We start from the raw sequence: 144,179 nt of genomic DNA on the forward strand, positions 1-144,179 counted from the left end.
AAATGATTTTGCACACCATTTCTGGTGAGTATAGGAGGCTGCCTCCGGTGATGTTGAGGCACCTGAATCTTGACTTCAGGATGCCAAAGGTCCTCTCGACTATGGTGCGTATCCTCCGATGTGCCTCATTATAGGCACGCTCTGCTGCAGTGATTGGGTTTGCAAATGGGGTCATGATCCATGGCTGGATCCCATACCCCTGATCAGCTGAAAGAGAAAATGAGTGAGAACATGTTGCTGTAGCTTGCACCATGATTATCACTTTGCATGGCAGTTGTTCTCTGTGTTGTCTGTGACTCATCAGTGTTTGTGTTATTGTGTGGAATCCTAGGCTTCTAGGATGTAGCATCAGCATTGGGTTGTTTCCTTATCTGAACGGTCGTTTGGCTGATTTACCGGATGTCAGCAGTTTTTTTGTCGAATTGCAGTACTTTGTGTACTCCCTTGCATTATGTCATGTGAAAGAGGTGTCCATGTGTCCTAACTGGGGGGTGACATGATACTTCCAAACACAGAATCAGTTCCACAGTGGTGATGACACAGTTGCATCTATGTACCCTGGACATCCAATCCAATTTCACATATGCAATAGAATTATTTAAACATCAGTGAGACCCTTAGATTTGGCAAGGTGACAATGTACAACACATCTCCGTACGTTGTCAGCACTGACGTGTTGACATTTGACTATGCACAAATATCCCATGTGTAATAAGTTCTCTGCAGACCTATTTCTCTGCCCTTGCCAAGTCGACTCAGGTTGTAACGTGTACCTATACATCTGAACACGTTCTAGTTCAGCTGGCTAACTTGGTTGTGAGGTTGTCATTTTGAGTGTCAGAAGGTCCGTATGCTTGTACATCTGTTACGTGTGTGTGAAATTGTCTCAATCTGTATGTTTAGGAATGTGCACTTTCAATATTGTCACATCAATATGTGTTCTTCGCACAGTCCACTTGCTTATTGGTAGTGGGCAATGTGAGAGCAGGAGTGATGTGAGATATTGGTACAGCCTCAATGATTCCATGTCACCTTCATTGTAGTCATCATCATGCTATGTGTGTCATGGTGTTTGACCTGCAGCATAACACATTACACACCCCTTACACAGTACGTATTGGTTTGAAGGGTGTTTTAGTGAGTGTAATTGATGTGATATTGAAAGATTAATCTTCTAAGTTGCACTGCCAGTTAAGGCCATGTCATTGTCATTGTGTTGTTTTAAATTGTTCCCTTGTGTCTGTGGAGTGGAATCTGTTGTTATTTGGTACTGTCATTTGTCCATAGGTGTATATTTAAATGGGTCAGGATATCACACATGCCTAGCAGTGTCACAACCTCATTCTCTTCCTGGCCACGTGTCGATGTCGTGGTGTATGTGTTGTGTGTCCTTCAGGGTTGCTGTGCTGTGTGTATATAAGTAGTTTTCTGTACTTACCAACAAGTAGTCCATTTCCATATAGTCCATTCTGGAAGTGTTGATTGATGGTGCAATGACGGAAGATGCATGAATCATGTACTCTCCCAGGATACTTTCCCACGATGTTGGTGATCAAACCCCGGTGATCGACAATGGTCTGCACATTGATGGAGTGTGTGTGCTTCCTGTTGCAGTATAGGTGCTCGGTTGCAGCAGGTGGCACAAGGCGTACATGTGTGCAGTCAATGGCACCAAGGACATGTGGGAAGCCATTGATTTGGTAGAAGCCCTGTTTGGTCTACGGCTGCTTCTGCTGTGTGTTGGGGAAACTGATGCGGCGGGGTGTGAGGGAGATGATGGCATCCAATACCTTGGGTAGGATGGTGGAGAATTAGGGCTGGGAGATCCCAACAACCAGGGCACCAGTGGTTTGGAAGGAGCCACTTGCCAACATGTGGAGTACAGCTAGCAGCTTGGTTTCTGGTGGAATGGTGTGGGGTGTATGCAAGCTGGGTGCCAACTGTGGCTCAATGTTGCGCAGCAGCTGCTGAATGGCGTGCCAGTTGATTCTTACCTCTGGATGATGTCTTGTTGGCGGAGTGGTGCGGAATATCCTCTCCTGCCTTCTGTGTTGCCTTTGGGGTCGCTGCTGGTGTTGTAGAAGCTGCTGTTGTTGGTCCTGTGCTCTGCGTCTGTGTGCATGCTGGATGAAAAGCACCCCCAGGTCTTCCTTTTGGAGCTCTGCTGTTGCTTCTGTGTGTTTTCATTAAGTACTGGTGTGTTTGCCCCATTTTAACGCCTGCCCTGACCAAGGTGTTATTTTTTTATGCAAATCGGGCTGTGCGTCATTTTCCGCCTCCGCCTCCCAGCCGTGCAGGATTTTTGGCGCGATTGGATAAATAGGGCACATGGGTGTTTAAGTCATTTTTAGGACGGGAGCACCTACGTTGCATGTCATTAACGCAAGGCAGTTTCCCGCATCTGGAAAATGATGTACACTGTGGAATTCTGGCATTCGTGGGCTCAGGCGTCACAGTTTAAATATGGTGCACGGTTTGCAACGAATGTGCGTCAACATTTTTGACGCACATTCAGCGCAAACAGAGTATAAATTTGCCCCTGAGTATGAGGTTTCTTACTGGCAGTGGTGTGTGTCTTGCCATTGGCACCTCCTGGATTTTTACATTGATGTTCCCACTTGTGAGGGTGGGGTGGTTCAGCAGCTGTAGAGGCAGGGGTGTCTGAGAGTAGCTGGAGCTCTGGGAGTGCCTCCCTCCCTCCCTGTGTCTTCCACAGATGTGGGCTTGATATAGTTTGCCCAAAGGAAGGGGTAGATTGTAGTATAAAAACGCCCTGCTCAGGATCTTCCTCAGGATAGTCCTCAGCACCCTTGTTAGGGTGCTCATGTTGGAGTTATGGGTCTCTGTATGTTGGTTCATGTCCCTCTGCAGCTGCTTGATTTACCAGAGTTTGGTTAACACCTGGTCCATCAAACTCATCATAGATCCCCAAGACGTGGATGATGGTATCCTGGTCTCGAGTAGCCCCAGTGGCCTCAATCTGCTGTCCCACAGCATCCCTTCCATGGACCCTACACCCACAAGCCTAAGCCCTTAGCACAGGAGGGTGCCCTCTCCATCTGGGTCCTGGACCCTCAGTGGCAGTATTGTTGATTTGCATCTCAGGATCCAGCACTAGGGGCACAAGGTGGGAGCAACTGTAAAAGGCACACAGGTTGGGATTCACTGTGCCATCTAACCAGGCTGCCCAGATGGACTATGATCATCATCCACGTCCATGTGTCCAGAAGTGTTGCCATCACTGAGAGCTTCATCGTGAAGAGGAATGGAAGTCTGGTCGATGGACAATCTCTGACAAGGTAATGTGTTAGCACGACCCATAGAGCAATAGAGTACATTGTTATTGGTTGAAATGTGGAATCTACAGCCAAAGTTTTTGTGTCACTGTAAGTAAAGACTTTCGACAATCATAAGTGGTAGGTTTGATGAATATGCTGTATTACCATGGTATTGACGTTGTTGCTATGACATGCATGAAGCATGCAGAAACTATTAGACTCAAGCGCTCATTAGATGTGCTGATCAGTTGCACTTTAGATGAGGGAATGAACATGACATCTTAGAAACAGTTAAGCCACACAGTGGAGAGGAGAAATGTGTATTTGACCATTCCAAGGCCTAATTATGTGAGAGAGGGTGAACATACAACTTTGTTGTATAAGTAGCTGTAGCCATAATATGAGGCTGTGCTGAGTCAATGTGTTAACTCCCACTATCAATCTGTTGAAGCAGCTTAATTCCTTAGGAGTACTTGATGTACAGACTTGGTAAGGTGTTATTTCTGTCTTCAATAGTTCAATTTTGGGATACCATGACAAGAGTAAGTTAGATAGACAGACAAATCACTGAATTAAGCATGATATGTAGATTGATCACTCCCATGTGAGTGAACATAATTTGACAGACGACACACATGAGTATTTGAACAAGTGCAAAAAGGCCTGTTGGTTTGAGGTAACGAAACAGGGCCACCTGATAGTTGTAGTCATGTCACTTGCTGACTCCCTACGTTACACAAATGCTTAACTCCCAGGGGAGGTTACATCATTTGAGAAATGGCACACAGGTGTACTTGGAGAGGTGCAGAACATCCTGTTGGTTTGAGGAGTTGTAGTTGTGTCACTTGCTGGCTCCTCACACTACATAAATGCTAAACTCCCGGGGGGGTACATCATTTGAGAGATGACATACAGGTGTATGTGCTCAATTACAGAAAGGCCTATTAGTTTGAGGTACTAAAATGGGGTCCTTGGTTGTTGTAGTCATGCCACTCTCTGTACTTTCCAACACTTGACAAATGTTTGGTGTTAGATATTTGTTGCCATACTGCAGTTTGGTTGGACAATACATTTACATGTTGACACATACCATGGGTCCTGGGATAATCTTTTGATATTGAAACACTTACAGACCCCATTCCAACATATGACATGTAATGGGGATTGAAACATGTGATGTTATGTACTCAATGCATATTGACAATCTTACATCTCTGCTACTCTGGGTATTGCATGTTGGGAAAGTAGATGAACAACACAGCGGCAAGAGGTGAAATGTGAGTATCATGGACATTGAAGATTTGAAGACAGTTTTTGTGTTGTAACTTACCAAACTCCACCCCCCCCAGCTATTTCTGTCAAGCCCTCAGGGTTCAGGATGGCCAAGACCTTCTCCTCCAAGTGAAAGAGCAGTAATGGGCCATGTGGTGCCTGGAGGGCAGGGAATGCACCTTCTCTCTTAGTTCATTCCACCTCTTCATATTATCCTCTTTTTTGAGCAAGGTGGTACCTACAGCATTTACTCTTTCAACTATCCTTGGTTACATTTCCATTTTCCATTTTCCTACTGAAAGTAAGCTCTAAAGAATTGTGTCTCTGCTCTTATGATTTCATCCACCATGACTCTCAATTCATCTTCAGTAAAATAGAGATTTTTGTTACATAACATAGATTTAAATTAAAGTGGTTAACAGGGACTTACTTAAAAAAAGAAGTAATATAGGGAGTAAATAGATAAAAGTATATGAAAGATGTTAAATGGGATGGTGAAAAAAGTGGTGCCTTATCTATCAATGATGAACGAAACAGTAGGCTCTGGTCTCTGTCTTGCAGCAGAGAGGCAAAGGATGATGATCTGTGAAGGGGTGTGTTTTGTAGAGTGATTTGCAGGTGTGTCCACTTGGCCAATGGATGTCAGTTATGTTATTTTTTAACCCATCCAATGGGTACTTGTCTGTTGCTTTGCTGAAATCGTACCATAACCTCCGACTGCCGTCAGCTAACCACTGCAAGGAGACTGCCAAGTTGACTGTGTTTTTGTAATGGACTCAGTAGTTCCCCGCAGCCATGCCTGAGATGGAGTTCACACCACCAAGATTACACACCGCTGCACAGCTGGCAGATAGCCATTTGTTTTGGCGGTTGGCATTTCAGCCTGCATACATCGTAATACAGAGGTCTGGAGATCACGGGCACAGCGGTCTTCTTGGGACTGCCGTCACAGCGGTCTGGCTGTCTAACCGCCAAACTAGTAATCAGGCCTTAAATGAGGAAAAAAACATATGTTTAAGTATGTATAATAGATTTACTTTTTTTGCTTTCCTTCCTATGGTATGTAAAGGCAAAAAATAGTTAATTTGCCTCCCAATCACTGTCCGGACTTCCCTGAGCCAACACTTAGCAGTGTTAGAATAGTAAATATGTCCCCAATCACTGTCCGGCACCTTCCCTGAAGTAACACTTGACAGGGTTATTAAAGTAAACCTTCCCATCAGTCACTAGTCAAAACCTTCCCTAAGGAAATACTTGGCAGAGTTATAATAGTAAATATGTCCCCCCACTTACTGTCCAGCACCTTCCCTGACAAGGCACTTGGCGGAGTTTGAATAGTAATTTTGATTCCCCTTCCAGACCACTGTTCAACATCTTCCCTGACTAGGCAGTTGGCGGAGATAAAATATAAATGCTGCCTTCTTCCTCAGTCATTGTTCAGCGCCTTCCCAGACTAGATGCTGATTTTATAAAATGTATAAAACTAGACCTTATTCACTAGAACAGAAAGTTATTAAACTTAATTCTCTTATATATATTATTCAAGTTTAACACATACTAATTTTTTTATTTATACCTACCTTTACATATATACGGCGGTGTTTCAAGTATTGTCTCTGTAATATTCCTGTCGTCACTGGTGAGTGTGGCAGTGTACCACTGATCACAAAATGGGGGGAATCGTTTTGTAAGGTGTAGCCATAATTTCTGGTACAATAACTGCTGTACTCTTTGTTTTTATGTGTTCAAAACATGAGTAAAAGTATATTTATTTTACAAGTATTTTTGTCATGTTTTTTACCTTCCTATGAGATTATGTCCACAGTCTTGGTTAAGGACAGAGTGACACATTGTGTAGAAATGGAAATGGTATTATTTTCATACCTGAGTTGTGTTTTGATTATGTTGAAAACATTTGCAATGAGTTGCAATGTGCTGCATTGTATTGCTTTGTGATATGTTGATGTTGAAATAAAAATACGTAGTGTGACAATGTTGCGTTGTGTTGCAATATATTGATGTTGAAAACATTTGCATACTGTTGCGATATGTTGATTTGTGCTGTGTTCTGCTTTATACACATGCTGGATGCAAAAGACTTTTTATATAAAAATTTTAGCAATAATCTATATGGTGTATTTTAGTATTTGTGCCTATGTCAACATCATTTTATTTATTTTACTATATTGATTTGGAAATATTTTCTTAAAGCAATGTGTGATAAAGGTTTGCAGGGTAACTGCATGTGTGGTAAAGGTACGCGTATAATGGTAACTTTAATGTAATGCTATTGAGGTACTGGGTTTTTCAGAACCGGTACTGATCCGGTAACCCAGCGGTGCCAGGGTATACCCAAAGACCTCGGGTACTTTCCTGATTCAGACCACAGAAACTCAGAGTCTTCTAGGTGAAGTCAAAGATCGAATTTATTGGCTGCAACCAAGTGACAAGCGTCCTAGAAGTACAACAGCACGGTTTGTATGTTCTCAGGAGACTGTGTTTCAATGCAAAGTCAGGTTTCCTTATATACAGTTTTTTAAGCTTCAGGCAAACATTCTTGACATTTTGGTTGGTCATTCACATGTTTTCACTACAAAGGAAAAAACAGTGTCATGATGAAACCTCATATTTCATGTCATCCAACCCATAATAAATTACCCGGCAAGGCCTAGTATTTTACATCAGATAAGTGTGGACCCCTAATAAAAACGGCCACCTCCCCCTCGTAAAGTAAGAAGAAGAAAAGAGCAGGTGCAGGTGTGAGCAAGTTAGGCAGGGTGTGTGAGCGATAATAAGGGTTTTATGGCCTGGTGTGCCTTGATGCTATCTGATTCGGCTACTGGGAGAGGGACTGACCAAACAGGTTTGGACTGAGGCAATGGTTCCAGCTTGCCCAGATCAGAGAAAAGTCAATCAAGGTGTACGTGTCCTTGGAATCAAATCGGACTGTATTATAAGCCTATGTGAGGGCAACTTTTAAAAATGGCTGCCATGTATAAAATGGGAGCCACGAGTGCAGGACGAAAATGGCGATTTCGAGGTGAAAACGCTGCTGGAATTGAGCGAAAATGCTCATGCTTAGTGTACTAGTCATTATCGGTCTTTTGATACTAAAATCGTACTGCTGTGGCAAAGTAAATTACATGGGTCCAGAATTTTTAGAACCACAAACCCTCCTTTTGCCCTTACATAGGCAATAAACCTATTCTCATGCTAATCTGAGTCCAGGTCCATGTTTATAAGGCCATGGAGATGTTGCTGGAGCAAAATTCTAGTACTTGGTAACTCTCTCTGGACAGGTCTCCTCGAACATGAAGTAGCACAAAAGGCCACTTATGGCAGGACAAAATAAGGAATACCTCTATCTGCAGTAGGTGGCATAAGATCACACACCCAACAATTAGTGATGTTCACTACTAACTAGTGTTGATGCAGAAGCTGTACAAAAGAATTGCTTACGAATTCTGATCTTCTAACCTGCTCATGTTCAGGAAAAGGGTGAAAAGAGTGCAAAGAAACAATAGTAGGAAAAGACATAGGTTGGGAAGTGGGTGCAGAAGTCAATTGAGTAGAGAAAAACAATCCCACCCATAAATGACAACGTCATGTTTAAAAGACACTAGAAAACACGTTATTGAGAACATATAGACAACGGGAGAAAGTAGTGACCACTATTACAAATGAAATAATAATTTTTCACAACCCTAACCAAAAAGCAAATCCTAAAATTATCTAGTAACATTTTTAGGGCTCCTCTGCATTTCAGTAATTTTTGTATGTTCAGGTGGAACAGTGGTGACTCTCATCAATGCTCTAAGGTGAAAAGGGGGTACTCTTTCCACAGAAAATGGACTTTATTCTGCTTTTACTAAACCGAATAGTACTTTAAAACAATGCCAGCAAAACAATCAGTCTCCTAACACCTAGTCTATACAATCACACGGAAACCTCTTGTGAAACCAACTATGCCCAGAGTCCGTTCAAAAAGCCTCTCTGGAAGGCTTCTATTGTCCATCAAATTTTCTTTTGTTGTTTTCTTTCGCATGGGCCTCTCAATTCAGGCCTCTTCGTGAGAAAAGTACTGCTTAGTTGGAGTGCCCTCCTGGCAAACACCCACAGCTCACTCGAAAGTCTCAATGTCTTAAAGCAATGCACCAGTGTCTCTCCTCTGTGGCAGACACTACAAACAATGTGCTCTTCATTGATCAAGGGCACAAATCATCTTGTGCAGACCCAAGCACCATTAATTGGGAAATAGCTCAAGCTCAGCAGCACTTTCAGACTCCAACACTCATTATTTAGTGTCAGAGGACGCTCAAGCTGCTCTTTCATGGGCACCACAATATAGTGCCTTTTTCCAAACTTGAAATCTCCGGTGCACTGCCCTTCTTCCGTTGGAGCAAAGAAAAGGGGGTGTGTGGCCAAAACTCAGGCCAAGGGGCTCAGGGGATTGCACACTGTCAGAGGTTACCAGCACATGACAGGTAGAGAAATGAAACCTCAAAACAGCTCTGCCATCAACAACAGGAATCCTTCTCTTTAGCTCCTTTACACTGAAACTTTGGTTTTGTGATGTCCAACGCCGTCTGATGGAGCAAGTACGATACCATGCGCTGGCGATCGCTGTCCAGCTTTGCTACTTTCTGGGTGCTGAGACTGTAGGGCCAAGACGTCCGTCTTTCATCTGTAGCTGTCACTGATGGGAATTAGGCTTAAATCAATGTCCTGCAGGTTATTATGACTTGATACCCGCAGAATCTAGTGACTTAGGAAATGTGCCACAGTTGTTAGTTCCCTTAAATTTAGTAAAAAAAAAACAGTTCATGGTTTTTAACAAGGGGACTGCAAGCAGGTGGTCTGCAATCTTCAAAGGAGTAGCCATACACCATGGGCATAAAATACAAAGACAAAGGCAGAAGGGCAAAACAGGGTCTCTAGCATCTTTAATTGGGTTCTCTCCATTATTCTCTGCCATCTATAGCTACATGAGAATTCTATCTGAATGGATTTCCTCACACAGTGGCATTGTCTAATGGGGTAAACACATATTTTCCTCAATGATTAAGTCTAGGTGTTCCTCCTTACCTTAGAACATCTCAATAGAGAAATCACATGATACCGATTATCAGGGACATGTAGAAACCTTCCTTTAAAAACTGTGCATCAGGTGCACTATGCAATACACAGGCTAATAGTCTAATGTGCAAACAAAAAGACAAGAACTAGAGGGTCCTGATATTTGCATGATTAGGACACATCTGATCCCACCAAAAATTAAAGTAGCAGGAACAGAAGGGAACCGAAAACCAAATTAAAATAGACATTAAAAATTCGTCATGTTCAAAAAGGTAAACATAAGATATCTCCTATTGAGATGGAAAACTTGTCTTACTATAATATTGAGTCAGTTAACCAGTCTATCGCTACCCTGACAGTCAGGCTGGAAAACATTGAAGCAGGCCTAAGGCAAATTCTTGAAAACCAGTCTGGTCATACCAAAGGGAATTATACATAACATGGGGGTCCCTGGTACATCACTGCAGTCTGGAAATGTGAACCTGAACAATACATCAATAATAATAAAAAGGTCTGACTGGTAAAAGGAATTTGAAAAAGAGAAATGGGACTAGGACATAGCTAAAATCTCAATAACTAAGCATGATGCGACATTGGTCAGGGGAAGTAACAAAAGAAAAAATCTATAGGAAGAACAAAAAAATTATTTGGGTGATAGTCAGGCATGTGACACAACACCGAGAGTACGGGTGATACACAAAGGCCAAAGTTACACAAATTTTAACTCTACCGTTGGCGACTACACCATATACGTTACTCCTAGATAATGTTTCAGTTCCTTCTTCAGGAAAAAATGAAAACCTGGTTTTCTTTTAAGGAACGAAAGCCATATGCTACTTAGGAAACAGAACATCATTAACTAATGTAATATAGAAATTAGGCCACCTTGAGTCACAGATCTATAATTTCATCCTTAGGTCCAATCAAGGCTACATAAATGTAGGGCTGCCTGTTCCTTTAAGGGAAGGGGCAGTAACGTGACTAACTGCAGGTGACACACTTTGATCCTGTATATCTCTTTTTATTTTCCTTCAATACCATTATAGCCAAATAGACATGCACTGGTGAAGTGTTGTCTTTTATGTTCACAGCATGAAATATCATTATCTTGTGGAATTTAGTAACCAGAACAAGTTCAACCAACTGTTGCGTAGCGATGGGCATCGTCATGACCATCCCCTCACAACACAGGGGAGCTTGTAATAGTATCAAAAGCAGCAACAAACATGCAAAAAAAACAAATAAAAAATAATAAAAACGCACAAAACGTCAAGCCATCAGATATACTTGCTGTGTATCAAGCACAAAAAGCATAGACAAAACAATAGCATGTGTGAATAAGCGGTGACACACAACACCATGTCATGTACTTTATGCACTGTAAACCTGCAGCCCAAAACCCAATATTTGGGCCTGTTTAATTTGTCAGGTTTAAAATCCTTACCCTCCTTTTGACAGTAGATCACCAGGCAATGGAAATCTGCTGTCAAATATAACTTTACTGTTTCTCTTCTAACATACAGGACCAGCAAGAACAATTCATGATAGGACCAAATACACGAAAATAAATTTCCATTACTTAACTGTTACCCTCTTGTCAGTTACTTCGCAACATCAAGCCACCTTAGTTTTACCTTTCTAAAAGTAAAAATTGTTACACTGACACTCCATATTAATTTGGCACCTACAATTTCCACTGTGAAAAATAAGTCTTAATTGGTAAATCGTTCTCATTAAGGCATGTAGCCTTCAAAATTTTAGAAAAGGGCTGCATCTTATTTTCTGTCTAAGACTTAATGCAACACTTCGTTTTCTGTCAAATAAAAGCAACTAGCAGGCATCATTTTATTTTTTTAGAGCGGAGACACAAATGTATCAGTTCTGCAGAGCATTTAACATGATGTTGGGACTTTCGAAGAAACCCCTTTTTTTATATTTTCCCTTTGGAATTAAGTTCTTTAATTGTATTGATGTTCTTCTGGAGAAACCAGAAATCCCACTTTTAGAGGCCCGTAGGGTCATTCTGCATTTCACAGAGACAAGGCCCTAAGTTAAAAGGTCACAAGTGTCAACATGACAGCCTCCTCCATTGTTTATGGGAAAACTAAACATAGCATCTCAGGAGCGTGACTTGAGCCAGCCTCTGTAGCTCTCCTAGCTTCTGCCACTCTGAATCTGTTAAAGACAGTAGGCCTTCCTGTTTTCCTTCTAACCTGCAATAATTCACTCTATTTAAAAAAAAAAAAAAAATCCTTTTTAGGCGCTAAAAAAAATTATCTCTATTTCCAGATTATTAAACTACATTTACTGTCAATAATTCACAAACCTTAATAACACACATACCAGTTGTTAGAATAAATCCTTGTTGCAATCCCATGCAATGGTACATATTTCATCAACCTCGAATGAATGAACGTCTCAGTAGGCCCAGCTGAAGTTAGAACCTTCAACCTCGATATTAAAACAAGCCTTTGTACTGGCACATTGACTCATTGAATCATAAGAAGGCACAACCTGCAAATATATATCAAACCTAAATGTATGCATTTACTGAAGCCTGAGACACTTTAAAAAGTACTCTGAATGAAAGAAAATGCAGTTTAAACAGTGCTTTTGCCCAAAATCGACTTTGATATTTTAGGCATTAAAAAATCAATATCCTACAATTTTCTTGCATAATATGCATTACCAGAATGTCTATTACACAATCCATGAGTCAGCCATTGAAAATATTAACTTTATACTTTATAGAAATGAGCTTGTTTGCTCCTGCGCCAAGGGAAAATTGCACATACAAATGTCATTTTAGCGGTGCAACACAACTTAAATTAAATTTTAATGCTAGGAGGTCATAGTATAGGTATTAAGCTTTATAAATATTAAAAAACGATTTTGAAAGGCACTTATAGTTTAAATAATGTTTCCATAATTAATAATTTTCTTTTTTTTAAAAAAAAACAATTATTCTTTTTTTTGGTGATAATTCCACATATAAAAGCAAGCTGCATCCCTTGCCTATTATTTGGGATACATTAACTCACAAGACTAAGCGCATAAGCCTAACTTGAAATGCGTCACATTTTTGCGCCACTTTCATTTAAAAGGAAGGTTATGCAAAATTCCACCCGTGTTTAACTGGGAAAGTGCTGGCTGAATTGAACATTCCTATCAAATATACTGCAGCTGAAAAGTTTGCCTGTGAACATCTAATACAATGCATCTAAGAAAAATGCTGTAATTTTTTTTTTTTTTTTTGCAAAAATAGATAATTTCGTTTTTTTTTTGGGGGCCCTATTTATATCTATTGAATGTGTTTTCTAATTTATTAAGCATTTAACAGCAGTTTTGTATATGTGCACAATTGCTCATTCTATAAATTAAAGAGCAACATATAGCTATGTTAGCACATCACATGGTTCATTTCTGGATTTTTTCTAAGTTTCTACTTAATATTAATTAACCAACATTTTACTTAACAAACTGTAAACATCAAGAAGACCCACAAACACACATTGAGCTCATTTCAGATATAAACAGAAAACACTCAGGCCCGCATTTATACTTTTTTTAGCGCCGCATTTGCGCCGCTTTTTGACGCAAAACGGCGCAAACCTACAAAATACAATGACATTTTGCAAGTTTGCGCCGTTTTTGCGTAAAAAAACGACGCAAATGCGGCGCAAAAAAAGTATAAATACGGGCCTCAGTACACACAATACAGCACGCTTTAGCCATTTTTCATAAATAGCGCTGTCGCAATTTACTTACAGAACCGTTTGTAGATCCTAGTTGTAAGTCATATTTACAAGAAAAAAAAGAAAACTTTTCTCAATTATTTCCAAGAATAGCGGAGCCATACTTTATTAAACGTGATGGGGCCTACTCCGTGCTTCACATATAGTTCATAGGTTGGAGTTCCAATCGGAGGAACCGGACATGAGTCCTCCAACCGGGAGTCCCTTTTACAACCAAGACAAAACAAATTTCCAAGTCTGCTAAGACCAGGCATCTTCGCTCACTAGTCTAGCTTCAAACTTCAAAGGATTATCGTTTACGACAGTCTCGTGAATACACGAGTCCTTCGGCTTTGGTACTTGCAAGTTCCAAATCAAAGTGATCCCAAAGGGATACCAAACCAAATGTCCAACTTAAGGACCAAACCAAGGGCCAGATGTAGCAAAGGTTTTTACCCATTCTGTGTCTATGGGAAAAAGTGTTCGTACATATGGCCCCAAGTCTCCAACTAAGGACTGGGAGACGCTCCACTTATACTTAACTGAAAATATCGATGACGTCACCAGAAGACTCGTCTTATCGTTTCGCTCTACCAAACATCAAGGGTCCAAATCAGGGCGATAGCCAGGGCAGCAGTCCTTCGTAGCCGTCGGGAAGCGGGGAACCTCGCAGCAAAGACTTTCGGACCACGTCGACATGCAGGGGTCGATGAAGTGGCGGCCTTCCTCCAGAATTTTCACGAAGCTCCCCACGGACCTCAGGCTTGGACCAGTACCGCTGGTATCGCCCCACGTTTGGGCGCCAACTGAGGTACTGGGTTTTTCAGAAATGGCACTGATCCGGTAACCCAGCGGTGCCAGGGTACACCCAAAGACCTCGGGTACTTTCCTGATTCAGACCACAGAAACTCAGAGTCTTCTAGGTGAAGTCAAAGATCGAATTTATTGGCTGCAACCAAGTGACAAGCGTCCTAGAAGTACAACAGCACGGTTTGTATGTTCTCAGGAGACTGTGTTTCAATGCAAAGTCAGGTTTCCTTATATACAGTTTTTTAAGCTTCAGGCAAACATTCTTGACATTTTGGTTGGTCATTCACATGTTTTCACTACAAAGGAAAAAACAGTGTCATGATGAAACCTCATATTTCATGTCATCCAACCCATAATAAATTACCCGGCAAGGCCTAGTATTTTACATCAGATAAGTGTGGACCCCTAATAAAAACGGCCACCTCCCCCTCGTAAAGTAAGAAGAAGAAAAGAGCAGGTGCAGGTGTGAGCAAGTTATTCACTTTATCCACTTATCACACACTCCATGATCAAATAAACAACAATGCATCCCAAGTACAAACTTATGCTGACCAGGTACTGATATGTTATTTTCAAACTATAACATATGTCAAGGACTGGACACACACACTCACATCCTTAACCTAGGAATCAGGATAATAACATATGGAATGGACTGTATGTGAACCACAATATCATAAAATAGTACAACATTGGCAAGTAAAGTATATTGGTATTAAGTGTAGCCACACACACAAACACTAGCAGTATGAATGACACTGATAGTAGGCACGCTCAACCACAAGACCAAGTCTTTAACATACATGTGAAATGTATTGAAATACATCTGTCACAATACAATATACAGTGAATGTCAAAATCTGTAAATTGAATTGTGTGTAACTGATGCAATAAACTGTAATATTTAGTCACAGAAGGAAAATGAGTGTACATTTCTAAAGCAGCATATAGCTTCATGTAAACAGCAAAAACAAAAAGTTGAAATATAATTAATTATAAAAAATACAAATGGAAAATAGAAATGATTGTTCTCTATGTCTCAATTGGAAGAGACAAAAGAAATCAAATTATTTAAAAAAATAAAAGTCTATAGGTGAGTCGAAAATAAATAATGTTCTATCACAGTCAAAACGATCTCCAGACATTGATTTTCCCTTCCCATTATTATCAGCAATGTACTACTCAGGTAGCTCTTCTTCCACCAGTAGCTCATAGTCATCTGGGAATTCAGGACTTAGTCTGGAGCTGGGTTTTAAATATTGTTTTAGGATGGCAGGTTTGGAGAGGGCGAATGACAGGAATGGTGGGGTATTGTGGTCTGGGAAACTTTATCATGATGGGTAGGTTGAGGATATGTTGGGGTGGTAGGACAAGGTGGTTCTGGGGTCAGAGACTGAGAGGAATGGTGGGGATTTGGGGATATTAGAAGGTTTCTGGGAATGGGTATGTTTTAGATGTTTTAGTGTTTCGGTGCAGTTGGGAGTGAGAGCGTAATAGGAATGGAGCTGTTTAGTGTTATACCTAGGTTTGTTGGAATTGATAGGTTTAGGGGTGCCACAGAGTTCCTCAGTGTAAGATTCTCTACCTTCCAATACCCAGTGGCTCTTCTGCATTTTCCCTGAAGTTTGCTCAACATCTTGAAAAATTACATATGCACACATTAGTTACATTCTAAAAAATTCAAAATCAAAAGATACACACTTCAAAGAGGGGTAAACTTAAATCCTTTTAAATTGCACATTTTAATTGTGATCTTTAGGTAATGACAATCTCTTGTGTGATATCACCCACAATTTTTGACCTATCTGTTTTGCTAGACTTAGAACACAGTGCATTGTACCCTTGCAAAATAGGTGTAAAGGGCCTGTGCTCCCCCTTTAAACTTGATTATATTGAGTTACCCATGATTGACTTATTTGACTTGCCTCCAAGTCCCAGTTTTATGATGTAGTAAACGAATGCAGTACCTGCCAGATAAATATCACATGTGGAGTGTAGCCCCTACTGTGCTAGCAGGACTGTAAAACATGTCTTAAAGTCTACCATGTGCCGCCTGACTGTAGGCATGTTTAGCCTTTTAGCAGCCTGAAAATCCTACTGTTAAAATAACCCTTCTTTACAGATGGGAAACCCTGCTATTTTTGTAGCAACCCTTTATCGCCTAGGTTGGGCATCCTTATTTAACATCTGGGTCGTAGCCTGCATCCTTTACCTCCATGTGCATTTTATTAATTTCATGTTTTTTAGCACAGCCAGCATTTAGCTTGTTGTTTTTATATTTTAATCAGCTTATTCTTTCTAAGAAGACGGAGGGTCTGATTACAAGGCAGGCGGTCCTAGGACTGCCAGCCTTGCAGTCCCAGTCATACTGCTGCAACTCTGGAGGAATGACCACTACATTACAACTCAGGTTGGCGGACCTGCTGGGACACTGCTGTCTTTGCCAGGAACGTAGTTCCCGATGGGTCAATGGTTGCCAGAATTGTAACCAGCCACAGTGGTGCTATACTCAGCACTACCTGGTTGATTACAACCCCACTTTCTGCCAGACTTTCCATGGTGGGGACCCTGCCATTAAAAGGCTGGTGGGAAGTCAGTACAGCGGGCCCCCTGCCCAGCACCATCAAGATGCGTACTGTGTGCTTTGCAGACGGTCAGCCTGGCGGGAACACTGTAATGTGCTCGGGGGGACATCAGCCCCATGGTGGTGACTTCCTCGCCCATGAGTTTGGAGGTCCCTCCAAACTCATTATGAGGCCGAGAGTTGTTGGTGTTGTACATTTTATCTGTCATTTGTACAACATGCCTTCTGTGCCCTATTCAAGGCTGCCATGTATGATACGTGATATACTAATTTGTACTGCCATTTCAGGAGTCAGTCCCCAATTCCTAGACTTATCAGTATGTCAGGCCTATTCTTCGACCTCCGTATGGGTCATTATATAAGCAACACATAATCCTAAGGGGAGCAGAGGGTATTCCAGTCATGGCTGTCCTGGAATGCACACCAAACCACAGACAGCTGCCCGAGTGCATTGCCATCAAGACAAGAGGTAGACCCTTGTTAACCTATTCAGGGATGGGGTCAGTGTTACCCCCTTAGATTGGGATAGGCAGAAGGGTTATCACCACTATTCTCTCATACCAAGACATAGGGAATAGGAAGGAATCTCAGGGCTCTCTAGAATCTTATGAAATTGTGGCATTGTTCATTTTCTTTACACTGTCTGTATTGATGATTATCATCTGCCTTATTATCATGGCTCATGCTTTTTATACAACAATGCAATTGCTTCATTGAATCAATGAATTGAAATCCAGTTTCCTTCTTGTGTCCTGCCTTGGCACCTGGTAGTCACTGAGTAACTGAGCAAAAGGTGTATGATCTGTTTCCATGACTTCCCTGAGCGGTCACATTGTGAAGTTTAGGTTGCCACAAATCACCTTTCCTTTCTAGGGTAGGGTGAGGCACTGTGGGTTAGGAATCAGGCTGACAGCTTCCATACGGTGTGGTGTTGACTCAGTCTCCCAAAATCTGTGGTGCTGCAGCACTAAACACAAAGTCTTATTATCATAATAGGAACTGTATGATATGGCACTACCAATGTTGGTCAGGTAACAATTTAACAGATCTTCTTAGTAACTCTCTCCTGTATGCCAAAGGTACCCTAATCAGCTTTTACACTGAGACGCCCATGGTGTTAGGGAAAATCCACCTCTGTTAAATAGGTAGGCCTGATTTAGATCTCAGCAGATGGAATACTCCATCACAAATGTGAAGGATATTCCATCTGCCGTATTATGACCTCCATAGGATATAAAGTGATCGTAACATGGCGATATCTGTCCTCTACGCAGGAACCACTGCCAAACTCCAGAAGAGGCTGCAACGCATCCAGAACACCTCTGCACGCCTCCTCCTGGACATCCCCCACCACTGCCACATCACAGACCACCTGAAAATCCTACACTGGCTCCCAGTCAACAAGAGAATCGCCTTCAAACTCCTCACCCACGCACACAAAGCACTGCACAACACCGGACCAGAATGCCTCAACAGATGACTCTCCTTCTACATCCCGACCCGGCATCTCCGCTCAGCTGACCATGCCCTGGCAACAGTCCCACGCATCCGCAGAATTACAACTGGCGGTAGATCATTCTCGCACCTCGCTGCCAAAACGTGGAACACTCTTCCTACCCGCCTGCACCACAACAGACGGATGACCATTGTTGGAAGGTAACTTGGCTCACCGGAGGCCTCAGTCAACTCCTGGAAGTCTCCTCAATGGGGAAAAGCTTCACAGCTTCAGCAGGGCAAACCTGAAATTCAGGCTGGGTCGCAGTTCGACAATGATGGCTTGACTCTTGTTGACGAGTGAGTCACTTTATGGAACATTTTTCCAAAGTTGCTCCAAACTTCTTCAAACTTCTGGATCTTCTTCCTGACATGCTGCTTGGGAGTTGTGACTACAATTCCCAGGATGCACCTGGTCAGAATCCTAAAAAGACCACTGGATGCTGGTCAGCTGGGTTCTTCTTGCAGGACTTGAATCAGGACACTCTTGGTAATTTCTTTGTACCTGTTGCTCACAGGGAGTCTACTCCTGGAGCCTTACAAGTAAGGCAAAATCTTCTTTATGGTGAAGCCCTGAGTGTGCAGCTTGTGTGGTCCTTGACGGTGCAGTCCTTCAGGTGCAAACCAGGGGTTGAGCTAGGCAGTCCTTCTTCTGATCTTTTTCCAGCAGGAATCTGAGTTGCTGGGCAGCCCTTCCATATATATCCTTTCTCCCAGGTAGGAAAGCAGGGGGGCACTTCTGACCAATGGGGTGCAGGGTATCACCCTCTGGGGTGATCACTTACAGTGAAGTGTGGTTGAAAACAATCCCAGAAAGCAACATTCCTCAAAAATCAAGAATAGAGAAAATCTCTCCTTGGAGGTTACATCTGGCTGAGTCCACCCACTGGTGTGGCTATGTTTCCCTAACACACCCCTTCAGCCCTTCTTCTAATGTAAATACTGGGGCGCACATCAGGCTGGGGAAGCAGGAAATGGGAGAGGTCTGGGTTCTTCCGCCAAAAGGCGTTCCCTTCTTTGAAAACTAATTTGGCTACCCTTACTGCTCTGCCATCTGCCACAGCAGTTATCCTCCCACCAGACGATTCGTTTGTTTCTGCCCAGACAACTTCACACCTCATTAAGGTAACTTGGCTCAGGCTGTCAGAGACTGACCAGTCAGGAAAGGGCACTAAAGGGCTGGTTTTGGTAAGTTTCAAACAAAGTTCTAAAACCCTTTTCCTATAACATGTATGATAAATCTAAACATTGGAAAGTTGTTGGATTTATTCTAACTATTACATTGATAGCAAACATGACATATTTAGCTCTTTCCTAGTAGAACTGAGACTTTATTATTTTAAAAACAAAGCCTCCCTATGTTAGCCTATGGAACTGATGTACTATATTGAGGAAAATAGATTTGGTAGTTTTTCTTTCACCAGGACTTTGAGACATCTTTCATAATGTCACTGTTTATATTTGCACTGCATCCAACTCTTGGGGAACCTCGAGCATCCCTTAGGGGTGACTTACGTGTCAAAATAAGGTAGATTAAGTACTTTTGATTCCAAAGACAAATATGGGGTTAATATTAATTTATAAGCAGCCAGCAAGGAAGGCCTGCCTTTAAAATGACACCAGGCACCACAGCAGTGCATCTATCGGTGCCTTAACTCCACTGGGGACCATAAATCTACATGCCCTAGCATATGCTAGGGACTTATAGATAGGTTGTCAAAGCCAACTATAATTATGCCTAATTTGCTGATACTATTTAATCAGAGAACTGGCCCTGGTACTGGTTGGCAGTGCACAAGGCACAGTTAGAGTCAGTAACCACCAATAAAAATCAAAAATGTGGATGATCAGGGTCAAAAGGATGATTTTCTCACATGGAGTGGCTCCAATGGGATGTTGCAGCCAACTGTCTTACCTAAATTTTCAGTGGTATGCTCAGACATATGAATGACTTCTTCCATCTTCATGAAGATAATTCTACACACAACAAAGTTAAAGGCAAATTATATGGCTTAGGAGGAATTCAACATGTTCTGGGCCCTATAGATGGGGCCCACATTTCATTGAAGCCACCTTATGTCCTGAAGCAAGTTTACCACAATGAACGTTTCCTGTAGATTCCCATGGCTCACTAATGCTATGCAATAGAACCATACCACAACAGACGGATGACCATTGTTGGAAGGTAGTTTATTATTAAAGGCAGGTAGTTACCTACACTTAGTATTAAGGCCAAAATCATAAATAAAGTCAAGTCAAGCTCTCACTAAATTAATCTCTGCTTATCTATTGGTAGCTTTGTCCACAAGCAGTTAGGTTTAACTTAGGAAACATGTGTAAGGCATTTTACGAGTCCATTATATCCTATGGAACTCGTAATACGGCGGCAATCCCCTCCGCCAAAGTCGTAATTAGGCCATAAATATAAAAAAAGTCAATAAGTAAAACATAACACACAATAAAAATCCAACACAAATTAATAAAAATAGAAAATATTTGTATCTTTAAAATGGCACCAAATCGACAAAAATCCTATTTAGAGAACCAGAGACATGAATTTTTTAAAGAATAAATAAAACAAATTGCTTTCTCGTACCTAAAATCAAAAAGCGCCAAACGTGGCTTACTGGTCACACTGCACCAAGTCAAAGTCAAAGTATGATGCTGACTGCTATGGATCCCAAGTCGGATACACTGAGTGTTAATCCTTAGTTAAAATTGTACCCTCGCACTTAGGGCCTGATTTAAAGTTTGGCGGACAGGTTACTCCATCACAAACGTAACAGATATTCTATCTGCTGAATTATGATTCCCGTAGAATATAAAGGGATTGTAATACAGAGGAAAGGACATGCATCACGTTTGTGATGTAGTAACACCATCCGTCAAACTCTGAGTCAGGCCCTAAGTCTAATTTCTGTTTCTCTTTACCTCAACATTGAGCAAGGCTCCCCAGCAGGCTGGCTTGCAGCTTGATGATGGCAGATTGCCTCAGCACAAGGCCTCAGTGAAATCCTGGAGGTCTTGATTCTCGTCATTGACGGCAAAGAGCTCAGAAGATTCAGTGGGATACACCTGAAATTCAGGCCGGGTCGCGGTTCAATGTCGCCGGCTTAGTTCTTGATGATGAGTCAGCCACCTTATGGACTTTTTACAGAAATGCTTGAAATGTCTCCAAACATCTGGATCTTCTTCTAGAAGGTCCTTGTGTGGGCTTGAAAGATCCAGAACACCAGCCGAGGTTCCAGAAGTTCTGAGTTTCTCCTTGGAGAGTTGGAACTACACTTCCCACAATACACCTAGTCAAATCCTTAAACGTCCACTGGAACCTGGTCAGCTGGGCTATTCTTACAGGAGTTGATGCAGAGGACTCTTCGTAGTGCCTTTGTACCTGTTGGTTACAGGGAGTCCACTCCTGGATCTTTTGAAGCAAGTCAAAGTCCTCTTTGTGTAAAGTCCAAAATGTGTAGTAGGTGCAGTCCTTTAGAGTGCAGTCCTTCTTGGTGCAGACTAGGGGTTCAGTTGGGCAGTCCTTTTTCTGCATTTCTGGGTGGGAAAACTATGGGTCACCCCTGACCAATGGAAGAGTGGCACATTTCTATCCCAGAAAGCACTGTTTCCCTAAAAGGCAAGAAAGAGAAAACCTCTCCTGGCGGTTCAGGTCTGGTTAAGCTCACCCATATGTATAGTTATCTTTTCCCTATACTCCCCTTCCAGCACCTTTCCTTACCCAATTACAAGGGCTCCTATCTGGCTGGGGGTGGAGGAAATGGGGAAGGTCTAGTTTCTGTTCCAATTGTCTTTCCCCCATTGAAGACCAGTTTGACCACCCAGCCCCCTTCATGCTCTGGCATCTGCTGCTGCAGTTCTCTTCCCACCAGATAGTCCCTTTGTCTCAGCCCATGCCGTTTCACACCTCATCAAGGCAGCCTGGCCAGCCTGTCAAAGACTGACCAATCAAGAGAGACTGTTGACAACTTGAGGAAAGAGTTCTAAAACACTTTCCTGTAATAGCTATGATAAACCAGACATTGCCAGGTTGTTCGATTTCTCTTGACTAATAACTTGACACTTTGAAGCATGTTTTTAGCTCACTCCAATCGAAAGTTTAACTTTATTAGTTTTAAATAAAGCCTTCCCATGTTAGCCTACGGAACTAATGTACTCCAATCGTGAAAAATTAGATTAGCAGATTCTCCCTTACCAGGGCTCATAAAACATCATTCATCAAGTCCATACTTATAGTTTAAAGGCACCCTACCATTTAGGCACTTGCTCAGACCTTAGGGTTGACTTGCTTGACAGAGCCAAGGTCACAGTCAGAGTCAGTAACCACCAGTATCAGTGAAAAAATGGGGGTGATCAGGGCAAAAAGGATGACTTTCTCACACATCCCCCTCAGAGGAAAGATGATAGGTTGCTAACCTACACCATAGTAGTCCTCATCAGCTAAACAGAAGAATTCTGAACGTCTATCTGCATTGGTGTGGGCACATCCAGGTCTGTGATCCACTGTAAAGTCTATCCCCTGTAGGGAACTGGACCACCTCAATAGACTGGGATTTTCCACACTCATCTGCATGAGTCATACGAGAGGGCAGTGGTCAGTTTGAACAAGGAAGCGAGTACAAAAAAGGTATGGTCTCATCTTCATCAGGGGCCAGACCACAGCCAAATGAAATCTTTTCACCAGACCATTGGTTTGAGGATGATATAGGGTGATGAACTTATAAGTAACACCACATTCATCCCACATCGCCTTCAGATAGGCAGACATAACAATTGTGCCCCTATCTGAGACCACCTCCTTTGGGAAACAGACTCTGGTGAACATATCAAGTAGGGCCCTAGCCACTATGGAAGCAGTGACTGTTCTGAGGGGTATTGCCTCTAGATATCGGGTGGCATGGTCAACTACCACCAAGATATATCTATTGCCTGAGGCACTTGGCGGGTCTAGAGGAACAACAATATCAATCCCCACCTTGTCAAGGAGTCCCAACCACTGGCAGTGGTATTAAGAGAACCTTTAGCTTGCCCCCTGGTTTGTCACTGGCCTGACAGGTAACACAGGAGCTATTAAACGCCTTCACTTTGGCAGATATGTTGGGACAATACAAATGGTTGACCAGCCTAGTCCAGGTCTTCATCTGACCCAAATGTTGTATAAATGGGATGTCATGGCTCAAAGTGAGGAGTAATTCTATATGATTCTGGGGGGACCACCATTCTCCTGGTCCCCCCAGTTTGGAGTCCCTTGCCCCAGGATAAAAGACTCCATCCTTGCAGTAGACCCTGTGAAATCCACTGACACCACCCTGCCCTTGTCTGGAGGCAGTCTGCCTCAGGCCCTCAAGAGTGGGACACTCTCTGTCCCTCACACAACTCTTCTCCGGTGGGTCCACCAGCTCCTTGCGATTCTGCCAAGTCTGACAGATGATGCAGGGGTGGAGTTCCTACCTCAGAGGTCAGATCCTCACCCTCAGGGTTAGATTCCTACTGCACCTGTTGAGTTTTTGTGGGCTGTCTCACCAGACCCTGTGCCCTCTCTCTTGCTTTTAGAGGCTTGTCTCTTTGTTCCATGGTCCAAGTGTTCAGCATTTTCTGATGTGCAGTCTGTGACCTGGCCACAGCACATACCCCCATAGGAAGGTCCAGCATCTGCACAAGAACCTTCCTTTCCACCCTTGACTAGTCTGAGCTTAAATATCTTTTCCCAGTCGACACTCTTCTGGTGGGCAGGAGACACAATGACCTTCTTAGGGCCAGTCACACCTCCCCATTCCAAGCTCACCATTGTCATGGGGTGGAGCATGGCTCTGCTGTCTGCATACGTCACCTGGTAAAATACACCAGATGTGATCTGTTCTGGTAAAACCAGTTTGACCATGGTCATAGGCATACTGCCTCTGGTATCTCTTAGAGTCTTAACCTCAGTCCTGTTGATTTTAGGCCTCTGCCTGTACTTCCCCATGCTTGGAGGCAAGGTGGAGGGCTGCAATTTCTACTCCACCCATGGACACAAGGATTACTTCTGTGTATATCTTCCCTATCTCTGGGCCAACCTACACTAGCAATCCATTGGAACTGCCCACCAGTGGGGGCTTGTTTGAGCAGACAGCATCTCCTTGTTTTCTGTCCTGGCTGCAAGCAGTCAAAACATTTACCTGCCTTTGAAGGGTCAAAAAACGTCCCTGATATCCCATCAACTTGGAAGTCGAATGGCTCAGGGTTACTCCTCCTTGTGCAGGTGTTTGTAGATATTTAGAGGACTCTTTTGCTTGTTCATCTTAGTTACCAAGGGCTTTCCCCTGGGAGAGGACCTGGCCTCCTCTCTTCTGGTGTATCATGGAAACCCTGGTTCTCAGCCACTCATCCGCAGTATTGCTCAGTTCCCTATGGATAGACAGCTTAGAGTCAACCATATTCTGGTGTAACTTCTCTGAGGTAAAATTACTCAAGGTGTGCTTCTTTGTGTATATATATATATATACATATATATATATATATATATATATATATATATATATATATATATATACTCTGCTTCACACTGACTCAGCGCTCCGTAAACTCCTCAAAAAAACACATGGAGCAATAATAAGGATTATGGTATTTTGTTTAATTTTATATTATATATATATATATATATATATATATATATATATATATATATATATATTCCCCATTATAATTCCCATAGGGATTTTAGACATGACTACAGCCTGAATCGTGGAACGGAATTACTCCAAATGTGGCAGAACGGTAGCTCTTGGTCCAGAAAGAGTACTTTTTGGTATTTGGTGTAAATCCATTCACTAGTTTGTGAGATATTGAAGTAAAAAGAAATATAGATATCTATAAGCAGGAAAGATTTTGGAATAATAACAACCTTGTGCAGGGAAATGCAGAGCTCAGATAGGCAGCCAACACTTCAACCAGCCATCTTGGAACTCATCTTCAGCTGATTCTCACAAAAAAAGATTAAAATAAAGAAGAGGGACCATGGTAGGGACAACCTGACCATGTAGCTCTGGTGCTAGGGTCCCAGAAAGACCATCCCAGGGCAAAAAAGCTATTTTTTTTAGGTTTTGCTACAAATCATGGCAGATCCATTGATCTGGAATAAACTTTGAGAAAACCAAGTGCCGGCTGCTGTGCTTCTTTAAATGAAAGCTCCGTGTGGGCCAGGTCCCAGGGACATTGAAATTTTGAATATGTGGGGGGAGGGAGCGGTCCCCTGAGCTCCAAGCGTTTGGGAGCAATGCTGGCTCCCGCAGGATGCGAGGAGCCATCTTGGAACACGGGTCCCTTGGTGGTCTTGTCTCTCTCTCTCTCTCTCTCTCTGATCCACCTCATTACAGGACGGAAGAGAGAGGGAGAGGTTGTTGGTGCAAATATTATAGTTAGGTGTTGATGGACAGGAGACTAGGGCAACTTCTAGCTTAATGGTAAAGATCTATGACTGTCAGTAGGTTCAAATCCTAATATCTCATGACAGTGTGTCTTTTTATTTTCTATTGTTTTGACCGTTAAACTTTCCTAGTGATGGAACATTGAAGTCATTTTCTCCTCAAAATCTGTGTGTTGTATGTCATACCTGTTTGGACACTACACAGGAAGGAGTCACATCTAGCCTAGTGATTAAGGTTTCAGACATGCACAATGAATTTTATGGGTTCCAGTCTAGGTGAGTCTGTGGTCATTTCCTGCTTCAGTTTCTGTTCAACTATAAATATTTAAGATACACATTGAAAGGTGATCTCATTCTTTTTAATTGACAAAAACATTTTTCTTTTCAATTTGTCAGCAAATATCTCATTCTAAGTATCTTATTCATCAAAGCCTAAACACACTCTCTGTCTCTCTCATTTTCTCAATGTCAAATCTTTCTCTAAATCACTCTCTCTCTCTCTCAATTTCAGGGTTGGGTAGTTATAGGGTATTGGCCACAGGCCCTGCCGTCAACTACTGGCAGTGGTTAGATTAACGTATCGTAATGAAAATTACTTTACATTAAAAAAAGCATACAAACTCACTGAAATAACCAAAGGTTACAGCGATGCTATAGTTAGGTTCTGAATGTACTTGTACGAAGCCTTAGAAATCCATAGATTATAATTATAGATATTTCACCTGACCATAACTCATGCACAAAGGTAACTATAACTCAAATCCTCTCCATGCACTGCTAATTACCCTAGATATTACGGCAACCATGACATCTTTTATGACATCATTGATCATATCACTGTTACATTTGTTATAAAATTATTCTTTAAAAAAAGCTATGCATTGTGGGGGCGCGAGTTATAGTTTGTTTTAGTGAACCCCTGGGTGGGCTAGGTCCTGGGAGCAATGTCATATTGAATGCAGGGAGGCTGCCCCAGGGACTGTCACCTCCATGGAGATTTATTATAACACAATACGGCGGGTGCCAGACCCCTCAGCTGATTTAAAAACAGATGATGAGAGTCCATTGAGGATCCCATGCCCCAAGGACTGCCATCTCCAGAGGCAAACATTTAAGAATGAATGTGGGGGGGTCACCTGGCCCCACCACAGCACCAGGAAATGCCACCTCCCAAGGGCACATATATTAAAGTGAGTGCAGGGGGGCCACGTGCCCCCCACAGCCCTGGGGACCACCACCTCCCTGGGGCATTTCTTAAATGTAATATAGGCGGCCACCTGGGCCTCAGCAGTCCCGGGGACCGCAACTTCCCTGGGGGCAATATAAAAATAAATAGGTGTTCTGTTGCAGATCCATGGTGCACTGGGAACCACCACCTCCCCGGGGCTATTTAGATATTATAGGGGGGGCTTCACGGACACCCTCAAAGACCCTCCCATGCAAGCTCCTGCTGTGTCCCACAGTACCCACCTGAGGTTACCAAGTCACAGAAAACACTACTCTCATATGAAGTGAGAGCTGTCAAGCAGCTTTCACCTCACATGAGTGGAGGTTTTCTTTGTTTTCCTGCCCACAGAGATACAGGCAGGGAAACAGAGGAAACTACTCTCAGAGAGAGGGAGCTGCTCTAGCAGTTCCTTCTCTGTGACACCAATGCTGGCTCCCACAGGAGGTGGGGAGCCAACTGGAACCATGGGGGCCTTCAGGCTTCCCTGCAGTCCCCAACATTGGCAATGGGTGTCCTGGGGCACACCCAGGTCACATGGCTAGGCCCCAGGGATGGGGATTCCAAGGCCAGTTTCAGCCCTAGAGAAGGGAAGCCACAACGCTCCCTCCCCAAAATGTTTGAAAAAAATTAGGACAGGCCCCAAGGGATGGGGTCCCAGGTTCAAAGATTAGCCTAGAGAGGGGGACTGTGCAGCCACTTTCCCAAGAAAAGTAAAAAATATTTAGGCTGTGCCTCAGGGGGTGGGGTTCCTCGGGCTGAGATCAGCCTGATAAGGGGGGACACATGTCCACACAGTGTGGGGTTGGGTTGGTATAGGGGTTGGCCAAAGGGCCAATGGTTGCCGGCACGGCCGAAAACAGTGGGCAGCACGGGGTTGGGTTGTTGTGGGGTTGCGGCCAGACCCTGCAGCAAACCCATGCTGTGCACAGCTGACGTCCATGTGCAGCATGTGGTTGGGTTGTTACAGGGGTTGGCGCAGGGCCTGGCCACAGGCCAGGCCCCACAGCCAATTGCTGCCGCACACCGAAGGCCATGCACGGTAGTGATTGGATTAACATATAGAAATGAAAATGACTTTACATTAAAAAAAATAAAGAAATTCACTGAAAAATCCAAAGGTTACACAGTTCCTATAGTTAGGAAATAGAATTTAAAAAAACATAGAAATTCACATAAAAAACAAAGGTTAAAGGGACGTTATAGTTCGACCCACATTTTAAATGCACAAAGCCATAGAAATTCACCTGCTATAGTTAGAGTTATCTTAAGCAACTATAACTTGTACCCTAAGATAACTATACATACAAACTTGCTTGCACTGGTAATTACCCTACAGATTACGGCACTATTGACACCTTTGCTAACATCATTGATAATATCAATGTGATATTTGCAGTAAAAAATGTTGACTATAAACTGTGGATAGTGGTGATGCCAGTTGGTTACTTTAAATAACTATAACTGTAACGGCTGAATTTCTATGGTTTTGTGCAAGTAAATTCAGAACCTAATATAACGTCCATGCAACCTTTGATTTTTTATATATATATACATAGATATATCCAAACAAAGATTACTCCAGGAAAGTTTAAACCGTTTTATTTCAGAGATAGTTCATCACCTATACCACCACCGATGCGTTTCGACTACCAAGTCTTGCTCACAGTTCATGAGTGTGTTCTCTATGTCTACTATTTATGGTCTCCCATTTATGTCCATAATGAGGCATTATGGGATATGTAGTGCTGATTTTTAAACATGTTGCTTTACAGGTTTACTTTGCAAGTTTCATGCATTATAGGTAAACATATAATTTCAATGTTATCTTTAAGCATATCTGTTCTGCATGATGTACATAGTATACTTACAGCATTTATAATCAGTTTTTCAATTTTTATACTTATTCATAAAGGTCTAAGTGACCATAACATCATCACAGGTCACGTATGTGCACTTGTATCAATTAAATACAGCTGTCTCTAAGATGTTTTTGATTTACAAACCTCGCACTCTCTAGAGATAAGATAAGTATTATCTCACTATGTACCACTACACTTATTCTTGGGCTCAGTGCCCTGTTATCCAACAAAAGTTAGACATGGTTATCCTCCAGTCTACTTTATCTGTTGTTTACCTACTTCCTCAGTCCTTAACTTATCCTTTATTTCACTTGGGAGAAAAAAAAACATACTGAATTGTTATATTGCAGAATTGCTGTTGAATTCACCATTTAAAGATGACCATACAGTTCTTCGTCTCCGTACTTTTTTACTACATTTCATACTTGCTGTTCTTCACTCATAGATGGCTATACTGTTCTTTGTCCCCTTTCAAACCATCAGGTATTGTGGTCCTTAATTGTATAGTAAATCGTGACTCCAGATGTCTGAGTTTCAACTTTAGATCTCCCCCATCACATTTTGTCAATACTTGCAATGCCGAAATATCTCATAGTTGTCCAGTCTTTCCATTGCGAATCAATAAATGTTTTTTCATAGCGTAGTTCACATCTTTATTTTGTACTGCTTTTATATGTTCCAGGATTTGTTTCTTTAAAGTCATATAGTGCTTCCCACATATCTGAGCCCACAGTCACACTCAATTACATATACCACATATCTGGTATTGCATGCTATCCTTTTGTTGATGATTATTTTGTTGCCTTTAAAGTCCTGAAAATGACGCATCGCCAAACTGACCAGAGAAGAAAACAACACACGGCCTTACTTTCCTCACTTGCGAGTAAGGAATCGGCGCATCGCTGACTTTTCCGACGAACGCTCGCCCATGTGGCTTCATTTTTTAGGCAAAGCAGGTATTTTGTGTAAAATCACTGTTTCCTTTATTTTCTATGGAGTAAGACACTTATCCTTTTGAAAATTCATATTTTGACTTGTGTGTATTGGATTTTTGTCATTTTGGTCTTGTTTGATTGAGGTAAATGTTACCTATTTTTCTAAACTGGTGTAGTGTCTATTTTGTAGTGTTTTCACTGTATTACTGTGTGTGTTAGGACAAATATTTAATTCATTGCTTCTGTGTGTTTCTCCTTTGCCCTGACTGGATTGAGTGTCCTTACTTGGAAAGGGGGTAACCTGACTGCCAACCAAAGACCCCATTTCTAACATTGGTGTTCAGCAGTGAGGATTAGACTTGTATTTGTACTTGTGATATAGTGATTAAGTGTACACTACTATTTTCAGTGCAGACCACTACGTAATCACATACCACTTGTTTTGGTGATTTTGCTTTTTATCTTTTTTGACTTCATCTCTTTCCATTTTTGATTTTTAAACTTCTTATTGGGAACTCTTTGTTCTGCCTTTGAACTTTGCACTTTTTTGATTTGCCATCATGTCTCAATCTAGGGATGCACCAGCTGGAGCTGCTTTTGAGTTGGAGAAGCTGGAGAGTTTTATAGTTGCTCAACTGAAAAAGTTCGGTAAGGATCTTGCCTGTCCCATTAGTAGCTCCACCAGGAAGCAGGAGCTGCAAAAGGCACTAAGGGCCTGGGTGACAGTTAAGGAGGTTGGGGGGCACAAAGAAAAGGAGAGTGAGGATGATGAGGTGCAAAACAGTCATGAGGGTGTACCTGTACTGCCTGGGGGAGGGCCTAGAGAGCAGGTAGCAGTGTGTCATGCAAGGGTCTTAATCCTGACGAGTTGCAGGACAGATAGGCAAGAAGGGGTCACAAGTTGGAGTTAGAGAAGCTCAAAATGGAAATGGAGGAGAGAGGGCTGGCCATTGAAGAGAAGAAGATGCTCCTGGCTCATGAGCTTACTTTGAGGGAACTAGATCAGAGGAGCCAGTCTAGTAGAGATGGTGGCAGAAGGACCACAGTGCAGCCTGAGAAGAGGGTGTACATTTGCAAAGATCTAGTTATGGATTACAAGCGGGAGGATGACCCATACTTGTGGTTTAATGGGTATGAGTCTGCTCTGAAACATGAACATGGTCCCTGAAGCAAATTGGGGGGGCAGGTCTGTGGAAGCATTTTGAGATATAGGGGAGGGATACTCTGACATCATTAGGGTATCCTCAGGGGCTCACTTACTATATCATGAAGGACACCCTACTAACAAGATATGGTCTCACCCCTGAGCAGTACAAGGACAAGTTAAGGTCCTACAAAAAGAAAGAATCCCAAACTTGGCTTGAATGTGTTGGCTCTTTCTGCAGGTTACTGGATAGTTGGGTGAAGGGCAGTAAGGTAACAACTTGAGGGGCTTTACAACGTAATTGCTTGGGAGCACTTGTACATTCTTTGTTTTCGAGAGCTGCGTCAGCACCTGATTGACAGCGAGCTGACTGACCCCAGGAAGCTTGTGCAGGAAGCGGAACATTGGGAGAGCCCCAGGGTCCAAAGAGGTATTGGAGAGAGCACGCCAAGGGTGAGCAGTGTTCCTTTCAGTAGAAATGGGGAGGGTAAGGGTAAACAGGGGGAGTTCTCTAAATGGCTCCAACCTAGTTCCCAGGGTAAGGATTCCCCTTCACCAGTTGAGCAGAAGCCCTGATTTTCTAAAGGGAAACCTACAGAGGGGGGGTCCCCCAAGTGTTATGCATGTAACAAGGTGGGTCATGTGAGGAGGGATCCTAAATGTCCCAAGTGGACACCGACACCCACTGGTGCTCAGTCATAGGGTTTAGCCAGTGTAGCGCTTGGGCAGGAGATGGTTCCAAGTGGGTGAGAGCCAGCTGAGATGACCCTTGTCTCACTAGGGGACAGTGAGATAGTCCAGAGAACCCTTGGGCCTGAGAACACTAAGAAGTACAGACATTGGTGACCATCAAAGGACAGAGGGTGGAGTCTCTGAGAGACACAGGAGCCAGTGTGACTACAGTGAGGAGTCACCTGGTGTCTGATGAGCAGATAGATCCCCATGTACTTTACAAAGTAGTTGTGGTAGACAACTCAGAGCCCCCGTGCAGAATGGCACAGGTTCCGTTTGAATGGGGGGGAGGTCATAGATGCATTGGGAGTGGCTGTGAATCCAACCATGCCTGTAGATTGTCTGTTTGGCAGTGACCTGGAGGATTCCCCTTGGAAGGAGGTGGAACACAGGTCACACTTGGAGATGTTGGGTCTGCCTGAGTGGATGTGTATGTCCACCAGGTCGAGGGCAGAGTGATCAGGAGACCCTGGAGCCTAAAAGAGTGGCCCAGGTGCCTGGCAGAAGGAGGAACGGCAATGGGGATTGGAAACTGTCCCCAGAAGTTCCCAAGGTCCTGAAGCAGGCTGAACTCGAGGGGGAAGCCCTGGAGCCTACAGGGGAACAGGTGACTGAACAGGTGACTCAGTGGCAGCAGGAAGTAGGACCGACCAGAGAAGCATTCTGTGGGGCACAAAAGACATGCCCTACTCTGGAGGGTTCGCAGCAGCAAGCTGCAGACCAGGCGTCTGGCAATGAGTCTGGATCACACTCAATCTACTGGGAGGACGGCCTCCTATATAGTGAGCCTAAGGTTGCTGAGCCTGGGTCAGACTGTGTGCTGGTTTTACCCCTGTGCTTCAGAGCCATCCTACTGGGTCTGGCTCATGATGTGCTCTTAGCAGGTCATTTGGGGCAGGACAAGAACTTTGAATGGCTTGTCACCCACTTTTACTGGCCCCAAATACGCAGGCACTCAGATGCACACTGTAGGTCTTGCCAAACTTGTCGGGCAAGTGGAAAGAGTGGGGAGAAATTTAAGGCTCCCCTCCAACCTTTTCCTGTGGTCAGCACCCCCTTTGAAAGGGTTGGTATTGACATGGTGGGGCCTCTGGATCCCAAGACAGCCATGGGCAACAGGTTTATCCTAGTCTTGGTGAACCACGCCACCTGGAACTAAGAAGCCATTCCTTTGAGGTCAATGACCTCGCCTGTGGTGGGACGTGCATTGATGGGGTTGTTATCCGCATGGGGTTCCCCAAGGAGGTGGTATTTGATAGGGGTACCAACTTTATATCAACATCCATGAAGTCTCTGTTGAAGGAGTGTGGGGTGACGTATAAGTTCACCACTCCTTACCACCCCCAAGGTAACGGTCTGGTTGAGAGATACAACCGCACCTCGAAGGGCATGATTATGGGCCTGTTGGAGCCCTTGAAGAATAAGTGGGACATTCTCTTGCATGCCTCCTGTTCACCTACAAGGAGGTGCCTCAAAAGGGTCTTGGATTTAGCCCTTTTGAGTTACTGTATGTCCATCCTGTCAGGGGACCTTTGAGTCTGGTTAGGGAGGGCTTGGAGAAAGCCCCCGTAAGCACCCCCCAGGATGTATTTAGTTACATACTGGCTTTCAGAAACCGACAACCCACTTCTGGAAGCTCATCTAAGAGAACCTGGAAGCAAGCCAGGAAGATATGAAACACTGGTATGACCAGAATGTCACTCTGGTTGAGTTTAGGCCTGGCCAGAAAGTGTGGGTTTCCCCAGTGGAGCCTAGGGCTCTCCAGGATAAGTGGACTGGTCCATTCGAGGTAGTGGAGTGCAAGAGTGATGTCACCTTTTGGTGAACTTTCAGACTCCTAGGAACCCTTTGAGGGTCCTACATGTGAACTGCCTCAAGCCTCATTTTGAGAGGACAGAGGTGACAATGTTCTTAGCAACAGATGATGGGGTGGAGGAAAAGAGTAAGCCTCTTCCTGACCTCCTGTCTGCTAAGGAGAAAGATGGATCTGTTGAGGGAGTGAACCTCTCCCCCTTACTGACCCCAGAGCTGCAGAGGGACTGTCGCCAAGTGTTGGGACAGTTTTCCTCATTATTTTCCTTGATCCCAGGGGTCACACATCTGTGTACACATGATGTGGACACTGGGGACAGTCCTCCTGTGAAACATAAGTTTACAGAGTGACTGACATGGTCAGGGCTAACATAAAGTATGAGGTATCCAAGATGTTAGCATTAGGGGTTATTGAGTTCTTCAGTAGCAAGTGGGCCAGTCCTGTGGTCTTGGTCCCAAAAGCTGTTGCTCCTGGTGCTACTGCAGGACTCAGTTTCTGTGTGGATTATCAAGGACTCAATGTGGTCACTAAGACTGGTGTGCAACCCACCCCCCATTCTAATGAGCTCATGGATTGTTAGGAGCTGCCAAGAATCTATGTACGTTTGACTTAAGATCTGGATATTGGCAGACTACCCTGACTAAGGGGGCTAACGAGGTCTGCATTTTCCACCCCAGATGGGCACTACCAGTTTAGGGTGATGTCCTTAGGGATGTAGAACACCCCTGACACATTTCAGAGGCTGGTTAACCAGTGTTGGATGAACTGGATGATTTCAGTGTGGCCTACCTTCTGTGTTCAGCTCCACTTAGGAGGAACACTTGCTGCACCTCTGCAAAGTGTTGGAGGCCCAGCAGAAGATAGGCCTCACTGTTAAGGCAAGCAAGTGCCAAATAGGGCAGGGTTCTGTGGAGTACTTGGGATACCAGGTGGGGAGTGGCCAGTGCCCCCGACAATCAAAGACTCTGGCTTGGGAGCCCACCAACACCCAGATTGAGGTGAGAGCCTTTTTAGGTCTCACAGGCTAATCTAGGAGGTTTGTCAAGGGGTATGGCACAATTTTTGCTTCCTTGACTGAGTTAACTTCTAAGAAGCAGCCAAAGAAAGTGAACTGGACTGAGTCATACCAGACATCTTTTGATGCCCTGAAGGCAGCCATGTGCACAGCACCTGAATTTGTTGTGCAGACTGATGCTTCAGAGCATGGTGTAGGAGCAGTGTTGTCACAGCAAATGAAGAGGGCCTAGTTCAACCTGTAGCCTTCATCAGTAGGAAATTACTTTCCCAAGAAAGCAGGTGGAGTGCAATTGAGCGTGAAGCTTTTGCTGTGGTCTGGGCACTGAAGAAGCTACGACCATACTTGTGTGGGAATCACTTCTGGGTTCAGACCGACTACAGGCCCCTCAGATGGTTAATGCAGATGATGGGTGAGAATCCAAAACTGTTGAGATGGCCTACGGCCTGTAAATCAAATGCTAATAGTGGGCCTGCTACACTGATTGTGCAATCCACCTCAGTAGTCTTATAAATATATCTCAGACCTGCCAGTGTAGTGTATGTGTGTGCAGTTCGACCTGGCAAGTGTACTCAGTTGCCAGACCCAAACCTTTCCCTTTTATACATGTAGGGCACCCCTAAGGTAGGTTCTAGGTAGCCCCATGTGTAGGGTGCAGTGTATGTTAAAGGTGGTACATGTACTGATATGTTTTACATGTCCTAACAGTGAAATACTGGCACATTTTGTGTTTACTGTTCCAAGGCCTAACTCTCTCATAGTTTATCATGGGGGTTGCTTTAAATATCCTCAAAGTGCAGTTTCCCTTTGAGCGCAGATAAAGAAATGTGGAGTTTGGTGTCTCTGAACTCACAGTTTGAAAATACATCTGTTAGTGATGTTGGTTTTTAGATTTTTAGTTTGAAAATCTCACTTTAGAAAGTAGGCATTTCTTGCTTAAACCATTCTGCGACTCTCCCTTTTTGTGGATTCCCTGTCTGGGTCAGACTGACAGTTGGGCTGTTTGTGAATCTCCTCTAGACAGTGACACAAAGGGAGCTGGGGTGTGGGCTGCATATCCTGATGAGCCATCTGGGCTGCAGTAGAGGGAGGAGTGGTCACTTACACCTGAATGGGCTGTGCCTGTCCTCACACAATGCAGTCTCTAACCCACTGGTATGTGTTTGGGGCCTGGCATGGGCAAGGCAGGATCCGGTACACAACAGAGACTTTCCTGTGAAGTTTGCCTACTTCAAAGGCTGAAAGGGGAATAGTGGCCCCAAAACCCCATACTTTCGATTTCTCCAAAATCACTACTGGATTCAAGAGGAACCTCTGCCAAGGAGAAGATCTGAAGAGAGGAGGAGAAGTGCTGTCCCTGCCTGTGATTGGGCTTTTTTGGGCTATCCTTTAGTTGCTGCTTATGCCTCTGCCTATGAAAGAGGACAAAGACTGGACTTTGTTGTGCATTCCTGCTTGAGAAGAATCTCCAAGGGCTTGATCTGAGCTTGCCACCTGTTGTTGAAGTCTCAGGGCCATCAACGACTTCCCCTGCCAGCACCTGGACTCTCTGCTGAGCCTCCTGCCCTGCCAAGTGGGGCCCTTTCTAGTCCCTGGGCCCTTGAAAGATGAAGATGGCAGACAAGAACTGAAAACCTAGGCTCAGAACGCCATGCAGGGAATCTTATGACACACCTTCCGCAATGCGGCTGATAAACAACGCACTGTCGGCTTTGGGGCTGAAATTTACATTTCACCTGCATTACAGCTGGGAGATTGACGCAACACACCTGGAGAAACGACACACAACACCCGCTTACAAAGGCTGATAATGACGCAAACCCCACGCAGTGAGGTTTTATAACACCGTGCTACTGGACTTTCCACGTATCATCCCTGGGCGTCAAAGTCAAACCGACTCTGTGCAGATTTGAGGTGCCCTATCTAGAAATTGACGCATCGCTCTCTTGTGATGGAGAAAAATAACGCATTGCCGTCCCGACTGGAGAAGGAAATGATGCACGGCCTCACTTGTGAGTAAGATCTCAACGCATCGCTGATGTGTCTACATGTTTGTAAGAACTGCAGGGAAATTTTGCATTGAAATTTAAATGTTAAAGAAGGAATAGTTAATGGAGCCATGGGTAAAATTATTGATTTTATTTTGTATCCTAATAGAAATCAGTTTGAATTCTTAGCTGTTAAATTTGATGACCTTGAAAATGTAAAACAGATAGCTAGGTCTATTTTGTGTTCCTTGCTTATAAAAGAGGTGCATGTTCACAGGAAGCAGTTTCCAATATATTTAGCATATGCTGTAACATTTAATAAGTCTCAAGGGCTAAGTATAGATGCTGCATGTATTAACATTGGTAGTGCTGTATTCAGGGAAGGTATGTCATTTGTAGCAGTGTTACGGGTTAGAACTTTGTCTGGTTTGTATCTCATAGAGTTTGATGACAGTAAAGTAAAAGCTGAGATGAGCTGTGTGATAGTAACCCTTTGAGAAGTCTGTATGCTCCTCATTTAGAACAGTACCAAGTTTATGAAAAGCCTAGAACATTTTCAAAAATGAAAGATTTTGAAGGATCATGCTGATGTTCCTTATAAAAAAGTGCAAAAAGAAAATAAAGAAGTATAGGGAAACAACAATAGTAACAAATTTGGTGAAATTGTAGGTTACCAGTTCTCAATTGATGCTAATGTTGTTCTCAATGCACTACCCTCTTTACCTGCTCTGGTTCAATTAGAAGAAAGGAAAGATAAATGATTGTGCTCTGCACTCTTTACCTTGTTAGAATGCTTGTCTAGTGATAGAACTAAAACATATTCTGCATCTCATATTGATATATTGTAGATGTGTGCACTGGATCTGTACACTTCACACAAAACACTCAAGAAGATGCACAAGAACTCTTGATGGTCATAATTGGTATCTTAGAAGAAGTTATGATACCTATTGATGACCTAGTTGACTAATTTACTCATGGAAGCATGACTGTGAAAATTGTTCCTTTACTTCAAAAACAGAAATAGATGCAAAAAGATTTATCTATTTACTCCTATCAGCCTGTAAAACTGCCAGTTTTGACAAGTTGTTTAAAGGTGCTTCACAGAATAATACCTGCACAAAGTGCAAGTCAGATCAGCTATCAAATTTGTACATAAGAAGAACTGACAAGTTTATCATCATAATGCTACAGGGACATAATGCAGATGTAACTACATTGGAAACTCTAATTGCAAATTTTAAAGGAGGCCAAATTTCAATGTCTATTAAAACATATACCTGAACAGCCATTATTTTCCATGAAGGAGTAAATGTTACATGTGGAAATTACACCATCTACATCAACCTATAACTGTATGGACAGAGCACAATGATACTGAACTTACATTTAAGCAGAAATGACCTTATAAACCAACAAATTCCTACCTTTTGTTTCTTGAACCAAAGTTATAAGGAGGATTACTACTGGAGAAATAAAATAGTACATGTTTGGGACTTATAATACAACAAAATAGTGCATCATACATCCTAACAAGGGTGATGTCTTTCTAAAAAATTGTAAGTCTTTCAAAAATTGAAACAGCAGTTATAGTACTAAACTGGAAATAGAGATCAGAAACTTTGAACTAAGACAAACTTCTTCAGAAGATGAAAAGAAAGACTGGTAAACTTTTGTTTCAAGAACATCCTGAATATTATTAATAACACCAGTAATATACTATACTATTTTTCAATTGATTACTGGACTTTATGACACCATGCAGCCTCCCAAGGGTGATGTCTCTAGACACCTTATTTTAACTACTAGTATGATCCATACACATTAATTATATTATAAAGCTAACATTACCTTTATATAATTTGACGAGTATAGCTAAAAGAGTTTGGTAAATATTTGTAGTGAGTGTCAAACATAGTAAGGTTAATTTCAAATAACATGCTACGTAGTGATGTTTTTTAAAAGTTTGTTTCCTCACACTGTTCAAGGATGAGTAGATATATATATATATATATATATGTACACTTAATTTATAGTGCACAAGTATAAAAGCTGAGAACAGTGGAGAAGGAAATGTTACGTGCTTAAATAATTGTGAATTTTTATATAGTAGTATATAATTATTCTGTCTTCTAATTAACATTATTATCTTTATTACAGATTGAGATGTTTTAATGGATAACTTAACAATATAAAAGTTTAACTTTTCTTTATCTCTAGTTTATTTTTACACAGATAAAAGGGCCTACTTACTGCATTAATTTAGGTAATTAATTACATCTTTCTTCATTGACAGACCATCCTTAAATATACCCAAGTACACATTGTAGGAAAGTACCATCTTGCCTGGCATGTTACCCCCATTTTTACTGTATGTATGTTTGTTTTTGCCTGTGTCACTGGGATCCTGCTAGCCAGGACCCCAGTGCTCATAAAGTATACCCTGTATGTGTTCCCTGTGTGGTGCCTAGCTGTATCACGGAGGCTCTGCTAACCAGAACCTCAGTCTTTATGCTCTCTCTGCTTTCACAAATTTTGGTATTTGGTGTAAATCCATTCACTAGTTTGTGAGATATTGAAGTAAAAAGAAATATAGATATCTATAAGCAGGAAAGATTTTGGAATAATAACAACCTTGTGCAGGGAAATGCAGAGCTCAGATAGGCAGCCAACACTTCAACCAGCCATCTTGGAACTCATCTTCAGCTGATTCTCACAAAAAAAGATTAAAATAAAGAAGAGGGACCATGGTAGGGACAACCTGACCATGTAGCTCTGGTGCTAGGGTCCCAGAAAGACCATCCCAGGGCAAAAAAGCTATTTTTTTTAGGTTTTGCTACAAATCATGGCAGATCCATTGATCTGGAATAAACTTTGAGAAAACCAAGTGCCGGCTGCTGTGCTTCTTTAAATGAAAGCTCCGTGTGGGCCAGGTCCCAGGGACATTGAAATTTTGAATATGTGGGGGGAGGGAGCGGTCCCCTGAGCTCCAAGCGTTTGGGAGCAATGCTGGCTCCCGCAGGATGCGTGGAGCCATCTTGGAACACGGGTCCCTTGTTGGTCTTGTCTCTCTCTCTCTCTCTCTCTCTCTGATCCACCTCATTACGGGACGGAAGAGAGAGGGAGAGGTTGTTGGTGCAAATATTATAGTTAGGTGTTGATGGACAGGAGACTAGGGCAACTTCTAGCTTAATGGTAAAGATCTATGACTGTCAGTAGGTTCAAATCCTAATATCTCATGACAGTGTGTCTTTTTATTTTCTATTGTTTTGACCGTTAAACTTTCCTAGTGATGGAACATTGAAGTCATTTTCTCCTCAAAATCTGTGTGTTGTATGTCATACCTGTTTGGACACTACACAGGAAGGAGTCACATCTAGCCTAGTGATTAAGGTTTCAGACATGCACAATGAATTTTATGGGTTCCAGTCTAGGTGAGTCTGTGGTCATTTCCTGCTTCAGTTTCTGTTCAACTATAAATATTTAAGATACACATTGAAAGGTGATCTCATTCTTTTTAATTGACAAAAACATTTTTCTTTTCAATTTGTCAGCAAATATCTCATTCTAAGTATCTTATTCATCAAAGCCTAAACACACACTCTGTCTCTCTCATTTTCTCAATGTCAAATCTTTCTCTAAATCACTCTCTCTCTCTCTCAATTTCAGGGTTGGGTAGTTATAGGGTATTGGCCACAGGCCCTGCCGTCAACTACTGGCAGTGGTTAGATTAACGTATCGTAATGAAAATTACTTTACATTAAAAAAAGCATACAAACTCACTGAAATAACCAAAGGTTACAGCGATGCTATAGTTAGGTTCTGAATTTACTTGTACGAAGCCTTAGAAATCCATAGATTATAATTATAGATATTTCACCTGACCATAACTCATACACAAAGGTAACTATAACTCACATCCTCTCCATGCACTGCTAATTACCCTAGATATTACGGCAACCATGACATCTTTTATGACATCATTGATCATATCACTGTTACATTTGTTATAAAATTATTCTTTAAAAAAAGCTATGCATTGTGGGGGCGCGAGTTATAGTTTGTTTTAGTGAACCCCTGGGTGGGCTAGGTCCTGGGAGCAATGTCATATTGAATGCAGGGAGGCTGCCCCAGGGACTGCCACCTCCCTGGAGATTTATTATAACACAATACGGCGGGTGACAGACCCCTCAGCTGATTTAAAAACAGATGATGAGGGTCCATTGAGGATCCCATGCCCCAAGGACTGCCATCTCCAGAGGCAAACATTTAAGAATGAATGTGGGGGGGTCACCTGGCCCCACCACAGCACCAGGAAATGCCACCTCCCAAGGGCACATATATTAAAGTGAGTGCAGGGGGGCCACGTGCCCCCCCACAGCCCTGGGGACCACCACCTCCCTGGGGCATTTCTTAAATGTAATATAGGCGGCCACCTGGGCCTCAGCAGTCCCGGGGACCGCAACTTCCCTGGGGGCAATATAAAAAGAAATAGGTGTTCTGTTGCAGATCCATGGTGCACTGGGAACCACCACCTCCCCGGGGCTATTTAGATATTATAGGGGGGGCTTCACGGACACCCTCAAAGACCCTCCCATGCAAGCTCCTGCTGTGTCCCACAGTACCCACCTGAGGTTACCAAGTCACAGAAAACACTACTCTCATATGAAGTGAGAGCTGTCAAGCAGCTTTCACCTCACATGAGTGGAGGTTTTCTTTGTTTTCCTGCCCACAGAGATACAGGCAGGGAAACAGAGGAAACTACTCTCAGAGAGAGGGAGCTGCTCTAGCAGTTCCTTCTCTGTGACACCAATGCTGGCTCCCACAGGAGGTGGGGAGCCAACTGGAACCATGGGGGCCTTCAGGCTTCCCTGCAGTCCCCAACATTGGCAATGGGTGTCCTGGGGCACACCCAGGTCACATGGCTAGGCCCCAGGGATGGGGATCCCAAGGCCAGTTTCAGCCCTAGAGAAGGGAAGCCACAACGCTCCCTCCCCAAAATGTTTGAAAAAAATTAGGACAGGCCCCAAGGGATGGGGTCCCAGGTTCAAAGATTAGCCTAGAGAGGGGGACTGTGCAGCCACTTTCCCAAGAAAAGTAAAAAATATTTAGGCTGTGCCTCAGGGGGTGGGGTTCCTCGGGCTGAGATCAGCCTGATAAGGGGGGACACATGTCCACACAGTGTGGGGTTGGGTTGGTATAGGGGTTGGCCAAAGGGCCAATGGTTGCCGGCACGGCCGAAAACAGTGGGCAGCACGGGGTTGGGTTGTTGTGGGGTTGCGGCCAGACCCTGCAGCAAACCCATGCTGTGCACAGCTGACGTCCATGTGCAGCATGTGGTTGGGTTGTTACAGGGGTTGGCGCAGGGCCTGGCCACAGGCCAGGCCCCACAGCCAATTGCTGCCGCACACCGAAGGCCATGCACGGTAGTGATTGGATTAACATATAGAAATGAAAATGACTTTACATTAAAAAAAATAAAGAAATTCACTGAAAAATCCAAAGGTTACACAGTTCCTATAGTTAGGAAATAGAATTTTAAAAAACATAGAAATTCACATAAAAAACAAAGGTTACAGGGACGTTATAGTTCGACCCACATTTTAAATGCACAAAGCCATAGAAATTCACCTGCTATAGTTAGAGTTATCTTAAGCAACTATAACTTGTACCCTAAGATAACTATACATACAAACTTGCTTGCACTGGTAATTACCCTACAGATTACGGCACTATTGACACCTTTGCTAACATCATTGATAATATCAATGTGATATTTGCAGTAAAAAATGTTGACTATAAACTGTGGATAGTGGTGATGCCAGTTGGTTACTTTAAATAACTATAACTATAACGGCTGAATTTCTATGGTTTTGTGCAAGTAAATTCAGAACCTAATATAACGTCCATGCAACCTTTGATTTTTTATATATATATACATAGATATATCCAAACAAAGATTACTCCAGGAAAGTTTAAACCGTTTTATTTCAGAGATAGTTCATCACCTATACCACCACCGATGCGTTTCGACTACCAAGTCTTGCTCACAGTTCATGAGTGTGTTCTCTATGTCTACTATTTATGGTCTCCCATTTATGTCCATAATGAGGCATTATGGGATATGTAGTGCTGATTTTTAAACATGTTGCTTTACAGGTTTACTTTGCAAGTTTCATGCATTATAGGTAAACATATCATTTCAATGTTATCTTTAAGCATATCTGTTCTGCATGATGTACATAGTATACTTACAGCATTTATAATCAGTTTTTCAATTTTTATACTTATTCATAAAGGTCTAAGTGACCATAACATCATCACAGGTCACGTATGTGCACTTGTATCAATTAAATACAGCTGTCTCTAAGATGTTTTTGATTTACAAACCTCGCACTCTCTAGAGATAAGATAAGTATTATCTCACTATGTACCACTACACTTATTCTTGGGCTCAGTGCCCTGTTATCCAACAAAAGTTAGACATGGTTATCCTCCAGTCTACTTTATCTGTTGTTTACCTACTTCCTCAGTCCTTAACTTATCCTTTATTTCACTTGGGAGAAAAAAAAACATACTGAATTGTTATATTGCAGAATTGCTGTTGAATTCACCATTTAAAGATGACCATACAGTTCTTCGTCTCCGTACTTTTTTACTACATTTCATACTTGCTGTTCTTCACTCATAGATGGCTATACTGTTCTTTGTCCCCTTTCAAACCATCAGGTATTGTGGTCCTTAATTGTATAGTAAATCGTGACTCCAGATGTCTGAGTTTCAACTTTAGATCTCCCCCATCACATTTTGTCAATACTTGCAATGCCGAAATATCTCATAGTTGTCCAGTGTTTCCATTGCGAATCAATAAATGTTTTTTCATAGCGTAGTTCACATCTTTATTTTGTACTGCTTTTATATGTTCCAGGATTTGTTTCTTTAAAGTCATATAGTGCTTCCCACATATCTGAGCCCACAGTCACACTCAATTACATATACCACATATCTGGTATTGCATGCTATCCTTTTGTTGATGATTATTTTGTTGCCTTTAAAGTCATGAAAATGACGCATCGCCAAACTGACCAGAGAAGAAAACAACACACGGCCTTACTTTCCTCACTTGCGAGTAAGGAATCGGCGCATCGCTGACTTTTCCAACGAACGCTCGCCCATGTGGCTTCATTTTTTAGGCAAAGCAGGTATTTTGTGTAAAATCACTGTTTCCTTTATTTTCTATGGAGTAAGACACTTATCCTTTTGAAAATTCATATTTTGACTTGTGTGTATTGGATTTTTGTCAGTTTGGTCTTGTTTGATTGAGGTAAATATTACCTATTTTTCTAAACTGGTGTAGTGTCTATTTTGTAGTGTTTTCACTGTATTACTGTGTGTGTTAGGACAAATATTTAATTCATTGCTTCTGTGTGTTTCTCCTTTGCCCTGACTGGATTGAGTGTCCTTACTTGGAAAGGGGGTAACCTGACTGCCAACCAAAGACCCCATTTCTAACATTGGTGTTCAGCAGTGAGGATTAGACTTGTATTTGTACTTGTGATATAGTGATTAAGTGTACACTACTATTTTCAGTGCAGACCATTACGTAATCACATACCACTTGTTTTGGTGATTTTGCTTTTTATCTTTTTGACTTCATCTCTTTCCATTTTTGATTTTTAAACTTCTTATTGGGAACTCTTTGTTCTGCCTTTGAACTTTGCACTTTTTTGATTTGCCATCATGTCTCAATCTAGGGATGCACCAGCTGGAGCTGCTTTTGAGTTGGAGAAGCTGGAGAGTTTTATAGTTGCTCAACTGAAAAAGTTCGGTAAGGATCTTGCCTGTCCCATTAGTAGCTCCACCAGGAAGCAGGAGCTGCAAAAGGCACTAAGGGCCTGGGTGACAGTTAAGGAGGTTGGGGGGCACAAAGAAAAGGAGAGTGAGGGTGATGAGGTGCAAAACAGTCATGAGGGTGTACCTGTACTGCCTGGGGGAGGGCCTAGAGAGCAGGTAGCAGTGTGTCATGCAAGGGTCTTAATCCTGACGAGTTGCAGGACAGATAGGCAAGAAGGGGTCACAAGTTGGAGTTAGAGAAGCTCAAAATGGAAATGGAGGAGAGAGGGCTGGCCATTGAAGAGAAGAAGATGCTCCTGGCTCATGAGCTTACTTTGAGGGAACTAGATCAGAGGAGCCAGTCTAGTAGAGATGGTGGCAGAAGGACCACAGTGCAGCCTGAGAAGAGGGTGTACATTTGCAAAGATCTAGTTATGGATTACAAGCGGGAGGATGACCCATACTTGTGGTTTAATGGGTATGAGTCTGCTCTGAAACATGAACATGGTCCCTGAAGCAAATTGGGGGGGGCAGGTCTGTGGAAGCATTTTGAGATATAGGGGAGGGATACTCTGACATCATTAGGGTATCCTCAGGGGCTCACTTACTATATCATGAAGGACACCCTACTAACAAGATATGGTCTCACCCCTGAGCAGTACAAGGACAAGTTAAGGTCCTACAAAAAGAAAGAATCCCAAACTTGGCTTGAATGTGTTGGCTCTTTCTGCAGGTTACTGGATAGTTGGGTGAAGGGCAGTAAGGTAACAACTTGAGGGGCTTTACAACGTAATTGCTTGGGAGCACTTGTACAGTCTTTGTTTTCGAGAGCTGCGCCAGCACCTGATTGACAGCGAGCTGACTGACCCCAGGAAGCTTGTGCAGGAAGCGGAACATTGGGAGAGCCCCAGGGTCCAAAGAGGTATTGGAGAGAGCACGCCAAGGGTGAGCAGTGTTCCTTTCAGTAGAAATGGGGAGGGTAAGGGTAAACAGGGGGAGTTCTCTAAATGGCTCCAACCTAGTTCCCAGGGTAAGGATTCCCCTTCACCAGTTGAGCAGAAGCCCTGATTTTCTAAAGGGAAACCTACAGAGGGGGGGTCCCCCAAGTGTTATGCATGTAACAAGGTGGGTCATGTGAGGAGGGATCCTAAATGTCCCAAGTGGACACCGACACCCACTGGTGCTCAGTCATAGGGTTTAGCCAGTGTAGCGCTTGGGCAGGAGATGGTTCCAAGTGGGTGAGAGCCAGCTGAGATGACCCTTGTCTCACTAGGGGACAGTGAGATAGTCCAGAGAACCCTTGGGCCTGAGAACACTAAGAAGTACAGACATTGGTGACCATCAAAGGACAGAGGGTGGAGTCTCTGAGAGACACAGGAGCCAGTGTGACTACAGTGAGGAGTCACCTGGTGTCTGATGAGCAGATAGATCCCCATGTACTTTACAAAGTAGTTGTGGTAGACAACTCAGAGCCCCCGTGCAGAATGGCACAGGTTCCGTTTGAATGGGGGGGGAGGTCATAGATGCATTGGGAGTGGCTGTGAATCCAACCATGCCTGTAGATTGTCTGTTTGGCAGTGACCTGGAGGATTCCCCTTGGAAGGAGGTGGAACACAGGTCACACTTGGAGATGTTGGGTCTGCCTGAGTGGATGTGTATGTCCACCAGGTCGAGGGAAGAGTGATCAGGAGACCCTGGAGCCTAAAAGAGTGGCCCAGGTGCCTGGCAGAAGGAGGAACGGCAATGGGGATTGGAAACTGTCCCCAGAAGTTCCCAAGGTCCTGAAGCAGGCTGAACTCGAGGGGGAAGCCCTGGAGCCTACAGGGGAACAGGTGACTGAACAGGTGACTCAGTGGCAGCAGGAAGTAGGACCGACCAGAGAAGCATTCTGTGGGGCACAAAAGACATGCCCTACTCTGGAGGGTTCGCAGCAGCAAGCTGCAGACCAGGCGTCTGGCAATGAGTCTGGATCACACTCAATCTACTGGGAGGACGGCCTCCTATATAGTGAGCCTAAGGTTGCTGAGCCTGGGTCAGACTGTGTGCTGGTTTTACCCCTGTGCTTCAGAGCCATCCTACTGGGTCTGGCTCATGATGTGCTCTTAGCAGGTCATTTGGGGCAGGACAAGAACTTTGAATGGCTTGTCACCCACTTTTACTGGCCCCAAATACGCAGGCACTCAGATGCACACTGTAGGTCTTGCCAAACTTGTCGGGCAAGTGGAAAGAGTGGGGAGAAATTTAAGGCTCCCCTCCAACCTTTTCCTGTGGTCAGCACCCCCTTTGAAAGGGTTGGTATTGACATGGTGGGGCCTCTGGATCCCAAGACAGCCATGGGCAACAGGTTTATCCTAGTCTTGGTGAACCACGCCACCTGGAACTAAGAAGCCATTCCTTTGAGGTCAATGACCTCGCCTGTGGTGGGACGTGCATTGATGGGGTTGTTATCCGCATGGGGTTCCCCAAGGAGGTGGTATTTGATAGGGGTACCAACTTTATATCAACATCCATGAAGTCTCTGTTGAAGGAGTGTGGGGTGACGTATAAGTTCACCACTCCTTACCACCCCCAAGGTAACGGTCTGGTTGAGAGATACAACCGCACCTCGAAGGGCATGATTATGGGCCTGTTGGATCCCTTGAAGAATAAGTGGGACATTCTCTTGCATGCCTCCTGTTCACCTACAAGGAGGTGCCTCAAAAGGGTCTTGGATTTAGCCCTTTTGAGATACTGTATGTCCATCCTGTCAGGGGACCTTTGAGTCTGGTTAGGGAGGGCTTGGAGAAAGCCCCCGTAAGCACCCCCCAGGATGTATTTAGTTACATACTGGCTTTCAGAAACCGACAACCCACTTCTGGAAGCTCATCTAAGAGAACCTGGAAGCAAGCCAGGAAGATATGAAACACTGGTATGACCAGAATGTCACTCTGGTTGAGTTTCGGCCTGGCCAGAAAGTGTGGGTTTCCCCAGTGGAGCCTAGGGCTCTCCAGGATAAGTGGGCTGGTCCATTCGAGGTAGTGGAGTGCAAGAGTGATGTCACCTTTTGGTGAACTTTCAGACTCCTAGGAACCCTTTGAGGGTCCTACATGTGAACTGCCTCAAGCCTCATTTTGAGAGGACAGAGGTGACAATGTTCTTAGCAACAGATGATGGGGTGGAGGAAAAGAGTAAGCCTCTTCCTGACCTCCTGTCTGCTAAGGAGAAAGATGGGTCTGTTGAGGGAGTGAACCTCTCCCCCTTACTGACCCCAGAGCTGCAGAGGGACTGTCGCCAAGTGTTGGGACAGTTTTCCTCATTATTTTCCTTGATCCCAGGGGTCACCATCTGTGTACACATGATGTGGACACTGGGGACAGTCCTCCTGTGAAACATAAGTTTACAGAGTGACTGACATGGTCAGGGCTAACATAAAGTATGAGGTATCCAAGATGTTAGCATTAGGGGTTATTGAGTTCTTCAGTAGCAAGTGGGCCAGTCCTGTGGTCTTGGTCCCAAAAGCTGCTGCTCCTGGTGCTACTGCAGGACTCAGTTTCTGTGTGGATTATCAAGGACTCAATGTGGTCACTAAGACTGGTGTGCAACCCACCCCCCATTCTAATGAGCTCATGGATTGTTAGGAGCTGCCAAGAATCTATGTACGTTTGACTTAAGATCTGGATATTGGCAGACTACCCTGACTAAGGGGGCTAAGGAGAGGTCTGCATTTTCCACCCCAGATGGGCACTACCAGTTTAGGGTGATGTCCTTAGGGATGTAGAACACCCCTGACACATTTCAGAGGCTGGTTAACCAGTGTTGGATGAACTGGATGATTTCAGTGTGGCCTACCTTCTGTGTTCAGCTCCACTTAGGAGGAACACTTGCTGCACCTCTGCAAAGTGTTGGAGGCCCAGCAGAAGATAGGCCTCACTGTTAAGGCAAGCAAGTGCCAAATAGGGCAGGGTTCTGTGGAGTACTTGGGATACCAGGTGGGGAGTGGCCAGTGCCCCCGACAATCAAAGACTCTGGCTTGGGAGCCCACCAACACCCAGATTGAGGTGAGAGCCTTTTTAGGTCTCACAGGCTAATCTAGGAGGTTTGTCAAGGGGTATGGCACAATTTTTGCTTCCTTGACTGAGTTAACTTCTAAGAAGCAGCCAAAGAAAGTGAACTGGACTGAGTCATACCAGACATCTTTTGATGCCCTGAAGGCAGCCATGTGCACAGCACCTGAATTTGTTGTGCAGACTGATGCTTCAGAGCATGGTGTAGGAGCAGTGTTGTCACAGCAAATGAAGAGGGCCTAGTTCAACCTGTAGCCTTCATCAGTAGGAAATTACTTTCCCAAGAAAGCAGGTGGAGTGCAATTGAGCGTGAAGCTTTTGCTGTGGTCTGGGCACTGAAGAAGCTACGACCATACTTGTGTGGGAATCACTTCTGGGTTCAGACCGACTACAGGCCCCTCAGATGGTTAATGCAGATGATGGGTGAGAATCCAAAACTGTTGAGATGGCCTACGGCCTGTAAATCAAATGCTAATAGTGGGCCTGCTACACTGATTGTGCAATCCACCTCAGTAGTCTTATAAACATATCTCAGACCTGCCAGTGTAGTGTATGTGTGTGCAGTTCGACCTGGCAAGTGTACTCAGTTGCCAGACCCAAACCTTTCCCTTTTATACATGTAAGGCACCCCTAAGGTAGGTTCTAGGTAGCCCCATGTGTAGGGTGCAGTGTATGTTAAAGGTGGTACATGTACTGATATGTTTTACATGTCCTAACAGTGAAATACTGGCACATTTTGTGTTTACTGTTCCAAGGCCTAACTCTCTCATAGTTTATCATGGGGGTTGCTTTAAATATCCTCAAAGTGCAGTTTCCCTTTGAGCGCCGATAAAGAAATGTGGAGTTTGGTGTCTCTGAACTCACAGTTTGAAAATACATCTGTTAGTGATGTTGGTTTTTAGATTTTTAGTTTGAAAATCTCACTTTAGAAAGTAGGCATTTCTTGCTTAAACCATTCTGCGACTCTCCCTTTTTGTGGATTCCCTGTCTGGGTCAGACTGACAGTTGGGCTGTTTGTGAATCTCCTCTAGACAGTGACACAAAGGGAGCTGGGGTGTGGGCTGCATATCCTGATGAGCCATCTGGGCTGCAGTAGAGGGAGGAGTGGTCACTTACACCTGAATGGGCTGTGCCTGTCCTCACACAATGCAGTCTCTAACCCACTGGTATGTGTTTGGGGCCTGGCATGGGCAAGGCAGGATCCGGTACACAACAGAGACTTTCCTGTGAAGTTTGCCTACTTCAAAGGCTGAAAGGGGAATAGTGGCCCCAAAACCCCATACTTTCGATTTCTCCAAAATCACTACTGGATTCAAGAGGAACCTCTGCCAAGGAGAAGATCTGAAGAGAGGAGGAGAAGTGCTGTCCCTGCCTGTGACTGGGCTTTTTTGGGCTATCCTTTAGTTGCTGCTTATGCCTCTGCCTATGAAAGAGGACAAAGACTGGACTTTGTTGTGCATTCCTGCTTGAGAAGAATCTCCAAGGGCTTGATCTGAGCTTGCCACCTGTTGTTGAAGTCTCAGGGCCATCAACGACTTCCCCTGCCAGCACCTGGACTCTCTGCTGAGCCTCCTGCCCTGCCAAGTGGGGCCCTTTCTAGTCCCTGGGCCCTTGAAAGATGAAGATGGCAGACAAGAACTGAAAACCTAGGCTCAGAACGCCATGCAGGGAATCTTATGACACACCTGCCGCAATGCGGCTGATAAACAACGCACTGCCGGCTTTGGGGCTGAAATTTACATTTCACCTGCATTACAGCTGGGAGATTGACGCAACACACCTGGAGAAACGACACACAACACCCGCTTACAAAGGCTGATAATGACGCAAACCCCACGCAGTGAGGTTTTATAACACTGTGCTACTGGACTTTCCACGTATCATCCCTGGGCGTCAAAGTCAAACCGACTCTGTGCAGATTTGAGGTGCCCTATCTAGAAATTGACGCATCGCTCTCTTGTGAGGGAGAAAAATAACGCATTGCCATCCCGACTGGAGAAGGAAATAATGCACGGCCTCACTTGTGAGTAAGATCTCAACGCATCGCTGATGTGTCTACATGTTTGTAAGAACTGCAGGGAAATTTTGCATTGAAATTTAAATGTTAAAGAAGGAATAGTTAATGGAGCCATGGGTAAAATTATTGATTTTATTTTGTATCCTAATAGAAATCAGTTTGAATTCTTAGCTGTTAAATTTGATGACCTTGAAAATGTAAAACAGATAGCTAGGTCTATTTTGTGTTCCTTGCTTATAAAAGCGGTGCATGTTCACAGGAAGAAGTTTCCAATATATTTAGCATATGCTGTAACATTTAATAAGTCTCAAGGGCTAAGTATAGATGCTGCATGTATTAACATTGGTAGTGCTGTATTCAGGGAAGGTATGTCATTTGTAGCAGTGTTACGGGTTAGAACTTTGTCTGGTTTGTATCTCATAGAGTTTGATGACAGTAAAGTAAAAGCTGAGATGAGCTGTGTGATAGTAACCCTTTGAGAAGTCTGTATGCTCCTCATTTAGAACAGTACCAAGTTTATGAAAAGCCTAGAACATTTTCAAAAATGAAAGATTTTGAAGGATCATGCTGATGTTCCTTATAAAAAAGTGCAAAAAGAAAATAAAGAAGTATAGGGAAACAACAATAGTAACAAATTTGGTGAAATTGTAGGTTACCAGTTCTCAATTGATGCTAATGTTGTTCTCAATGCACTACCCTCTTTACCTGCTCTGGTTCAATTAGAAGAAAGGAAAGATAAATGATTGTGCTCTGCACTCTTTACCTTGTTAGAATGCTTGTCTAGTGATAGAACTAAAACATATTCTGCATCTCATATTGATATATTGTAGATGTGTGCACTGGATCTGTACACTTCACACAAAACACTCAAGAAGATGCACAAGAACTCTTGATGGTCATAATTGGTATCTTAGAAGAAGTTATGATACCTATTGATGACCTAGTTGACTAATTTACTCATGGAAGCATGACTGTGAAAATTGTTCCTTTACTTCAAAAACAGAAATAGATGCAAAAAGATGTATCTATTTACTCCTATCAGCCTGTAAAACTGTCAGTTTTGACAAGTTGTTTAAAGGTGCTTCACAGAATAATACCTGCACAAAGTGCAAGTCAGATCAGCTATCAAATTTGTACATAAGAAGAACTGACAAGTTTATCATCATAATGCTACAGGGACATAATGCAGATGTAACTACATTGGAAACTCTAATTGCAAATTTTAAAGGAGGCCAAATTTCAATGTCTATTAAAACATATACCTGAACAGCCATTATTTTCCATGAAGGAGTAAATGTTACATGTGGAAATTACACCATCTACATCAACCTATAACTGTATGGACAGAGCACAATGATACTGAACTTACATTTAAGCAGAAATGACCTTATAAACCAACAAATTCCTACCTTTTGTTTCTTGAACTAAAGTTATAAGGAGGATTACTACTGGAGAAATAAAATAGTACATGTTTGGGACTTATAATACAACAAAATAGTGCATCATACATCCTAACAAGGGTGATGTCTTTCTAAAAAATTGTAAGTCTTTCAAAAATTGAAACGGCAGTTATAGTACTAAACTGGAAATAGAGATCAGAAACTTTGAACTAAGACAAACTTCTTCAGAAGATGAAAAGAAAGACTGGTAAACTTTTGTTTCAAGAACATCCTGAATATTATTAATAACACCAGTAATATACTATACTATTTTTCAATTGATTACTGGACTTTATGACACCATGCAGCCTCCCAAGGGTGATGTCTCTAGACACCTTATTTTAACTACTAGTATGATCCATACACATTAATTATATTATAAAGCTAACATTTCCTTTATATAATTTGACGAGTATAGCTAAAAGAGTTTGGTAAATATTTGTAGTGAGTGTCATACATAGTAAGGTTAATTTCAAATAACATGCTACGTAGTGATGTTTTTTAAAAGTTTGTTTCCTCACACTGTTCAAGGATGAGTAGATATATATATATATATATATATATGTACACTTAATTTATAGTGCACAAGTATAAAAGCTGAGAACAGTGGAGAAGGAAATGTTACGTGCTTAAATAATAATTGTGAATTTTTATATAGTAGTATATAATTATTCTGTCTTCTAATTAACATTATTATCTTTATTACAGATTGAGATGTTTTAATGGATAACTTAACAATATAAAAGTTTAACTTTTCTTTATCTCTAGTTTATTTTTACACAGATAAAAGGGCCTACTTACTGCATTAATTTAGGTAATTAATTACATCTTTCTTCACTGACAGACCATCCTTAAATATACCCAAGTACACATTGTAGGAAAGTACCATCTTGCCTGGCATGTTACCCCCATTTTTACTGTATGTATGTTTGTTTTTGCCTGTGTCACTGGGATCCTGCTAGCCAGGACCCCAGTGCTCATAAAGTATACCCTGTATGTGTTCCCTGTGTGGTGCCTAGCTGTATCACTGAGGCTCTGCTAACCAGAACCTCAGTCTTTATGCTCTCTCTGCTTTCACAAATTGTCATTGCAGGCTAGTAAATCATTTTACCAATTCTGATTGGTACACTGGAACACCCTTATAATTCCTTAGTATATGGTACCTAGGTACCCAGGGTTTTGGGGTTCCAGGAGATCCCTATGGGCTGCAGCATTTCTTTTGCCACCCATAGGGAGCTCAGACAATTCTTACACAGGACTGCCACTGCAGCCTGAGTGAAATAACGTCCACGTTATTTTACAGCCATTTTACACTGCACTTAAGTAACTTATAAGTCACCTATATGTCTATCCCTCACTTGATGAAGGTTACGTGCAAAGTTACTTAGTGTGTGGGCACCCTGGCACTAGCCAAGGTGCCCCCACATTGTTCAGGGCAAATTCCCTGGACTTTGTGAGTCTGAGGACGCCATTACACGTGTGCACTACATATAGGTCAATACCTATATGTAGCGTCACAATGGTAACTCTGAACATGGCCATGTAACATGACTAGGGTCATGGAATTGTCACCCCAAACTGGTATTGGGGAGACAATTCCATGCATCCCCGGGTCTCCATCATAGAGCCCGGGTACTGCCAAACTAACTTTCCGGGGTTCCCTCTGCAGCAACCACTGCTGCAAACCCTCAGCCAGGTTTTTGCCCCCCTGGGGCCTGGGCATCCTGGTCCCAGGAAGGCAGAACAAAGGATTTCCTCTGAGAGAGGGTGTTACACCCTCTCCTTTTGGAAATAGGTGTGAAGGGCCTGAGAGGAGTAGCCTCTCCTGGCCTCTGGAAATGCTTTGAAGGGCACAGATGGTGCCCTCCTTGCATAAGCCAGTCTACACCAGTTCAGGGATCCCCCCAGCCCTGCTCTGGTGCGAAACTGGACTAAGGAAAGGGGAGTGACCACTCCCCTGACCAGCACCTCCTAGGAGAGGTGCCCAGAGCTCCTCCAGTATGTCCCAGGCTCTGCCATCTTGGATGCAGAGGTGTGAGGGCACAATGGACAACTCTGAGTGGCCAGTGCCAGCAGGTGACATCAGAGATCCCTCCTGATAGGTGCTTACCTTTCTCTGTAGCCAATCCTCCTCTAAGGGCTATTTAGGGTCTCTCCTGTGGGTATCTCATCAGATAGCGAATGCAAGAGCTCACCAGAGTTCCTCTGCAATTCCCTCTTCAACTTCTGCCAAGGATCGACCGCTGACTGCTCCAGGACACCTGCAAAACTGCAACAAAGTAGCAAGAAGACTACCAGCAACATTGTAGCACCTCATCCTGCCGGCTTTCTCGACGTCTTCCTGGTGGTGCATGCTCTGAGGGCTGTCTGCCTTCACCCTGCACTGGAAGTCAAGAAGAAATCTCCAGTGGGTCGACGGAATCTTCCCCCCTGCCAACGCAGGCACCAAACTTCTGCATCACCGGTCCTCTGGGTCCCCTCTCATCCTGACGAGCGTGGTCCCTGGAACACAGGAGCTGGGTCCAAGTGTCCCCGGCAGACCAGTGGCCCTTCTGTCCAAATTTGGTGGAGGTAAGTCCTTGCCTCCCCACGCCAGACAGTTATCCTGTCTACTGTGTGAACTGCAGCTGCCAGGGTTTCTGTGCACTTTTGCAAGACTTCCTTCGTGCACACACCAGCACACCGTCCTGCATTACCCAACTCGCTGAGTTGGACTCCAACTTCGTGGGACTCCCTTTTGTTGTGCTGAGTCGACTGTCGTGCTCAGATATTCTGAACGCCTGTTCAGGTGCTTCTGCGGATGCTGCCTGCTTCTGTGTGGGCTCTCCGTGTTGCTGAGCACCTCCTCTGTCTCCTTCTCCAAGGTGCGACCTCCTGGTCCTTCCTGGGCCCTGGCAGCACCCAAAACCTTCAACCTTGTCTCTTGCAGCTAGTAAGGCTTGTTTGCGGTCTTTCAACGTGGAAACACCTCTGCATCCTACAACACGCCGTGGGACATCTTCTGAGCAAAGGAGAAGCTCCTGGCCCCTTTCACTGTTGCAGAATCATCTGCTTCTTCCACCCGGATATATCAGAGCAAACACTGGTATATACCCTGACACACCTAATCACTCACTCGTCTATAGACGTATACATGCAGACATTTTCTAATCCTGATACTGATACTCCCAGGGACATAATGATGCATACACCCAGGTACACACCGATACATATACTGACATACCCAGGCACACAATGATGTATACAGTTGCACACCAAGGCACACACTGAAAAACACATTGATGCATACACTGAGACATCCAATGACACACTGATTCATACACTAAGACACCAAGGCGTACACTGATCTATACACTAACACACACATCCACACAGTGATTCTTACAGTAATACACCAAGGCACACACTGACATACAGACTAACACACCCAGGCACACATTACTGCATACAATAACACGTACAGACACACAGAGATGCACACACTCACACAACCAGACAGACACTAACATAAACACTAACACACCCAGGGACACACTGATGCATACACTGACATATGCCTGTATATACTAATGTCGACACTCACACACTCAGACAGACACTGATGCATTCACTGACATACCCAAGCAAACAGTGACACATACACAAACGAACCCAGGTACACACGTATTCATAAACTAACACACTTAGATACCTGGTGACATAAATGCTGACTTACCCAGACAAACACTGATGTATACATTAACACAGCCAGATACACACTCATTCAGACACAGATACAGTGCAAGCACACTGACGTATGGACTAACACACCCACGCACACACTAATGCATACACTAACACACCCGCTCAGACCCTGATATATTCAGTGACAAACCCACTCAAACACTAAAGCATACACTAATAAAGGAAGGTACACACTAATCCATACCCTGATACTAATGTAACACACACTGACGTGTAGACTAAGATACTCAGGCACCCACTAATGCATACACCAACACACAGAGACACACAGTGATGCACACACTAACACACCCAGACAGACACTGATATATATACTGACACACCCAGGTACACACTGGTGCATATACTATTACATGCAGGCATATACTAATGCCTACACTCACACACCCAGGCAGACACTGATGCATACACTGATGTACTAAGGAAAACGGTGACACATACACAAACACTCCCAGGTACACATGTATCCATCTACTGACACACCTAGGTACACAGTGACATATATGTTGACATACCCAGGCAAACACTGATGCATACACTAACACAGCCAGGTACCCACTCATCCATACACCAATATATATCTAGAACACACACCCAGTGAAACAATGATGCATACACTAACACAGCCAGGTACCCACTCATCCATGCTCTGCTACATAGCAAGCACACACTGATGTATAGAGTAACACAACCAGGCACACACTAATGCATATACTAACACACACAGACACACAGTGATACACACACTCACACAACCAGACACTGAGATATACACTGTCCTAGTCAGAAAAACACTGATGCATACACCAACACATCCATACACACATGTGACCGTATACTCACACACCCAGGCACACCCTGACACATATGCTGATATGCTTATACAAACACTGATGTATAGACTGACATACCCACTCAAACACTGATGTGTACACTAACATAGCCAGGGACACACTTATCATTGCAGGCAGTAATGCATACAGTAACACACCCAGGCAAACACTGACACATACAGTAAGACAGCCAGTCAGACACTGATGGTCACAGTCATACAACCAGACATACACTCCTTGGCAGAGGTTCCTCTTGATTCCTCAAGTGATCTAATCTTCAGGGGGTTTGGGTCCACTACTTATACCACTTTCTGCCTTTGAAGTAGGCAAACGTCAAAAGAAAGTCTCCCTTGTTTGTAAGATCTTGCCTTGCCCAGGCCAGGCCCCAGACACATTGTGAGAGGGCAGGCACAGCCCTTCAAGGTGTGAGTGACCACTCCTCCCCTCCCTCCCAGCTACACCCCAGCTCACTTTGTGTCACTGTTTAGAGGAGAGGTGCAAACAGCCCCAACTGCCAAACTGACCGAGACAGGGAATACACAGAGTCACAGAATGGTTTAAAAAAGAAAATGACTACTTTCTAAATGTTGCATTTTCAAACACACAATCTGAAAACAAACTTTAATCAAAGATGTATGTTTACGTTGTGAGTTCAGAGACCCTATTCTCCATATTTCTATCTGCTTCCAAAGGGAATCTGCACATTAATAATATTTAAAATCAGCCTCCATGTTAACCTACGAGAGAGATAGGCCTTGCACAGTGAAAATCGAATTTTGCAGTATTTCACTGTCAGGACCTATAAAACACATTAGTATATGTCCTACTTTGAACATACACTGCACCCTGCCCATGGGGCTACCTAGGGCCTACCTTAGGGGTGCATTGGATGTAAGAAAAGGGAAAGTTTAGGTTTGGCAAGTGGGTACAGTTGCTAAGTCGAATTGGCAGTTTACAAACTGCACACACAGACACTGCAGTGGCAGGTCTGAGCCATGTTTACAGGGCTACTCCTATGGGTGGCACAACCAGTGCTTCAGGCCCACTAGTAGGATTTGGTTTACAGGCCCTGGGCACCTCTAGTGCACTGGGACCTACTAGTAAATCAAATATGCCAATCATGGAAAGCCAATTACACATACACATAACATAGGGACACTTGCACTTTAGCACTGGATAGCAGTGGTAAAGTGCCCAGAGTATCAAAAACAGAGTCCATCCCACATCAACAACCTGGGAAACAGAGGGAAAAAGTGAGGGGAGACCACGCCAAGGATGCCAAGTCTAACAGTCACATTTAGAGGTAATTGTACTTATCATTCATTTTTATGTCATAAACAGAAAATTAAATGATTGATTTATTAAAAGACAAATTAGAATACTCTTGCTGTATATGTGCAGTTGTTTCCTTGTATAGAAGAAGAGGTAGTCTTGACATCATTGTTGTTCAAACAAAAATTAATTAAATGGATATTTTATTGGCAACAAGTTGAGCAGTTGTGTGTCACCTTGAAGAAAATATAGCATGTAGGCAGGTGCTAAGAAATTGTTTCTCAAGGTGTTTATGAGAAATTCAAGTAATGAGCATTGTGAACATAAGCTGTTATTCTGACATGCTAAATGAGACTAAAGTGTGAGAGGTGGGAATATGTTTGCCCTCAACTGACATTGTCCTATTGAAGAAATCACTGTATTAGAATGCAGAACGCTCTCGTGGAAGATTTCACATGACGCATAGCACTGAAATGCTTAAAATTGTCACTACATATGCCATTTAAATTGACAATGCATTTTGAGTGACAGTATTTTTTGAGAAAATGCTTACTCATGTACGAACAACATTCTGAAAGAATTGAGAATGTTTTTTAATTAGCGCTGTTTTTAAACTTTGAAGTGTAGAAATAATTTGTGTTAGTAAATTCAAATTTGTGATCCAAAGCACGTGAATTCCATTCGCAATGATTTTATCATCAGTTAAATTATGACTGTACTATAATTCTAAACTTGAGTTCATCTACTCAAAGTGGTCTTTTTTTAGTGCTTCGGATGGGTTCAACTGTAAAAGGTGCAAACTATCCAATTCGTTAGCAGTTTCCGAAAACAAGTAAATGTAAATGAGAAAAGTAATCTCGTTGGATCAAATGTCATGCTGTCTTTGTCATTTTCGGCCTACAAGTGCAGATATTAAGGCTCATATTTATACTTTTTTAGCGCCGCATCTGCGTCATTTTTTGACGCAAAAGCGGCGCAAACTTACAAAATACAATGGACCATATTTATACTTTTTGATGCACAACTGCGCCAACGCAGTTGTGCGTCAAAAATGTTAACGCCGGCTAACGCCATTCCAAAGCGCCATGCTGGCGCCTTATTTATGGAATGACGTTAGCCGGCGGAGCTGTCTGGTGTGCGTGAAAAAAAATGACTTACACCAGGCAGCGCCGGCGTAGGGGAAAATGGAGCTTGGGCGCAAAAAATGGGGCAAGTCAGGCTGAGGCAAAATTTTCGCCTCAACCCGATTAGCGCAATTTTTTTAGACTCCCAACCCCCATTGAAATGACTCCTGTCTTAGCAAAGACAGGAGTCATGCCCCCTTGCCCAATGGCCATGCCCAGGGGACTTATGTCCCCTGGGCATGGTCATTGGGCATAGTGGCATGTAGGGGGGCACAAATCAGGCCCCCCTATGCCACCCAAAAAAAAATAATAATAATACTTACCTGAACTTACCTTAAGTTCCCGGGGATGGGTCCCTCCATCCTTGGGTGTCCTCCTGGGTTGGGAAAGGGTGGCAGGGGGTGTCCCTGGGGGCATGGGAGGGCACCTCTGGGCTCCTTCCGAGCCCACAGGTCCCTTAATGCCTGCCCTGACCAGGCGTTAAAAAATGACGCTAAAGCGGCTGGACGTCATTTTTTTTGCCCCGCCCGCCCGTCATTTTTGCCCGGGAGTGTAAATACGGCGCACATGCCTCAGAGTCATTTTTTAGACGGGAACGCCTACCTTGCATATCATTAACGCAAGGAAGGTGTCTACGCTAAAAAATGACGCAAACTCCAAGATCTTTGGCGCTAGACGGGTCTAACGCCAAAGTATAAATATGGAGTTAGTTTGGCGTCAGATTTGTGTAAAAAAAAAAAGGACGCAATTCCGGCGTCAAAAAGCGGCGCAAATGCGGCATTAGAAAAGTATAAATATGGGCCTAAGTACACTACAATCACAGCCATAGTCACTGTGTATACATTTGGTACTCTTGTCTCATAAAATGTGCGTATCAAATGGACGAGAATAGGCCTTGTGTTTCTTCCTGCGAGGTATGACAAACAATGCCCGCTAGTCACAGATAAGTGGTAAACGTTTTTGAACCCTCGGTTTAATTGATGGAGAAAAAAAGTCCCTTGTTTATTATTGTATTTTCCCTTACCTTCTTGTGAAATGTATTTACCAGTTCTGGAAAATCTCTTTCACCAAACAACATCAGCGATAGCTAATGACCTGCAACACAGAGAAAAAAGAAAAAATAAATAGCTGAACACAAACACTCATTTGTGACCAAATGTGTCTTTAAAGCTTTAAAGGAATCATCAAATAAATCACGCGTCTCGAGTATGATTCGTGAAACAAGCAACACTTCAATGCAGAGATATACCAAAACGATCACCGGCGAAAAAAGTGTATGGAATATGCAGAAAAGTTCAAACAATATGGGCAAATGACAACAGCAACAAGAAACATCCATGGGGGCACACTCTGGGGCATTTTTACAAGCCTTTACACCGCTGGGGCGTCACTTTTCGTGACGCTCTAGTGGCACCCTGCACTCCGCATATTTACAGGGAGGCGTTAAACCACTTTTAGTGGCTTAACACCACCTTGTAAATACGGCCATTTCACAAGCAGCACTTGCGTGGAAGGGGCGTGCAATGGGTGTTGCTGTGGAAGTTCCACCGCAACACCCATTGCCTTTAGACCCTGCCCCAGATTTACGAGATTTTATAAAGCTGAGGCAACACTAAAATCTAACTCCAACCCAGGGGTGTCGCTAGCATAGCGCAACGATGAGCAATGCTTTCTTTTCTCCTCGTTTTTTGCTCTTTCTATGTGTGCTGCATTCTGCAGCACGCAGTGAAAGAGCAAATTGACTTTGGAGATTGTTTTTGAGCAAGAAGGTGACCCTTTCTGCACAAAAACAATGTCTCCGCAACACTTCAAGCCTTCTTTGCACCATTGCGTAAGGGTGACTGTATTGGTGCTTGGCAGCAAATTTAGTGCTGAGCATGGGAAAATACAGGGGTGCACCATATTCTTGTTAATACGTCACCTCCCTGCGTTTCTAAAGTGACACAGAGTGGTGCTGCCAATTTTGGCGAAGCACCACTTTATTGTAAATATACCCCTCAATTTTCCATATTTATAATGTGACAGATTTAGGCCAATATGCTACTTTTTGTTGACCTGCGTCAGAAAATAACTGCGCTAGAACTGGCTGCACCATGCAGTTCTTGAATGTTTGCAGTGTAGGCATTCCTTCTTAAAATCTCACTTACAACGGATTCAGTGATATTTACAAGTTTGGCAATTTGTGACGCATCTTTCAGCTGCATCACGCTAAGCCTGGAGTGCATCAAAATTCCTACCCCTTGTATACATTCTTCAGGCTTTTTTTCCACACTGGTATTACCCTAAAGATGTGTTGAGGGCTGACGACGCAGTGCTCACATACAATTACACATGACAACAAAAACATATAGGTTACTGATCATTTCCCATTAGTCTCTAATAGAGATGATACATGTGAGGGATAGCCTGATACTGTGGGCTCCTCTCTATTGTTAAAATGAGTCCTTAAATCATGTGGGAAAAAATGGTTGATGATTTGACCTCTGCTAATTTATGAGGTCTCCTCGGCATGTTGTCCTTGTAGGAGGCTTGCCTGGTTTGTAGTGGGTACCTAAGGTACTTACACCTTATACCAGGTCCAGTTATTAGTAAAATGTAGGCAGTGTTCTAGCATCTTAGGCTGTCTAGGGGTAGCTGTAGCAGAGCAGCTTATTCTGAACTAGGAGATTTGCAAAGCTCCTGAAATACCACTGTAGTTACACAGCACTGATACACAATAAAAGACAATTCTTAGTGTTACCAAAAATAAAGGTACTTTATGTTAGTGACACAAGGCCAAATATATCTTAGTGGCAATACCCCTTCTGGAGGTAAGTATAATACACAGGATATACACTTGTAGCCAAAATCAGGTAAGTAAACAGTCGTAGAATAGTGCAAACATTAGAAAATACAATAGATTGCGATAGGTCTGGGGATAATACAAACCATATAATAAAATAGTGGAATGTGAATGTTGAATTCCCCCCCAGGCAAGTGTAGTGTGTAGAGGGGCGCTGAGATTGTAGGAAAACACCAAAGGTAAGTAAAGTACCCCACCCCAGAGCCCAGGAAAGCATGAGCAAAGTACAGCAAGTTTCCTCATGATACACTACAAATTGTGATAAAGGATTATGTAAGAACCAAGCAAGACTGCTAGCAACAAACAATCGATTCCTGGCCCTGAAGACCTGTGGAGAGAGGAGACCAAGTCCAGAAGTCAAAGAATAGTCCAGGAAGGACAGGAGCCCCTGCCATCATAGAAGAAGGTGCAAACGTGGATTCTCCGTTAGAAGAAAAGTACAGAAGTGCACTAAAGAAGATGGCTGCGGTTTCCTGCTTGGTGCAAGAGATGTCCTACATTGAGTTGTTGGATGCAGGCTGTTTACATCACTGGATTCCTCCAACAAGTCTTGGATCAAGCAAGTACACAGTTTACGTCAAAGAGGATCTGCCTGGACCTAGGAGGGACCTGGGGGTCTCAACTTGGATTGAGGAGACAGAGGGGGCTCTCAGCACTTCAGAGGACCTTCAGAAGACCAGGCAGGACCCACGGCAGTCCCAGAACATGGGTACAAAGAAGATGCAAAGTGCGGTCATCGCAGCACTACACTAGAGGGCCCCATGCTTCTGGAGAGCCAGCTCAGAGAGCTGTGCATCACAGGATGGAGTGTTGTGCATAAAGAGCTTTTGGAAGAAGTGCACAGAACGCCAAGGAGCTGCAGAAGGCACAGGGGTACTGTCACAGCACTGGGAGGCAAACTCTTACCTCCATCAAATTTGGACAGCTGAACCTTTGCACAGTCTTGGTCACTTTGGTCCACCACCTGCGTTCCAGGGACCAGGCTCATCATCAGGAGAGGAGTCCCATAGTACAGGTTGTGGTTGCACATGGGTGCCTGTTGAAGCAGGGAAGTGACACTATCACTCCATTCCTTCGGTTCTTCTGGTGCAGGGTAAAGACATGCAGTCCTCAGAGCATGCACACCTTGGAAACTGTTGCAAATGCTGGCTGGAGCTGAAGTTGCAGGTCACAGGGGTCGTCCTAGATACTTTGTTGCAGTTACAGTGGTTCCTAGAGTGGTCTGCGGTTGATCCGACGGTCAGAAGCTGAAGGAGAGGATGTTGAGGAGTCCTGGAGGAATCTTGCAAACCGAATATAAGGAAACACCCAGAGGAGAGACCCTAAATAGCCCTGAGTGGGAGATTGGCTACCTACCCAGTTATGCACCTATCAGGAGGGGTCTCTGATGTCACCTGCTGGCACTGGCCACTCAAAGGTCTCCAGAGAGTCCCCACACCTTGGAACCCAAGATGACTAACACCAGGGACACTCTGGAGAAGCTCTGGGCACTACCCCGGGGTGGTGATGGTCAGAGGAGCGGTCACTTCCCTTTCCTTTGTCCAGTTTTGCACCAGAGCAGGGACTGGATGTCCCTGAACTGGTGTAGACTGGAGTATGCAAGGAGGGCACCGTTTATGCCCTTCAAAGCATTTACAGAGGCCAGGGAGGATACCCCTCCAATGCCAGCAAAACCTATTTCCAATGGGAGAAGGTTTGACACCCCTCCCCTAAAGGAAATGCATTGTTCTGCCTTCCTGGGATTGAGCTGTTCAATCCCCAGGAGGGCAGAAACCTATCTGTGAGGTGGCAGTAACTGTGGCTGCAGTGGAAATCTCAGAGAGTTGGTTTGGCAGTACTGGGGGTCCATTATGGAGCCCCCAGGGTGCCTGGGATTTGCTCCCCCATATCAGATTTGGATTGGAGGGGCAATTCCATGATCTTAGACACCTTACATGGCCTTAATCGGAGTTACCATTGTGCAGCTACATATATGTATTGACATATATGTAGTACACGCTTATAATGGCTGGACAACGTGGGAGGGCCTTTGCTAGTAGAAGGGTGCCCTCACACACAGTAACTTTGCACATAGCACCTCAGAAAATGAAGGTTGGACATATAGGTGACTTATAAGATGCTTAGTGCAGTGAAAAATGGCTGTGAAATAGTGTGTGCAATATTTCACTCAGGCTCAGTGGAAGTCCTGAAGAAAGGTTTGTATGAGCTCCAATATGGGTGGCAAACGAAATGCTGCAACCCATAAGGATAATTTAAAACCCCAATGCCCTGGGTACTTGAGTACCATATAATAGTGACCTATAAGGGGGGTCCAGTGTGCCAATCAGAATTGGAATATGGAGTCACTAAACTGTAGTGACAAATTTGGTAATTAGAGAGAGCATAAGCACTGGAGTTCTGGTTAGCAGAATTTCAGCAACACAGTCAAGCATACTGACAACACATATAGGCCACAAACTATGAGCAGTGGGGTCCTGGCTAGCAGGATCCCAGTGAGACAGGCAAAACACACTGACAAACAGGCAGAAGTTGGGGTAACATGCCAAGAAAGATGGTACTTTCCTACAGTCGTCCACAGCTCACACCTTCAGATGTTTGCACTGCCTGACTCATTCACTCACACTATATCAGATTATACGATTTTTTATGTTACAAATTTAAATAAATCTAAATATTGTTTTGTTGATCCAATAATCCAGCCTGTTTTATGTGTTCATGTAAATTGTGGCATAGTTGCTATCAAATTTAAAAGACTATTGCATTAATCTGAATTTTTTTTGAAGTAATCACAGAGCTTCTAGACCAATTGATAAACAGCTCTCCGGAAATAAGTCCCAGGTGACATTTGTTGTATTTGATGTGATTTACCCCTATCCTGTTGGCATATTGGGTTGTCCTTGTTGTGTTTAGACCAGTGGGCCTACAGCACTGTTTGTGCCACCCACTTCAGTAGCCCTTAAACATGCCTCAGGCCTGCCATTGCAGAGCTTGTGTGTGTAGTTTCACTGCCACTTTGACTTGGTATTCAAAACCTCTTGCTACACCCTAACTCCATTTTCTTATACATAATTCACCTCTAAGGCAGACCTAGGTAGCCCATGGGGCCGGATGACATAAGTACTTTTAAGGTTTTTAATGTCCTGGCAACAAACAAACTCCCAAAGTCATTTTTCATTACTGTGAGGCCTGCTCCTCTCATAGGTCATCATTGGGAATGCATCATCTTTATATCAGTGGAAGGGTAATGATGAATCTTCTTTACTGGTAAAGATATTTTTATTACTATTTTAGAAATGCCACTTTTAGAAAGTGTACGTAATAAAGATAGGGGGTTGCCCTATTTTACGTCTGTAAGGTTAGGTCACTAAATGGTTAATACTTAACAACAATAGCAACACTGACTTTCTTCAAATCCTTAGTTAATAAGAAGATGCAACAACTTCTCTCATTGCAACCACATATTTAAGAATGTAATGGCTTCATGTTTATATTTTTACACTCTTGGAAGAATTTTAACAACATGTCATTCAATACAGAGGGACTTTAAAAATTCCACACCACGATACAACCAATAACATTTCACCTCATTGTCTTGATTGTACCCAAACATATTGATATAAAAATACATTAAACACTGACATGACAAACAGGCTGTTAGACAATAGACAGGAATATTTGTTAAAAAATGTTCATAAACATTTTTTGCCATCCTGTTTTCAATGATTGCAAAGGCATTGAATGCCGCTACATTTTAATGTAGTCTATTGTCTAAAAGTCTGTTTGTAGTGTCAGTATTTAATGTAGGGCCATCCTGTGAACTTTTGGTGCAAATTATACATTTGAGTTCCTCTCTGTTCAGCAGCATATTGATGTCCCTTCCTCTTGGTGGTAACTTGAGGACCGAAATAACTTGATAACGAAGATCATTTTCTGTGTGACCATCTGAGGTGAAGTGGCCCATTGTGATGCTATTAATTGTGTTTGACCAATGACTTTGTGTTTCACCACTGCGCATATTTGTTGCTCAATGTTCACCAGTAGCACATTATGGGGGTGATTCTCACCCTGGCGGGCGGCGGAGGCCGCCCGCCAGAGTTCCCCCCTCCAAAATACCGCTCCGCGGTCGAAAGACCGCTGAGGGTATTTTGGCTTTTGCACTGGGCTGGCGGGCGACCGCCAAAAGGCCGCCCGCCAGCCCAGTGCAAACCACCCTTCCCACGAGGACGCCGGCTCAGAATTGAGCCGGCGGAGTGTGAAGGTGTGACGGGTGCAGTGGTACCCGTCGCGTATTTCAGTGTCTGCAAAGCAGACACTGAAATACAAAGTGGGGCCCTCTTACGGGGGCCCCTGCAGTGCCCATGCCATTGGCATGGGCACTGCAGGGGCCCCCAGGGGCCCCACGACAACCCATACCGCCATCCTGTTCCTGGCGGGAGAACCGCCAGGAACAGGATGGCGGTATGGGCTGTCAGAATCCCCATGGCGGCGCAGCGAGCTGCGCCGCCATGGAGGATTCTAATGGGCAGCGGAAAACCGGCGGGAGACCGCCGGTTTTCCGCATCTGACCGCAGCCAAACCGTCGCGGTCAGAATGCCCTGCGGGGCACCGCCGGCCTGTTGGCGGTGCTCCCGCCAACCCTGGCCCCGGCGGTCCATGACCGCCGGGGTCAGAATGACCCCCTATATGTTTTGTTCAGTTTAGCTGCCTATTGACTTTAACATGGAGTTAGCCATTACATTCTGTATTCAGTTCAGCTACCTATTGGCTTTGACATGATATTAGACATTACATTTGATATTTAGGTTAGCTGCCTATTGGCTTTAACGTGGAGTTAGACATTGTAGTTGAAACATCACAGATGTCTGTATTCTTCCAAGCTGTGTTTTTCCACAAGATGGACCAAGCTGTTTTCTTCACACCAGACTAGACCTGATAAGAGAGAGTACATGTGGTGTTTTCCTTTCTGCTCAGCCTTGGGAATAGGAGAAGTCTAGGAGATCTGGCCAGTCTCCAAAGGCTTGCGTAGTTTTCCCGAGTCTGAGAGGAGGTGGCACACTTTTGTAAGGATGACTCTGGGCTACAGTGAGTTAAATTCAAATCTGCTTGACTTCAGGCTGGAGCTAGACGTCAGTTGCCAGTCTCCCGTTTGGGTAGATAATCTCTTTCTCGCAGTTGACCGGAGTCATCAACTTGCAGACCCCAGAAAGATGAAGCTGAATATTTAGGCCCTGCCGCCTTGCCCATACGGTGATGAATTTTGACTTTTATGCTTTGCTTTGAATATATTATATATTTGCTGTGTACATTGCAACTGAGAGGTACTGTGATATATTTTGCTTTCATTGCTGCGACTACTTTTACTCTTTTGAACGTGTGCTTGAAATCTACTAATTTGTCTCTCAAGAACTTGTGGGTGGGGAGAATTAACAACAATAAAGGTCTTCTTTGAACTCAGAAGTGCATTCCAGAGAGGTTCTGTAAGCTCTGATATGAGATATGTAGGAAAGCAGAACACCCATAAATTGGGCATTCGCTACTTGGCACTGAACACAACTCCTATGTTGACAAATTCATACCTGGATTTTCTGTGTTGTTTGCCCGATGTAGATTAAACTACGTGGTCAAAAACAGAATACACAGCATTCATTGTGTTACAAATAGAAATTCATGAAGGACAAATTTGTTGTCACCATCAATAAACTCCTTAGTTTTAATTGTGAATTGACAAACAATACAATGACCACATTTAAAATGACCCAATACAGCGGGTAAACACCATACCTCATGTAAAGTTTGTGTGTCTGGTTTTGATGGAAGGTTAGTACTCAACAGATAATCCTTCAAATGTTTACTTCTACTGGAAAGAGAACAGTATTTTTTTCAATTTCTAAATTCCCTGTATTCAGGATGGGCCAATGTTTCAAAATACAATTGTGGAATTGATAGGAGATTGGGGAGAAATTTGTTACACATACTAAATGATTCTCAGCAGTTCTGTTTTCAAGAGAGCAAAACATCCCGTTAATTGACACAATCGATGAGATATTGCTGTGTCACTGTTCGACAACCTGTGTCATTTGCAATGTCACAATGTTATCACTATCTATTTTGTGTAATGTAATTTTCCTATGGATACGATATAACATTTTTCTGAAAAACTGCCTGTTTCGAAAATATACTTCTTCTGTGTTTGACCTATATTTGGTTGCAATATATATTTTAAATATTCTCAATTAACAATTATCATTGGTTATTATCATTATTATTTTTTCACATAGGATTTATTGCATATCTATGTTGTTATTGGTATTATATGGTCTTGTAAGGGACCTTTGTGTTCTGTGCAGATTGATACCCATGGTCCCTTCAATTTTCTGGGTTCTCTTGTTGACAGACTTCCACCTGGTTGGCCGAGCAACTGCTATGCGCTGTATGCACCTGCTGCTTGCCTGCCACGCTCCATTCTGACTCTGTTCTTAGCAGAGATGCTGATCTAACCAGGTACTTCATTTTTTACTACTGTTGAATGTTCTGTCAAAAGTGTAAAGAAACCTGCAGAACTAAATCCAACTTCAGGGGTGTGTAGTGGGTGTTACAATGTGTGGTTTACCGTGAAACTTTGGAAATGCTCACATACATTTGTGGGAATTTTCAAACTCCAAACCTGCCCATTCAGAACCTGGAAACAGTTGGAGAGTTGATTCCACCACAGGTTGGAATACTTAACTCCCCTCCTAGGATCAGAAGGAGAAGGATAACCTTCAGGTTTTCCTGCTGTGTACAGGAAAGGATTTCTCTAGCATTAAAAATATTTTCCTGCAGATACAAAATTAAATGTGCATTCAAGCAGGAGGCTCTGTTGCTCCTTTTTGAAATGTTGTGCTTTTTAGAATTCTGCATATGGAATAGCATTCCTCAGGACATCTCAAATATCATTCCTAATAGTATGCCTCAAAACCTGCACCTCTTTCAGCTTTCAAGGTGTTCTGCTGGGAATGTTGGTGAATAAGAAAAATCAATAAATGTGCACATGTAAAAAGGCATATTTCTACAGCTACTTAATTTGTGAGTAGTACACCTTATGATCATGGTGGAATAGAAGATTTGATCTTGTGTCTTCATTTTTATTCTTGCATTCCTGTGAAATGTCTTTTGCACTGTCTTCCTAAATTCACCGAAATCCTGGGAACCTGGGAAAATCAATTGTTATCCCTGTGTCTCAAAGTGTAAAACTATCTAATTCGTTAAAAGTAGCCCCGTTGTAAAAAATAAGTTGTTTGATGAACTGCCCTATCACATGTTGTTCCCACTCTCTTGATCACATATATTTTAGTTATCTCACTTCAAGTGATCCCACACATACACGCACATACATAGATACACACAGACATCCATGTCAAAGTTTTTTATGCACAATTTTGAGTGGCAGTTAGTGAATAGTAATCCTTTTTCTGATTAATATAACCTTAATAGATAAATGAATAATGTTGCACTTAAAACAAACCTTATTAGAGGTTTAGATGTGTGTGTGTTATTGTGGCTTAGTTATGCTACATTTTTGCTGTGACATCATTTGATTGAAAATAAATGCTGGTTTTGTTGTTCTGTTCACCATAGAGCAAAGGTGCCTGAGTTGGCACCAGGAAGCTAAAAATGGCACCTGCACAGGGTCAAAGACGGGAATGTGTCAAATTCTTTTAAATATGGCACATTCATGTCCTCTCCTGTAACAACACAGTTTGTTACTATTTATAATGAAATCTGACAAATATAAATACATCTGGGCTGATTGTGAGTTTGGCGTACGGAAATATTTGTCTGCAAAACTCTCCAGGGGAAGGGCGCCTCATTGCTGGGGACCTCCCTGCCGGCCCTGTCATTTTGGATTCCCCTTAGAATAGTGAATTCTGGCCCAGTTTGCGGTAAAGCAAACAAGATGTGCTGTAAAAGCTGATAGGGCTGCTCCCAAAACATTTTCTTTATTGTTTGTGGCCCAACCTACTGGCTAATGAACTGTAGAAATAACAGTACTCTCCACCATTTCCTTATACTTATTTCTGGACCTGTGGAACAAGAGAAGTACTTATGTTTGAGACCTGTGAGGATACCTGAAGTACTGTACCTGTTCCTACTTTTAATCAGGAAGTAGAGATAGACTTCAAGGGTCAATTGGCTGAACTCTTGAGTAGCTACATGGATCAAGAGGTATTTTTCCTGAAGTGCCCTTCTGACCAGTTGCAACTGGAACGGGACTGTAGTGACTCATGATCCCTTAGTCCTTCCCTTGAGGTCCTGGGACCTTTGTTACATCTAATAGCACTTCTCCTACAATCCCTAAAAAGCATTGGAACGTAGAAATATTCTGTCTTCAGGCTGTCAGAGGACCAGTACTGTTGGAAATGGCCCTCTCTGCAGGGTCACCCGAAACATTTTACCTTTTTCTCTCCACTTTTTGCTGAAATTGTTTTTGTTGGCCTTAGGACTTTGTGTACTTTACCACTGCTAACCAGTGTTTAAGTCCATGTGCATTCTCCCTAAAACATGGTTTGATTGGTATATGCCCTAATTGGCACTTTTAATGTATCTATTCATCCCTAATAATGTGCACTACATCCGCATGGGCCTGTAAATTAAATGCTTCTAGTGGGCCTGTACCTCTGTTTGTGCCACCCACTTACGTAGCACTTTAAAACATGTTCCAGGCCTGACATTGCACCCAAATGCAGTGTTATACAGCCATGTGGAGTTGGCATTTAAAGTATAAAACTCCCCTTTTATCAAACAAAAGTCACACTTGAGGTAGTCCCTAGATATCCCATAGGACAGGGTGCTATGTAATTCGAAGGCACAACATATACATTTAAGTTTTACATGTCATGGTAGTAAAAAATTCACAAATTTGTTTTTCACTATGGCGAGGCATACCTCTCTCACAGGATAATATTGGGGATTTCTTATTGCATCTAATAAGCCGTAATTCCTGATATACATGTCATGTTTAGTAACTATGGGGTTTTAATGATAAATCTTCTTTAATGGTAAAGTCTAACTTTTAGATACAATTTTAAAGCTGTCACTTTTAAAAAGTTGGCACTTTCCTGTTCTTTGCCCTGTGTGCCTGCAGCCTGTCTCCAATACACATCTTAGGTGGGGGTGATAGCTGGGCCTTGTGCATTACCTTTAGACAGCCACACACAAAGGGAGCTTAGGTGTGACTGATGGGTCATCAAAATCCTGAGGAACCATCCAGGGCAGGATGGGAAGGAGGAGCTGGCCACAGCCTGAGACTTAAACCTGAATAGCACTGCTTAACTGCCCTGTAGTGAGTCTGTAGCCTGGGCAGGAAGGGAGGACCTCTGTGTACTTCAAAGCTCTTCTTTCTTTGAAGTCTTTCCCGTTTCCAAGGCACCACTGGGTCTAAGAACTGGCCTTCTGATCATACCAGATCAGTACAGTTGTGGACCTGTGGATACTCTGCCAGAAATAAAGGACTGTAGCTGCAAGGACTGCTTCTTTGCTGGACTGCTGCTCTGAAAGAACTACTTTCTTACTGGGCAGACCTTGTGCCTGCTTCCCTCCTTGCCTGGCAGAATGGACTGAAACCACAATACATAAACCTAGAACCAGAGACTCCAAGGGCTTGCTGGCTTGCCTCCTGTTCTTCTAAAGTTCTTTTAAAGTCTCAAAGACATAAAAGACTTTTAACTCTTCACCTACAGCACCTGCACTCTGCCATTTGAAAGTCTTACCCTGATAAGTGGTGCCAATCCAGTCCTGGGCCCTTCGAAGTTTGTATATAGTGCTGCTACTGTCAAAATCCACGCATTAATGGCGTTGCACCACTTGGAACCGGCGCATCTCAATCAGCGCATCTCCATCGATGCGGATGCATGGCCACTGCTGCAAGGATCGAGGACGCTGCATCGCCGTTGACAGTGGTGCATCACCACTGGTGTGGGAATTCAGGAACATTGCATCGCCACTGTGAGTGCATCTTCTCCATTCCCGACACATTCCTGAATTTGCATGGCTCCAAGCCAACGTATCACCTACATCCTTTGGATCGAAGCCAGCACATCGCCTCTTTTGCTCCTTGCATCTTGTGCTCAATGTCAACGTAATCACAAACCAAGGTACTATTTCAAAAAGCCAAGGCTTGTCCCTGTATCATAAATGCACTCCACCACTATGGCTGGCCTGACTTTTCAGATTTTACATGGTCTCGCATGTCCAGATGGTCCCAGTTTGGTGCTTTGCGTTTTAAGCACTACAATTCAGTTTATTCTTTAGAAATGAATATCTCAAGTTCAACTTATTGGATGTTTGTCGTCATGCTCTTAAGTTGTTCATTAATTTAACTCTATTTTTCTAACCAGGTGTGTAAACTTTTCTGTGGTGTTTTCACTATTTTTGTGTTTGAAGTGTTGCACAAATCCCTAAAACATTGCCTCTTGAGTTAAGCCTGACTCCTCTGTGCCAATCTACCAGGGAGTGCGCACAGGTTAATTTAGGGTGTGTGGTGCCTTGCTCTAACTAGGGTTGTAGTTCTTGAATGGACAGGGCTTATACCTCTGCCAATCAGTATCCCACTTTCTAATATTGGTGATCAGCAGTGAGGATAGGACTTGTGTTATTTCAGTGACATACAGTAACTTGGTGTACACTACTTTTACACTTCTAAAGACCATTACACTTTTTAAAAATTCTTTCTTACTTTTTTAATCACCTTTTTTCATCTTTTCTAAATGTAAGTGGTCTAGCCTTGGTTTGCAAAGGCCTTGCCTTTTTCACTCCACTTTTTGCTGAATTAATTTTTGTTGGCCTTAGAACTCTGTGCACTTTACCACTGCTAACCATTGAAAAAGGCATGTGTTCTCTCCCTAAAACAAGGTTTGATTGGTATATACCTAGTTGGCATATTTAATGTACTTATAAGGCCCTAGTAAAGTGCACTACATGTCCTCACGGTCTGTAAGTTAAATGCTGCTAGTGGTCCTGCATCACTGCTTGTGCTACCCACTAAAGTTGCACTTTAAAGCATGGTCCAGGCCTGCCATTACACCTTGAATGCAGTGTTACACTGCCATTTCAACTTGGCATTTAATCCCCTTGCCAAGCCTCAAATTCCATTTTATTACATATAGTCACCCCTAAGGTAGGCCCTAGGTAACCAATAGGGCAGGGTGCCATGTAATTCGAAGGTAATATTTTACATGTCCTGGTAGTGAAAAACCCTCAAATTCGTTTTTGACTATTGTGAGGCATACCCCCTCATAGGATAACATTGATGCTTCTTTATTACATTTAATAAGCTGTAATTCCTTATTGGGAAGGGATAGACCTGTTATGTTTAAAACCTATGGAATTGTAATGATAAATCCTCTTTAATGGTAAAGATGGATTTATTGTTTTAATTTGGAAAAGGACACTTTTAGAAAGTTAGAGTTATTCTGCTCTTAACCCTGTGTGCATGAGGTCTGTCTCCAATACACATTAGGGGTGGGTGAGGTGATGGCTAGGCTTTGTGCATTCCCTCTAGACAGCCACAAACAAAGGGAGCTTAGCTATATCTGATGCTCATCAATATCCTGATGGACCACGGTGGGCAGGATGGGAGGGAGTAACTGGCCACAGCCTCAGACTTACACATGAACAGTCTGTATCCCACAAAGGACTTTTTAACCCTGTGAAGTAAGCTTGGAGTCAGAGCCTGAAGGGACGACCTCTGGGCACTTCAAAGCCCCTCTCTGAAGTATCTCCCACTTCAAATGTGTAAGAATTGGATTTCTGACCCTACCCCTTCAGTACACATCTGGACCGGTGGATGCTTCCCCAAATACCACAAGAGAAAGCCTTTAACATTGAGAGGTGCAGATTAACTATGGTCAACTACCATTAGGCAAAGTATTTGAAACTTTGGGGAGTACAGCATTAATATTCTAAAACCAAACCAAAGACATTGAGGAATGTGTTTAACTACTTTAATGCTAAGGCCTACCTTTAATGTGCCACCCTCAAGCGCTGAGCCCTTTTTTGGATGTTTGAGGCAATTCATGCTTATTGCTTGTTAACTTTTTTCCATAAAAGGTATTCAGGACAAATATGTATCCTTTTTTTTGCACATCTTGGAAATTACCCTGGAGGGAACTAACCAAAATATAGCTAAAATTGTTTTGGGGAAAAATGAAAAAAAGTTGTGCAAGAAAGCATGTGTTATTCTTTTTGAAGAAAGCATCAATGCAAAGTTTGCTGTTCTTAGATCACCATCTTCCAGCTTTCATGAACATGCACAGTGGTAATATAATAGTTAAATGTTTTAACCAACGTTATTGTATTTTTACAATTAGTAGTCCATGTTCCCCAATTTTGTTGTTTCAGCCTATATACAGGTTGTGAGGAAAGCAGGTGTGTCACCTAAGGCCCAGAAAGCTCTACTTTGCTGAAAGTAAAGTAAAATGTCAAATTTAGCAAGGGGTCATGTTTGTAGGTTGCTCACAGTTTTACTAAATAAACTAACAACTGAATTTAAATAGTTAAGAACATTAGTAGGAAAAAAAATACAATTTGGGAAAAGCTTTTCAACTCTAATTTATATCTCCAAAAGCCAATTTACAAAGGTACGGTACCATTACATCTGTCAGACTGTTCTGGTTGTAGGGATGTTTGTTGTCCACCATACACCATACAGCTGACAGCCAAAGCCAAGAAATAAGCAGGAATTTTCCAATGTGTTCCAACTATGCAGAAATTTGTATGGTGAAAACGAATGAATGAAAATTGGATTCTGAAGGCACTGTGGGCCTGATTCAAAAATGAGACATGCACTTTTAAGTAAGTTTAAACTTTAGTAAGTTTGCTCTTTTTTGGAATTCGAATCCACCAATGCAGAGTTTAAGTTATTAATCTTTTTCAAAACAAAAAAAAGCAGTTGTAAATCCAGCACTAAACATTACCAGCCTCTGGTAGAGCAATAACACCCGCCCCCATAGAAAATAAAGGAGGTTGAGACTTAAATTAAGAAATAATGTTAAATTAAATTCAATTATTTGAAAGAGATACAAATATAAATACATGTGAATAATTTAAAATGATTATATAAAATAGTGCATACTTTAGTTTAATTATTTAATACATTGAAATATTTAAAAACATATTTGAATTTAAAATGGACTGTAACCATAAATGTTATTAAAACAAATTAATTATTTGTATATATTCAATGCATCACATTAAAAAAAATTAATGCACATTTAAAAAAAAAAAATTCTTTAGTTTGGAATATATTTTTTAAAATGTAAACCTCAGAAAAATAATTTCTATATAATTGAATACACTTCTATTAATTAAGGTTCTAATTCAAAATAAAGTAGCATCTTTGTAATTTCAATCTACATGTCTACTGTATGCATTGAAATTACATTAATATGTAGTATATTTACCACAAAAAGTATGATAATTTCTACTTGAATATTTTTTTTTGTTAACATTTCCCTATATTGTACACTAGGGACCCTCCACATTAGGTTAGGTGGGAGGTTATTGGTTAGATTTTCTATTTCCACTTCGGTGTACGTAATGGACTCCAGAGTGGTTAGATTTATTATTTGCTGTCCCATATACGCTACAGCCGGCAAAAGTAATGGAAGTTGGAGGGGTTAGATTTATTATTCCCACTCCGGTTTAAGCAACAGAAGGGAAAATGTTGGACTTCAGAATCATATTTGCAACTCCAGTCTAGGGGCCTGATTGCTAGGCTGGCAGACTGCCAGCCTTGTGGTGATGGTTGGATAGCCGCTAATGTGATGGTTTGACCACCACATTATAACCCTGGTGGGTGGACCCACTAGGGGACCACTGTCCCCACCGGGAACATGGTTCCTGATGGGGAGGTATTGTTTCTCTGGCTCCAAACACCAGAACAGTGTTCACCTGTCTAAATACCCCAGTTTGGCAACCCTCAATGTAAGTTTACTTAGCTGGGAGTATACAATTTGTCAGATGTGTGAAATAGAGGGACTGACCTGACTAATAAGGCCAGGAAGGTCCTTTGTCTGTAAAACCAACCATCAGCCCAGTGTTCTCTTGTCCAAATACCATTGTTTGGTAACTCTCAAATAAAGTGTAATCACCTGGGAGGATACCATTTGTATGGTGTGTGTACTAGAGGGAGTGACTTGACCACAACTCCTAGCAGACCCTTTATCTGTAACTCCAAACACCAGCCCAGTGGTCACTAGCCTATATATCCTGGTTTGTCATCTCTCAAATGAAGTATTCTCACATGGGGGAATACCATTTGTATAGTGTGTGTAGTACAGGGAGTGGCATTTCTGCTAAGGACAGGAGGCTCTGTTACTGTTACTCCACTCACCTGCCCAGTATCCACTTCTCCAAAGAACCCTTTTTATTATCTCACACATAAAATGTACTCACCTGGGGGCATAATGGGTGTATATGGTATAGTATGGGGAGATATATGACTGCACCTCCCAGGAGGTTCTGTTACTGTCACTCCAACCGTCAGTCCAGCGTTCTCTTCTCGAAATACCCTTGTTTGGGAACTCACAAGAAGTGTACTCACCTGGGGGATAACAATTATCAAGCGTGTGATTTAGAGAGAGTGACATGATTACTAAGGCCAGGAGACTCTGTTTCTGTAAATTCAAACACAGCCCAGTGGTCACTTGCCTAAGTACCCATGTTTGTTAACTCTCAATTGAAGTTTACGTACTGTGGAGGATACTGTTTGCATAGTGGTGGGAAGTAGAGGGAGTGGCATTAATGCAAAGCCCAATAGACCCAGTGTTCACTTGCCCAAGTCCATCTATTAGTGATGTCTCAAATGAAGTTTACTTACCCTCGAGGATGACATTTGTCAAGTGTGTGTGTAGTATAGAGAGTGACATGATTGCAACTCCCAGATGGCACTGTTTCTTCAACTCCAAACACCACATCGGTGTTCCCTTGTTCAAAGACCCTTGCTTGCTAACTTTCAATTGAAGTTTGCTCACCTGAGAGTGGCCAGGATACTCATCATGTCTGTAGGAGGCTAGCCTGGCTTATAGTGGGTACCTGATGGCACTTACGCATTGTGCCAGGTCCAGTTATCCCTTATTAGTAGATTAATAGTGTTCTAGTAGCTTAGGCTAATAGGTAGCTAGAGCAGAGCAGCTTAGGCTGAACTAAGAGGCATGTAAAGCTCCTACTATACCACTTATATCATATAGCAGTACATCATAAGAATCACAATACTTAGAGTTACTAAAATTAAATGTACTTTATTTTAGTGACAATGTGCCAAAAATATCTCAGAGGATATACTCCCTTAGGAGGTAATTAAAATACACAAAATATATACAAAAAAACAAAATCAGGTAAGTAAAAAGTAAGAAAGTGGAATGCGAACCACTTAGGATGCAGATTTGTTCCACGCAGAGACTGCAAACAATCCTTGCTAGCTGGAAAGGTCTCGTTTGAAGAAAATGGGTGCTGCCTGGGCCCAGGAAGGACCGTTAGGTTGCCCCTTGGAGGAGGAGACAGAGGAGGCACCCAGCAGCACAGAGAGCCCACACAGAAGCAGGCAGCTTGTGCAGAAGCACTTTAACAGGTGTTCAAAGAATTCTGAGCATGGCAGTCATCTCAACACTACAAAGGAGGTCCCACGAAGTCGGTGATCAACTCAGTGAGTTAAGCAATGCAGGACCGAGTGCTGGGGACCTGGGCTATGCTGTGCATGAAGGATTCCTTGCAAAAGTGCACAGAAGCCCTAGCAGATGCAGCTCACACGTACACAGGGTAGAAGACACTACTAGACATCTGGGTAGTGGAGGACAGTTAGGGTCCATCTGGGCAACCTGGTCATACACCAACAGTGAGCCTCTCTGTGGCCACATCAACACCTCCCAGCCTGGTTACCTCAACTTCAAAAGTGGCCATTCACCCCCCATCCAGTGAATCAAGCACAGTGTCTTGCATCTCATGCCCCCAGTCCTGTATCCTGTATCCTGAGTTGCAGCCCAGCACTACAGCTAATGAGGTTCAAGGGTGCAGTTGGAGAGGGTACCCTGTAACCAGGTTACAGGCCTGTGGGAGTAGGGTGCGTGGGAGGAATGCTGTGGGCCAGCTGGGTGAGGTCACTGGGGCTGCTCCTGGCCAGGACACCATTAGCCGTGCCTTGGGTGGTCTATCAAGAGTCCCAAGGCGTAATGGTTGAGGTCTTGACTGAAGTATGGAAAATCAAGCAGCTACAGAAGGAAATGCATAGGAACATGCAAGAACAGATAGAGGCCCACAACTTCAAAATGGCATCGCTAACAGGGGTGCTGAGGGACATTCCGAAACCCTGAGCAGGGCGTTTCAAAACCAGCTTTCCCTTGACACAGTGCCAAACACTAGAGGGGAGGCACTGCCAGAGGAAGAACCTCTCCCAGACACTCATGCCCCTGTAGCAGAAGATCCCCCCCCACACAAGCGGGACGTCCAGCTGAGAATCCAGGAGTTGTGGGTGGCAAGACACCCAGCAAGGCGAGCAAGTGACCTCTTCCTACAGGGCCTCCTTTTTGTCCCACACATTTACTCTGTTGACTGATCCTCAACTACCTACCAGTTATAATGGGAGAAGTGCTCTGGACTTAGGACTCCCAGTGGTGTGGTATCTAAACCAATGCTTTCATTCACCATGATTGACCCCTTCACTTTTCATTTTTGATCTTTCCTGTCCAAATTGTATTTTTTCTCTTAGCACTGTAATAAATTCACCCATCACAAACACATTGTCTACTTGCTTAATTTCCAATTTTTTTTAAAGTAGAGATTCAAGACAATGTGAACCATAAGATGAAGACACAAGCTACATGTGCACGCAGGGGAATATTACAGGTACACAGTGTGCTACTCAGAATCACAATCATTACACACAAGCACATTAGTACTAGTGCCTGGTCCAACCCAAAACTTTATTCCAGGGCACAGCACATAGGCTGTCTATATGTCTGGACTTTTGGAAAGAAGAATGTGTGACTCATACTGAGTCAAAGTACATATTCCAAGGTGCAGCTGAGTAAACCACAGAAGGAAGGGATTTGTCAGACATTGTCCTGTAGAATAGGTAAACATTAAAGTGGATGATGTCACTAGCTTGAGCATGCTCACATCCCACACTGAAGTAACCATTACATAATCCAAGATACAGACAGATGGCAGGACAACAGTCCCTGATCAATGGCCCATCATAATCTATTTTCCATGCGTCTGGTGGTATGACCCAAACATATATCAGTGTTGTGGCACAGGCACTGTGACCTCCAATGATTAAACACATCTACAGCTACATATTGGTCACACAAAATGTGTAAAATCACTTGGTTGCAATCTATGACTACATAATTCATGCCCAGATGATGACACACATGATGCAATCGGTCCACCACAGCAGACAAAACAAGTCAAATTTAAATTTCTGACCTTCCATACAAACACTACAAACACTATGTAAGCTGTCTTTGTACAGGTCTCAGAACACCCAAACTCTGTGACCTACATTACACAGAATAATCCATGTCCACTTTGTATGTCAGAACAAATGCCCACATGAGGATGTCATGGTTAAGGTATGTTTACAAAGACAAAACAAGGAGTATAGACTTGAACACATACCTACGGTACAAATCACATAGTCAGCATCTGGAAAACAAATAACATTGCAATTAAATTGAGACAAACCAAGCAAAATCATCAAGATGGGGATGTGTCAAAAGCTATCTCATCAAGCAGCCTTTGGCTGAATATTGCAGAGTATCAGATACCTAGCTGTTTCTACAACAATAAACTCCACACATTCTCAAAACTACAGTTCATTGTACAGTCACAATCATGACATAGCATGACATACTTACGCTCATGAAAAGTAGCTGTTGATGAGGTCTTCCCACAAGTCAGCTCTTTCCTCTTCACCACTGTCATCCTCACTTGGCATTTCAGGAGTCTCACCCAGTGGTGGTGCATGCTTCCTCTCCTCTGGAAGGTGAGGGCTATTCCTCCACAGGGTGATGTTGTGAAGCATGCAGCATGCCACAGTGATCTCCCACACCTCCCCGGGTAAGTAGAGGAGGGTGTCACCAGTCCAGTCCAGACACCTAAATCTGGCCTTCAGGAGCTCAAAAGCCTGCTCCACTACCCATTGTGTTTCTTCCATGGGTCTCATTGAAGCAGAGTTCCCCTGGCGTAGTTGAATTCCTCAGTGGGATCAACAAACAAGGATGGTTTGGATATGCAGAGTCTCCTGTTAGGGACTGGGACATATGTGTAACAATGAGTCACTTACTTACTGGTTGTAGCACCTGACATTGCACACACACACAATCAGGACAGATGTGACTTACCAACCAGTCAGGCCCTCTCTAGGTACAGTTGTGACATCAGCTGGGGAATGGCGCTGTTCTGCATTATGAAGGACTCATGGGCGGAACCAAGCAAATGTGCACAGATATGTGAAATGTAGATATCTGCCAAACAGACATCTTGCACATTGATGGAATGGAAGTTTTTTCTGTTACAATAAATGTGCTCATTGGCCTGTCATGTTACCAAGCCAACAACCCTTCAGGTTGACACACATGTGGGAGGCAGGCACAACCATAAAAGTCAGCCTTCACATTGGCTAAGTCTTCACTTCGCTGAACCCTGATTTAGCTGTCAAGGTGTTTCAACATTGCTGAGAAGACATCCTTCAACACACGACTGAACATAGCTTGGAATATAACAGCAGATAAGGCATATGTATGTTGGAAAGACCCTGTGGCTAGGAAATGCAATACTGACATGACTTGTACAATGGGTGGAATGCTGGTTAGAATGGCATCAGATCTGGCTCTAACTGATGACATAAGCCTACCATTATTTGCCTAACCAGGTGATAGTACATGATTGTGTGGCATTGTTCCATGGGCTGAAGTTCCTGCAGTGGATGGTAGACAGGAGGTTGTCGCATCCTTCCTCCCCGAGTACCTATGTGTGACAAGACATGGGGCCAGATGTAGGAAGCACTTTGCGAGTCGCAAACGGCAAAATTTGCCGTTTGCGACTCGCAAATGCGTGTTTCCTATGCAGAAATGCATTTTGCGAGTCGTTACCGACTCGCAAAATGCATTTCCGAATCGCAAATAGGAAGGGGTGTTCCCTTCCTATTTGCGATTCGCAATGGTATGCAATTCCATTTGTGACCGCTTATGCGGTCGCAAATGGAGTCGCAGTTACCATCCACTTGAAGTGGATGGTAACCCATTCGCAAACGGGAAGGGGTCCCCATGGGACCCCTTCCCCTTTGTGAATGGACCCCAAAATATTTTTTCAGGGCAGGGAGTGGTCCAAGGGACCACTCCCTGCCCTGAAAAAACCGAAACAAAAGGTTTCGGATTTTTTGAAATGCAGCTCGTTTTCCCTTAGGGAAAACGGGCTACATTTAAAAAAAAAAAAAAACTGCTTTATTGAAAAGCAGGTCGCTAACATGGAGGCCTGCTGACTACAGCAGGCCTCCATGTTAGCGAGTGCCTATACTCGCTATGGGGCCGCAATTTGCGACCCACCTCATGAATATTCATGAGGTGGGTCATTGCGACCCCATAGCGAGTTGCAGTCGGTGTCTGAGACACCGTACTGCATAGCAATTTGCGAGTTGCAAATTGCGAGTCGGAAGGACTCGCAATTTGCAACTCGCAAATTGCTTCCTTCCTACATCTGGCCCATGATTTGTAACTTTAGTCAGTGTCCACAGCAACATACATGATGCTTACCAGTGTTATCATGTGACAAAACATTTCGCTGAATAGACATGGCACCCAGTGCAAATCACATCTGGCAACCTCACATGCTTTTCAACACGTGTCCACAACATGGACTTGGACCAAACACAAAGATGTGCAACACAATTACCCCTCAAGAATTGACTGTATATTCCGACAACCAAAATGACCATTGGCGGGGGTGAACTGTGCACCACTGTAAGATGCCATCTGTGCCCTGGAACATACTGTCTATGGTGCTTGAGAAGAAGGACCTACATGACAAGACAGGATAAGGATGTTCTGTAGGTGTCACACAGTTTATAAATCCCAATATAGCATTTCAGGCTGTCAAAGCTGGGGATGCCTGACCTACTCCACTGGACAATAGGAACCACCTGCAAACGCCGGTGGAAGTCGCTATGACGGTAGGTGGTTGCAACCACTGTGGACACAGCCATAGGCTAATGTTGTTGCCAGTGGTGGTTGCAGCCCAATGGCTTGGTCACCGGAGGTGACAACCACATATGTGATGAATGTGACTGCCAGATTGTGCAGATTCACTCACTTGACTCCTGACACTGCTGCCAGCAACCCCTCCACAACCGGAGCTGCTGTATGCTGCCTTTGGGAGCAATCATGCCGCATCCAGCAGGTGATAGGGCCCCTGCCGTCTCTCCAAAAGAGCTGGATAGACTTGTTAATGAGGTTTCATCCCTGGATGGACAGTTCTATGGCTTACCAGAGGAGGAGGTAAGTACCTCAAGTGCACAATTTTCTCTTTACTTCACCATCTTTTTCCTCCTCACAGGCTACAATGTGCCCCCATGTGCCAGTTAGTCTTCTTGTGTGTCATTTGTTGCAGTCTGTGTGGCATCAATGGGATGTACAATGGGCTGGTATTGGTGGTTCGTACCATATATTAAGTTCAGTCACATTATGTTTTGAGATTTTTTTGGGATCCTAGATCTTCCTTGTGTTGAATGCACATAACTACGTAAGGAGACATTACTGCCATCCAATGATACTTCTTTCTTCATGATTGATGTAAATGTTGGACAACATGTATGTGCATAACAGCATGAGCTATCTTATATGAGTCATTTGAGGATTATGTGAGCAATGTGCATGATGATGCAGATCTTTCAAACCACATCTGGTCTTGCAAAACTGTTGTGTGGAAGGCATCTCATGTTCACTCTGCCCTTCAGGTTCACACACAAACTACATGCCAAATTTCTGGTCGCCATATAATGCACTGTCATGGATGGAAGTGATGGAAATGGAGTATCATGTAGGTTCTGTATGCTCAGCCTGCAGTGACCAGGGTCTGTCAAATGTATGTCTCAGAATTGGACCTAGTCCAGGCTGTGGGAGAGTCACTGTGACTACACAGTTGTGGTACTGTGCCCCCTTCCTGTACACCAGCAGATCCTGACATGTGGCCTACATGAGGCTCTAGTAGCAAAACCTGCCCTGCATACCTTTCTAATCTAGTTCCTTTGACTTGATTAGGAATGGGTACAGAGGTAAATCATCAACCTAGCCCATATGTGCATTTAGCATTCTTGTCAATGTGTGTCTTGACTCGTGACAGGTCCCTCACTCCCACAACTCTGTTGTCACCTTCACACATGTCATATTTGTCCTGTACAGGCTTATTGCATAAATGATAGTCCCACAGTGCAGACAGTGTGTTGATTCCTGGGAGGATATGATATGTGACTCAGTAGCTTGGTCACATTGCAGAAACTGTACAATGCATGGCTTTGTATGTTGGATGCCATCTCTGTAGGATAGACACATGTGTCCAAAGGACTGTTGTGTGGTACAGGAACATACTACAGAACTCAGACCCTGAAGTGGCTTGAGGCTGCATTTGTTAGGCCACATGTCCACACGCGGACAAGGAAGACACTTTTAGTACCCACCATGCCAGCCCCTTGATTGTCATTCAAGTGTAATAGTGAAGTTTGGACTATGGCAGTTGGCGGTAGGGACTGTATGCAGTGAGTTAATCTCACAGAGTGTGAATGTGTTTGTCCATTCAGGCCTAAGGAATTTACCTTACAGAAGCCACATAGGTGTGGGATGTTTCATTGCTGCATACAACAGGTTGCTGGAGCATGGGCTACCTGATGTCAATAAGCTTGCTTAGTCATTGAAGGGCCTTAGCAGGGTATTGGGTTAGTCAGCAGATGGAAATACATGTGTGTGTAGTCATGTCCCTGTACATATTGGCTAGTGTTTCACACTTGTGGCGTGTTATCAAATTGGAAGGTTTTAGCTTGGTGTTTCTGACATGTATGTGACTCAACCATTTTTGCCCAAAACTTGTGACTGTAAACTCTTGATTTGTCTTTGGCACCCATGAAGGTCAACACCCATTAGAAGAATGAGCTATGGAGAGCCATTGCCTGGAAGGTGCAGACCCTGGGGATCCACAGCTGGAGGAGCTACCACTGTCAGAAGAGGTGAGAGGACCTGAGATGCTGTGCCGGAAGATTGCTGAGGTCCAGCTGGGGCTCTCCTCCTAACAGGGACAGGGTGCATGTTGAAGCATAACACCCCAAATATAGTGAATTCTGGTGGTGGCCTACCTAGCCCTTTCTGGGTGTTTGAGGGCAGCATAGCAGCCACAAGGGGGTGAGTGCAGGCCATATTCCTGCTTGTCACATTGCCTAGTGAATGTGGTTCTGACAGCCCAGATTAGGGATAAGCTATGTGTAATATAGTAGATGAGTGATTGTTTGTGTAGACATGTTCTGTTGTGCATACTGATGTGCCTTGCCTATTGGCTCAGGTACCTAGGACACAACTGTGTACAATCCACAAACAATTTGCTCCCAATGACAACATATGGCTGTGTACATTGATCAATCAAGTACTGTTTGTTGTTGCAGTGGGTGTTATTTATGTGAAACAGACCACTACTCCTTAGTTGTACAGGCTAAAAGATAGGTAGCATTGGATCACTGTCTTTAGCCATGTGTATTGTATGGTGAAATGCGCATATTGACATCTGCCACCCAAACTATACTTTTATTCAGTGTTTGATGGATGCTGGTGCATCAGTACTGTCTGTAATGTGAAGATGCCCATCAAACATATGAAAAAGTGCATATATTTTTTGAGGTGCAGCTATTGATTAATACTTTCCCTTGGTAAGTGGGGAATGTCCATTGACAAGTTTTATGTGCCATCACTATTGTCAACATTGCTTGTGCCTACATGTCAGCGTGAGCCCCTTTCTCCTTTGAAAAACATTTGCAAGCTCCTTTTGCATCCATGGTCTACATGTGTTGATGGGATAATTTCTGTTTTTCCTCACACACACGTGCATGCCAACCTGTGTTTGTAATAGGACATTTACAATGAGGTTACACTTCATGTGGTGCCACAGGCAGGAGTGTCTCACCATTGATGATTGGCTGACATATACCCTTACCCATCACAGCATGTTATTTGACATGTACAACTGCAGTAGCAATGAGGGACATGATCAGTAGGCCTAGAGTTTTTACCCACAAATTTCATTTCCATTTCCATGTTGAATCATGTAGCAAAGTGCTTTGCACATGTGAACTGAGGAAGGTTTGTAACCTGACTGTTGGCATGCATCATGAAGTAACTTGCAGTTATGTTAGAATCACGTATTTTGGTACAAGGTTTCATCCACAGATATCCAGGTTTGAAGGAATCCCTCAACTTTTACACCAGCCTCAAGTACGGTAAATATTGAAGTTATCGTCTTTGAAATGGTGGTCTGTAATGAAATCCAGAATTTGCAACCTAGGTGAATATTTCATAACCTAAGCCTGAGGAGAAGGCAGTTCACTTATTGGATAGCAACACTGAAGTTACCTTAAACCAGCTGATAAATGGGGTGCCATTGCGGTCTTGGATACTACCGTTTGTAGAAAGGAGTGCTTAAGACTCCTGACTGATACCTCCTACTATGAACCCATTGGTGTACATCCCACCCACCGACTACAGCAGACGATCCGGGTGATGACATAGGAAGCAGAAGTATCTGGATGGATCACTCACCAAGATGCATAGGGCTACATGTACGTCTGTTTTGCGACTTGCAAATTGGTCACAGTGCTATTTGCTACCTTGCAAAAAGCAAAATGGTATGTTCCACTACCATTTCGGAGTCTCAAATAGTGATGCGACCAATTACCGAATCGCAAACATTTGCGAATCGAGATTGCAACTCACAATTAAGAAATCACAATGTGCGAGTCGCAAACCAAATGCACAAGGCAGTCACAAATTGTGAATAGTCACAAAAACGACAGTTTTGCACACCCAGAATAGCACTGATTCCAAACAGGTGGTAACCAGAACCAAAGTATAAAAGCAGACCCAGAATGCATCAGGGTTTTTCAAAATGGCTGCACTCTATGACTGCATGGAGAAGGCAAGTTCAGGCTGCCCAACAGAGGAGGAGGAGGCGGAGACAGGAGAGGATATACAGAACCAGGCAGAACATATTCCAACAAACTGAGGAGGAAATTTATGACAAATACGGACTGAGCAGCTCAGTTATCACAGAGATTCTTGAACTGCTGAAACCTCAGCTAGAACGCCAGACTTTGTGCAGCTGCTCCATCCCCACACATGTGCAAGTGCTCTGCTCACTACATCTCTTGACATCGGGTAGCTACCAGGGGGTTATTGCAGTTGCTGGTGGGGTGTCCCAAAGTGTCCTGTCACGATTTTTTAGACAGTTCTTAGATGCCACACTCACACACATGTCCAGATACATATACCTACCCAGGAATGAGGAGGAAATACACACCACCAAATTGGACATCTACAGAATTGCAAACTTTCCCCATGTAATAGGGTGTGTGGATGGGAGACATATACCCATATGTACTCACTCACTCAACATCCAGGTGGTATGTGATGCCCATAATCTCATAACTGATATAGTGGCACCATTTTCCAGGAGCAGACATGTTGCATAGATATTCAGGCACAGTGGGATACATCAATGCCTAGAACGTGGGGGCTTTTGGTGAAGGATATTTATTAAGTACTGTGTAGTACACATCAATGTCATAAATGCGTGTCACTGCATAACCATGTGAGGCCATGTTAATATCTGCAGTTTTGTTCCACAGGTGACAGTGCATATGCTCTGAGGCCATGGATACTCACCCCATATCTAACACCTGCCAATCAGAATGAAAGGCACTACAACATTGGACATCGGCGAACCAGAACCCTCATTGAGAGGACCTTTAGCATGTTAAAGTCATGTTTTTGATGCCTGCACAAAAGTGGAGGTGCACTCCAGTATGCCCCATAGACTGCATGGAAGATTGTGGCGACGTGCCATCCTACACAACATAGCATCCAGACGTGGGCTACATCTCACCCTAGATCAGAGGTCTTCAAACTGAGGGTTGGGCCCTCCTAGGGGGCCCTCAAGTGATCCCAGGTGGGGCGGCAAACTCTGGCCAAAATAAATATTATACAGATAACATGCCTTTGTTTTAAGTAGAATCATGTTATTGCAGTTTAAAAAAAGGTAACAGTACTTAACTGCAATGTTTAAATAGGTTTAGACATATTTAAACATGGCCATCTTCCTATAATAATTGTGATAAATTCTGAGGGGGGCCCAGAGATTTTTATTTTTCAACTGGGGGTTGCGGCATAAAAAAGTTTGAAGACCACTGCCCTAGATGATACAGATTCGGAGGATGAGGAGCAAGAGCCACCGAAATGGCAGCCTGGGGATAGTAGCATCGCAATGGAGGGCAGACGGAGACAAGACCACATTGCAACTCACTACTTTGGCAGGTATGTGGCAACCGTTACAGCACTCACAAATGTAAGACACACATAGCCAGGTTGTGCAAAAAAGAACTTTGCTTTAATGTCAGGAGTGTATTATTGAAATGTTGGCATTTAGCTAGCAGTAAAGAAGGCAAATGTAACAAAGTCTGACACATTAATATCATGTGCCTCAGGCTAAACCCAGGGAGACAACATCACACCCTCTTATGGCTACGTCTACCATGGCCTGTGCCTGGTTGGTCCCCTGATGATTGGCGGGCACTGCTACTACGCAGGATGCGGGAATCTGAGGCAGAAACGCTGCTTACACTTGATATGTCCTCACTGTCCTGAGGGGTGTCTTAATACCTCTTGCTGCCTGGGAGGTATGTATGAGGTAAACTGCAGCAGTAATGTGCCCTAGTCCCCTTGCCACATCTCCGGCAAAATAGCTTAGTTCCACTTGGATCATGAAAGTGCGCCTTGGCAGGCAGGTAGTTGTGGTGACTAGGCAGCCAATGGACAGACTGAGCCGGTACAAACATGCAGCTGTGTTGCGCTCTCTGTGCCTTGCATGGGCCTGATCCGCAACCATTTCCTTACACAGGTCATGGATGGCGGTGGTGAGGTTTACCATGTTAGTGTTCATGTTGGAAAAGTGAGTTTCAACATTGGCAAATCCCTGTGTGAGGGTCGGGTGCATTCTGTGCAGGTTCCGGTTCATCATCCACATTTCTTTGTTTTGCAGGCGGTGACTGCTTAGTAGGGATGCCTCCAGTCCAAGGAATTGTTGACTTGTGACATCCTCATCACCTGCATCATGTGTTCGATGACGCCATCTACGCCCAGACCCAGCTGTTCGCAGTGACCGACTCACACACATCTGTGCCCCGGGTGTCAGATTTCCTGCCTCATTGACCACATCTGTCTCTTCTGTGGTCTCACATGCATGGTGGACAATTGGTGTGGTACTGCACTCACCTGCAGATATGCTGACTGCCTTGTCGGCTGTCATGGTGGCATCATCATCTACCTCCACACTAGGGTCATCAGTGGATACTTGAGGGAGACCTGTGGGACACAGGGAATACATTGACAGTGCCTCTCTGATGTGTGGCGTATCAAAATAAATATTCCTAAACAGTTGGACCACTGTACTACATTGCTCATAATGCACTGTCCTTGAAGTTGGCATATAGGCATGGAACAAAGTTGGTTGATGCATGCTTTTGTGGACTGTGGTTGTGTGCATGGTGCCTTGAATGGTGTAAATAAGTGAAATTTGCTGCTTACTTTTGGAGGTTCAAGGTGCTGAACTGTCCAGGTCCCCAGTTCCTACAACAGCCTCTTGCTCCAGAGTGGTCTCCACCATGCTCTCAATAGCTGTAGGGGGTGGTACTGCAGATGGTCTTCCACCTGTTCGGTGTGCCTCCCTCAACTGCTCTGAAACCCTTTCCTTGGTTCTGGACCATCTTTTGCGAACCTCCTCGATGGTGCGATGGCTGACTCCTATGGCATTAATCTTGCTCTGTATGTCCAGCCAAATCTTTTTTTTGGTGTGTCAAGGACACTCATTGCTGCCTTGCTGAACAGGACCTCATGGTGTAGGCAGCACTCCTCAGTCAGGACCTACAACTCTTTATCAGATAATTTCATCTTTCTCTTCCTCCCTGCAGTGGTTGACTCCTTAGTTTGAGTAGCCATGGCTGCAGTTACTCTTCTCAGCTGGGTGTGGCTCTGCTGTATGTGCTGGCTAGACTCCTCCCACTTTTATGGGGGGTACTTCCTGGTTCTGATGTCATCATCCAGCACTAGGAAGTGTGTTTTCTCTTTTCTTTTGCACCCGTTCGCTTATTGCGACACAGTCGCAATTTGCAACTCTGTGACACACCCATGTACAATTTAGGAAATCGCATTTTGCAATTGCGATGCGACTCGGCACCAAATTGCAAAATGGAATTGTGATTTTTTCTTACATCCCGTTTTGCGAGTCAGAAATAGCAACTCGCATTGAGTGGCTATTTTCGACTCGCAATTTTTAGCTTCGTACATGTGGCCCATAGTTCCTAAACACCAAAGGAACCACAGGTGCCCCATTTTTATTGTTTTCCCAAGATCCACAGGGAGAAAACACAGCCACCAGAGCACCAAATAGTATCAGGTATTGGCTCTCTTTTAGAACCTCTATCCAAGTTCTGTGATTTCTTTTTGCAATCGATAGTGCAACAAACTTCAACCTTTTTGAAAGACACAAAGGATGTGTTGGTCCTTTTGGATCAGATTACCTTGCAAGGTCCTAGTGATATGCTGTTCTTTCTAGATGAGGCACTCTACACCAACATTACCCAGGATGCTACATTGGCAGTGGCTGAAGAGATGCTTTCTTTGGATCCATAGGATCATAACACCCCCAGACACTTTGTGCTGGATTGTGCTGCATTGGCTTTGAAAGAGATTTTTTTTCAGTTTGAAGGTCAGCTATATCATCAGATATGGGGGACTTCGACAGGCAGTACATTTGCTCCAAGTCTGGCCTGTCTGTACATGTATTATTTTGAGAAACGTTACATTTTGGAGCCCCTGAATCCTTTTGCCACATATATCAGATTATGGCACAGATACATTGATGATATCTTAGTGATCCTGAAAGGTAGCAAAGATCAAGTTACACAGTTTGTTGATACCTTGGATCGACATCTACGCTTCACTGCTACCATATCGAACAAGAAGGTGTCATTTTTGGACCTCCTGATTACCTTACAAGACAAATTTTTCCATTTGTCAGTTTTTCATAACACCATGGATAGGAACAGTCTACTTTTGTTTGAGAGCCAACATCCCAGGGCACTGCGGGTGAATTTGCCATACAGGAATTTCTTACAACTCAGTTGAAATTGTAGCAAGATAACTGACTTCATTGTACACGCTGATTCCTTGAGTCAGAAGCTGAGCAATAGGCATGTGTTTTCTCAAGCCAGTAAACAGAACACTCCATAGAGAGATGCTGTTGATGATTTTCTCTCAACCTGAGAATGCAAGATTAACCTGTGTTACCACGTTCACACCCCTCACCAATCAGATGAATAAGATCATCAGTAAGAAATGGCTCATTCTGACAAGTGCAGGTGAATCCTTGGGCTGCCCCCTATTTGTCTTCAAGAGGACCAAGAACATCAAAGATTTGATTGTACATACTACACCTAGACGGAGAGGATCAGACACAACCAAAGCATCCCTGGTCAGTAGGATGCTGCCTTTGGTGAAGGGACATGACCTTTGCATACATTGTAACAAATGCCTTATATCAATGACCACTACAACAATTGATTTAGGAGAGGCAGGGATCTGGCAACTTAACAAGCTGGAGCAGGTGCAGCATCAATTCCTTGCTCCACAGGGGAGGTGAGACGTCTGTTCTTTCTAGCTATAGAGGAGGAGATGAGGAGTTGGTGGCCAGGCATCCGTTCCTTACGGCAAGGCGGGGTCGATGAATCCGGCAGCTCAAGACATGCTGTGTCGACTTTGTGGTGTCGCAGTCACACCGCAGGGCCACGGATGTCAGTGACACCGTACTCTGGACTCATGCTCTGGCGGGAATTTAGAGGTGCTGTGGTGGCACTGAGCCTGCACTGTAGGTCGCAGTCGTTGCACTCAGCGTGGACCACGGCTGCAGTAAAGGCAGCGGCGTGGGGTCAGAGAGTGGCGCCGTTTCTAAAGTCATTCTGGAAGTCAGTGCACTAGTTTCTTCCTTGTTGCACCAGAACAAACTCACAAGGACCCTGCCTTTCCCTGCCCTGGCCTCAGTCACACACCAGAGGGTTGGAGACTGCTTTGTGTGAGGACAGCGCAGCCCTATTCAAGTGCAAGTGTCATCTCCTCCAACCACTCTAGCTCAGGAAGACCCATTAGCCTGGTGCTGGGCCATCAGGATATGAAGGGCGCATCTCAGCTCCCTTTGTGTGACTGTCTAGAGTATGTACTCAAACAGACCAACTGTCATTCTTACCCAGGTGTGTATTCAGCAGACAGGCAGAGTCATAGACTGGTTCAGTAAGAAAATGCCCACTTTCTAAAAGTGGCATTTTCAAACTTACAATTCAAAAAAACAACCTCACTAAAAGATGTAATTTTAAATTGTGAGTTCAGAGACCGCAAACTCCATATCTCTATTTGCTCCCAATGGGGAAATTACACTTAAAAGATATTTCAAGGCAATCCCCCATGTTACCCTATGGGAGAGATCAGCCTTGCAATAGTGAAAGCCGAATTTAGCAGTATTTCACTATCAAGGCATGTAAAACACACCAGTACATGTCCTACCTTTTAAATAAGCTGCACCCTGCCCATGGGGCTGCCTAAGGCTTACCTTAGGGGTGACCTACATGTAGTAAAAGGAAAGGTTTGGGCCGAGTAAGTGCGTGCACTTGCCTCGTCGAAATAGCAGTTTAAAACTGCACACACAGATCTTGCAGTGACAGGTCTGTGACAAATTTACAGGACTACTCATGTGGATGGCGCAATTAGTGATGCAAGCCCACTAGTAGAGTTTGAATTACAGTCCCTGGGCGCACACACTGCACTTTTCTAGGAACTTACTAGTAAATCATATATGCCAATCATGGCGAAACAAATCACCAATACATTTTAGATAGAGAATAAATGCAGTTTAGCACTGGTTAGCAGTGGCAGAGTACTAAAGCCAACAAAAACAGGTCAGAAAAAATAGGAAGAAGGCAAAACGTTTGGGGATAACCCTGCAAAAAAGGGCCAGGTCTAACAGACCGAATTTAATCTCAATTCGCCGAATACCTGTTGTTGGACCTGGCCCTTTTACAGGGTCATTCCCCAGACTTTTTGCTTCTGCCTTCTTATTTTTCTGACCTTTGTTGGCTCACGTTTTGACTCTGAGCACCTTTTCACTGCTAACCAGTGCTAAAATGCATGTGCTCTCTGTTACAAATTTGGTATGATTGGATTATACCTGATTGGCCTATTTAATTTACCTATAAGTCCCTTGTAAAGTGGTATCCCTATTCCCAGGGCCTGTAAATTAAATGCTACTAGTGGGCCTGCAGCGCTGCTTGCGCCACCCACTGAAGTAGCCTGTCAAACCTATCTAAGGCCAGCTAGCGCAGAGCCTGTGTGAGCAGTTTTCTGCCACAGGGACCTGGCATCTAAATTTACTTGCCAGGCTGAGAACTCCCCTTTTACTACATGTAAGTCACCCCTATGGTACGCCCTAGCTAGCCTTTTGGGCAGGGTGCCATGTATGTAGGAGGCAGGACATGTGCCATGTTGCGTGGCCTGTCCTGGTAGTGACAAACAGCCTAAATTGGTGTCTCACTGCTGTGAGTGCTGCCCTCTCATAGGATTGCATTGGAAATGCCCTGCCTTAGGTGTAATGGGTATTGTCTGATTTATGAGGGGTAGTGTAGGCATGTTTGGTATGGTTGTGACAGTGGTAAGAAATTCTGCTTACTGGTGTAGGTGTATTTTTTATTACTATCACAGAAATGCCACTTCTAGAAAGTGCGCATTTATCTGTGCTTATGACTTTGGTGTTTTTCAGCTTGTCTCCAATCAACGTCTAGGCAGACTGACAGTTGGAGCTTTGTGCATACTTCTCAGACAGCCTGAGTACAGGGAGGGTAGAGGTGACACAGAGGTCCATCTACATATTGTAAAGCCTTCCTGGGCTGAGAGAAGGGAGAGGCGGGGCACACCTGCATTTGTAAAGACTGTGCCCTGGCCTCACACAATAGGATTGTTAACCCCCCACTGATGTTTGGAGCCTGTACTGAAAGGAGAGAGGGGGCACTCCCAGAACCAGTTGTAACTGGCTGGAACTTCCTCTCCCTACCATTGAAAAACACTGTAAGAACTGACTATAAGTACAAGGGAATTTTCCCCACAATTTGAACATTCTTGGAACTGGAAACCGGACACAGAACGGTGATGAATGGTCTCACCAGGAAACCACCTTGGACTGCTGCTGTTGTGCTAACCTGTGACCTGCCTGGTCACTAGAAGGAACTGCCACTATCTGCCCCCTTTGTGCTGGTCTGTAGTCGGGCCCAACAGCCTTGTGCTCCTTTGGCCTCCTGATTGCTCTCATGGACAGGGTGCTGTGCCCCTGACCCCTGTACCGATCTCTCCAGCTTTTCCTAGCACTGGGAGAGAAGCGCTCACCCCTAAGAGAATTGCTGCAAGAGATCACCACCACAGCCCGGGCCTCAAATTGGCTTTAAACGCTTGTGAAACCGCTTTATTCTTGCCCTCCGAATCACCGCCTCAGCCCGGGTTCCTGGGCTATTATTAGCGCGATGTCCAAGTCTCAACTAAGTGCCCCCGGGGCACGAAAGAGATCTCCGTGGAGACGGCGTGCTCCTAGCGGCACCCCCGGGGCACGGTCTGCTCCTAGGAGCGCCCCCGGGGCACCAGCCGCCTCCTCTCCTCCTGGGAGCGTCCCGGGGACCGGGAACAGCTCCCGAACACTCGTGCACCGATTCCGGTGCACGCGAGTGCTTCTTCAGGCCCCCGGAGGGGTCCAGGCTCACAGGACCACTTGCAGGACACGGAGAAGGCGCGAGGAGCGCCCCTTCTCCGGTCTCTGCCCTAGGAGCGGAACGCTCCGGTATTTGGGCAGCTTTCTTCTCCAGCAAGTGTCTCGGGAAAGGAGACCTCGTCGGAGGTCCCTTCCCGGTTTTGGGCCATAACTTGTTGCTGGGCCACACCCGGCCCCCACCCCATGGACAGGTTGCGAGGAGGCCGAGGCAGGCCCCCACCACGAGGGAGGCCCCCCGTTTGGCGCAAAGGAGCGCCGGGGGCCCCGTGATCATCTCCATGCACTGGAAGTGCCTTCCTCCACCAGCCAACAGGTACTCTCTAGAGACTCTAGGCTCTAGGAGCCTAATATAGATGTACAGACGTCTGCTATATCCTACCTGTTTACTGGTGATACATATATGTGCTAATGTTCCTTTTCTAGGCATGTCTAGCTGATATGTATGTACATGACTTGTGGTATATTCTCTAATGTTCCTTTCATGGGTATTTAGAAGTTGTTCATGACAAGTGCATATACCTTTTACTATAATTCCTGACTACTGCGTATGTTGCAAAATCCTGAGTACTTACATGTTCTAATGTGACAACTGCATATTCTTGCAGAATATTAGTAACTTGTGTAACCCTCTGACAACTGCTAAGGTAGCAGGGTTTTACTTACGTGTAATGTTGGTCTAATTATGCTTTATGCAATACAGATTATTTTTACATAGCTCAGTGTTGTGTTTACTTTGTGGTGTACATTTTGCGTCACGTGTCTTGTGTGTTGTGCGAATGCTTTACACATTGCCTCCAGGTTAAGCCTGACTGCTCGTGCCAAGCTACCAAGGGGGTGAGCAGGGGTTATCTTGGACGTGTAACTCCCAAGCCCTGACTAGAGTGGGTAGGTTCTGCCTGGCTGAGGTGCATATCCTAGCCAACCAGAAACCCCATTTCTAACATTGGTTGTCAGTGGTGCGGATAGGACTTGCGCTTGCACAGTACCTTGTGACTCATTTTTACACCGCAAATTGCACTTAGACCATTACATGTTTTAATTCTCTTTTCTTAAATTATTCTCCTGTTCTCTCAAGCTAGTCATTTTTGTTTTTACTCCTGTGTTGTATACTCGCACTTTGGACTCTTGTTGTTTACGCTAGTGTTGTGCTCTTTACAAAATGGGGCCTACCTTTGACATGAATTATATTTCGTTTTACACGATAGAAGAGTTAGAGGGATTCTGCAGGGAGAGAAGTATACCTTTTAGAAAGGGTGACGCCCATAAAGGGACCCTCAGGAGAGCCCTGCTCAGTTTTGATGAGGCTGACTTTATAGCACAGAAAGAGGCCCAAAGGGGAGATGGTTCTGAGAGAAACCCTTGAGAGACCCACAAGAGTAGTGAGGACTCAGAGGAAGAGGGTCCCCAGTCCACATCCCAGGGGGATAGTGACCCTGAGGAGTTAGACACTGAGGGAGAAGATGACTGGCCAGGGGCGCCAATAGAGAGAAAGGACCCCATAGATAGGGAGTCCCTTACTGGGTCCTTGCGTAGCAGCAGCGCCACCTCCCATTCCCTGTCACCTGAGGAGCTCAGAGATAGGCAGAAAGAGAGGGACCTGAAGCTGCAGCTAGCTAGGCTAGCTGTAAAAGAGAGACAGGCCGAGGTTGAAAAAACCTTAGCCCAGGAGACGATGGCAGAGGCTGAAAGGGCCTTTACCAGAGAAAGGCTCGAACACTCTTACTTGAGCTTCACCAGCATTCCTTATGCTAAACTCACTCAGAGGGGCACATACTGTTTGACTAAGTATATTTTACCCATGGTTCTAATTATGTATTGTATGTGCATATGTGTGTGTATTCATGTGTGTGTGTATGTATATGTATATATATATATATATATATATATATATATATATATATATATATATGTTGTTTCTGTGCTTGGCATGTTCATGGGTCATTGCCTGGCTCCTGGGTAGGTTGTTATACTAGATATCTATGAATTCCTACTCTCATCTTATCACACTTATCTACCCATCATCATATGTCATTTCTCTATCAAACTATCCTCCAATTTCACTCTGACTCATCCCAAATCCTTTCTACTACTTTCATCTCCTAAATAACTCTGCCTAAGCTCTTCCCTCCGCTTCCACATCTAACTCACCAAACCTCACTCTACTACTGTGCCCACCACACAACCCTACTAAATTCTCCCGCATTTATCTCACCCTGCTACTATGCTCTCCCTAACCCTTCCACATACTCTTCCCTCCTCCATCCCCCTTTATTCATCCCAAGCCTTTGGGTTGAGTAAATTAAGGATATACTCCCAATTAACACTTCTGGATTTCTTTCCTCCTCCACCCCTCCATTACTCCAGTCAATCTAACTAACAAACTCTCATATCCGCGGCTCAAAGTAACTCATAATAATACTAAAACTGTACTAATTATTTCCCGATACTAATCCATCACTAATTCTTGTTGGGTTCCAGAGTAGCGTGCTACTCACCGAAAAGCACTTTGACGCCTCGTCAGGGGTAGTAAGCGCTATATAAATACGATTACAATACAATACAATACAATACAAACTGTTGCACTAAGAATTGACTTTATCTTACTTCTGTGCCTGTGCAGCCTTTGATACATGGGAATGACTACTAGATTGATTAAGACACGTATTTCTGAATATCGTAGAATGATCAGGTGCCATCGAACATTTACTAAACTTAGTACCCATTTCTTAGACCAGGGTCACACACCAAACAACTTGAAATGGGTGGTTTAAGAAACCATCACAGACTCCCATGAGATTACACAGAAGTTATTTTAGAAGGAATAACAATCGGTTTTTAAGTTACAGACCCACATTAAGGGGTTTAATGATGACATTCCATGGTCGGATTTTTTGACGTAAGGAATGACCAGCCATCCAGAGATATAATTTCTTGCAACGAGTTGGTTGCTACGGTCCCTGCAACCGATCTGAATATGTGTCTCTTTACGAAGGGTAGACTACTATTAATTGAAGGACCTGGATCTGGTAAATTAATTTTTGCCAGATCTTAGGGCTCGATGGGCACACTGACACCAGTGACCACATCTGCATCTAGAGGGGTTTCTTTCTGGGCAACATCGGTTATTCATAGTTTATATGTCTAATTAAGCTACTTTCCAACAATAGACATTTCTATCTTTACCCATGAGGGAAACTAAATAAAATGCATAGGGACTGTTTTTTGTTTTCCGACTTTGTCTTAAGATGCCTGCTATAATTCACACTCTATAGCTGGTCCTTTCTTAGTTTTGATGCCCTACTGCGCTTGTATTCACCGTGTGTTAAGAACGTCACTCTCCTGTTCCAATTAGTTCCTGGGAGCATGGAGACTGGGTAAGTCAGATGGACCGTGGCTTTCTTAAGAACAGTGAGTATTGACCCTTTGTTATGATACATTTGTAAGAAAAGAGCGCTCTTCAACGAAGGGCCCGATGCGCTCCGTGGGCGCCAAAATTCAGCATGGTGCAGCAAGAATACAACAGACATTATTTTCAACCCACGATGTCGGATGGGCATCTGCGCCAGCACTTTTCTTTGTCATTACGATTCACGCACTTAGGCCCATATTTATACTTTTTGACGCAAAACTGCGCTAACGCAGTTTAGCGCCCAAAAAATGAGCGCCGGCTAACGCCATTTTGAAGCGCCATGCGGGCGCCGTATTTATTGAATGGCGTTAGCCGGCGTTAGCCGACCGGCGCTGCCTGGTGTGCGTGAAAAAAAACCACGTACACCAGGCAGCGCCGGCGTAGGGAAAAATGGCGTTTGGGCGTCCAAAAATGGGGCAAGTCAGGGTGAGGCAAAAAAAACGTCTTAACCCGATTTGCGCCATTTTTTTTGGGCGCCCAGACGCCATTAACATGACTCCTGTCTTAGCAAAGACAGGAGTCATGCCCCCTTCCCAATGGCCATGCCCAGGGGACTTCTGTCCCCTGGGCATGGTCATTGGGCATAGTGGCATGTAGGGGGGCACAAATCAGGCCCCCCTATGCCAAAATAAAATTAAAAAAAAATACTTACCACAACTTACCTTTTCTTCCCTGGGGTGGGTCCCTCCATCCTTGGGTGTCCTCCTGGGGTGGGCAAGGGTGGCAGGGAGTGTCCCTGGGGGCTTGGGAGGGCACCTCTGGGCTCATTCTGAGCCCACAGGTCCCTTAACGCCTGCCCTGACCCAGGCGCTAAAATCCGGCGCAAATGCTGGTTTTTTAGTCCCGCCCACTCCCGGGCGTCATTTTTGCCCGGGAGTATAAATCCGACGCAATAGCATCGAAGTCATTTTTTTAGACGGGAACGCCTACCTTGCATATCATTAACGCAAGGAAGGTGTTCACGCAAATAAATGACGCTAACTTCATGAACTTTGGCGCTAGACGCGTCTAACGCCAAAGTATAAATATGGAGTTAGTTTTGCGTCGAATTTGCGTCTAAAAAAACGACGCAAATTCGGCGCAAACGGAGTATAAATATGCCCCTTATTTTTTACTTGGTGGGAGCTGTCACATTGAGGGGGCGGGGGGGTGTTTGGTTAAACATAATTTCTTTGCTGACGATGCCCATTCCATTAGATCATTAAGGGAAGACCAATCGATGAGGCTTGGCACACCGACGGAATGTGTTTCTTTGGCAACGCTAATGCTAAAAATAGTTTTGGTTAACTAAGTGCCAAATCTAGAACATTGGTATCCTTTTTTAATGACAATTAGCTCTGCATTAGGTTGTGCAATAATTGTGCTTCACTGGGGCTGTAATCTACTCCTTATTATGTGAACGGGCCTCCATTCACAATAATGAATTGTGCGGTTGGAATCCCATTGGTGTCCACTTTTATAAATGATGTTTCACTCACCATATGTGTACGTTTTCACTTATAATCATGATTTCTAAACAGAAGACAACAGTTATATGAATACTAATGCCATGTTCAAATCATTTACTTGATTGGTGGGAGCTGTCAATGAGGGAGGGCACCGTTCCACATGTGCAATGCTTGATAAATTGGTATAACCCCTTTTCAATACAAATGCCATTTGGATAAATCAGACCCGCCATTGAAAAACAAGACCTAGGAATTCAGGAATAACACCATCTCTCTGTGTTACTTGTTCTTGTATTTCATAGATCAGTTCACTGGAGAACAACTAGTGCTCATGGTAACCCCTAAGGGCCCTGATAACCTGAATTTAGGATGGTAACAGTGACTCTGGCTGAGGTGGTTTGTAGTGATTTAAGCATGTGTATACTCACTCAACACACCCCACTTTGAGCACCTGTATGACTTGTTATGTTCACTCCCATATAGGACACTGTGACAGGATAAGTAATAATGGAGGCTGAAGGCGTAATATATAGTCTCTATTTATTTCTTTTTCACACTTCGTTTTCTCTCTTTTCTCTCTTTCTACTATTTGAACTGATGTCTGGAGATCTTCCTTGGTTCTTTTCTGGGTTCTTGACTATATTCTTTTTTCTCTCTTTTCGGATGGGCATCTCAGAGATCATCAGGTGAGGTTTTATGGGAGAGGAAGAAAAGAAGAAGCCGTTTTAGAAGGTACGTTCATTTTCTATTTGATACTTCTTTTCCCTGTCCTCTTTATTTCTTTTCTTACTCTCTGTCTCTCTTCTTTCTCCTGTGTCCCTGCTCACTTTCTCCTGGTAGGTTTAGGATTCCTTTTCTTTCTCTCCTTTCTAGTCTGAAATCTCCCTTCTCTTTCTCTGGTGTTATATGCTTTTCCTACATTCCTTTTCCTTTTCTGGAGTCAGATACCGTTTCTGCTTTCTTTTCCGTTGCTCTGTTCATTAGTAAAGTGCTCCCCTTCTTTTTCTCCCCTTCCCCGTGCCTTTCCTAATTCCTTTGCCTAAGATTGTGACTTCCTTATTAATTTTCTCCCGGTGTTTTATAATGTGTTATACTCATTGGTGGCCCCCTTTATCTCTACCCCTCCTCCCATTCCCAGTAGAAACCCTGTACCTGAACTGGCCACGTTCTTCCTAGAACGTAGCCAACTTTTGCGCGTCTTCTCCCCCCTCAATCAACTGGATCTTCCGTGACTCCGTCTTCTTCCGGTTTTCCATCTCCTAGAGTCTCCGAGGTTTCGTCTTCATCCCGCGATCTTCTCCCACACACCGCTGTCTCTCCATCTCCAGTCTGTTCATTCTCCTCGTTCTCCGTCATCTCCGTCTTTCCGTCTTCTCCCTTTCTAACGGCGCGCCATTGCCATTTCCTACGGGGCTTATGACTCCCATCACTTCCGCATTCTCACGGCGGCTTCCGCTCCACAGTGGTCCGGCCTCTTCCTTCCCAGTGTAATTGCACAGAGAAGTGCCCCGGGTTACTGCCTCTCTGGAGCCGAACTCAACACACTATCACAGACACGTATAGTCAAAGGGATATATTGGACCCTTGGTCATATGTTTTATGACTTGTCAATTCGCTTTTTTTTATATATATTAGGTCCCTGCTTGTGTTCCAAAACTATTGTAAGAAATTTGGTATTTTTCACCTAGTTGGTAAGGAGTAGTTTTACTCTCTTAAGTGAGGAATAGGAGTTTTTTTGACCTGACAAATCACCACTAGATCTTTTAGACTTTTAGAGTGGGAAACATGTTGACCATGTTTTTGGGTTCCATAGAGTAGGAAGTACCTGCACATGACTCTCTGCCCCTTCCACGTGATCGGAGGAGAAATGCTTTGACATATGCAGACACCAAGGCCCGTATTTATACTTTTTTTGCGCCGCATTTGTGTCGTTTTTTGACGCAAAAACGGCGCAAACTTGCAAAATACCATTGTATTTTGTAGGTTTGCGCCGTTTTGCGTCAAAAAGCGGCGCAAATGCGGCTCTAAAAAAAGTATAAATACGGGCCCAAGAGTTCGGGTGTTAAGCACACACTAGGTGTAGGTTTGAGGGAACCAGATTCTTGTAATCTGTTTCCCCGGTCTTTTTTTTTAACCTCGACAGGGGTATACAGTTATAATAAAGATTGGCTTTTTTGGCACCCTCAGTCAATTTTTAAGCACCTTTTTGTCCAACGCCTCACTCTTGCACTCATCTCTGGCTATTTTATCAAAAAGATCTCTAGAAAAGAGCCCTCTAACGGGGCCCATCAAGCATTGCAGTGCCGGCCTGACAAAGAGCATGGTCCAGTGATGAAGCATGTCACCTAATGGTTAGTGAGGGCTATTGTTCCTTGCAAACAAATGCTCGGAGGGATCTCAAGAATCGTAGTGTGGAGTCTCATTTCTTGGAACGGGCCATCTGTTTTTTAATTGCACCCCTAGACCCACCCCTCATGGAGGGCAATAAGACTGTATTGGCCTTCTAGGGGTGGGTACGTGGCCGGATACCATTAGGGAATGCCCTAGCTTCTTGTACTTTCTGTCATGAGGAAATCCTGGTGTCTAGTGACAGGTATAGGGGAAAACACCTGCTAATCACACCCTGCAGGATCAGAAAAACCCATCATAGGGTGAAGGCTCTTCCTGATGTATTGGTGGGCTGCCCCCACCCTTTTTTTGTTACTTTTTACTCTGATGTATAGTGTCCCTTCTGACCTAGGGGCACATCCACCACCTGGGTGGCCAAAATAATGTTTTACATATTCTGATCTGGGCCATGGCTCACTGTTCTTTCCATCCCTGCTGTCTAGTGGAACTCCTGCTCCTGCTAGCCAGCACCCCAGTGCTCATAATTTGTTGCCTATGTGTGTTGTTAGTATGCTTGACTGTGTCACTGAAGTTCTGCTAACCAGAACTCCAGTGCCAATGCTCTCTCTACTTACCAAATTTGTTAAAATAGTTTAGTGACACCATATTCCAAATCTGATTGGCACACTGGACCACCCTTATAAATCCTAGTATATGGTACCTAGGTAGCCAGGGCATTGGGGTTTCAGGAGATCCTTATGGGCTGCAGCATTTATTTTGCCACCCATAAGGAGCTCATACAAACCTTTCTTCAGGACTGCCACTGCAGCCTGAGTGAAATATTGCACACACTATTTCACAGCCATTTTTCACTGCACTAAGTAACTTATGTCACCTCTTTCATTTAGTGAAGGCTAGGTGCAAAGTTACTGTCTGGGAGCGCACCCCTGCAATAACAAAGGTGCTCCCACGTCGTTCAAGGCCAACTCCCTGGACTTCGTGAGTGTGGGTACACCATTATACGCGTGCACTATATATGTCAATACATAGATGAAACTTCACAATGGTAACTCCGAATATGGCCATGTGATGTGTCTAAGATCATGGAACTGACCCCCCAATCCAAATCTGGTATTGGGGGCCAATCCCATGCATACTGGGGGCTCCGCCATGGACCCCCAGTACTGCCAAACCAACTCTCTGGGGTTTCTACTGCAGCCCCAGATGCTGCCACCTCACAGACACGGTTATGCCCTCCTGAGGATTGAGCAGCCTTATCCTAGGAAGGCAGAACAATGTATTTCCTTTAGAAGAGGGATGTTACACCCTCTCCCATTAGAAAAGGTGTTACAGGCATGGGATGAGTATTCTCCCAGAGCCTCTGGAAATACTTTGAAGGGCACAAATGGTCCCCTTCTTGCATAATCCAGTCTACACCAGTTCAAGGATCCCCAGTCTCTGCTCTGGGGTGAAACGGGACAGAGGAAATGTGAGTGCCCATTCCCCTGTCCCTCACCACCCCAGGGTTGGTGCCCAGAGCTCCTCCAGAGTGTCCCTGGCAATACCCATCTTGGATTTCAAGGTGTGGGGACCCTCTGGAGACCTCTGAGTGGCCTGTGCCAGCAGGTGACTTCTGAGACCCCCACCGATAGGTGCATACCTGGGTAGGTAGCCAATCCCCTTCTGAGGGCTATTTAGCAACTCTCCTTTGGGTTTTTCCTCATATTCAGCTTGCAGGACTCCTCCAGGAATCCGCTGCATCCTCTGCTTCAGCTTCTGACTGTCGGATAAACTGCAGACTGCTCCAGGAACCACTGCAACTGCAAAAAAGTATCCAGGACGACTCCTGTGACCTGCACCTTCAGCTCCAGCAAGCATTGGCAACAGTTTCTAAGGTGTGCAAGCTCTGAGGACTCCCTGTCTTCACCCTGCACCAGAAGAACCAAAGGAATCTCCCGTGGATTGACAGAGTCACTTCCCTGCTTCAGCAGGCACCCTTGTGCGACAACAACCAGCACTCTGGTACTCCTCTCATGACTGCGAGCATGCTCCCTGGAACACAGGCGGTGGACAGAAATGACCCAGACTGTGCAAAGGTCCAGCTGTCCAAATTTGGTGGAGGTAAGAGCTTGCCTACCCGTGCTGCGACAGTACTCCTGTGCACCACGTCTTCTGCAGCTCCTAGGGCTTCTGTGCACTTCTTCCAAAAGTTCTTCATGCACAGCATAGCCCAGGTTCCCAGCATTCCATCTTGCGATGCACAGCTCTCTGTGTTGTTCTTCGATGGGGTGGGGTCCTCAAGTGTAGTGCTGCAACAACCACACTTTGCATCTTCTCTGTCCCCATGTTCTGGGACTCCGGTCGGTACTGCCTGGCCTTCTGAGGGCTCTCTGAAGTGCTGAGAGCCCTCCTGTGTTTCCTCAGTCTGAGTTGAGAACCCCAGGTCCCTCCTGGGGCAAGGCAGCTCCTCTTTGACGCAAACCACGTGTTTGCTTGAACCAAGGCTTGTTGGAGGAATCCAGTGACACAAACAGCCTGCATCCAACATCTCGAAGTGGGACATCTCTTGCACCAAGCAGGAACCCGCAACCATATTCTTTAGTGCACGTCTGTACTTTTCTTCTAACCAGAGAATCCATTTTTGCACCTTCTTCTAGGTTGGCAGGGGCTCATGTCCTTCATGGACCCTTCCTCGACTTCCTGACTTGGTCTCCTCTCTCCACTGGTCTTCAGGTCCAGGAATTCATAATTTGTTGCTTACAGTCCTGCTTGGTTCTTGCATAATCCATCATCATTACATGTAGTGTGTCCTGAGGAAAAATGCTGTACTTTACTCCTGCTTTCCTGGGCTCTGAGGTGGGGTACTTTACTTACCTTTGGCGTTTTCCTACATTCCCAGCGCCCCTCTACACACTACACCTGCATAGGGGGTAATTTGACATTCGCATTCCACTATTTTAGTATTTGGTTTGTGTTGCTCCTAGGCCCATTGCAATCTATTACATTTTCTATTATTTGCCCTATTCTATGACTGTTTACTTACCTGATTTTGGTTACTAGTGTATATATTGTGTATAATACTTACCTCCGGAAGAAGTATTACCTCTAAGATATTTTTGGCTTTGTCTCACTAAAATAAAGTTTCTTTATTTTTGGTAACACTGAGCGTTGTCTTTTATTGTCTATAAGTACTGTGTAACTATTCTGGTATTGCAGGAGCTTTGCATTTTTGTTCCTAGTTCAGCCTAAGCTGCTCTGCTACAGCTACCCCTAGACAGCCTAAGCTGCTAGAACACTGCCTATATTTCACTAATAAGCGATAACTGGACCTTGTATAAGATGTAAGTACTTTAGGTACCCACTACAAACCAGGCCAGCCTCCTACAGTTACTGACTATAGGAGTCTGGATGAGGCTTTTTCTGGTGGTGGAAGGCAGCCAGTGGAACACTTTTTTAAGAACCTCTTTGTGGCAAAACACATGCCACATGTGACATTAACTTGGTCTCTCATGGACAGTGTGTGGTTGATCTTTACTTTACTTGCTTAAAAGAAGGCGGTGGGCTGAGATCGGTGGGCCATCAGTCTGCTGACCACAGCTCCTGGGCTCCTCCAAACTGCATGATCTCAATGTTTGCACTGTTGATTTGGAGGCCATTTTTGGACATCCAATTGGTGATTACTGTTATACAGTGTGCAAATTAGGCTTTTACTTTGCCTAGATCAGGCCCAAAAGAAATAAGAAGCCGAGTGTCACCTGCACGGTCTCCACACCGCAAGCTCTCATGATCTGAGCCTGAAGTGCAACAAAGACATTAAATAATGTTGAACTCAGGCAGGAGCCCTGAAGCATATCCTTTTGTTGGTGAGCATCATTCTTCATTTAAAAGGGCCCAGAAAAAAGGTTTGAGTATGGTTGTTGTAGGAGGCTGGCCTGGCTTATCGTGGGTACCTGATGTTACTTGCACCTTGTGCCAGGTCCAGTTATCCCTTATTAGTAGATTAGTAGTGTTCTAGCTGCTTAGGCTGGTAGAGGTAGCTATAGCAGAGCAGGAACTAGGAGCTCCTACTATACCACTTATATCATATAGGTACTATGGTGCTCATTACAACCCTGGCGGTCGGTGTTAAAGTGGTGGTAAAAACGCCAACAGGCCGGCGGTAAAAACTTTACAATTACGACCGTGATGGAAACCACCAACAAAGACAGCCACTTTATCACTCCGACTGCCACGGCGGTACAAACAAACAGTGCGGCGGTCACCGCCAACAGACAGACAGAGGACAAAGTACCGCCCACAGTATCACAACCTTCCGGGGTGGATTCACAGCGGATAAAAACTCGGCAGAAACAGGATTTTGAAGGGAAAACGCTCACCTCTACACACCCCAGGAGGAACTAGGACACCATGGACCCGGAACTCCATATTCTCCCTGCGATTGTCTTCCTACCCTCAAAATCCACACCCACTCGGACGACACCCTCAGGACAGCCGAACACCTCCACTTCCAGATCCACACGGACCCCAACACGACCCTCAGAGGAACCCTCATTTACCGCCCTCCAGGACCATGACCCCCCTTCAACGACACCATCGCCGACCTTGCAAGCACCCACGCCCTCGCTTCCCCGGATTACATCCTCCTGGGAGATCTGAACTACCATCTGGAAAATGCCAACGACGTCAACACCGCGTCACTGACCTCCAACCTCCTCAACCTCGGTCTCCGCCAGCTAGTCAACACACCTACCCACATCGCCGGACACACCCTTGACCCCCTCTTCACCTCTAGCAACCACATTTCCTTCAGCCACACCTCCGAACTCCACTGGACTGACCATCACTGTGTCCATTTCACCTATAAGAAAACCACAGAGCAACACCGCATCCAGCTACCTCCCCACCGCCGCTGGGGCAAAATCACCCAAGAACAACTGACCAGCACCCTCGTCAACAACCTTCCACCCGACGCAATCGACCCGAGCACAGCCGCCATCAACCTCCATCAATGGATCCTCGACTGCGCCAACACCCTTGCCCCTCTCAAGAAACCCACCACCACCCAAGGAAAGAGAAAACCAGCCTGGTTCACAGACGATCTCACCACCTCCAAAAGCAACTGCCAGAAACTCAAAAAGAAATGGATCCAAGAACGCACACCCGACAACCTCGCCGCCCTCAAAAACGCCAACCGCGAACACCACCAACGGATCCGCACCGCCAAGCGCGCCCACTTCACCGAACGCATCAACAACAACGCCCACGACTGCAAAGAACTCTTCGGCATCGTGAAGGAACTCTCCAATCCGAAAGCCAACTCCAACGACATCCCGCCCTCCCAGAAACTCTGCGACGACCTCTCCACCTTCTTCCACCAGAAAATCACCACCATCCACGACAGCTTCATCACCGGTCCACCGCCAGACCCCACCCCCGACGTCTCCTCCCGCGACTGCCGCCTCACCGCCTGGACCCACGTGGACGAGGCAGAAACCATAGCAACCATGAACACCATCCACTCAGGCTCCCCCACGGACCCCTGCCCCCATCATGTTTTCAACTCAGCCAACGCCACCATCGCCCCCGAACTCCGCAAGATCATCAACCTCTCCTTCACTTCTGCCACCTTCCCGGACAGCTGGAAACACGCAGAAATCCAACCCCTCCTCAAAAAACCCAAGGCTGACCCCAACGACCTCAAAAACTTCCGTCCGATCTCTCTCCTCCCTTTTCCAGCGAAAGTCATCGAGAAGATCGTCAACACTCAGCTCACCCACTTCCTCGAAGACAATTCCATCCTGGACCCCTCACAATCCGGATTCAGATGAAACCACAGCACTGAGACCGCCCTCCTCGCCGCCACAGATGACATCAGACATCAAATGGACAACGGCGAAACCTCAGCCCTCATCCTCCTCGACCTATCAGCCGCTTTTGACACTGTCTGCCACCGCACCCTACTGACCCGCCTCCAGGAAGCCGGCATCCAAGATAAAGCCCTCCACTGGATCTCATCCTTCCTCTCCGACAGAACGCAGAGAGTCCGTCTCTCCCCTTTCCGCTCCAAAGCCACCAACCTCATCTGCGGCGTCCCCCAAGGATCCTCCCTCAGCCCCACGTTGTTCAACGTCTACATGGCCCCCCTCGCTCAACTGGCCCGCCAACATCATCTCAGCATCATCTCCTACGCCGACGATACCCAGCTCGTCCTCTCCCTGACCAAAGACCCGCTCACCGCCAAAACAAACCTCCATGAGGGACTAAAATCCATCGCCGATTGGATGAACAACAGTCGCCTGAAACTCAACTCCGACAAGACGGAAGTCCTCATCCTCGGACGCACTACCTCGGCCTGGAACGACTCATGGTGGCCCTCCGTCCTCGGACCCCCACCCACCCCTGCCAGCCACGCAAGAAACCTCGGCTTCATCCTGGACTCCGCCCTCACCATGTCCAAACAGGTCAGCGCCGTCTCCTCCTCCTGTTTCAACACCCTCCGAATGCTCCGCAGAATCTTCAAGTGGATTCCAACAGAAACCAGAAAGACGGTGACCCAGGCCCTCGTCAGCAGCAGACTTGACTACGGCAACGCACTCTACACTGGCATCCCAACCAAAGACATCAAACGCCTCCAACGTATCCAAAATGCCTCCGCCCGACTGATCCTCAACATACCCGCCGAAGTCACATCTCCCCTCACCTAAAGGAACTCCACTGGCTCCCGGTAGACAAGAGGATCACCTTCAAACTCCTGACCCACGCTCACAAGGCACTTCACAACACCGGACCCTCCTACCTCAACACCAGACTCCACTTCAACACCCCAACACGTCAACTCCGATCCGCCAACCTTGCCCTCGCCATCGTACCCCGAATCCAGCGCAAGACATCCGGCGGCAGATCCTTCTCCTTCCTCGCCGCCAAGACCTGGAACTCTCTCCCCACATCCCTTCGCCAGACCCAGGACCTCCTCGCATTCAGAAGGCTCCTCAAGACCTGGCTCTTCGACCGCTAAACCAGCAGCGCTCCCCCCCCCTCCCCCCCTCAGCGCCTCGAAACCCTGACGGGTACATAGCGCGCTTTATAAATACTATGATTGATTGATTGATTGATTCCTGCTCCTCTACCAGGAGCACGAACGCCGGTGGCGAAGACCACGGTGAGTACTGCACCTACGACACAGGGGAGGGGGAGGCAAAAAACAGGGACACACACACGCAACACCCCCACCCCCACCCTCACCCACCACACACTAATACATACTGATACATCACAGTTACACCCCCAACCCCCCGAAAGAATGCAAAGACAAAAGAAAATGAGTGTAACCATTGTAATATATTAAAATCAAGTATGCAAAAATATATATATACACCATGTACAAAATATATACCAAGCATAGTAGTCCAGGTAGTGCTCCAATTAAGTCCGTGGAACACTGGGCCCACACGGTATGGGCGAGGCCCACACAAGATCCCCGACCATGATGGAGAGAACACTGCAGGGGCATCAGAGAGCAACAAAACAGGCACCTCAGGTGGAGGGAAAGGGGGGGGGCACCTCAGCCGCTTGAGTGCACGACGCCAAATCCACGAGAGGGCCACATGCCCACTGTTCAATCCTGGGGAGTGCAAAGCCACAGTCTCTCAAGTCTCTACAGTGGGTGGGTTGCCCACTGTTCCATCCTGGGGAGTGCAAAGCCACAGTCTCTCAAGTCTATACAGTGGGTGGGCTGCCCACTGTTCCATCCTGGGGAGTGCAAAGCCACAGTCTCTCAAGTCTCTACAGTGGGTGGGTTGCCCACTGTTCCATCCTGGGGAGTGCAAAGCCACAGTCTCACAAGTGGATAACAGTCTCCACTGGTTCTGGAGGGGGCATGGTGCCCAGAGTGCTTCATCCTGCTAAGGACAGAGGTAGTGGATGGATCTCTCCACTGGTTCTGGAGGGGGCTTGGTGCCCAGAGTTCTTCATCCTGCTAAGGACAGAAGTAGTGGATGGATCTCTCCTCTGGTTCTGGAGGGGCATGGTGCCCAGAGTGCTTCATCCTGCTAAGGACAGAGGTAGTGGATGGATCTCTCCACTGGTTCTGGAGGGGGCATGGTGCCCAGAGTGCTTCATTCTGTCTGTGACGGACTCAGTAGCGTCAGTGCCCTTGGCGCTCATGGGCCAGCGTTGCTTGAGACGGCGGTGCCCTGTTCAGCGGTGCTTGAGACGGCAGTGCCCTATTCAGCGATGCTTGAGACGGTGGTGCCCTGTTCAGCGGTGCTTGAGACGGCGGTGCCCTGTTCAGTGGTGCTTGGAGCAGCCGTCTCCTTTGCAGTGGCTTAGCTGCTGGCGGTCCTTCATGGCCCAGCGGGGCTTGTGCTGGCGGTCCTCTCTGTCCCAGCGGGGCTGGTGCTGGCGGTCCTCGCTCTCTGTCCCAGCTGGACTGGTGCTGGCTGTCCTCTCTGTCCCAGCGGGGCTGGTGCTGGCGGTCCTCTCTGTCCCAGCGGGGCTTGTGCTGGCAGTCCTCTCTGTCGCAGCGGGGCTGGTGCTGGCGGTCCTCTTTGTCCCAGCGGGGCTGGTGCTGGCGGTCCTCTCTGTCCCAGCGGGGCTTGTGCTGGCGGTCCTCTCTGTCCCAGTGGGGCTGGTGCTGGCGGCCATCTATGTCCCAGCGGGGCTGGTGCTGGCGGTCCTCTCTGTCCCAGCGGGGCGGTGCTGACGGTGGCCTCCTGGGCAGCTGGGCTGGTGGCGGTGGCCTCCTGGGCAGCAGGGCTGGTGGTGGCGGTGGCCTCCTGGGCAGCAGGGCTGGTGGTGGCGGTGGCCTCCTGGGCAGCTGCTCTGGTGCTGGCGGTGGCCTCCTGGGCAGCTGGGCTGGTGGTGGCGGTGGCCTCCTGGGCAGCTGGGCTGGTGGTGGCGGTGACCTCCTGGGCAGCTGGACTGGTGCTATCGGTGGCCTCCTGGGTAGCAGAGCTTGTGGCGGTGGCCTCCTGGGCAGCTGGGCTGGTGCTGGCGATGGCCTGATGGGCAGCGGGGATGATGGCGGTCTTCTCCGCTGTGCTGCTCTTCCCAGACTTGCTGAATTTCTTGTGCGCCTTCCCCACCTTGGAAGGTGTCACAGCTGACTCCACATTCCCACCTGTACTCCTGGGAGCGGCTTTGGTGGCTGGAGTCTTCCCCCTCTCCCGCCGGGCACTGGCCAACCTCTGATGCTTCACAGGTGGGGGACTGTCTGTGCTGTGGCTCCATGCCACACTGGCTGCTCTGGTGGCTGGTGCACTCCAGATTCCAGTGACTACAGGCACCACTGGTCCCGGAGATGTTGTGGCTGAGGTGCTAGTTCGGGACCTAGGAGACGGACGGGGTGGGGGAGGTGTGGGAAAGAGGTCAAGGTTGGACAGGAAAAGTTTTTGGGAGACACTGGGACAGGGAGCTGGAGGGGGTTTGGGAGTGGAGGAAGAGGTTGTGGTTGTGGGAAGTGTTTGTTTGCTGACTTTGGGTGAAGGTGCATGCGCTGGAGGCTGTCGTGAGGTGGATGGCTGTTGGATGGGTGTGTGCCTGCACTTGTGTATCTTCGGAGGGGGCGTCACAGACACATTTGGAGAGGACACAGGGGATGTGTGAATGGTAGTGGGGGTGGTGACTGCACGTGAGCGGGTTGTGGTGGTGGGTGTGCTGGTGATGGTAGTAGTGGCTGTAGAGGTAGTGCATGCAGGTGTGAGTGTAGACGAGACTGGGAGGGAGGAGGGAGACAAGAAGGAGGGGGACACAGTGGAGGCACTGAATGTTGGTGTGTCTGCATGTGTGTGATGCTTGCGTGAGTACCTGTGGGATGTGTGGTGCTTATGTTTGCCTGAGCTTCCCTTGTGTGTTGACGTGTGTGCATGCTGGTCTGTAGGTGTGCTTGTGATAGGCTGGGGTAGAGGGGATTGGGTCTGGGTGGAGGAAGTTGGAGGGGGGAGGCTAGACACAGGGACAATGGCTGCCATCAGTGCTGAGGCCAGAGTCTGAAAAGCTTGCTGAAGGGCTGCCTGGCCAGAATGAATGCCCTCCAGGAATGCATTTGTTTGTTGCAACTTCCTTTCTACACCCTGGATGGCATTCAAAATGGTAGACTGCCCAACAGTGAGGGACCTGAGGAGGTCAATGGCCTCCTCACTGAGGGCAGCAGGGGTGACTGGGACAGGGCCTGAGGTGCCTGGGGCGAAGGTGATGCCCACCCTCCCGGGTGTGCGGGCACGGGGCAAAGGCTGAGCGGCTGCTGGGAGGGCGGTGCTGGAAGGGGGGGTGGCGGCTGTACTGGTAGATGGGAGCTCCCATCAGAGGACGAATCCGTGTCACTGGTCTCAGCTCCTGTCCCCACCGTGGAGCTCCCCTCGCCCTCCGTCCCACTGGTGAAGTCCGATTCCGTAGTGTGGCCCTCCATGGCCATGTGGGATGCAGCCCCCTCATGCTCCGGTGCCACTTCTCCTCCACCTGATGATGCTAATGCACACAAGAACAGGGAGACCACAAAAAGGAGGGGGGCCGACAGAAGAAAGACATGTTGAGTGCATGCATTGCCGCTACAGTTGGCAGATACGACAGACACAGAAGCCCCCTGCACTACGCCACGCTCTTGGGCTCCACTGTTCAATTCCTGGGAAATGGCCTACTAGGCTATGGACGACATCTGCACACATGGATGACACAGGGGCATGACTAGGTGTACTTGGCACTCTACAGAGGCCTGCCTTATGGCTCACTGTGCCACTGGATTCAAGCTAGCCTGGCTGATGAGGGGTGAAACCCCGAAACCGGTCCCAGGATGCTTGTTTCCAGTCCAGGGAGAACCTGGCCTGGCAGTTCGGGCTGGATTGTTCCCATGAGGAACAGGGTCAAGACTGATTTGCATATGGCTGGGTTCAAACTGAGGTGGCATGGTGAGCAAAATAATGGATGGATTAAACCCAGATCTGTGACTGGGGGTGAATGTTTGATTGGTTCCGCATTCCGTCCATCCAGTTACGCTATCCCACAGCGTTTATATTTTGCTTTGCCTTATGGAGGGACCTTGCCTACAGAACTCGCCCTGGCCTGGTGACACCCACAGCCCACCTCCCCCACCCAGACACCTCCACTGCACGCAAAATCAGCAGAATGAGAGTGTACTCACCCCCTTGTGGCTGCTGTGATGCCCTCAAGCGCCCATCCAACTCCAGGTGCGCCACCAACAGGATCCTGAACATCAGGGGGGTCATGGTGCGATGGGCACCCCTCCCACATTGGGAGGCGATCCCCAGCTGAGTCTCTGCCGTCTTCTTGCTCCAGCGGCGAATGTCCTCCCATCTTTTCCGGCAGTGGGTGCTCCGTCTGTGGTAGACCCCCAGGGTCTGGACGTCCTTGTCGATAGCACGCCAAATATATTTTTTCTGGTGGACGCTGACCTACATGATTTGTACAGGGGGAAGAGAAACTTATTACCAACTGCACCGTCAAAGTGATTGGCCCCTATCCCTACCCTTGGCATGTGGCACATGCACTCATCATCGTTTCATGCACGCAGCACTCTCCCCCCTTCCTTCTTACATCCACCCCTCTCCACACAGGCATAGCCCATACAGCATGCTCGCAGTGTACTTACCTGTTTGTCTGGAGGACCGTAGACTAGCGTGTACTGGGGGAGGACCCCATCCACGAGTTTCTCCAACTCCTCCGATGTGAAGGCAGGGGCCCTTTCCCCAGACACTCGAACCATTGTCTCTTCCAGACCGAAGTCACAGCAGCACTTGCAGTGTAGGTCCTCTCCTGTCGAAGATCAGGTATTGAGTGATTGAACAGATAGAAAATGGCGGTCACGTCCGCGGGGTGCGTACTGTCACCGCCGGCGTACATCGTCATTGGCTCCTGGGACCCATAGGGTCCAATGTTAACCAATGCAGCATTGCGCCACGGTCTTCGACCGCCTACCGCGACGGTGTAAAACGCCAGCACAGTTACCTCACATCCCATTGTCCCACTTTACAGGTCAGGCAGCTGCCATTTCAGGGGCCCACATGGCTTCATTTTCAACTGCGTCACACATACCTAGGCTGATACTCAACACACATACAGGCCACTTTTTTGATTATGAATGGTGTTCTGTGTAAGCTGTGGGTACGTACCTCTGAGTTGTTTGACTCTGTGCTCGCTGTTGTCCTTCATAGGCACCGTCCGCTGGGACATGTGAGGAGATGGTGGCATCCTCCGGTGTACCGACCATTGGTGGACATGTCTACAATGGAGGAAAGACATGTGATAATCACATACAGGCTTGACCGTGCCACAATCCAGGAACTGTGTACCCAGTTGGAGCCAGACCTGATGTCAGCTATCCGCCATCCCACAGGAATCCCCCCTCAAGTGCAGGTGCTGTCAGTGCTCCATTTCCTTGCAAGTGGGTCATTTCAAACTACAGTGGCCATAGCATCAGGGATGTCCCAGCCTATGTTTTCCAACGTGTTGTCCAGAGTGTTTTCTGCCCTTCTGAAACATGCAGAGCTACATCGTTTTCCCTCAGGTGGAGGATTTGCCTACAGTGAAAGGTGATTTCTATTCCCTGGGACATATCCCCAACATCATAGGTGCCATTGTTGAGACCCATGTGGATTTGGTACCCTCCACAGGAGAGAACAGGTGTACAGAAACCGGAAAAGTTATCATTCGATGAATGTACAGATGGTATGTTTGGCAGACCAGTACATCTCCCATGTGAATGTCATGTTCCCTGGCTCAGTGCATGACGCCTGCATCCTGCTGAGTAGCAGCATCCCTTATGTGATGGGTCAACTCCAGAGGCACCGTGTGTGGCTATTAGGTGAGCATCTGGAAGCTAGTCAGTGGGAATGGTTGTCTGGGTATATCCCTCCAGGTTAGTGTGTGTCTAACAGTTGTCCCTCACCATTTGCAGGTGACTCTGGTTACCCCAACCTGTCATGGCTACTGACCCCAGTGAGGAATCCTAGGACAAGGGCAGAGGAACGCTACAATGAGGCCCATGGGCAAACTAGGAAGGTGATCGAGCGGACCATCGGCCTCCTGAAGGCCAGGTTCAGGTGCCTCCATATGACAGGTGGATCCCTATTCTACTCACCAAAGAAGGTTTGCCAGAACATCGTGGCCTGCTGTATGCTTCACAACTTGGATTTGCGACGACAGGTGCCTTTTCTGCAGGAGGATGGTCCAGATGGCGGTGTTGTTGCATCTGTGGAGCCTGCGAACAGTGAAGACGAGGAAGCAGAGGAAGAAGACTTGGAAACAGGTACTCAGTGATCCAGCAATATTTCCAGTGAAACACAGGTAAGAATACAAACCTGCCTACTATATGTACTTAAACACTACTGCCTCTCTACTGTCTGTCGTTTTCACCCAGTGTATGGTCACTGAGTTGTCACTTTCCCTCACGATTTCACAGATCTGGGGCCCACAGTGTGACATCTGCTTTGATTCCTCATGGACTAGAGCTGTGTGATATAGGTATGTTGACATTACAAATTTAAAAACTTTTTGCCACAGTTATTGCTAATACAGTATTCCGAAATCACAGACTGACTCCAGATTGTTTTGTGCTTTAAGGGTGTTTATTTTAGTGCTCAAAATTGGAGGGGGTAGCAAAATGGTGAGGGGTGATGGCGGAGGAATGTCCATGGCAGAGTCCAGTCTATTAGTCTCACAGGTGCATTGCCCAAAGCGGCATAGGAAGTGGAGCTGGGGCAGTTGAAGGATGGACAGGGTGACAAAGTGGGACAGTAGGATGACAATCAGGGTGTTCTCATTTCTTGCTGGGGTCTTGGCATCGTTCTCTGTCTTGATCCTGGATCTCAGGGACCGTTTGTGAGGTGGTTCTCCCTCTGCAGGGGGTGGGATGCTGGTGTGGTGGTCCTGTGGCGGTGCCTCCTATCCACTACCGCCGGCTGAGGTGGTGGGCAGTTCATCATCCAGGCTAGTGTCAGGGACCCCTTGTAGTGCCACAGTGTCCCTCCTGGTGTTGAGTACTTCCTTCAGCACCCCTACGATGGTGCCCAGGGTGGAATTGATGGTTCTGAGTTCCTCCCTGAAGCCCATATACTGTTCCTCCTGCAGGCGTTGGGTCTCCTGAAACTTGGCCAGAACCGTTGCCATTGTCTTCCTGGGAGCGGTGGTCGGCTCCCATGATGGAGGATAGGGCCTTGTGGAGAGTGGGTTCCCTGGGCCTGTCCGCCCCCTGTCACACAGCAGCCCTCCCAGTTCCCCTGTGTTCCTGGGCCTCCGTCCCCTGGACTGTGTGCCCACTACCACTGCCCCCAGGTCCCTGTTGTTGGGGTGGTGGATTAGCCTGGGTTCCCTGTAGTAGTGGACACACTGCTGATTGACGTGTCCTGGGGACGGAGGTATGGGCCCGCTGGTTAGGTGCTGTGCTGGTGTTTCCAGAATGGGGAAGCTCTGTGGTGGCCTGTGACTGGGTGTGGGGAACCGACTGTCCCGAGGTCCCCGATGGGCTGTGCTGGTCATCTAGATTCAGTTGGACAGAGGTGCTATCATCACTGTTGGCCTCTTCAGTTGGTGGTGTGGACATGTGTGGACCCTCCTGTCCGGTGACGTTGGGTAAGGGTCCTGCAGGGGTATAAAAGGATGTTTATTACATCTGTGTGTGCCATGGTGTGCAATGGGTGGGTGACCGTGTACCCCAGTGCTTGCATTCCTGTGTGGGTCCTTATGTGATGAGGCTTTAGGGGGGTGTATGGGTATGTGCAGTGGGCATGCTTTAGTGATGGGTGTCCATGCTTTGTTATTGCATGCAGGGCTTGGGGTTAGGATGTGTGGTTTCTGATGTTGGGACATTTGTGAGGAGTAGGAGTGATGGGGGTGAGGGTGGGGGTATGTGCTGGCATGCAGGTATGGTGGGGGATGTAATAGTTAAGATTTGACTTACCAGAGTCCATTCCTCCACCTACTCCTGCGAGGCCCCTAGGATGCAGAATCGCCAAGATCTGCTCCTCCCATGTTAGTTGTGGGAGAAGAGGTGGGGGTCCGCCGCCAGTCCACTGAACCGCCAGGTGGTGTCTTGAGACCACGGAATGCACCTTCCCCCGTAGGTCGTTCCACTTCTTCCTGATGTCCTCCCTATTTCTTGGGTGCTGTCCCACTGCGTTGACCCTGCCCACTATTCATCGCCATCGCTCCATCTTCCTTGCAGTTGAGGTGTGCTACACCTGTGATCCGAATAGCTGTGGCTCTACCCGGACGATTTCCTCCACCATGACCCTGAGCTCCTCCTCCGAGAACCTGGGGTGTCGTTGCCATGCCATGGGGTGGTGTAAGTGATGTGTGGCGTGGTGTGTGGGGTGATAAGTGTGCTGATATGTAGTGGTGTGTAGTGTGCGGTGCGTGGAAGTTATGTGGGTGATGATATTGTGTGCCTGTGGATGCTTGTATTGTTGATGGTGGTGTCTCTCTTTGGCCTTCGTTCATGATTTGTTGTCGTAAGGGTTTGTGGGTGATGTGGGTGTGTGTTTTATATAGTATTGGGTGTGTGGGAGTGGTGTGTGTATGTGCATCAGGTGTGTGTATTTCAAATTATCCAATGTGGCTGTGTTTTGGAGATGTGTGTGTATTTTGAGCGCAGCGGTGTGTACCGCCCATGGAATACCGTGGTTGAAAGACCACCGTGTGGACTCGTGTGTCGTGATAGTGTGGGCGTATTTCTGTTGGCGTGATGGTGGAGGTTTTGTTTTTGCCAGTTTATCACTGACCTTTGGTGTGGCAGACTTGTGTGGGTGTCTGAATTTTGGCGGATTCCTTGCTGTGGGTCATAATAGCTGTGGCGGTTTTCCGCAGCCGCGGCGGTGTGTTGGCGGTCTTCTGCACGGCAGTACGCGGCTTTTACCGCCAATGTTGTAATGAGGGCCTATATCATGAGAAACACAATACTCAGGGTTACTAAAAAATAAAGGCACTTTATTTTAGTGACAATGTGCCAAAAATATCTCAGAGTATATACTCCCTTAGGAGGTGAGAAAAATACACAAAATATACACACAAACCAAAATCAGGTAAGTAAAACAGTCAGAAAGTAGTGCAAACACTGTTGAATACAGTAGGATGCAATAGGCCTAGGGGCAACACAAACCATTTATTAAGAAAGTGGAATGCGAACTACGAATGGACCCCTAGGCTAGTGTAGTGTGTAGAGGGTCGCTGGGAGTGTAAGAAAACACTAAGGGTGTCCAAGATACCCCACCCCAAGACCCTGGAAAGTAGGAGTAAAGTACTACCATTTCCCCAGAAATACACTAAACTCGTGATAGAGGATTTTGCAAAGACCACAACAGACTGCAAAGCACTGAATACAGATTTCTGGACCTGAGGACCTGTAAAGGAGGGGAACCAAGTCCAAGAGTTGTGAAAGTGTCAAGGGGGGCCAGGAGTTCACTAAACCCCAGATCAAGGTGCAAAATGGCTGCTTCTGGATGGAAGAATCTGAAGATTCTGCAACAACGAAAGATGCTAGGAACTTCTCCTTCATGCAGAAAATGTCCCACAGAATGCTAGAGGATGCAGAATTGTTTCTTTGGCAAAAGACCACAAACAAGCCTTGCTAGGTGCAAGAGTCACAGTTGAAGAAAAAGGGTGCTGCCCGGGCCCAGGAAGGACCAGGATGTCGCCACTTGGGAGTGGAGACAGACGGGGCCCTCAGCAACGTAAAGAACCCATGCACAAGCAGGTTCACCCACAGAAGTACTTGAACATAGGTTCTCCCAGTGAGACAGGCAAAACACACTGACATATAGGTTTTTATCTATGAGCACTGGGGTCTTGGCTAGAAGGATCCCAGTGACACAGTAAAAACACACTGACCCACACTCACAAACAGGCCAAAAGTGTGGGTAACCATGCTAGAAAGAGGCTACTTTCCTACACAACCCCCCCCCCCAATGAAGGACAATAAGGCTAACCTTGGCCAGCTGAGATGTTATTGTCTAAGTGGTGATAAGTGGAGAGCAGAACTGCAATAGTGTGGCTACTCCCTTTATCATCCACAATATGGTTACATCCCTGTGAGGATGTAAAACACCCTGCAGATTTTTACCTAACCAACAGTGTGAGTGTAAATGCTCAGCGTTCCTATTAGTATGTTTTGAAGTTGGGCAGTGGGATTGGCCCACTGGACCTATGTCAAATTCAGGAAATGCTAGACATGGATGCTGTCTCAATAAAGCCATATCTGGGCAAAAACTTTGTCCATATGGCTGTAAGAGAGAACAAGGTTGCTATTGCTCTTGAGTTGGAGCAGGGCAGGTATGCTGTCCCCTAAGTTCCACACTAGGACTTGACTGCCGTCATAAGTGTTTAGAGGTAGTGCAGGGCTGCTGCACTAAAGTTTCTCTGGGAAGGCTGGAGGGATGCTCCATATTTACTAAAATGGTGCAATTGTGCACATCTGGATTAGTAATTCCACAGAGAGATACTTTTACCTCTGGAAGTCCAGCTGTGGTAGCGGAGGGCTCCTTTGGTAAAGGCTCCACCTCAGGAGAGGTTTCTCCCACTGAAGGAATTGTATCCTTAGTGGCAGGTTGGGGAAGGGATACGTTGATACCCTTCTTACCTGTTGGCGCAGAGGGATCCTGAATTTTCAGCCTTTTTTTCTCTCCTTTGCTTTTTCATTTCACCAGAAATGAGAGGAAGCAATTCCTTAGGGATACCCAGGATGGATGCACGGGTATTAAACTCTACCTCAGCACAACCTCTAGGTCATTCCCTAAGAGACAATCTACAGGTAAGGTAGGTGATGCCACCACCTGCTTAGGGCCAGTAACTCCCCACCAACTAAGTTGAACTACAGCTAAGGGGAGAGACTGAATGGAAATATTGACATCAGTAACTTGATGCTTCTGTCCAAGGAGGTGTTGTGCAGGTGACACCAGGTTTTCAGTCACCAAAGTGATACTGGCACCTGTGTCCCTGTAGGCCTGGGCCTCAACACCATTTATTAATATTGACTGCCTGTGTTTATCCATGTAAAGGGGACGAGCAGCCAAGGTGGCAAGGCCAATGCTACCAGGTGTGACAGAAACTGTCTTGGGACTGTCTACCCCAGTTTCTATTATGGTCCCACAAGTGAACCCAACTACACCTTTAGTTTGGGTATTGCCAGTAGTTCCACCGCTATTACCACTATTGCTAGGGGCACTAGAGTCGGATGTCTTAGTGGTGGTAAGCTCAGGGGCTTTACCTGTGAAGGACGTATCCCCTGGCCAGTGGCCTTTATTTCTACACACATAGCACTAAGGCTATTTCTGATTGTTCGAAGAGTTTGAAGAACATGAAGAAGATTTATCCCCACCCCCAGAGGAGTGTTTTGGACCTGAAGAAGGATCTTTATGTTTACCTTTATCCCCATGCTTGTCCTGATATTTTTCACCATTTTTCTTCTTGCCATCCTTCTCACCCCCGTATGAGCTTTTTTGCTCACTCTTGTTCTGACCCATTTGTCTACCTTCTTTCCCAATTCTTGGGGAGAGGTCAGATCTGACTTCACAAGATACTGATGTAACAAGTCAGACACACAATTATTTAAGAAATGCTCTCTCAGAATCAAGTTATATAGGCTTTCATAATCAGTCACCTCACTGCCATGTAACCAACCTTCTAGGGCCGTCACAGAACAGTCTACACAGTCTGTCCAGTCCTGTGATGACTCCTTTCTGGTCTCTCTGAACTTACGTCTATGATGTTCAGTGGTTAAGCCCAGACCATCCAAGAGTGCATTCTTAAGAATTTGGTAATTATCTGCATCATCCTCTCTTGCCAGAGAAGGATAACCAAAGGATGGCAGCCCACTGTACATGAGGGACGCTCTGAACTTTATAGGCCCTCTCAAGTGCAGCAAACAACTTGTTGATGTCATCACCATCCTTGTAAGAAGGAACAACTTTGTGCAGATTTCTAGAATCAAATGAAGGTTCCTTAACATTTGAATTTCTAAAACTGCTGCTGCCGCCATGGGAAACTAACCCCAAACACTGCCTCTCTTTCTCCACAGCCAGATATTCCCTATCTAAGGCCAATTGCTGCTTTATTAGCTTCAGTCTGGCCTCCTCTGACCTCAGCTTTCTGCGTTCCCTATCTAGGGACTGCTCCTCTAACCTCAGCTTTCTGAGTTCCCTATCTAGGGACTGGTCCTCGGGTTAGAATTATGTGAAGCCTCAGAAACAGAGGTAAGATGGCAGTGTGCAGAGGCAGACCTATCTCTAACAGGGGCCACTCTAGTGACCTGTCCTCTAGGGGTGAAGGAAGCCCTACTAGAGTGTAAACCCTTACCACTATCAGTTATACTAGGGGGCTTGTTGACGGATAGGTCTGTGAAAGAACCTTACCCAGGATTGTCATTCTGCTCCTCTGAGCCTTCCTGGTTGGAGTTATCCTCTACCTCTTCCCCTGTCTGATCTGGACCAGTGCTTAGTCCCTGGTCATCTTGGAGGAGAAGATTTAAGAGGAACTCCTTATTGGGGTTCTTCCCAATCCCTAAACCTCTTTCAATGCAGAGACCCCTCAAACTTTTAAAGTTAAGATTTTTATATGGTGTCTTGACAACTCTAGGGGTAGCTTCTACTGAAGACATATTGAAAGAAAAAAGTTTAGAGAAGTGAGTAAAAAGTTCAACAGAACTTTTAAGAAAGTTTGAAAATAGTTTCTAGATATATATTATATATGCGCTAAGTATTGGAACATGTTTTTCTTGTGAAAAGCACAGGTTTCAAAGTGGTAAAGCAATATCAAGTACTTATCACACCGCTGCACCACCAATGTAGGAGCCTGGCCTGGTTTGTATTGGGTACCTTGGGTACTTACACCTTACCCCAGGTCAGGTTATCCCTTGTTAGTGAATGTAATAGTGTTATGGCAGCTTAGGCTGATAAAGGTAGCTATAGCAGCCTAAGCTGCTAAAACACTACTAATCTACTAATAAGGGATAACTGGACCTGGCACAAGGTGTAAGTACAATGAGGTACCCACTATAAGCCAGGCCAGCCTCCTACATTGGTGGCAGAGGTGGGATAAGTACTTGTAACTGCTTTACCACTTTGTCATTGGTGCTTTTCATAAGCAAAACATATACTAAATACTTCAGAATATACACAGTTAATCTGAACAGTTTAACTTTCTTTCTTTAAACTTTCTAAAAGGTTTCTGAAAAGCTTTGAAAAGCTTGAAAAAGTTTTTATCTTTTCTTTAAAAGGTTCTAAACTTGTTTCTCTCTGTCCTAAGCCCTTTCTAACAATCATGTCTGCAGTAGAACTTACTCCCACAGTTGTCCAGGCAACCTATGGTAGTTTAAACTTTAAAGGTTTGAGTGGTCTCTGCATAGAAAGAGGTTTAAGCATTGGTAAGAACCTTACCAAAGATCCTCCCCTTAGCCTTCTCCTAGAAAGTGATCAGAACAAGTCTGGCCAATCCCAAGAGCAGGAGGTAGAGGAGGGGTGTACCCAGCAGGACTCAGAGGAGTCCCCTGGGGATGCTGTGGAGGGTGCCCATCCAAAGACCTGCCAGCTAACAGGCATCATAGTGACACTGGTAGTGGGAGGGGGTCACACAGTAGTAGGGCACCTTTCACTCCAAAAGGCCAGGCTACTAGAGTCCAGCCAGTTAGAGACAGGTCCACTTCTGCCAATCCCCACATTTCTTCTGTGTCTCAGAATTCCCAAGCCTCCCACCCTGAGGATAACACTCTAGAAAGGGAACTCAGAAAGCTGAGGTTGGAAGAGGGCAGGCTGAAGCTAAGACAGCAGCAGCTGGCCTTAGACAGGGAATCTCTAGATGTAGAGAGGGAGAGGTTGGGGTTAGTTCTCCATGGTGGCAGCAGAAGTGTGTTTTTGATAGCAATCCTGTTAGAGGGCAAGATTTCAGAAACCTGCATAAGATAGTCCCCCCCTTACAAGGAGGGTGATGACGTTAACAAGTGGCTTTCTGCACTTGAGAGGGCTTGTATGGTACAGTTGGTCCCTCAAAGGCAGTGGGCTGCTATCTTGTGGCTATCTTTCACTGGTAAAGGTAGGGATAGGCTCCTTACTGTCAGAGAAAGTGATGCTAATAATTACAAAGTTTTGAAGGATGCACTCTTCGATGGATTTGTCTTAACCACTGAACAATACAGGATTAAGTTCAGAGACACCAGAAAAGAGTCCTCTCAAGACTGGACAGACTTTGTAGTCTGTTCAGTGAAGGCCTTAGAGGGTTGGTTACATGGCAGTAAGGTGACTGACTATGAAAGCCTGTATAATCTAATCCTGCGAGAGCATATTTTGAACAACTGTGTGTCTGATTTGTGGCACCAGTACTTCGTAGACTCAGATCTGACCAAGAATTGGGAGAGAAGGTAGACAAATGTGTCAGAACAAGAGTGAACAGAAAAGTTCATACAGGGGGTGACAAGGATGACAAGAAGAAGGATGGTAAGTCTTCTGACAAGGGTGGGGACAAAGATGAAAAACATTCTGAGTCTTCATCAGGCCCACAAAAATCCCCTGGGGGTGGTGGGTCCAAATCCTCTTCCCACAATCAAAAGAAGCCATGGTATTATTTATGTAAGAGTAAAGGCCACTGGGCAAGTGATTCCACTTGTCCAAAGAAAAACACCAAGGCTCCTACTACCACAAACCCAACTGCAACCTCTAGTGCCTTTAGTAATAGCAGTGGTGGTGGGAAGTCTACTACAAATAGCCAGTCAAAGGGTGTAGCTGGGCTCACCATTGGTAGTGTTGTTGGGGTTGGTCTTGTTAGGGAGACCACAGAGGCTGTTTTAGTCTCTGATGGTGGTATTGATTTTGCCACCTTGGTTGCTTGTCCCCTAATATGGGTAAGTACAAGCAACTTCCGATAATCAATGGTGTTGAGGTTGAGGCCTACAGGGATACACGAGCAAGTGTCACTATGATGATTGAGAAACTGGTTCACCCTGATCAACACCTACTTGGTCAGCAGTACCAAGTGACAGATGTTCACAATAACACACTTAGGCACCCCATGGCCATTGTGAATCTCAACTGGAGGGGGGGGTTCTGGTCCAAAGAAAGTTGTGGTAGCCACTGGATTACCTGTAGATTGCATACTAGGCAATGGTTTGGAGACATCAGCTTGGGCTGAAGTGGAGTTGGAGACTCATGCAGCAATGCTGGGCATTCCTGGGCATATTTTTGCTTCGACAAGGGCTTAGGCCAGGAAGCAAAAAGGGCAGGGAAACTTGGATCCTGGAACAATTGACCAAGTGCTCCCAAAAGCTATGGGTAGGAAGGGTAAATCCTTGCCCACTATCCCTTCCTCTCCAGAAGATTCCCCTTTTGAGGAAGAGGAATCCTCTCCCTGTACAGAACCTACACCAGATGAGCTAGCAACAGACACTGCTGAGCTTTTGGGTACAGGGGGTACTGCTAGGGAAGAGCCGAGTGTGGCACAGCAGACCGGTCCCACACTAGAGGGTTTGAGACAGCACGCTGTCAAACAGCAGAATGGGGAAGTCACTGATAGCCATAAGGTGTATTGGGAAGACAACCTCCTATATACTGAGTCAGGGACCCTAAACCTGGAGCTGCCAGGGGATTGGTCATCCCATTGCAGTATAAGGAGTTTTTTTCTAACCTTGGCACATGACATTCCTTTGGGTGGGCATTTGGGCCCGAGTAAAACCTGGGACAGGCTTGTTCCATTGTTTCACTGGCCTCATATGTTAGAGGACACTAAAGAGTCTTGTTGTTCTTGTGTGACCTGCCAAGCCAGTGGCAAGACTGGTGGCACACCTAAGGCCCCCTTAATTCCACTCCCAGTGGTTGGGGTGCCCTTTGAGAGGATAGGAGTTGACATAGTTGGCCCCCTTGACCCTCCAATAGCTTCAGGCAATAGGTTTATCCTGGTGGTAGTGGATCATGCCACCAGGTATCCTGAAGCAATTCCCTTAAGGACCACTACAGCTCCTGCAGTGGCAAAGGCCCTCCTGGGAATGTTTTCCAAAGTGGGCTTCCCTAAGGAAGTGGTGTGAGACAGAGGTAGTAACTTCATGTCTGCATACCTCAAAGCTATGTGGAAGGAGTGTGGTGTAACATACAAGTTCACTACTCCTTATCATCCACAAAAAATGGTCTGGTTGAGAGGTTTAATAAAACTCTCAAAGGTATGATAATGGGACTCCCTGAAAAACTCAGAATGAGATGGGATGTCCTGTTGCCATGCCTTCTATTTGCTTACAGGGAGGAACCTCAAAAAGGAGTGGGCTTCAGACCCTTTGAACTGCTCTTCGGGCACCATGTGAGAGGTCCCCTTGCACTTGTGAAAGAGGGTTGGGAACAACCTTTAAAAGCTCCTAAACAAGACATTGTGGACTATGTACTTGGCCTAAAATTCAGAATGGCTGAGTACATGAAAAAGGCCAGTAAAAACCTTCAGGCCAGCCAAGAGTTCCAAAAGCAATGACATGAACAGAAGGCAGTCCTGATTCAGTACCACCCAGGACAGAAGGTGTGTGTATTGGAGCATGTGGCCCCAAGGGCTCTCCAAGACAAATGGAGTGGACCCCATCTCATTGTTGAGAAAAAGGGTGAGGTTACATACTTGGTAGACCTGAGCACTGCCAGTAGTCCCCTTAGGGTGTTCCATGTCAATCGCCTAAAACTCTACTATGATAGGGCTGACTTTACCCTGCTCATGGCAACTGATGAGGGACAGGAAGAAGAGAGTGACCCTCTCCTTGATCTCTTCTCCACCACTGAAGCTGATGGCTTAGTGGAGGGAGTGGTGCTTGCAGATTGCCTTACTGCTGACAACTGTGTAAATCTCCTAAGCCAATTTTCTGAGCTCTTCTCAGTAATACCAGGCACCATTACTTGGTGTGAGCACACAATCAACACTGGAGACAGTTTACCTGTCAAAAGTAAGATTTATTGGCAGCCTGACCATATCAGGGATTGCATAAAACAAGAGGTACAGCAAATACTGGACTTAGGAGTGATTGAGCCTTCAGAAAGCCCATTGGCTAGCCCAGTGATGCTTGTCCCAAAACCTCACAGTAAAGATGGTAAAAGAGAAATTAGGTTTTGTGTTGACTACAGAGGTCTCAGTCAAGTAATCAAAACTGATGCTCACCCAGGGCAGATGAGCTAATAGATACACTGGCTTCTGCCAAGTATATAAGCACTTTTGATTTAACTGCAGGGTATTGGCAGATTAAATTATCAGAAGATGCTAAACCTAAAACTGCATTTTCCACCATTGGAGGGCACTATCTGTTCACTGTGATGCCCTTTAGTTTGAAGAATGCACCTGACACTTTTCAGAGGTTGGTGAACACAGTCCTGCAAGGTTTGGAAGCTTTTAGAGCAGCATATCTAGATGATATAGCTGTCTTTAGCTTCACCTGGGAGGAGCACCTGGTCTACCTATGGAATGTTTTGGAGGCCCTGCAGAAGGCAGGCCTCACTATCAAGGCTTCAAAGTGCCAGATAAGGCAGGGGAAAGTGGTTTATCTGGGCCACCTGATAGGTGGGGAACAGATTGCACCACTGCAGGGATAGATCCAGACCATTATGGAATGGGCTCCCCCTACAACTCAAACCCAGGTGAGAGCCTTTCTAGGCCTCACGGGGTACTATAGGAGGTGCATTTGAGAGCTATGGCTCCATTGCAGCTCCTCTTAATGACCTCACTAGTTAGAAGATGCCTAAAAAGGTATTGTGGACAGCTAGCTGTCAAAAGGCTTTTGATTAGCTCAAACAGGCTATGCGCTCTGCACCTGTCCTAAAAAGCCCTTGCTACTCCGAGAAGTTCATAGTCCAGACTGATGCTTCTGAATTAGGGGTTGGGGCAGTGATATCACTGCTTAACACTGAGGGCCAGGATCAACCTGTTGCTTTCATCAGCAGGAGGTTGACCCCTAGAGAAAAGCATTGAGTGCCATAGAGAGGGAGGCCTTTGCTGTGGTCTGGGCACTGAAAAAGGTGAGACCATACTTGTTTGGTACTCACTTTATTGTTCAGACATACCACAAACCTCTATTATGGCTTCAACAAATGAAAGGTGAAAACCCTAAATTGTTGAGGTGGTCCATCTCCCTACAGGGAATGGACTATACAGTGGAACAAAGACCTGGGAGTACCCACTCCAATACAGATGGACTCTCCAGATACTTCCACTTAGAAAATGAAGACTCATCTGGGCAAGGTTAGCCTTCTTGCCCCTCGTTTGGCGGGGGTGTGTGAAGGAAAGTACCATCTTGTCTGGCATGTTACCCCCATCTTTACTTGTGTGTCAGACATATAGGTGTCAGTCACCTATATGTCTAACCCTCACTTGGTGAAGGTTAGGTGCAAGGAGAGCAGAACCCTATCTGTGAGGTGGCAGCAGCTTTAGCTGCAGTGCAAGCCTCAGAGAGCTGGTTTGGCAGTACTAGGGGTCCATTGTGGGGCCCCAGGGATGCATGGGATTGGCACCCCAATACTAGCTTCGGAATGGGGGGACAATTCCATGATCTTAGACATGTTACATGGCCATATTTGCAGTTACCATTGTGAAGCTACATTTAGGTATTGACCTATAGGTAGAGCACCAGTGTAATAGAGTCCCCACACTCACAAAGTCTGGGGAAATGACCCTGAACTATGTGGGAGCACCTTTGCTAGTGCAAGGGTGCCCTCACACTTAGTAACTTTGCACCTAACCTTCAGCAAATGAAGGTTAGACATATAGGTGACTTATAAGTTACTGAAGTGCAGTGAAAATGGCTGTGAAATAGTGTGTGCACTATTTCACGCAGGCTGCAGTGGCAGTCCTGTGTAAGGGTTTGTCTGAGCTCCTTATGGGTGGCAAAAGAAATGCTGCAGCCCATATGGATCTCCTGGAACCCCAATACCCTGGGAACCTGGTTCCATATATTAGGAAATTATAAGGGGGTCAAGTATGCCAATTGATATTAGTAAATGAAGTCACTGGCCTACAGTGACAAATTTAAAAGCAGAGAGAGCATAAGCACGGAGGTTCTGGTTAGCAGAGCCTCAGTGACACAGTTAGGCACTACACAGGCATACACATTAGGCCGCAAACTATGAGCACTTGAGTTCTGGCTAGCAGGATCCCAGTGAGAAAGGCAAAACGCAATGACAAATAGGGTTTCCACTATGAGTTCTGGGGTCCTGGCTAGCAGGATCCCAGTGACACAGTAAAAACACCCTGACATATACTCGCAAACAGGCCAAAAGTAGGGGTAACAATGCTAGAAAGAGGCTGCCTTCCTACATTAGGCAACTCTTTTTTCATCATCCCATAGAACACTCTGCACACACTTTTGTCCTTTCACTCTCTATTGCACTTCCCCTGTTAAGTAAGTCCCAGTCACCCACTTTACTTTTACAGAAGATGAGTTGAGAATTATGGTGAATGAAATCATAAGAGTAGAGCAACAATTGTTTGTAGCCCAAGTCCAGCACATTCCTCTCTGTAGGAGAATGGAAATGTGGGACAAGATGGTCAACAGAGTGAATGCTGTAGGTACTACCCTGCACACAAAGGAGGACATGAGGAAGAACCTCTGTGGCAAGGTCCATTCCCTGGTCTCCAGGTAGCAGCTGGAGGCCAATAAGAGTGCCAGTTGACCTCCCAGTGCCCCATAAAGATTCTTTACCAAATGGAGAAGGTGTGGCCATCCTACATTCTAAGGGCTTGACAGGAATACCTGTGGGAGTGGAGTCTGGTAAGTTACAACACAAAAACTGTTACATCACTGTAATGTCATGCATGCCCACAACTCAGCTTTTGCCGCTATCTTGTCCATGTACCCCACCAACATTCAATACCAAGAGTATCTGAGGTTTAACACTGTCAGTGTGTATTATTGGACCCAGCATCACAGCTACCAAGGCTCATCACATGCCATATGCCCAAATGGTCCCTGTACATCTCATAATATCATAAAACAATTCCATGATTCATTGGTATGTCTCAACATGTAAATGTATGCTCAGCCTACATACAGATATGTAATACTCAACATTTGTCTAGTGTTGGGGAGTAGAGGGAGTCACCTGACTGCATCTCTTGGCAGAGGCCTTGTGTCAGTAACTCCAACCAACAGACCAGTGTTCACTTGCTCCATACATCTGTTAGTGAACTCTCAAATAAAGATTACTCACCTGGGAGGATATCATTTGTCAAGAGTTGGGAAGTAGAGGGAGTGACCTGGATGCAAAACCAAATAGGCCCTGTTTCTCTAACTCCAAACACCAGGCCAGTTGACACTTGCCCCAGTACATCTGTTAGTTAACTCTCAAATGAAGTTTACTCATCTGGGAGTATACCATGTGTCAAGTGTTAGGAATTAAAGGAGGTGACCTGACTGCAAAGCCCAATGGGCCCTGTTTCTCTAGCGACAACCACCAGCCTAGTGGTCGTTTGCCCAATTACCCCTGTGCCTTAACTCTCAGTTGAAGTGTATCACTTGGGACTATACCATTTGTCAAGTGTTGGGCAGTAGAGTGAGTGACCTGAACTCAAAGCCCAAAGGCCCTGTTTCTCTAGCTCCAACCACCATCACAGTGGTTACCTGCTCAATTACATCTGTATCTTAACTCTCAATTGAAGTGTACTGACCTGGGAGCATACTATTTGTCAAGTGTTGGCAGGTCGATGAAGTGACCACAATACAAAGCCCAATGGGCCTGTTTATCGAACTCTAACCACCAGCCCAGTGGCCACATGCCCAATTATCACTGTGTCTTAACTTTCAATTATTACCCCTGTGTCTTAACTCTCAATTGAAGTGTACTCACCTGGGAATACATCATTTGTCAAGTGTTGGGTAATAGAGGGAGTGACCTGACTGCAACTCCCAGGAGGCCTTGTGTCTGTAAGTCTGTAAACCCTCCCTGTTGCTCCTCCTGCTCACCCAAGAGGGTGGGTGTTTCCTTCACCCCAGGTACCACATCCCCAGACCCTGTTACCCCTGCTGCCCTGAGTGAAGATGCTATTGACCTTCTGAGGAGTATCTCTGTGGGTCAGTCTGCCATTGTAAATGCCATTCAGGGATTGGCCAGCCAACCTCACCAAACAAATGTGTACCCAAAAGGGATTCATACTGCCATGTCTGGCCTACAGAGATCTTTTCAGGCTCTCACCTCCTCAATGATAGAAGCCATCTACCCCTCACAATCCTCCCCCACCACCTCCCTCTTCCCAATCCAAATTCCCTATTTCCCTACCTGTCCAAAGTACACAGACACATCTGCACACATCCACCTCAACACATGCAAGCAGCATACATAAACACAAGCACCACAAGACAATCCAGCATGCAAGCACTCAACAGTCACCCACAGACACCTCAACAGCCACCAGTTACACAGACACCCCAACAACCCTACCAACCCACAGATACTACCACATAACACAGTGACACATCCACTACACCGACCATATATCCAGACAACACCTCACAACCCACAGACCCACACACCTAAGACACAATGCCACCAGACATGACCACAACACCTACAGACACATCCACCACATCAACCATGTACCTGAAAACCACCCCAAAACACACAGACACATGCACCACATCCACCATACCCACACCAAGAGCCACACACATATTGACCACTCCCACATCACTCAGCAACTCTACTTCACAGCCCCCCCGAGACATGCACATGCCCACATTCACACACACACAACAGACACCACCTAAATACAGGCATACTTCACACAGACAGACAACACCCACAGACAAGACCACCACTCCTTTAACTTCCAAATCCCCAGTCCCTTCTGATGACTCCTACCCATTTTACCAAAGAAAGTTTTCTTTTTGAACTTGCTCTTTCCTTTTTATTTCAACCACCCAAGCCCAAGAGGTCCCCACCCACATCCCAACCCATCCCTTCCACATCTAAGCCCCCATCATACCTGCCCCCTGCAAGTACCAATAGCCCTCTCCCAAAGAAGAAGACCACCCCTCTGAAGAAACAGTCCACCCTCCAAACCCAAACCCACACATCCCAAATGTGACCCCCACCCAAGCATGGTCTTGAGATTCCTGATTGCCCACCCAATGCCTCTTCTTGTGGAGGTTCCCTGGCAATTATTTTAGTCCAGTCTGGGCACAGTCATTTACATGGACTTGTACTTAGACAAGCCAATGGCCTTTCAGCTTCAGCATTTTCTGTAAATAAAGGCAAGTTATTTTTTTGTTGGGTACACATTTGTCCTGCTATTACTTTTCTACCGTTTTGTTGTTCCTGAGTAATTTGTGTTGTATGCCTACAGTTGTGTGTGTTTCGGCAATATTTCTGATCCATTTGCTATTGTTGGCATCATCTGACTTTGAGGACAGTGCTGGTGTCCCCCAGGACAAGGGTAGATGTTTATTCTATGGGTATGTGGGTGATAAACCAAATGGGGTGTCATTGCATTGTGTTATATTTGATATGGTGAATATTTCATCTTGGTTTGGCCAATGTTAGCAGGTATGGTATTAAAATTGTCCCCCTGACATGAACTTTACTTTTGTCTCATGTATGGACGCTAGAGTTTTGTTTGTCCAAACATGGAGGGTGTTCAATTGTGCTACATTCCTTTATATTTGACTGACCATGTGCCCATTTTGATGTGTGTACCTTGCAGTTACTTCATCAACATGTTCAGCCCTTGCTGTTGTTGTTCCTTGACTTGCAATTACACATTTTGCAGATTAGCATGTCACTTGGCTTTACTATTGTTTGTCACTGAAATACATGAAGGGCCAGTTCCTGTGCAAATGGTGTTTTGGGGCATAGGGCAAATTAAACGTGTCCCAGGCCATTATCTTACCAGTAATGCTCCTGATGCCCCCATCTCTATTGTGCAGGTATTATTTGCATTGTGAGCTTTGGATATTTGTCTAACAAAATACTGTGTATTCCATTGAGCTTTGATTGTGTTGAAATGTGTGTGATATGTATGGGTCCATTACAGGGATGTTTAATGGGAAGTTGTTTGTGTTAATTGACACATCCGAACATATGTGTCTTCACTCTGTTGACAGTCCGTTGGCATATGAGCAATGTGAGGGTGTCAATTACATTATGTGTGATGTTGATGTGGTGTCGCTGTTGAGTGACATGATGTTCTGTACATCTGTCCATGAGAATAAGATAAGTAGATGTGTGATATTATGGATTTTTGCAGTGCAGTGTCAGTGACCTGACCAAAGGGGGTGTTTTTTGGCTGTGAATGTGTCACTCGTTGTGAATGACTCCGAACCGGAACACAATGACAAGTCTACATGACCCACTTATGGATTACAGTGTGACCATCTGTTGTTGAGCTTCATGACACAGGTTGGTGTGTGTTTTTACTGTCGGTTGTGTCCATGGTGGTGTGAAATTTGTGCTCCATCTCTAATCAGCAGCAACAGCAGGACATGTGTGATTGGCTCCATGGCAGCACAGGATATATGATGCTGTCTGCATGTGAGTTCCTTCCTTTATAATCTTCATTTCCGATTGTTGGAACATGGTGGTTGGACCACCACAGTCATGTTGGTGGGAAGCAACATCAGCTCCAATGGTTTAATTGGCCTGTCTTGCCACCGCAGCGGTCTGTGCTGCCTGCTGTGCTGGCAGGATGTGGTTCCTCTATGGAACTGCTTGCATTGTAATGCAGTGGTCTGACCGCCAAGGAGATGGTGGTCGGACTGCCGTCGCCACTGCCATGGTGGTCCAGAGAATGCCAAACTTGTAATCAGGCCCTCTGTCTTCTCAAAGACAGATTGGGAGTAAAGTCCTCAAACAGTATATCCCTAATCTACCCCACAGAGGGTAAATTAGGGGTTTCTCCCCCCAGTGCTCCTTCAGGAGGAAGAAAGATTTTCTGGGTGTGGTTACTGCCAGATGCCTCAATGGATCATGCTTGCCACTCTTTTTTGGTGACATTTTGTTACCTTTTTTGCCTAATGGTCTTATACCTCTGTGAGGCGGATTGCGAATAAACAACACATATCCTTCACCCAAGGGGGTCAAAAGACTTGTGTTAGAAATGGGGTCTTTGGTTGCTCCATGTCCAAGCAACGACCTTCACTCTAGTCAGGGTAAATGATAATCACCCTCGGTTAACCCCCACCCACCTCCCCTTGCGACTCTTGCAGCTTGGTACGAGCAGGTAGGCTTAACTTCAGAAGCAATGTGTAAATTATTTGCAGCAACGCACACAGTAATTCAGTGAAAACACTACAAAATGACACAACACAGGTTTAGAAAAATAGAGAATATTTATCTAAACAAAACAAGATCAAAACAAAAAAAATTCAACATACGCAAGTCAAGTTATGACTTTTCAAAGAATAAGATTCTTAAATTGTTTAGAAAACAGTTAGAATGTTGTTAGTGTGCAAAAGTGCCTGGGTAGTGTCAAAATAACACCGCTCGGCCGAGTGTTTGTCGGAAAAAGCCAGCGATGCATTGATCTCTCACTCACAAGTGAGACCGTGCGTCGTTCCTCCTCCGGTCGGGTCAGCGTGTGTTGTTTCTCCTCTCCTGCAAGAGACCGATGCATCGATTCAGACAAGCACCTCGAGTCCATGCAGGCTTTGTGTTGTTTTTCCACGCCCAGCAATGTTGCGTTGAAAATCCAGTTGCACTGTATCTCAAAACCATGCTGCGTGGGGTATATGTCGTTATCAGCCTCCGTTAGCAGGTGTTGCGTGTCATTTGTCCAGCAGCATTGCATTGATCTTCCTGCTGCAATGCAGGTGGAGCACTCATTTCAGCCGCGAAGCCGGCGGCATGTCGTTTATCAGATGCATTGAACATTTCCCTGCATGGCAGTCTGTGCATGGATTTTCATTCTTGGTCTGCCTGCTTCACCTTTCAAGGGTCCAGGAACTGGATAGGGCACCACTTGGCAGGGCAGGAGGCTCAGCAAAGAGTCCAGGTGTGGGCAGGGGAAGTCTTTGATGGACCTAAGACTTCAACAACAGGAGGCAAGCTCAGTTCAGGCCCCTGGAGATTCTTCACAAGCAGGAATGCACAACAAAGTCCAGACTTTGTCCCCATTCACTGGCAGAAGCAGCAACTGCAGGAAAGCTCCACAAAGCACAGTCATAGGCAGGGCAGCACTTCTCTTCAGCTTTTCAGTTCTTCTCCTTGGCAGAGGTTCCTCTTGATTCCAGAAGTGATCTAATTTTCAGGGATTTTGGTGCTCTTCTTATACCCTTTTCTGCCTTTGAAGTAGGACTACTTCAAAGGAAAGTCTCTCTTGTTTTTGAGATCCTGCTTTTCCCATGCCAGGCCCCAGACACACACCAGGGGGTTGAGGGCAGGCACAACCCTTTCAAGTGTAAGTGGCAACTCCTCTCCTCCCTCCTAGCACAGATGGTTCATCAGGATATGCAGTCTAGAGAGAGGTGCAAACTAAGTCGACAGGGATTCCACAAACAGGCAGAGTCACAGAACGGTTTAAGCAAGAAAATGCCTGATTTCTAAAAGTGGCATTTTCAAACACAGTCTCAAAACCAACTTCACTAAAAGATGTATTTTTAAATTGTAAGTTCAGAGACCTCAAACTCCATATGTCCATCTACTCCCAAAGGGATCCTACGCTTTATTATTTAATGGCAGCCCTCATGTTAAACTATGAGAGAGACAGGCCTTGCACAGTGAAAACCGAATTTGGTAGTATTTCACTGTCAGGGCATATAAAACACATTAGTATATGCCTACCTTACACATACACTGCACCCAGCCCATGGGGCTACCTAGTGCCTAAGTTAGGGGTGCCTTACATGTAAGAAAAGGGAAGGTTTAGGCCAGGCAAGTGGGTACACTTGCCAAGTCGAATTAACAGGTTAAAACTGCACACACAGACACTGTAGTGGCAGGTCGGAGCCATTTTTACAGGGCTACTAATGTGGGTGACACTAGTAGCATTTGATTTACAGGCCCTTGGCACCTCTAGTGCACTATACTAGGGACTTACAAGAAAATCAAATATGCCAATCATGGAAATCCAATTATACATATATTTTACATAGGAGCACTTGCACTTCAGCAGTGGATTGCAGTGGTAAAGTGCCCAGCTTAACAAAAACAGCAAAAACAGCAAAAATAGAGTATAGCACACATCAAAAACCTAGGAAACAGAGGCAAAAAGTTAGGGGAGACCATGTCAAGGATGCCAAGTCTAACAACTTGTGAACCTTGTTTGGTGTGAGGGACAACTTAATGCCAGGCTGGACAGCCCCACTGCTTCTCTATTTTTGGACTACGTCTTCCCTGGTGTTCAGTGGGCTATCTGTCCCCCATGCGACATTTTGATGGTAAACTCCCCCAGTCTACCCCCAGTAGGGCAGAACAAATGTTGAGGTTGCTCTAGGTGAAGGGACTGTACCAATTCTTGCTCGGGTCAACCCAACCTTTGCTGGGTTTTAAAAACTTTTTTACTTTGCTTTTTCAGCTTTTTCTCTAGTGTCTAGTGGGTTTTCTGCCCCACCAGGGAAGAAAATAGGTCTAGGGGCAACACAAACCATATACTAAAAAAGTGGAATGTGAATCACTAATTCCCCCCTAGACAAGTGTAGTGTGTGCAGAATCGCTGGTAGAGTAAGAATACAGTAAAGGTAAGTAATTTACCCCACCCCAGAGCCCAGAAAAGCAGGAGTAAAGTACTGCAAGTTTCCTTAGGACACACTACACCTCGTTTTGGGGATTTTGCAGCAGCCAACCAAGTCTGCAAAGAACAACTGCTGGATTATTGGACCTGAAGCCCTGCAAAGGAAGGGGACCAAGTCCAGAAGTCGAAAGAAGTTCCAGGAAGGGCAGGAGCCCCTGCTAACCCAGAAGAGGGTGCAAAAGAAGAGTCCCTGGTTAGTTGAAGACTGCAGAAATGCACCCTCGGTGCCAGTGGGTTCTTGCATAATGCAAAAGATGGCGCACTGTGTGAAGATTGTTGCAGAAAAGATTTCGTGTTGGAAGTCACCAACAAGCCTAGGCTACAACAAAAGTGTGTTTTTCATCAAAATGGCGCTGGATGGACACTGGAGGGACCTGGGAGCCTCAACTCTGTGTGAGGAGGAAGAGGGGCCTCTCAGCAATTGAGAGAGTCCTCAGGATGCCCCCCAGCACCCTCAGAAGCTGCATGATCTGGGATCAAAGGAGGTGCAAAACACGGTTGATGCACTACAACAAAAGAAGGTCCTATGCAATCGGAGAACAACTCAGCGAGTGCTGGCGACCTGGGCCAGGATGTGCATATAGGAATTTTGCAAAGAGTGCACAGAGGCCTCAGGAGGCAAAGAAGACACAATACAAAGGGGTACCATTGTTCTTGGTGAAGGCAAGGTCTTACCTCCTCCAAATTGCATCAGCAGGACCTCAGGATAGTCTACGTCGATCATGTCTACCCTCTGTGTCTTTAGGAGCAGGCTTGTTGCCACAAGAGGAGTGCCAGGGTACCATTGTTGCCTTGGAAGGTGTTTGCTTGGAGCAGGGGAGTATCTCCGTCACTCCACAGGAGATTGCTTTGGTCCTTCTGGTGCAGGATGAAGACAGGGAGTCCCCAGAGCATGCACACCATGGAAACTGTTTTCATTTGCTGACTTGGAGCTGAGGTTGCTCTCTTGTAGACACTTTGTTGCAGTTACAGTGTTTATTGGAGCAGGCTGCGGTTGATCCAAGGTCTGAAGAGTCTGAAGTTGTTGCAGAGTATTCCTGAAGAAAACTTGCTAGCAGAATCTGAAGAGAACCCAGAGGAGATACCCCCAAATAACCCTGAGGAGGGGATTGGCTACCTTATCAGGTATGGACCTATCAGGAGGGGTCTCTGACATCATCTGCTGGCACTGGCCAATCAGAGCTCTCCGGAGTGCCCCCACACCTTGCGAAGCAAGATGGCTGAAGTTTGGGACACACTAGAGGAGCTCTGGGCACTACCCCTGTGGTGGTGATGGACAGGGGAGTGGTCACCCCCCTTTCCTTTGTCCAGTTTCCCACCAGAGCAGGGGAGAAAGGGTCCCTGAACAGGTGTAGACTGGTTTATGTAAGGAGGGCACAATCTGTGCCCTTCAAAGCATTTCCAGAGGTTGGGGGAGGCTACCCCTCCCCAGCCTGTAACACCTATTTTCAAAGGGAGAGGGTGTAACATCCTACTCTCAGAGGAAATGCTTTGTTCTGCCTTCCTGGGACTGGGCTGCCTAGTCCACAGGAGGGTAGAACCCTGTCTATGAGGTGGCAGCAGCTGTAGCTGCAGTGCAAGCCTCAGAGAGCTGGTTTGGCAGTACTGGGGACCATGGTGGAGCCCCCAGGATGCATGGAATTGGCTCCCCAATACCAGATTTGGAATGGGGGACAATTCCATGATCAGAGACATGTGACATGGCCATATTCGGAGTTACCATTGTGAACCTACATAGAGGTATTGACCTATGTGTAGTGCATGCGTGTAATGGCGTCCCCGCACTCACAAAGTCAGGGGAAATAGCCCTGAACTATGTGGGGGCACCTTTGCTTGTGCAAGGGTGCCTTCACACTTAGTAACTTTGCACCTAATCTTCAGCAAGTGAAGGTTAGACATATAGGTGACTTATAAGTTACTTAAGTGCAGTGAAAATGGCTGTGAAATAGTGTGTGCACTATTTCACGCAGGCTGCAATGGCAGTCCTGTATAAGGGTTTGTCTGAGCTTCTTATGGGTGGCAAAAGAAATGCTGCAGCCCATATGGATTTCCTGGAACCCCAATGCCCTGGGTACCTAGGTACCATACACTAAGGACTTAAAAGGGGATCCAGTGTGCCAATTGAAATTGGTAAATGAAGTCTCTGCACGCCTCATCCTGGACATCCCCCGCCACTGCCATATCACAGGCCACCTAAGAGACCTGCATTGGCTCCCCATCAACACGAGAATCACCTTCAAAGTCATCACCCACGCTCACAAGGCACTGCACAACACTCGGCCAGAATACCTCAACAGACGGCCCTCCTTCTACACCCCGACCCGACAGCTCCACTCCTCCTGTTCGAGCAGTAGCAGCCTCCTGCCAGTGCCTTGAGACCCTCACAGGTGAGTAGAGCGCTTTACAAATTCCCTGACTGATCTGTGCTGAAGGATGTCATTGTTTATGTTCTGGAAGGTGTCCCTTCCTGCACATAAACAATCTACAATGGCATTTTGCTTCTTCTAGGTGTGCTGCCACAGATTTCAAATTACTTGTAAATCTAGAGCAGGCTCAAAAGCAATGGGTGTTGCAGTGGAACGCCCACTGCAACACCCATTGCACACCTCTCTGACATAGAAAACTGCATCAGAGGGGCCCTTATTTACAAGGAGGCGGAAATCCAAAAAAAGTGGCCTTTGACCTCCTTGTAAATATGGAGAAGTTGGTAGCGCCAACAAAGCATCACAATAAGTGACACTTCTGTGGCACTAGTTACTTGTAAATCTGGTCCTTATGTTCTTTGTCCAGTCTTCAGAGTCATATCAAAAGACTGCGGTAGGATGGTCTTTGAGAAAATGAATTGCATTTTACTACACAATGAATCCACTACTATTATTATGATTTATGATAAAGTGAAATCATGAATTAAATTGTGACTCAGCTACCATCAAGAAAATGTATCATAGCCACAAAAATGCCACTAGATCGCTTAAAGTCACAAGAATAAAATCTTACTATCTAGTTTGCAACAGTTATGCCAAACAAATGGTAGACAAAAGGAGTATGTGTGCAATTAAAAGTAAGCATCTTCATTTATGCAATTCATATTTTAAAAACGACCATTGTTTTAGAGTTGGAGTAGAGACCAAAAGTCCCATTTGACTATTTTTTTAGAAGCTACTTTTAACTTATATTCTCAGCATGTGCAGCATGCCTAATGAACTCCTGCGGGAAGTCAGCATATCTCTTACACAATTAACTTTCCATTCTTATGCAAATGCGAAGTTTAAGGATTCCCAAAAGGAAGTCTGTTTTTGGCTTCTGCTAGCTGAAGTAAGATAGTAAATGACACTTGGAGCCTTGAGCTAAAAATTAGACTTCAGTAATTTGTGCTGGGGCATGTGCTTCATTTGAGGGATCGAAAGCATGGTGGCTATTCTGTATCTGTTTGTTAAAAAATGTGCCATTAGTCCTAGCAAAGCTGTCATCAGTAGTGAGATTATTTATACTTTTTGTACTTAACAGGAGTAACATTCATACATTTTCTCAAAGGAAGTATTTTTATAGCCATTGCATGTTCATAATGGAACTCAGAAGATGCATCCCCTTGACTTGATGCTTTATTTATTTATTTATGTATTTATTTATGTATTTATGTATTCATTCTTTTATTTATTTATTGTTTTAGATCTCCGTTTGTCTGCTTCATCAAAGGGTATCAGAGCGCAGTACAATAGACATTAAACTTCATATTGGTATATACACTTATAGGAATCATCAAGCAAAAATTAAACTGAAGAAAACAAGGCCCAGATTTATGCTAAAGTGGCCCAGCGCAGTGCCATGCTGTGCCACTTTTGAAATGCAGGGCTGCACTTTATTTAGCAAAATACGGTGCAGCCCTGCGTATCCCCCTACACTGGCACTGAATTAAGCTGCCTAGAGCCAACACAGGCATCCATGCAGCATAATGCAAGGGTGACTGCATTGAGGGGATAGAATGCAGCACACATAGAAGTACCAAAGCGTCATTTTGAATGATTGTTTATGCACAGAAAGATGTCCCTTCCTGCATTTAAACAATCATCCATGGCATTTTGCTTCTTCTATGTGTGCTGCAGAATGCAGCACACACAGAAAAAGCATAAAACAGTGAGTAATAAAAGCATTCCCCATGGTTTTCCCATGCTAACGCCAACCAAGGAGTGGTGTTAGTTTTTGGCGCTGCCTCAGGTTTATGATAACTTGTAAATCTGAGACAGCATCAAAAGCAATAGGTGTTGTGGTGGAACGCCCACAGCAGCACCAATTGCACACCCCTCTGACACAGAAAACTGTATCAAAGGGACCCATATTTACAAGGAAGCCATAGCCCCACAAAAAAGTGGCGTTACACCTCCTTGTAAATATGGAGCAGTGCTTAGCGCCACAGGAGCGTCATGAAAAGTGATGCTCCGGTGGCACTAGGGACTCTTAAATATGCCCCCAAGAGTCTGAAAGCTAAGAGGAGGTAGGAACTGGAAGGAGGAGGGAAGAGTGAACCTGAGAAAATAACATCTAGGCTATGTAAGTCTGTTACATCAGGTAGTTACATTATGTAAAGAAGAAATAGATAAGTATATCAGGAATCTGGTGAGTAAAAGAGCAATCATGTGTATCTCTAACCCATGTATATTGTGAAAACGAATCTCTTCAATCTTTTTCCAAAGGAGCTAATCAATGATATATAATTATCCTGTAGTGAAGCTGCTAGGTGCTGTTGCAGCTTTTTTTCAGGACATAAAGGAATAGATTTGCAAATAAATAATGCAAAGAAACGCAACAAGTGAAGTTTCTGCACTGAGTTGTGTGACTCTAAAAGAGAAGACCTGTGGCACATCTACTAAGCCGTGTCACTGCTCTGTTCTCTCCCTACACTGGCACATTTTAGGCTGCAATGCACCAACAAAGGCCTCTTTGCAGCATAACACGTGTGTCTGCATTGTGGTCAGCATCGTTTTTGTGCAGGAGTCCTTTCCTGCACAAAACCTGTACTGAAATACAATGTCCAGGAAACAGGAAATATACATTTTTCTCCTTGTTACATCAGCCTGAGGTAGACAGTCGATTTCAGTGCAAATTCATCACTATTTGCATTGGTTTGTAAATAATCTGGATTTTTCGTTTGTTATGCATTAAAAAAGTAACTCAAAGCTGAAAAATTATTTGCAAATCTGGGCTATGATCAGTGTCATCTTAAGGATTTTAGGGGCCCTGGGCAAGGCATAATTGGGGTTCCATTATGCATTTCCTACTAATTCGAGCTGACATGATGTCATCACTAAATTAAATGTTAAACTTGAACTGGGTCACACAAAAACAATTGGAATATGTCTAGCTCAAGATGCAACAAAAACTTAAAATGATACAGTTTAGAGAGGCAGAGTTAGAGATAGAGATAGGCAAGGAGGGATAGAGGTTTATATAGAGAAATAGAATAGACAGAGGTCATCTAGAGAGAAAGTGAACTTTTCAAAAGGAGTAGCGAGAGCCCTGGACAATTGTCCACTTCACACATTCTTCAAAACGTCTCTTTCCAGAATCTGTAGAACTCTGTCCTTCGGGACTTGTTTTCAATATAGTTTCACTGCAGACTTTGTGGGTAATCTAAAAGTTGGCAAATGACATACTTAATCCAAATAATTGAACTAAAAGTTCATATTCAAGATACCAGTTAGTAATTTAATATTGAATTTCCATATCATACACCCAAAAGCCTAAAAATGCTTGATTTAAAGTGTGGATCATTCATTTACACATCTTTTCTGGTGAAGGTACCCCAACTGAAACATGACCCTTTTTGATATTTTAAAAGCATGCATAGCTGTTGTACAATTGAAAAAAAAATGCACTAATCTGCCTATAAGAACTATATACAGAAAATCGGGATACATTTGTAAATTTTCTTGTGTCTTTGCACAACAAAAACAGTTTTATGCTGAAACTGGATGGGAGTGTGAACTGTCTATTTTCTGTCCCTTTTTGTATAAGGTTTTACAGTTAAAAAGGTAAGTGGGGAAGTATTAACAAAAATTATGTATACAAACTTGAAATGGCTGCTAGTGATATAGAAAATGTTCCATATTTCAAAAGTTTTATAGAGTTGGGCGACCCAGCAAATTAGAGAGAGTAAGCTAGAGCGAACCAATAACTTGACTATAAGACTTTTATGGTAAAATATTTAGCATGTAAATAGTCATGTAAAAACATGACAAAGACTCTCCAGAATTCCAAAAGTGTATTCTCTAACATGCTTAAAATTCTAAAAGTGTATTTCCTTTACATGCAGAAGAAATTCACCTTCTTACATTCGAATGTACCAGAAGTGAGAGTTTCTAAATATAAACATGAAACACTGGGGGCAAATTGTAATTCACCTGAAGATTTTAGATTCCAAAAGCTCGCAAGAACTAAGGGCCAGATTTATACTTTTTGACGCAAAACTGCGCAAACTCAGTTTTATGTCAAAAGGTTTAGTGCCGGCTTGCACCATTCCTCAACGCCATCCATGCACCGTATTCAAACTATGATACACAATGGCACTAAAAAATGGTTAGAGTCAAAAACCATGACGTTAACCCTTGCACCCTGTCATAAGGCAAAATTACGTTAATGCTGCAAAAGTTACTCAAGCCCATTTTGCGGCACCTAAACATGTTGCAAAAGGATCTGCCCCATTTTAACACAGCATTAGCATCAACTTTAAACGCACAAGCACTAAAGAGTGCAATTTAAAGGGAAAATGTAAGCAACAGGCCAGGAGAGACCCCAGAGTGACCCCATACAGCCAGGCTGCAGCCAGGAAGATACACAAAAGTCCCAGGAGAAGCAAAAGAAAAAGAGAAAGGGTAGGTTCAGTGAGGAGGAGCACAACATCCTTGTCAGAGAGGGGATAGAGCACGAACACCAGCTCTTCATCACCTCCAAATTGCCAATTGGTAAGAGAGAGGCATTATGGCAGCAAATAGTGGACAAAATCAACAGTGTGGCAGAGGTGAAACGAACTGTCACTGAGTCCAAGAAGTGCTGGCATGACTGCAAGCATAGAACTAAGGAGGAAATAGCCAGGAATATAAAGGCAGTGCTGCAGACTGGAGTTGGAAGTCCAGCACCACAGGAGGACCTGGATGGGATGAGGGAGATGGTTGTAGTGGTCATCCCAGAAGAACTGGTCACAGGAATACAAGGATAGGACAGCGCAGACTTCCAACAACCACCACAAATGAAGGGTAAGTTGCATGGGGGAAATAACTGCTAATTTCACAAATGCCAGAAGGGGGAGGCACATAGGACACACTCAATGCATGCTAAAGGATTGCGGCAGGACACATTGCCAATGAATCAAGATGCACTATCCACACATAAGCAACACATGTACGCACGACTTGGTTGTGCTGTGCACTACAACACATACACAACCTGGACCTACGTCAATCACAAGGGCTGTACCCCAACATGTACATATGCAGCACATTGGATGGAAGGCACGTCTAATTACTGTGCCTGTGGCTGTGTCATCGCAACACCCCTTGCATATAGTTAAACCTACTCTACCTACACAACTTAGACATCAGAGACTAGGAAGAAAGTTAATACCATTCCTGGGGTCAGGTCTTGGTGGTGTCTCTTACAGAAATACTTCCCTACCACCATGTCCCATGTCTGCATCTTACAGCTCACATTGAAATGGCACCTTAGCAAACATTACTTGTACATATGCAGGAAGGGACACCACCCCACACATTTATAATGGCAGGTGGAAACCGTGTCTCCTCATGTCAGCTCTGTAGGGAAGTTACCACAACATTGTTGCTGGATCAAATAGAGCCAGCGGCAATCTTGGGGTGCATTGGATGTGACAGCCCCCGCTGCACTTTTCACTGCAAATCAGGCAGTGGAAAGTGGAAAGGGCCTGGTCATGGGACCCCTGCACTGCCCATGCCAGGTGCATGGTCAGTTCAGGGGCACCCAGGGGCACACCACACCCCATTACCACTAACCTTTGCATGGTGGTTGGATTGCCATGCAAAGGCTGGTGGAAAAGCGGGATCATAATCTGGAGGGTAGCGCTGATTGTAATGCTGGGCTGGTGGCATTGCCAGTCCGTTAGCTGGTGGCAACCTGGCAGTGACAGGCCATTGGCCTGTGGTGCTTTCCCCATGGTCCAAATGTGCCGGTTTCACCTGCGCTGTTGGTTGTGGTCAGATTGCCAATGCTAGTCTGGTGGTCCAGGGACTGACAAACTTGTAGTAAGGGCCCATGTGTGCACTTGTACAACTACCTGCAATTGCTCCATCAAACTAGGTAGAGGCCCTGATCAAAGTTGAAAATAAGTTGACCGACCATATCCATAGTTTAGTGGCATCAGGCACTGTCATATACAAAATGTTGTTTACATCAAAAATAATACCCAGGCCGGCCATCCATGGGTCCATCCCTGTGCAAGTGGTAAATTAGGTGCCCTGCCACAATGCTGCATCCCTTTCACCATGGTGCAAGGATGGCTGTGTTGAGGGGGATATCAGAGTTGTATAGGGAGGAGCACCTTCCAGCACAACCAGAAACAGAAATAGTAATCTGCTAGTCCAAGTGTGCTGTGTAATGCAGCACACATACACAAATTTAAACATGAGGAGCAATCAAAGTAAACTTAATCATTGCGCCTTGGTAATGCCACCCTGGGGTGGTGTGAGATATTAGTGCCACCTCAGGTGTATGAAAACATGTATATCTGGGACAGCGGCAAAATGCAATGTGTGTTGATGTGGCTTGACCACCGCAAGAGCCATTGCAAGGCCCATTGCAAGCCCCCCCCCCATGCAAAGTGATGCCTGGGAAGGGGCCGTGTTAAGCCACTATAAGTGGACAAATCTCACCTTGTAAATATGATGCATCCCATTGCACCACCTGAGCTTCCCTTTACTTGACACCCAGGTGGCAAAGGGCTGATAAATAGAATCCAGAATGTACACGAACAATGTTTGGGCTGTAAGTTGTCACTGAGCCTCCATTACCTATTAAATGATGTGCCATGTCAACTGCCACAACATAGATATATTGATCTTACACCAACTCATTGCAGAGGATGATGACTCTCATGCTGACCTGCCTGTCCTGGATTTCACTTATGACCTGGATGACCAACTGACAACAATAAGCTAACAGACTCTCCAGGATATCCTGGGATCCCTCCAGACACCACCTCCAGTTGCAAGGAGGACACCCAACATTGCGGGCTCACCAGATGACCCACCCAACACCCAAAGTACACCACCTGCCAATTCAAACACAGCTCAGGACTCCAAGGACCCAGAGATAAGCTTCCAGTGAACAGTGGTAGGAGTCCAGCGGGAGCTGGCCAAGCAGGTGTGGGTGGGGAGGGAGACCATGGCAGGCAGCTTAGAGGGAGTGTGCAGGTGCCTTGTGACAGCTAATGAAAACACAGCTGCCATCCGAGTCACATATTCCCCACTGCGTGGAGTCCAGCAGTCTCTGGCAGACATAGCTGCTGCCATGAGGGAGACGCCACTATAACTGCCCTCCCAAACTGGCAGAAGCATGACAGACAACAGGCCAGAGTCTATTCAGCGTGAAGTGGCCTCCCTCAGGGAAGACACACGGCTTCCTACCACCGCAATGTGGCAGCTATATTGA

General features: G+C 45.2%; 1 long non-coding RNA gene across 1 annotated transcript; it reads right to left on the reverse strand.

The window, feature by feature from the left end:
* Positions 1-6,959: 6,959 nt before the first annotated feature.
* LOC138250424 (uncharacterized) lies at positions 6,960-99,952 on the reverse strand. Its single transcript, XR_011194963.1, has 3 exons — positions 99,672-99,952; positions 59,706-59,776; positions 6,960-9,345 (listed from the first exon to the last, which is right to left on the reverse strand). It is a non-coding gene; the product is annotated as an uncharacterized lncRNA (long non-coding RNA).
* Between the last annotated feature and the right edge of the window lie 44,227 nt (positions 99,953-144,179).

This window comes from Pleurodeles waltl, chromosome 8, assembly GCF_031143425.1.
Source record: "Pleurodeles waltl isolate 20211129_DDA chromosome 8, aPleWal1.hap1.20221129, whole genome shotgun sequence".
Lineage (NCBI taxonomy): Eukaryota > Metazoa > Chordata > Amphibia > Caudata > Salamandridae > Pleurodeles > Pleurodeles waltl.